The 144,179-nt window shown below is 42.6% G+C and overlaps 1 protein-coding gene across 1 annotated transcript; it reads right to left on the bottom strand.

Moving 5' to 3' along the window:
* Nucleotides 1-45,035: 45,035 nt before the first annotated feature.
* Nucleotides 45,036-125,144, bottom strand: STAC (SH3 and cysteine rich domain). Its single transcript, XM_014941498.1, has 11 exons — nucleotides 124,582-125,144; nucleotides 99,018-99,294; nucleotides 75,593-75,693; nucleotides 73,289-73,370; nucleotides 72,105-72,220; nucleotides 67,398-67,479; nucleotides 62,882-62,946; nucleotides 61,902-61,990; nucleotides 58,014-58,065; nucleotides 57,755-57,892; nucleotides 45,036-48,089 (listed from the first exon to the last, which is right to left on the bottom strand). The coding sequence occupies exons 1-11, from the start codon at nucleotides 124,696-124,698 to the stop codon at nucleotides 47,991-47,993; spliced, it is 1,218 nt and encodes a 405-aa protein (XP_014796984.1). The 5' UTR covers nucleotides 124,699-125,144; the 3' UTR covers nucleotides 45,036-47,990.
* Nucleotides 125,145-144,179: the final 19,035 nt, after the last annotated feature.

The raw sequence follows: 144,179 nt of genomic DNA, 5'->3' as shown, positions 1-144,179 counted from the left end.
CTGCAGCTATTTTTGTAACACTCCCTCGAGGTACCCAGTCGGAAGCTGCCTGTTTGCCTCGTGTTAATGGAAGTCAGGCCCAATTATATGCATGCGAGGGATAAGTTGTTTCCTCTTACTCATAATGAATCCTGACCTTTCCCAGGATCTGGCTTGTCTGTTTATTCAATAACACGCTATCCATCACGCTAAGGAGAGAAACGGGAAAAAAAATCCCCAAATCTGCCCAACGGCAGCCATCTGTCTTCTGTTTAAGCAGCTAAGGATGATGAAGCACATGTATGAAGCAGGCAGATATGACTGCCCAAGTGGGCAGGTTGGACCCTTTGGCAGAAGGAGCACTTCAGGTGCAGTTTTTGATCGGAGCGCGCCAAAGAGAGCTCCCACGCTCTGCCTGAAGAAGCAGCTCTGGGCATGGGGTGCAAGAGTGCTTTTCTTCTGGTCACACTGGTTTATCTCTCTAGGGACCAGTGTCTGAGAAGAGCTCGGACTTTTGGCGGGGCACATCTAGGTGCAGGGGCTCGTAGAGCCAGTATGGTTGTGAGCGGGGACGTGTGCTTGGCTTGGTGACCTGTGGCTGCAGTGCCAGCAGGGGAACTGGGGTTCTGTAGAGTGGGTTTGCAAGAGGAGCATCATGTAAATTCACCACTTCTGTTTTGGGGTAGGATGTGAGGGCATAAATTACACAGGGTGTTTCGAAAATTTTAGCCTCCGGCCTTTGGCTGCGTTAGCTTTAAGCCCAATTTCTTTCTCGTTGATTTAATCCCAATTTTTCTCTCGTTGCTTTAATCCCTGTGTGTGTGTGCATGGAGATGAGGCAGCTGCCAGCTGCTAAATTACTAGAACAAAGGCAAGTTTTCTAAAGCATTTTATATAACGCTTGTTCCCTTTCATTTGATGAATGATTCATTAATGTCTCTGTTTGAGATAATTATTACGAAGGCTATAACCTTTTTCATTATTTGAACAAACACAAAACATTACAAAGAAAAATGCTGGAAGGACCCAATTCAAGCCTAGCAAAAAGAGGTGCTGCTCTCAGCAAGTTGTCTACGCGTGCGTTAAACAGCAAAATCGTATTTATCTCATGGGCTGCAGAACAACAAAGTCTCCCTAAAGGTTTGTTTAAGCAGCTGATGTGTTTCTGTTGATGCTTAGAAAAAATGTCCAGTCATTGCTTCCTTCCTGGTGTTTGTCCAGCCCTACGCTTTTCTTGGCTGCTCCCAGCTCTGCTAGAGACAAATCTGGACCAACCACCACAGTTAAACCACCAGGGCAAGTCCTAGGGCTCTTCCGATGTGTGACTGTCAGAGTCTGTCTTTAGTTTCTGTAGTTTCTCCCTGCCTTGCTCTCCAGCCCTGGGTGTGAAAGTTTGCTCTGTGGAAGGCAGCGATGGTGTGCCACCCCAAAAACTCTGAGTGGGAAGGAGCTGGCATAGCCTTGCGTCTTGTGGGGGGCGGGCGTAAAGGGACTGACCGTGTACAAAAGAGGAGAGTAGGGGGAACAAATGAATCAAGCAAGAAGAGTAAAGTAGCTCTTATAACTGGATGTGCTGCAGTCCTCTTCCACCACCCTTGGTGCAGCATGACGCATCTGGAGGTCTTGAGGTACAAGATTGACCCAGTGATGCTACCCGTGGCTCCAAAGCAGCCTGACCTTCTAAAGGAGAACGGTTTGCTCTGCTGGTAATATTTGAGCTGAGCGAGAAAATCATCTCTGCTCTGTGAAATCTGAGCTCAGCCCCTTTACTTTTACTCTTTGTTTTGTCTGATGGTTACCGTGCTTTCCCAGGAGTTCCAGGGGGAGCACAGCTACTTGCTTCAAACACGATGTTCCCTCTGGTGTCCTGGATATTTCCTCACGGTTCAATTTTAATTTTACTGTATGTATTAATGGTTAGAAATGTTTTGAAACATTAGTGTCCTAGTCAGTTGGAAAAATGTGAGATGACGGCATCACTGTTCAAAACCTTAATGGAAAATAGGACTTTCTGATCTGCTGCACAATTTCATTCCTTTGAATTTTTTCTTCTTGCTTTCAAATGACTTTCTTAGACTCAGTTCTGATTCACAGATTAGATGGCCTGAAGGGCCATTAGATTGTCTAGCCTAAGCCAAATTTCAGTGAAATCTTCCTTGAAAATATTATTTTTGAGTCCTGAAGCCTCAGGATAGCAGCACCATTTTCCCCCAAACAGAGTTTTTTTTTCAGCGCTTCTAAACTTCTATTGCTCATTTTGTGCAACGGAATTTTCCAGAATTTTCCAAGATAAACCACATGTCAAGTAGTTTGTTGTCATCACTTCACAGAGTGTCGTGTTCATGAAGTGTCAGTAAGCGATAATTTAATAAGAGTTTGTCACATGGCATGGAAGTTAGAAACTTGATGTGTTGCTTGTAAACTTGCCTTACAACTGTGCAGTAAAATAGATGTGCTACTGACATAACGTCGCTTTGGGAGATCTGTAAGCAATTTTATCAAGTTATGAACAAAAAACTTAATTTTAAATGTAATCTTACTGTATTCTGTGTCATGAAAATTGTGGAAAATGGCATTGTCTCATTTTAAGGGATGTGGTCTGCACCAGGAACAAGCAGCGTTACCGCAGGTGGCTGGTAGCTGGACTCCAGGGTTTTAATGCCACCCAACCACAATGAAAAAGGACACCTTTGACAACGAACAAACTCCCTGGGTAAAACTCCACAGGAGGGATTAGTGTTCCCAGGGATTAGCTGTGGGACCTCGAGGTGTTTGCTCAGGCACGGCAATAGCTCTGAAGGGATCAGGCTCAGGTAGGTATCTTCTTTCTTTTGCTTTCTTAAGCGTGATATCTGTGTCGCTCCAACACCAATAGCAATGGTAGTTTCATGATGCAGTGGGATGCAGTAGGGAGGAGGAAGGGCATGATCTACTCTGTGAAAGGACATCTTTTTTTTTTTTTTTTTTGGTAGAACAGCAGTTGTTGAAAGTACATTATTAAAATTATTGATTTGTGCCCCTGCTGCACTGAAGTGTTCCACGTATGTCATTCAGTAGCTTCTATTTAATCAGACAACAGAGCAACTGGAAGTTAAAAATAATACTCATACTCCATTTTTTTTTTTTTTTTTTTTGGTAGAACAGCAGTTGTTGAAAGTACATTATTAAAATTATTGATTTGTGCACCTGCTGCACTGAAGTGTTCCACGTATGTCATTCAGTAGCTTCTATTTAATCAGAATTTAATCAGACTGGAAGTTAAAAATAATACTCATACTCAATGCATATACACTTTCTGTTTCCAAACTGAAATGCTTCAGCCTAAACTCAAAGTGTTTTTGGAATGCCACTCTTCTGTGACATTTGAGCCATCATCACCCCAAACTCCTCTCCAGCATGACAGGTCTCTGTCTCCCAAAGCCACTGTGTAATTACCATGATCTCAAGTCCCCCTAGACCAGCAAGAGATGTTATACTGAACCACGGGAGTGTAGCCCGATCCAGACAGCACAGGCTCTGGGGCAAAATAAGGATGCTACGCATCCAAAGTACAGCTTCTTTTTGGCATCTATTGTGGTTTAGGCCAAATTGGCCAATTACAGGTGACAGATGCTTTCCCTCAACCTCACACTCCAAGGAGAGGAGGAGAGATAAGAAGATTTATGTGTTTAGAAGGACCTAAACTACTTTAATGAAATATTAATAATGAAATAAAAATAAAATAATAAAATATATATGATATATATACAAAACCATATCAAGCTTACAGGATGATGTCACCAGCAGCCACTAGGGAAGTCCCGGACTGGACTCAGCCACAGGTGGGAACTGGATTCCAGCTCTGGAGTCAGGAACACACTGATTGGGATCAAAGGCAGATGAACAGACAGGATCCTCTTTGGACGTTTGCCATTGAAGAAGAAGGACTGACCCTTTGATCCCTCAGCTTTTATACTGAGCATTGGGCTGATGGGATGGAACACCCTGTTGGTCAGGTTTGAGTCACCTCTCCTGTCTGCTCCTCCCCATAGGTGGGACCCCTCTACGCTTTTCCATTTCTGACCCTCCAGCAGGGTAAATAATGAAGTTAGCTAAGCTTGGTTGTTACAGAAATAAATATAAGCAGGAGCCTCTCTTCACACCATTCCTTGGCATCAACTATAAACATTGGTGTTATCACCCTGAGAACAAACAATTTTGTGCACAATGTGCTGTTAATTTCAGGGAGTTAGAAGAAGGCGTAACTAAGAAGTAAAATTACTGAACAGGAAGTGGATCGTTTCACCTCAAACCAGGACAGCATTATGGGGCATTTCAGTTGGTGGTTCTAAAAAACAAAAAAAAACCCCACAAACTCTTCACCAACCTTAACACTAATACTTTTTTTAACATTTTCTTATAGCAGAAACTTGCCCCTCCCACATAACTGAACGTTTTCTAAATCTCTGGTTTGGGATTCCCTGTGTGGGAAGAAGGTAAAAGTCACAGTCATTTTGACAAGCAACACTCCCCTACGTTAGCGGCCCTCATGGAAGTTATTTATCTTCCAGCTGTATATTTGTTCAACACGTGTGCATCACCAATCAGAACAATGTACCTTGAAGGTTAAGTGTGGCTGCTCGCTTTCCTTTTTGTGGGTTTGTAAGTGGGAGGGTACCAAAGGGAGAGAGTAAGCCCTGAGATAAGGTGGTGGTGAAATGCATTCGATTAGAGGAACATTTAAAGAATTTGTCTCTGAGGACAACTCATCCATAATTTGTCTATAAAAGCAACTCTCAAGGTACTTACTGCTGTGAGGTTTTTTGAAAGGTATGTATCCTTTGAGCATTTGTCCTATTTAATTAGGTAAAGTCATACTGTCGACTATCAAGTTCAACAATAGGCAGAGGGAATGAGTAACTAGTCCCATCAGGCTGGGAAGTCAAGTCACACGTAAGAGCATAAAGGCATCTGGTTGTAAGTGGGATAACTGAATCTCTGATGGAAATTATAATTTCCTTAGTATTTTTGCAATAATGCCAGAATTGTGTGAGCTTTAAGATTGTGGAAAGCTCTAAGAAATGAGAATTTGTCAAAGAGATGAAGATAGTACAATGTATTTTCTGTTTACGTTTTTGGGGGCTTTTTTTGGTTTTGTTTTGCTTTGATTTGTTTTGTGTGTTTTGGTTTTCTTGTTTTTGTTTCAGTTTTCTTTATGTTTGTTTCATTTGTTTGTTTGTTTGTATAGTTAGTAGGTTTGTTATTTCATTGCAGAACTATGAGTGGGGTTTTACATGGAGGTACTAGTGGAGAACTACCTTGGCTGAGTCATAAAAGTATACATCTAGAACTCTGTGTTTGCCAAAGGATAATGAAGATATGAGGGGAAAATGGGCTATGAGTATCTTCCAGCCTGATTCAATATGATTTTCCTCTGGTGAAAGCTCCAGAAAGCAGAAAGGAAGAGGGTCCCCATCCACTTGCCAAAAGGGGAGATTTGGAGGCATCTTAATGTTTTTGCAGTCTATATTTTTTTGTATCTGATGGAACTGGATTTTTAATTGGAAAACTAATTATTCAATTAGTTTGGGAGCAGATAAACAGCCTAATAGATGTTTTTTATCTAATGCACCACGGATAAACATGACATGTTTACCATTGTTCAAGCATAAAATGGAAGGAGAGCACATATAAGACGTAAATTGCCAGCTGTTATTTTGATTCCTGCTTTCCACTGATGGAAAGCTGGCAGGTTCTGCCACTGCTAGTCCACAAGGCAGGATTAGAAATGGTTGAACCACGATGCCTGTACTGAGAACCAATGTAAGTTGAGGTTCATAGAATCATAGGATGGTTTGGATTGGAAGGGACCTTAAAGATCATCAAGTTCCAATCCCCTGCCATGGGCAGGGACACCTCCCACTAGACCAGGTTCCTCAAAGTCCCATCCAGTCAGTGGGAACTTCACAGGACTGCCAGGACTTTTCAAATATCATGGAAAGTGGCTTAGCAACTTCATCCACCAGCTCCCTCAGCCCCAGCAGATGCATTTTTTCAGGTCCCGTGGACTTATATACCTTCACATTCCTTAGATGGTCTTGAACCTGGTCTTCTCCTACAGTGGGCCGTTCTTCATTCCCATAGCTCCTGTTTTCGCCTGGTCTTTCAACTCAAGAGGTGTGAGGAGAGGGGTTGGCAGTGAAGACTGAGTCAAAACAGTTGTTGAGAACTTCAGCCTTCCCCTTGTCTGTTGTCACCACTTTGCCATTCTTGCTCATCATGGTGGGTATGCTTTCTTTTACCTTCCTTTTCTGCTTGACATACCTGTAGAAGTTCTTCTTGTTAGTCTTAGCATCCCTTGCCAGGTTCAGCTCCAGCTGTGCCTTGAGCTTTCTGACCTCAATTCTACATAGCCGGGCAGTGTCCCTATACTCTTCCCAGGATACTTGATGCAGTTCCTTCTTGCCTTTTAGTTTGACCAGCAGGTCCCGACTCAGCGATGATGGTGTCTTCCCTTTCTTGCTTGATTGCTTACACCTGGGGATGGAGAGATCTTGTAATCTATGGGAAGTGTCCTTAAAGATCAGACACCTCTGTTCTGCCCCCTTGTCTCTGAGGACCATTTCCCAGGGGGTCCTTTTGACTAAGCCCTTGAAGAGCTGGAGGGTCTCACAAACTGAATTCCAAATCTTTCAATTCTTTATATTAAAAGGAGGAGTTTTTAATTTTAACAGTTTTTATCCCTTTTTCCCCCTTTCTGCTTTTATATGTAATGCGCATGGATAGGGGCAAAATCAGGGAAATGCAACAAATATCTTGGACCTAGAGAGTTTCTTGTCACCACTGTTGCTGGAGTGTTGTTGGGCCTGAGGAACTGGAACTATTTTCTTGAGATTAGACAAAGCAATTTCTATCCTTCCTTCATCTCTTCTTGTGAGATTGATAGGAAGGAACAAAAGAATCTTCTACCCCACTTCTTACATGCAGGGAAGGATTAATTTTGATCTGGTGTAATATAGGGTGATTAACCCTTTATTGTTCTGTGGTTCAAAACTATTTCCATGTGGCCCAAGGATGGGATTGAGAACTGGAATAGTCCAAGTTTGTTCTTAGCTCTTTCAGAGCTGGAAATCAGGCAAACTCATTTGATGTTTCCATGCCTCTGCAAAATCAGGAAAGATACATAATTTAGGATGAATAAAGTTAATTTATTAATATCTGAAAAGCAATTTGATGTCTCTAGACACAAAGTATTGCAGGAAACGTAAGAAATGTAGAAAAGAGTATTATACAGATCTTTCTTTTCCAACATCAATCAACTTAGTTTGCTCTTACATGCTAATGAAATGTATAGTATTGTAATAGTTTTAAGCCTGAGTCAAATTTTTATCTGGGCTAAGTCACTCTTGCAACGAGCCTGTGCTCTTTGCAATAAAGAGAGGCCAGTGAGAGACAGTGATTTATGCTGGGGCGTAACAGCAGCTGGTGACCCTGGGGAAATGAAAGTTTTTTAGAATACTTTAAAAGTTTTCTGGCTCATTATTTCTTAGCCGGAAAAAAAATAGGAGTGATACATTAATGACAGAGCAGCCCTGCACACCGTCAGTCAAAAGCATTTTTGCTTCCTAGCATTGGTCCTGGTCGGTTTTCACAGAGGCTGCTGAATACTGAAATTCTGAGGAAGAGAAGGAAAGGAATAAAAGTCTCACTTTTCTCACCTGCTCACCACAAACACTGAATGTGGCTCTGTGCCTTGGGGCAGGTTCTCTATAATGGCTCTGGCGGTCCTGCAGTGTAATGTGTGTATTGATATCCTCTGCCAACAGATTTGTAAATCATCCATGGGAGCATCATTGGGGGGGTCTGCAAACTGGGTCAGTGCTGCTGAAGCAGCGTGCAGACAGTGCCCTGATTTACAAACCTTTCCTCTGTCTAGGCCAAGGACACCTCTACCTCTATGAGGGGCTGGTTTCTCTTCTATCTACCGTCTCTCACCTGCAAAAGTCCCAGTCCTTAGTTGCTCTCGTTGTTTAGCTCCTGGCATTTGTTTCTGTCCTTTTGAAGCAGCAAACACTGTGCCCTTTTTCTGTATGTTCATATCCTAAGCAGAGACAGGATGCACTGTCACCTGCAGCTCAAGCTAGGTCTACAGCTGTATGTGGTCATAGTATTTTCTGTGATTCCTCAGACAGACCCGTCCCAAAGCTAACAAGAGTCAATGTGAATTTTTCCTTCAACGAAGGGAAACATTGCCTCAGTTTTCTCAGTCCTATCTTACACAGGAATGTATGAAATAGACATTTGCCCAAAGCTGCAAAGTTATGGTTTTAAAGGCATACCCCTACTAGGAGTGGCAGGTCCAGTAAAGGCACAAGGTATACAAATGTGTCATTCCTTATGCCTCTCCCTTGTTACTTTTGGTTTCCATGATATGGGGTTATTTTCCCAGTTGGAAGCTGGGATTCACTTTGTCACATTTTTTTCATTCTCTTTAACAGGTGAGCCCATCTGAGACACTGATGCACCGTGAACTTCTACATTTCCTCCAAACCAAGGTCTGCTGCAGGATAGTTGCATTTTTTAATGCTTTCCCTCAGGACTGGTTTCCCATTTTCACACTGCTGATTATGCTGAATGTATGGGGGTCATGACACTGCCCTGTAGCCTGGTGTGTAAGTAATATTCTTGATTTCTGCTTTGTGCCAGGACGTGGAGATGAATACAATCCTGTTCCATAAGCAAGGACCTTTAGAAACACCTACATGTCATTTAAACCTACCTGAGTGTGTAACTACACCCAGGGGCTGGTGCAGGCTGCATGTATAGGCAATAAATTATATTATTGCTAAGTTAGACATACAGAAAATCTGCACACGCTTTGATTAAAACTTCACTGGTTTAATTCTGTTGATACAAAGGATATCTGGAGATGTAAGATTGTACTGAGGGTAAAATGATGCTAGATGCTGTGTAGACAAATCAGGGAAATATCAAACCATGTCCTGTTGGTCTTTTTAATATGTTTCCCTGACCATCTCCTGGGGACACTGTTAGATTCCGGATATTATGTTAGCAAGACTTTTTGCCTGACCCAGCATCTTTGTTCTTTCACTTTTAATAGCTTCAGCACAGTTGTTTGCACTTCTTGTTTGAAGAAGACTTCTAGAGTGTGAGTTGTCTCAGACAAACAAAATGTGTCTGTTGCTCAAGTGCACAGAGTCATTTTTATGTTCAGGCACCTCAGGCAGTGGGGGTGAATTTTTTTTTCCCCTTTAAAGGTAAAAGAGAAGCACCTTTGAAGAACACTCTGAGATAAATGTCTAAAAGAGGTGACATAAACAGCCATATGGAGACAACGTTCTGTCAGCTATGGAAGGTGACCAGACAACCACCTTAACATAGGTGCTTAAGTTTTAGATCATAAAAGTTAGGAGAGATGATATCTTTTTGTAGTGCCATTTATCAGCTTCTCTCTTTTAATGGCAGGGGAAGATCTAGCACTGCTCTGAGGTGTAAGCTGTATCAGTGCTATAGCTTACAATAAGTTAAGAGCATGTTCACTCAAATCCTGGTCATCCTGGGTGTATCTGGGAAGTTTTTCTGGTCAGATCTTTCACCACGTCAAGTATTGCTCTTGCCCTCCTGTTGAAATTTGCTGAACCAAAATGATATCTCATCTGTAATGCCATCCAGCAAATGTCAGTGAGAGGTCGATCTTTATTTATTACACTTTGGGAAATTGCTTGGACTAATTTATGTGGGGAGCTTTGCTGGATGGGTAAGCGTGGCGATTCCATCAGTCTCAGTGCAGAGGGGGAGGATTAACAGGCAGCTTCATCTGCCGTGGCAAAACTTCTCTCTGACATCTGAGCCATTAAAGTAAATGACAGGTTTTACTGCAGTGTCCATCTCTTGGAGGGACATCGACAATTTGCTGCTTAAAACCCGAGTCACAGCAGAGCACTTAGCTGACAACCGAGACCTTGGCATCAGGAGCCAGTATTGATAATATACAGCACAAACACCGCACGAAGGGTGGAAAACATCACTCAGACATGCCTTGTCGGAGGAGATCAACAAATAATGCTTCCTTCTCTCTTATGCCTCAGGGAGAGAACCTTTTTCCTCGGTGTTCGGTAAAGACAGAAGGTACCAACTTTGATTCTGTTTTTATTTATTCCTGACAAACATGATTTATGAATTAGAACACTTGTTTCATTACTGAAAGGATCTATCTGCTCATGCCCTGACACAATGATTTCCTTCTAAGATTTTCTATCCGTGTATTTCCTGGCCCCATTTGTACACGGGCTTGTCAGTGTCATAAATCATTACAGATAAGTAAATCCTTCTCTTAACCTTTCGGGGTGATAGCATCACTAATATTTTCTGAACACCCAGTCCTTCTAGAAGAGAAGACACATTGCTTTGTTGTGCAGCACAATAAATACAAAAGCATTCTTGTTCCCCTTTTGGGTCAAATTAGTAGAGTTTTAAACCCTTCACATTGCTTGCACTCAAAACCTTTTAAGTGCTCCGTCAAAGCTTTGAAAGTACTTTTGAAGTTGGGCATCATCATATTTGAGTATTTTAGCACTGAATACAGATATTGAACATTGCAGAAAGCTTCTTAGCAATTTCATGAATTGTAAAAAAAAAAATTAATTCGTCTGTATTTGTACAGCCTTTGAACTTCTCTCTCTGCTAGCAAAGTAATTTGGTGTACAGTAGCATGAGGTTCAAATTGCTTTGGCTTTATCGTAGTTCTTTTGCCATATTGAAGAAGAGCTACGGGTCTGCAATGTGATTCAATTAATGTGACTTAGAATAAGAAAGTAAAGCCTGGAGCTCAAAGGAGATTCTTATGGAATAAAAATGGAAGCCAAAGTGGACTGAAGAAAAATTGCAGCAGAAATGAAAAATTTCTATGTGGAAAAAATCAAGAAAGAATTGTCACATTGTCTAAATAACCTTTTTAACATTTCTCCAAGAATGAATATATTTTAGCATTTTAAAGGATTTTTTTTTCTTATGAAGTGTTTGAATGGGCAAACAGCATCACGATAGAAGAGTTCCTTAGCTCACTGAAAGGTTGGAACAGCTCTCCTCCTCTGTCCAGAAAAGAGATAACTTGTTTTAGTTTTATTCCTATGACCCTTTAGAAAGTTGCAAGAGAAATACCTCTTGCCCACCTTTCATAATGATGTCTACCTTTCCTCCCCTCTTCAAAGTTTCATGTCTCCTTTGATGTCTGTTAATAGCCAGCTAACCTAAGCCATCTGTGACATGAATTTATTCATGGAGATGAAAACAAATCAGGAATACAGACAGTTCTTTAAGTATTAGCAGAAAACCAACCATGAGTGTATCCTTGACAGTAACATGAAGACCACAGGTATGTTGATTATCTCTTTTTTTAGGGTTTGGTGGTTTTTTTCCTAACTTTCTAGGCTCAGATAGGTCACGTATAGCCGATGCAGAGATGTGCTGCTGCCATGTTTCCCATTACAACAGTAAGTCCTTTCTGGTGGAGATTTTGGGGGACACGATGGCTGCAGAGCTTACCAGGGGCCAGATTCTGCTACGCTTTGAAGGGGTGAGGACTTACGCTGAGTGATTTAATTCATTTCCCTGGTTTGCTGCAGTAATGAGGTACCACACATTGTGAGCAGAGGTCACCCTAACGAAAGCAGCTGCTATAACTAGCTGTCATCATTCTGAAATGGCAAGCACTGAAAAAAGCTCTCCAGATTGTGGTGGGTTTTTTTGCTTCCCTTTTTTTTGGCCTCACCCTTTCAGAACGAATAGGTCTTGCCTGTAATCTGTCAAAGGACTGTCAGGCTAAGTTTGGCAAGGTAATGCAGCAGGTCTCTGATTGTACTGGACTATGCCCTCTTTTATAACAGTGGATCTTTCAGCCCAGTGCATTTTTTAAGACTGTGACACATCATCTTGTCTTTTCTCTTTCAAGGTACTCCGTCCATATTTAACGTCCTCTGGAGCTTCATCTGTATCCAATTTTCTCTGCATGTCTCGGTCTAAATAGTTGTCATGTGTCTGCTGTTCACAGGAGTTTTATTCTGTTTCCTGGATTTTCTAGTGTTGGATGTGGTAATTCTTACCTCTAGGAGCAAAAGTTAGCCAGTGGTTTCCATAGAGGTTACAGGAATGATGGTTGATACTCCTGCTCTGTTAATCTAATCAGCTAGTGATGAGTGATGAAGGTAAAAGACGCAATTTCATATTTTAGAGGTAATTTGAAATGGAGGATGAACACACTTAAAAAATATAAAGTTAAAAAAAGTGGATGTCTGGTGCTCCATTGTATAGTTGTCAGCCTGTTCCAGGGCTCATTGAACTCTGGGATATGGGGACAGGTAACACGTGAAAGCTGCTAAGGCAGTGATGTTGCTGTTGCCTTGTGGTCTGTCTACGGGGAAGAAAGAAGCATTGGGTGCTCCAGGTATGTGAAAAGTGTTTGCTTCAAATCTGATGCCACAGCTCCTGATTGTCTGGTGATGACTAGCGAGAGCAAAGGAGAAGTTTGACTCTATGACCTGTGTCTTTCAGCAATGAGTATGCATTTAATTTTCTGGTGGCTGTTGAGATGAACCTCCATTGAAAACATGGGTATTCACTAATCTTAATGGAGTTGCAGTAGACAGAATTCTGAACACAGTTTAAAAAGTCCTCTTTACAAGGAATAGCAATCCATTCTAACCTTAACCATAGCATGTTGTTGCTTGTATTTTTCCCTTTGAAAAGGAAAGAATCTGATTTTGTAACCTCTACTGCATGAAGACACCTGCGCGGAGTCCTCGTGCTGTATTTTACTGAAAAAGAAACCAAAACGTGACAAGGAAGAAGTTGGTCTGGAGAATCATTAAATCAATGACATCCTATGAAGGTTATTCCCCACTACTTTCATTGCCCAAGGACAAATAAGAAATAGAGATCTGTTCTTCTGCACTGTCTAGGGAGGTCGAAGATGCACAAGTTCACGGTTGTGCCAGTCGCGGTCCTGCAGATCACTTACTGGTGATGTAGCAGAGATGTCTGGCAGACTCCAACAGAGCTGAGGAAGGGAGTAAAGCTGCTCTGTGGAGGTAGGTACGAGGAGGTTAGGCAGTGAGACTTGGATTCCCCTTCACAGCTGAAAGAAAAGAGGATGAAAGGATGAGCTGGCAAAGCAGGCATCCTGGTGTACCGTACATGGCTGACACCCATACACCTGGGAATGTGGGCTATTTAACTGGCTACTAGCTCCTGTCCATATCCTTCCTCTGGATGCAAGGAGATAAAGATCTGGTGTGCACTGAGTGAGAGAATTAGCCTCACTGGAGAATCTGATAGTGCTACCAAGAAAAAGAAAGAAAGAAAATTAAAAACAAACACCATTTAACTTACGGTTTCATTTTTAGCTGCTATATTGTTTTGATGGTGGTATCCTAAATGTCTATCAAGAGGTAGGATAAATTGCCCTCTAGACATACCAAACTCCTAACTATCACATTGTCTGAATTGCGTCATCAGTAGCACTCTGGTTAATTACTAGCATTACAATACCTGTCATATAGCAGTTCATACATGCACTGTAATAACTATTATAAAGTCTGCCACTGCAACTCTAGGCACACTATGCTTATATCGGAACTTATTAATAAGTTTAAAGAAAATTCGAGTCATTTGGAGCAGACATTTTGTACTAGCTGCAGAGGAATTTCTAATGAACTGTTTCCTGATGAGACTGGGAGGCTTCTAACAAACAGAACTCGGTGTTCACACTCGCTGACATAATTTTAAAACTCTCCACTTCCCTCGCTAAGCATCTCTTTTCTGTCACCTGGGCAATGGAGAGCACTGCTGTGGTAACATTTGTATTCGTTACTCCTCTCCTAAGTGAATCTTCTGATACTTGTCTCATCTTATTCCAGCTTTTTTTGATATGTGAATGGAGAGGTCCAGGAAAGCCCAGGACACGGATCTTCGGTCAAGCACATGCTCTGACAATTTTGGCACTGTAAGTAGTAATGTAAACCACCTATCCTTTTCCACCAGTCCATCCTAATTCACTGCTTGACTGACTTGAATTCCTATTCTCCACCCTCTGTTGAGGTTGTCAGTAGGACTCTGCTTTAACACTGGTTGATTTTATTCTCATTTTGTGGCCAAGTCTGAAGTTCAAGAAGATTCCCTTTTGCTTTGTAATGATAGCAAAAAATGCTTGAATGACTGGATTGTAGAACCAGAAGATAACATGACAATGTGCAACAACACTAGCAAGATGTTTGTTGTTGGTCTAACAACATCTGAGACTCTGTTTCACCCTTCCAATCTGTCTTTATCATAGAATCATAGAATCATATGGGGTTTGAAGGGACCTCTAGAGATCACCCAGTCCAACTCCTCCGCCAGAGCAGGTCCACCCAGAGCAGGTTGCACAGGAACCTGTCCAGGTGGGTCTGAATGTCTCCAGAGAAGGAGACTCCACCACCTCTCTGGGCAGCCTCTTCCAGGGCTCTACCACTCTCAAAGTGAAGAAGTTCTTCCTCACGTTTAGGTGGAACTTCTTATACTAAAGTTTGTGCCTGATACCTCTTGTCCTGTCCCTGGGCACCACTGAAAAAAGACCAGCCCCATCCCCCTGACATCTTCCCTTTAAGTATTTGTAAGCATTGATTAGATCCCCCCTCAGTCTTCTCTTCTCAAGACTAAAATGACCCAAGTCCCTCATCCTTTCCTTGTAACAGAGATGCTCCAGGCCCCTCATCATCTTTGTGGCCCTCTGCTGTACCCTCTCCAGCAGTTCCCTGTCCTTCTTGAGCTGGGGAGCCCAGAACTGGTCCCAGTGCTCCAGATGGGGCCTCCCCAGGGCAGAATAGAGGGGCAGGATGACCTCCCTCCACCTGCTGGCCACGCTGTTTTTGATGCCCCCCAGGGTGCCATTGGCCTTCTTGGCCACAAGGGCCCATTGCTGGCTCATGGGCATCCTGTTGTCCTGTTGACTCCCAGGTCTTTTTCCTCAGAGCTGCTCTCCAGCAGGTCACCCCCAACCTGTCCTGGTGCAGGGGGTTATTCCTCCCCAGGTGCAGTACCCGACACTTGCCCTTGTTAAATTTCATCAGGTTCCTCTCTGCCCAACTCTCCAGCCTGTCCAGGTCTCACTGGATGGCAGCACAGCCTTCTGGGGTGTCAGCCACCCCTCCTAGTTTTGTGTCATCAGCAAATTTGCTGAGTGTACATTCCATCCCTTCACCCAGGTCATTGATGAATGGTCTTACGTAGCATTTCTGTTTGTCTTATTCCTACCAGAGATGCAAAGTCAGATGCATTTTTTTCTTGCAAAGATCTGAAAACCCTTGGGAGACCAACTTGGGAGACTAATTTGGACACTGAACAAGGCACTTCTTAGAGCCATCCAGAGCAACCATTAGGCCAATGTGTCCACAGCACTCCACGGAACTCCAAATCCAGCAAAGATGGTGGAGAAGGAATCATAAAAGATTGGCAAGTCTCAATATGTCTTTTACTTGACCTAACTCAATGTCTTTCTACTTTCTGTTAACAAGTTCTGCCTTAAGACAAAAGAAGAAACAGTAATGTGGGTGCAGAGAAAACTCCAAATTTCCTTCTGTTGCAGTGATTGAGTACTCAAGCCTGTTTAAGATGAGGTTATTTCTACATAGCATTTATTATATGCTCCAATAATGGAGCAAATACAGTTGCATTATTGTGGTTATGCGTCTGGGTGAAACAGTGCTGTCACCATTAGCTCAGGAACATATAAGTTTAATTTAGAGCATGGATTTACTGAACCTGGGATGAAGCTAGGGGGTTACCTCCATACTGCTTTATCGCATCGTACGGCCATTGTGTTGGGCTCTGGCTTCAAGCTGTAGCACCTTCGGGCTATAACCTCTGTTCCTGCCCCTGCTTGAGGAAAGCTTGCCTTAAGCAAAGCAAAGCACTGTTGTTAATGTAGCTGTTTATTGATGCTGATGACGAGTAGTTTATTCAGTAGAGGGTATTCAGAGTGGCACGGAGGTTTGGTCTGCTTTCAGCATCCCATCCATCAGCTGAGCACTGAGTAAGCAATGCTCTAACACTTACTAAATTTAGAGTTGTTGGGATTTTTTTAGACAACTTCATTTCTTTTGGTGGCTCCCAGAAAACATGTGCTTTCTCTCCTGCCAAGAACACAACCACTCCGTTTTTGTTTACTTGCACCTCTTTGGGAGGGGGAAAGGGCAGGACAGGATTGCATTCTTAGGCAGAAATGTGAGAAAGATAGAAACCTGCTCAGTGGACCCGATAGATATTTGCCTCTCCTAAAGCCATAGAGTTGTGGCGTAACACCTTTAGAAGGTTTGAATACATCTGTCTCTTGCTGACTTGACTTGAAGATCATAGAATCATAGAATGGTTGGAGTTGGAAGGGACCTTAAAGAGAGTTTCCAAAAACGGCAGAATGGAAATACTTGGAACCCTGCTATAGAGCTGTACCTTGCCAAGCCAGGGTGAAGGGGATCAGAGCATGAGAGCCTTCCCTGTGACTTGGGAGGGGGCTGAGCTGGGTCCTCTTCCTTAGGATAAGGACACGCAAGTTACTCAGTGAGTGCTTTGCACTTAGGGATATTCTTCTTCCCATATCTCTCTCTTTGTGTGCTTTCTTTTTTTTTTATTTTTTTTTAAAGTCAGAGATGAACAGAAGACCAGCACAACTTCCCAGGCAAGCACCAGGACTAGTGGGAGATGTGGTGGTCGGAGGCCGTCTTGGGCTTAGCGACCATGAAATGGTCAAGTTTTCAATTACTAGAGAGGTAAGGAAGGGGACTAGCAAAACCTCAACCTTGGACTTCCGGCGGGCAGACTTCACCCTTTTCAGATCACTGGTTGGAAAAGTCCCATGGGAGGAATCCCTGAAGGGCAAAGGTGTTCAGGAAGGCTGGGTGTTTTTCAAGGAGGAAGTCTTAAAAGCCCAGGCACGGGCCATCCCTACACGCTGTAAAGCGAGCCGTGGGGGGAAAAGGCCAGTCTGGCTGAGCAAAGAGATAGCATCACAGCTTAGAGAAAAAAGGAGAATTTATGACCTTTGGAAAAAGGGGCAGGCCACGCAGGAAGATTACAAGGGTATAGCAAAGTTATGTAGGGAAAAGATTAGGAAGGCCAAAGCCCAACTAGAACTCAACCTGGCTTTGGATGTTAAAAACAATAAAAAGAATTTCTATAAATATATTAATAGCAAGAAGAGGTCTCGGGAGAACCTCCATCCTCTACTGGATAAAGGAGGTAACATAGTGACCAAAGATGAGGAGAAGGCTGAAGTCCTAAATGCCTTCTTTGCCTCAGTCTTTAGCAGTAGGATAGGGGGTTCCCTAAATATCCAGACCCCTGAACTAGCAGGCAGGGGTGGGGAGCAGAGTGAAGCCCCCATAATTCAAAGGGAGGTGGTGATGGACCTGCTCCAACACCTAGATGTAAACAAGTCTATGGGACCAGATGAGATCCACCCGAGGGTACTGAGGGAGCTGGCAGAAGTGCTTGCAGAGCCACTCTCCATCATTTACCAGCAGTCCTGGCAAACTGGGGAGGTCCCGGCCAACTGGCATCTGGCAAATGTGATGCCCATCCACAAGAAGGGTCGGAAGGATGATCCAGAGAACTACAGGCCTGTCAGTCTGACCTCGGTGCCTGGGAAGATCATGGAACAGATCATCCTGGGAGCCATCATGCAACGCATGAAGGACACCCATGCGATCTGGCCCAGCCAGCACGGGTTCACGAGGGGCAGGTCCTGCTTGACAAACCTGATCTCCTTCTATGACAAAGTGACCCGCTTGCTGGATGAAGGAAAGGCTGTGGATGTTGTTTATCTGGACTAGAGAGGTGGGGGTCGGTCTCTTTTCTCAAGTCACAGGCGACAGGACAAGAGGAAATGGCCTCAAGTTGCGCCAGGGCAACTGGCTGGATATTAGGAAAAATTTTCTCACTGAAAGGGTTATCAGGCATTGGAATGGGCTGCCCAGGGAGGTGGTTGAGGCACCATCCCTGGAGGTGTTCAAAAGACGGGTTGATGTAGTGCTGGGAGGTATGGTTTAGTGGTGATGCTCCTTGTTTGTTGTGTGGGTGTCTATTTTTGTCAGTTAGGTTGACGGTTGGACAAGATGATCTTTAAGGTCCCTTCCAACCTAGAAGATTCTGTGATTCTGTGAAAACCTTTGCACAGATCTATGTACAAGAAGGTACCTGCACATGAACCTGCTGTGCCACCCCTGGAGCCAGCGGCTGTGCCAGCTGCTTGGCCACCCTCTGATAGCCCATCTCTCTCCTCACGCCGGTCTGGACCAGCAGATGTTCCCTTCCCAGTTTCTTAGCTGGGCATGGCAAAGTGGGGAGGGAGAGAGGTGGTATCATCTCTGACAGCTCTCCACCACCGCTCTCCTGTGCGGGTTCTGGCCACTCAGGACAACAGGAGGAGCTGCACGTGTGGAATCAGGCTGTGAATCTACCTGTCCTTTTTCTGCCTTGAGATGGATGTTAGCTAGCTAAGGTCTAGGAGGCAAAGTTGCTGTTGGTGCAGACACTGGGAGTGCTATCAGCAAGGAGAATTTGTGGATTTCCTTCCATGTGCCAGAGCAAACAACCAAATCATTACTCATCCCGCCTTCTCATCATTTTTCTGCCCCTTTATTACGTGTTTTGTAGGTTCCTCAAGTGGCTCACCTTCAGTTACTTAGCTTGATGGCGTGGCATTATGGTCTGGCTGCAAGTGCTTCCCATCTCCAGGGTTTGCCCTCATCAGTTTGATTCTCAATGAGGCTGTGTGATCACACTCTCAGAGTATGAGACCCGCCCCCCACCTACAGACTCTTTGCCAACATCCGTCCTATCCGACAGAGGTGTGTCTGTCTCAAAGAACAACATTTTCTACAAGGTTTATGAAAGTAAGTGTCTGGGTGGAGGAGAGCAGCACATCCACAGAGAAGAGGCAGTAAGCTCGTGCTACACAGAGAGTCACTAAGAGACTCTGGAAACCCTGATCATGGGAATTACTTTTAGAGGGGAATCATTCCCATTTAGGCAAAGGGAGAGAATGTCCTAATGACATGCTTATTTTCTTCTGCATCTATTTATATTATAGATTATAGTAGATATTGTTTGGTTTGGTGTTGCAAAGGTAAAAGCACACATTTTTCAGTGCTGTTCAAAACCAAACACTAAAGGCAAAGCAAGTATGGGCTAAAGCAATACAGCCCTTGCACAGCTCCCTGCAAAGGCCAGTTTGGTTTAAAGGAGGATTCGGGTTGTGTTTGGTGTCTCTTATCTAAACACAGGAACACTCTCCAAAGGAGCCCATGGACTAAGACGCGTCTATCACTGGGATAAGCCTGAATTCAAAAGCTTGTTGATAGAACCTTCTTGCCTCTGTTATCTGACCATTCACCAAACAGCTGGTTTTACTTTTGCTGTAGAATATAAGGTGATTTACTGCATTGTGGGTTAGTATCTCTTTGACCTCTCAGGTCATCAAAGATCACTACCAGCATCTTTGGATTATATAGATGAACCAGGGAGCGTACGAGGCTCCTGATGGCTGGTACTGCAGAGCAGCCAAGCATTAAATAAGAGATTAATGTGGGTTCCCGTAATCTGGATCAACAGGCAAGAATGTAAAGCTGGCTTTCTCTCTGAGTGCTTTGAACATTATGAGCTGTCATTAGTTTCTCCATCTGCCTGAACTACCCCCATGGGATCTGCAGCTCCCCCATCCTCTTCCCTGCTGTTCCCCTGTCCTCTGGCCAAGCTCTGATTCTCACGCTGTGCTGTGCAGGATCATGTCTACCCCAAATTAAAAGTGCTCACGCCCAGCATCAGGATATGAAGGTGAGGAAGAGAGGAGGTGAGCAGGGCAGAGGTTGTGTTTCACTCCTGGCATCCGTGTCAGACTGTGCTGTGCCTCTGATGCCATGTTTTTTTCTCCTTGCCCCGCTGGGGAGATGTGACACAGTGGATGCTCCATCAATGGCATCTCTGAGAAGGCTGAGGTGGCCCCAGGGGTGTCTGATCCAGCTGGGGCCCAGGACCAACAGGAGAAGTGAGAGCAATAGGGAAATGAACTATGACTACAGCAGTGCTGTGTAGCAGCTCAAAAGCAGCAGATGATTTTCCTTTTCACACAGCTGCAGACACAATGTATGCCTTTCCCTTTGCTAGAATGAACAAAGAAACAAACAAACATTGGAGATTTTTTTTTCCTAGAGCAACAAAATTCCATTTTCCAGTACAAGAATATGTAATTCCTAGAATTTTCAACCAGCTGTGCTGCTGCCTGTTATTTCCAATTTCCTTCCCCTGATGTGGTGTGCACCAGTGGTGCACTCTGAAGATGTGCTTTCATCAACTCCTTAATGCAGGTGAGGATATCTCACTGTAAATTACCCAGGCTTTTTGCAATTTGTCTTTAGGAAATGATCTGTACTCTTTCTACATGTGGCCCTCAGCTGCAAAACCCTCTTAAATCTTTGTCAAATAGGTAATAATGAAGGGAATACATTTTTATGCAGTATGGATCTTCTGACTGCAGCACACAGCAATTTCTTACCCTCCAATGTTCTTGTAGTACATTGAGCTGTCAATCATTAAATGACCTGAAGAGAAAAGAGGAGACAAAAAAGCTGAAGAAAATTCTGGTGCTTGAGTGAAAATAGCTGCATTTAGCCAACAGAGCTCTAATAATGTTTCGTATCCTAATAAAGATTATTGCAAAATATGCTTAATGGCAAACTAAATCAGCAGTACACGCTTAATTTGGACCTGGTAAAACTGATGTTTATTCAGAAGACACAACCCTGCATTGAAAAATTCACATGCAACAGAATCTCCCTTCCAAGCTACATATAGAGATGCACCTATGTACCTATCCATTATACAGCCATTGTGGCTGCTGTGGTACTACCAGGATAACAGCCAGTTGTCACCAGTGCGTGTGTGATGTGCACATCTGCACAGGGGGCTGGGCATTGAACCCATGAACCAACATTGCCTTCACTTGAATATGTTCAGATTGGAAATTAGGAAAAATGTTTACACTGAAAGTGTTCTTAAGCCTTGGACTGGGCTGCCCAGGGCAGTGGTTGAGGCCCCATCCCTGGAGGTGTTTAAAAGCCGGGTTGACCTAGTGCTTAGAGACATGGTTTAGTGATGGTTTTGATCAGAGTGAGGTTGATGGTTGGACGAGATGATCTGAAAGGTCCCTTCCAACCTGGACAATTCTATTATTCTGTTATTCTTCAGGTGGGAAAGGCACCAAAGGGGGTGGGCAGGGAGGTAACAGCAATAAGAATGTTTGTTGGTGTTGATGAACTGGTGGCTAGTGAGGACTGCAGCTGCTGAAATCATGAGGGCTGCCACACGCTGGTGAATATTGGGGTTTTGGCAAAAATGTAAAGCAGCCAGAAGCTTTACAGTGAAATGATGAGAGCCAGCATGGATGTGCCTCCTTCTGAAAGAAGATAGATTGTATTAGACAGAGGTATTAGATAGATAGAGGTATTGTAACTGGGCTGCATTTCCAAGCCCCAATCTAAAGACAGTCTTCATCTCCAAGCTGTCCAAGAAGGGCTTCTGCAGCACTGATTTTGACCAGTGAGTGAGGCAAGTGTCGGGTGTTGAAACATCACTGAGCAAGTTGTTGGTCTTGGCTTGAGTAGCAGTCAAGGTGTCCTGCTATTAGGATGAAGGGTCATCCCATATCTTTCATGCCCTATTGGGAACTACACTGAAGCAGCTGCGTTTCTGTGAAGGTGAGCTGACCACAGAGCTCCAGACACTATCTTGTGATGGACACAGCATTTTCTGAGCGTCCGTAGGAGCCAAAGAACCTCTACATCCCACGCACAATCCTGTGTTGAAAGAAATTACCCTCTGTCATCTAAATCAGCCTGATGACCTCTTTTACAGACAACTTTCAAGTCATAGTGCAGATGTGGCCAGTAAAAAGGGAGATTGGTAGGTTCAGACTCCAGGTCTGTCGGTAAGGTACACCAGTGAGACTTCATTTTTCTCTTCTCAAAGTGTAATATAAAGTATTTCTTACTCACATGCAATATTTAATACATAACTCACTGCTGTTTGTACATATGTCAGTAACCCTTTCGATTCCCAATACATCTTGTTTTTTTTCTGAAAATATGTGCTGTTGACCATATTTTTATATTGCAGGATGCCTCTGAAGGCTTAGGGCTGTGGAAAATCTGATTTCTCTGTTAAAATAAGAAATCACTGAAGCAAGTGACGTGAAAGTGCACACGTTATTACCCGGGCATGGAAACATGGAAGGAAAATATTAGCTCATATTTTGACTCTTGTGGAGCAGTCTGCCTGTAGTTGCCTTCTCTTTTCTCGTGTACCTGACTCATCTGTAAGTACAAAGTTAATTGCTGTCTTTATATGGACAAGCCTCAGATCAATCTCTCTGTTCCAGACCCATCTGCTTGTGTCCAAATGAAATCTCAGCCTGTCTGTCTGGCATTTCCTCTTGATGTGTCATCCCCAGCTCGAGTTCAAGAAAGCTAAAACTCAGCTGTTCATCCTTGATCACAACTCTTAGCTGTTAATCAACAATCTCTCCCTCTTTTGGGGCAGCTCTGCTGTTTGTTAAGCTGCCCATTTCTTAGATTTTTCCAAATGCTTTGGGGCTACTGCTTCTTTACATATAGGAGATATTCTTTAAGCATCAAAAAAACCCCCCAAAACAGTCTAATCTTTTGCTGCATCCCTCAATAAACCCCTCAATTTCTGGGAAAAAAAAACCCTCCAAAAAAGTAACAAGTACCTCATGAATATCTAAAATATCAAGACTTTTGACTTGCGCTTGTTTTCCTAAGCTGAGGCTTAGATTATTCTGAAGTTTTCTGAATTTTTTTTGGTCTTGCTATTTGAGCGAGAAGCTGGCACTTGTAAAAGCAGTGCGATTGGAAATGGAGAACAGTCCCCTCCATTTTCAATGTAAATTCACCTACTATTAGAAGAACAATAGTTAAAATTCTTACCCCCCACACACACCCCGCCCCCAATTGCAACAGCGTAACGGCAACACAGGCAAAAATCAGAGTGGATGAAACACCAGCCTCCCATCTGAAACCAGTCCTTCAGATCTCCGCATACGGCTGTGATTTGGCACCCATCTCTGGCTGGGCGAAAGCGCTGCGCAGTTGTATTAGATCTGTGTCGCGTGCCTCTCAATTTGTATGGTTGTTTTTTTTTCCCCTTGTATGGGGCTTTGTGGCTGCAGCTACAATTTGCAAAGATCAGTGTTTTCTAATTCATTAATTTGCTTGTTACTGTTACCATGGCGCTTTTATTTGGCAGGCAGGGAGCACTCTTAACAAGTGCACCGAAGTCAAGCTGGAATTAATTTCTGCTTTCTCTGTCTCTTTTCCTTGCCCCTCCAGGGGGGAGCTGTGGAAGGAACCAGCCAGGGGTATTTCTTCCAGTGTGATGGGAAGTCACTGAAGCTGGACAAGGGGGGGACATGCCTGTAGACCTGCTTTTCACCGAGACATCTCCCATCCCACAGCCAGCACCTCCTGGGGCAAGGAGGAGGATGAACCTTCCTGCATTGACCCAATCCTGATGACCTGAGCTGATGGAGACGGAAGGCACAGCAGAGGTGGCAAAAAATGTGTCCATGAGGCATGGCAGAAAGGTGTGAGGCTGACCTGGAAAGCAAAGAGGTGCCCCAGTGAGTGCCAACCCAGCATGGGAGGTAGACACAAGCCCTTGCCACCAGTCTGTGTGGTTTTCGGGTCTGGGGTGGCTCCCTGTGAGCCTATGGAAAGGTAATTAGACAACCTGGCTAAGAAACCTGTTTCCTTGCTACTCCTGACGTTCGAGCATTTACCCTTTCCAAAGGTTATTTTACTAAAATGCTTTATGAATACTGATTTTTCCAATTATGGGACTAAATAAGATGTAATGTTGTCATACTAGCAGAGCTAAAATACCCGCTGGTGAGCACACAACAACAGGTCTAAATCCCGCACCAGATGTTTGTGGATGGTGTATACCGTGTCCAGGAGCTGTGACTTTCAAGGAGAGAGAGCTGCTGTTCTTTGGGTTTCAGCCTAATTAGGGCTACCACAGAGCAAATGTGGGTGGATCAGGTCCTTAGGGCTGGTCTGCTGGTACGTGTGTATGTGCAGGTTCAACCCCTGGTCAGAGTGGGCCTTGTGGTTGCCCTGACTCCCGCCAGCAGACAGGAATCCAAGTTGATTTCAAGAGGGCCACATCAGATTCAAACTGTGCTGTGGACATTGAGGCGTGGGTCCCCAAAAGCACAATGGAACTGGGAGGGCAAACCCGAGCCCTCTCTAAAGACTTAGCTCAGGCAATGGGACGGATTCAGGAGGATCAGAGAAACCTTCTCCTTGGCAGAGTTACTGCTACAGGGGCGTAGCTCCGTTTGGGCAGAGGCCAGGAGGTACCAGAGATGTTTGTCCTCCTTGGCATCCTGGAAAATGTTACCCAACCACTTCTCTACAGCCAAGGTGGATGTAGGCTGTAAACCCTCTCCTCCCTGGGAACGTGTAACAAGTGAGACCAGTCTGCCCAGAAGTGACTTGGGAGATTCATTCAGTGGGGCTGAAGGCAAGGCAAAGACCACTCTTAACATGCTTCTGTTCATAGGTGGCTGATAAAGTTTCTGTCCAGGTGACAGTGGTCACATTTAAAGCAATATGAACTAACTTTGATAGTAAGATTTTGTGACGAGGTATTAGATGTTTTGCAAAATTGTTGTATATCATAGTTGCTCTCTTGCTGTCATCCATACCATTTTTTTGTATTCCCTTATATCTACTCAGTGTCCCATTTGCCTGGTGTCCTCCTTCCTTTCCTTCCTTCCTTTTTTCTAAGACTTGCCTTGTTTTTGTAAGTGTGGGATTCTCTCCCCCTCTCTTCTGCCTCCCTCATTTTGTTGTAAGACAGTGAAAGAGTAACAATTATGATATACCTCAACATATCGACTTGATTAATAAATGTTAATAGAAATTATTAAATACGCAGAGCATGTTGCGAAGTCAGCTCCACATCTTGTAGCACAACCCTTAATTATGTAAATAATCACCCCACAAATAGTCCCATTGGGTTTGACAGCAGTACATGGATAAGGGACGATTTCTTATTAAACATTTAAAATTGGGCCCAATGCACAACATAATGAACCTAGATTATGGTAATGATGCCTACCACGATAAAAATAGGAGAGGTGGATGGCAGAGGAAAGAAAAATGCTGAATATTTGTCCCATTAACAGTCTGAACCAGTTTGACTCTTAAAATGAGGGCAAGGAGAGACAGCAGTTGTACAACCTTTTCCTTGGGGGATCAGCTTTAGGTTTTCTTGGTCATTAATTCAACTAGTAGTAGTATCTCTGCTTCTATTATGGATAATGCCAGGTGAATATTTACTGTACAGGTTCCCATTTTCAGTTTAGTTCCTATGATGAGATCTCTATTCCAATTCCACATATTTATTGTTGTTAAAAACCCCAAATGAACAGTGCAGGTAACCGAAGCCTCCCATTAAGAAGCTAGCAGCACAACTCTTTCTCTTGCAAATTTGATTTTCTTGATAACAATCTCCGCTCTGCAGCCTCTTTCTTCGGAAAAATTCTTTTGAGAGGCGGAGATGGACCAGAGAATGACAACTCTGAAAAGAGTTTTCACTTTAACATCTCATTGAAAGGGGAATTGTGAAGTTATGTGATCCTCAGTTAATTCGCAGAAGCACATAGTAAAGTAGTTGTATTAAATGCACATGATACTATAAGCTTTTGTCATGCCCAGCCTATTTGCACTCTCCTCTCCATGGTGAAATCATTTATTGACCGCACATAGATAGATTGTAAATATCAAATGCATTCTGCACTAATGTATATCTTTAGTGATCTCATTTGTTCCCAAAAGCACCTTAAGGAAAAGAAGGACACAATTTGAACTACAGTTTGATTGTGACTGAGTGATGCAAAGTGATCAAATTTTAAATTACCAAATGTTCATGCAAGGGAGGCAGCCAATCAGCCCTAAATTGGTACTTTCCTGTGATCTTGCCTGTCAAGGTTAATCTTAGAACAAATGTTTAGTTGTTGTCCCTCATCATTCAAACGACACGTGCTTTCTCTGAAGGAGAAGAGACCGATAATGTTGTGCCCCACAGCAAGTTATGAAGTTGGCTCCCTGGAAGGGTCCGGGGAACTGGCGACTTGGAAACTTCAAGGTGAGTAGCTGGTTTTGATTTTTGTCAATGTCTTGGCAATTTGAGACATCACTTTATCGCCCTTGCTTTTTTAATTTCCTCTGGTTTCCCTCTATTTCTCTTACATAAAAGTGAAAGAAAAGGGTCACAAAGGGCCATAGCTCAGGTTTTCCATGAGGCAGGTTGGATTAACAGGACAAATGAAAGAGCTCTGTGCCTTGTTCATCCTCTCCGTAAACAGCTGAAAATTAAATCACACATATTCTTGGTTTTCAACAGCCAAACCTGAAATGATAGATTCCCATTGTGCCTAGTTTGTTTACTGGTGCACAGGACACACTGTGTGGAGGTCACGTTGCAAACATTTTCCTTGAACCAGATGCATATCACATACTCACTCAGCGGAGAGATGGAAAATTAGCGTTTGAATTCAACAATGTCTTGTATTTCATGTAACCCTACCTTGCAGAGAGATTCTTCTCTGTATTTCAACAGGCTGAAGGTCTGATTATTATTACTAGAGGCTGCCGAGACAGTTAAGTGTTCATGGATGTGCACCTACTTATCAGAATGAAAGAAGGGGACCGTCTTCAGCTTCCTTTTTTTTTTTTTTAAGCCCTGTGCTATGGCTTACAGTGACAGGGATGTGACTGCAATATCTGGAAGAATAAAGTCAGATCTTGCTAGCAACAGGTCGCCGGGGATGGGAGGCTGTGTTGCTGAGAGGTTTTATGAACAAATTCAAGAAAGTTTTAAGAGTCGATGATAGGTGCAAATATTTTATAAAGATCCATGTCTGACCAACAGCATGAACTAAGCACACAGAGAAAAATCATATGTTATACTTAAGATCCTAAATGCAGTGTTTACCTACGACATGCCAGCATGCAAGATGTTTATTTGCCATTTGTATGCAAGCATATGATAGAACACACTGGTGAAAGCTCATATGGTCACGGTCTTGGGTCTCTAAATCCTGTGAATAAAACAGGCTACATATAATTTCTGCTTAAGTATTTTCGCTGTTGCCCCATGAAACAGCATCTGGGCTTATTTGGCCTACCTCCTATAATGGACAATGGACAATGAAGTATATTTATGGGTAAAAATACAATCATAGCCTGACATCGGTTCCCTGGGATCAGCACGGCTTCATGGTCTGCAATGTTCATTCTTCCTTCCTTGCAGGAGTGAAAACCAAAGTGCTGTGCAGTGGCTCCTTGCTGCTCATGTCATAGTTACCACGGTTATTTTTGCCCCATTTGCACAAATGAAGACAAATCCCAATTGCTAAGGAAAGGCAAGTTAATTCCATATTTTCTTTTTTGATATTTAGAAGCATCTTTATGAATATGGACATCAGTGTAGGGATTAGGTTAGCGTGATAAGGTAGGCAGAAGATATGATAAGCACAGTAATTCACAATCATCTTTTTTCAGTCATGTTTTCAAAGATTTCTCTCGGTGCGAACCTGAAACATCTCCCATTTCAAAGGTTTCGGATAAAGGTCTAGCCATGATGTCAGAAGTGTGTGGGTGTCCCAGGGAACCAACACAATTCCAAGGACAGACATTAAAACACGTTTTTAACTATGTGGGACCTGCTTCCCCACTCCCATATGTTTAGTAGATCAATATTAGCTCCTCTACAGTCAATAGAGCTCACTGATGTAAAACTGCTGTGTGCATGTTCTTAATGATTCATAGTCTTGAAGCCCAGCCAGTTCTATAATTCAACCCTCACAAAGGCAAACAGCCTCCTGCCAATCTGCCCTTTTTTCTCTCATCCTGTTATTTGTTAGGCGTCTGTAGTCCATTAGCTGGCTTACTATGGTATTAATAAGTGGCATAATTATTCATAGCCAGATCTGCTGATAAGAAATCAAATGCTCTGGTAAACAACTGACTGCTTTTTTTTTTTCCATGACATCAACAACAAAGTCAAACGGGGTACTGGAAAAAGGATAATTCTCGGGATCATGTTAAAAGATTACATAGTTATGTAGAGGAGGGGAAAAGCTGTTTTCAAAGCACTGATCAGGAATGTTCTGTGTCATTTCCAGCAGACACGCAGCACCATGTCTTCTGCTCACACCAGGAACATACAGACTTTTATGGCTGATCACTACATGCCATGTCTGTCCACCTTTAAGAAATGGATGGGTTTCATGGTGTAGTTCTCCAAAACTAATTTTTTCCAACCCTTCCCCCAGATGGCAAATTTATCTCTGAAAGAATTAGGGTCATGCTTCTTTGTGCCTGTCTCCTTCAGCTAAAAGATTAAGTCAGGGGTAGTTCCATTATCATAGATTACCAAGGGAACCTGTCTAAACCCACTGTCTTTTTCTTCATAAAACCAGTGCCTCAGGGTACAGGACAGTGCAAGTGTCTATTGGATTATCCTGCCCCTCTGCTCTGCCCTGGGGAGGCCCCATCTGGAGAACTGGGTCCAGTTTTGGGCTCCCCAGTTCCAGAAGGACAGGGAACTGCTGGAGAGGGTACAGCAGAGGGCTACAAAGGCGATGAGGGGGCTAGAACATCTCTCTTGTTAGGAGAGGCTGAGGGACTTGGGGCTTTTTAGTCTGGAGAAGAGAAGGCTGAGGGGGGATCTGATCAACACCTATAAATACTTAAAGGGTGGGTGTCAGGAAGATGGGGCCAGTCTTTTTTCAGTGGTGCCCAGGGACAGGACAAGAGGGAATGGGCACAAACTTTAGTATAAGAAGTTCCATCTAAACATGAGGAGGAACTTCTTCACTTTGAGGGTGGCAGAGCCCTGGAAGAGGCTGCCCAGGGAGGTGGTGAGTCTCCTTCTCTGGAGACATTCCAAACCTGCCTGGACACGTTCCTGTGGGACCTGCTCTGGATGGACCTGCTCTTGCAGGGGGTTGGACTAGATGATCTCCAGAGGTCCCTTCCAACCCCATAGCATTCTGTGATTCTATGATTGGATAGTTTCTGGTACTTTGCTTCCACTCTACTTTTGCGAGTGCTTGCTGATGTTCACCATCCAGGAGAGTGAGTTTTGTGGAAGCTCTTTGTGTATTACACACAGGGCGACTTCTCAGTGCTCTTTGCTCATGTGCCAGTCACATCAGCATGGGTGCAAGCCCAAGTCAGAGTATGTGTGTTTTACATTATATGTGTGTTTTAGATTATTGCGATTCCTCTGGCGTCATTAGTGTTGTTTTACATTGAACACCCCTGTGATACCAAAACCTTCCTCTCTTCCCCTCCCCTTCCCAGTGTCTGGCTGACTAATGACCAATTTTGAGGTTGAGATTAACTGTGATTAGACAATTGAAAACTCTGACTAGTGCTGCAGACACTTGGGCAACACTTCTTGACAAAGTAAGTACCGTTTTTAAGGCTTAAAATAATTTCCACTCCTTGTTCCTGGGTAGCAAAATTGCTGCTTTTTGTTTCTTTGAAGTACACTCAATAACTTAGTGCAAGGATGTTTGTAATGAAAGGCCTCTCAGAGACTTTCAGTCGTCCATTCCCATTTTATATTTCAGTCTAGTAACAATGATTTTCAACAATGGTTCAGAGAGGTTAAGTTCAGACATGACCCTTACACTGTCTCCCATATTTCCCAGTTCTTCCCGGTCTTGCAGGGTTGTAATCCTCCTGATGTTATTAGCTTCAGTGCTGGGTGAAGATTATTTTCTAAGTCATCTCTTTCTCAGACTGAAACTCTGCCATTCTTCTCATACCTTGTCCAAATGGTCAGTTACCCTTGCTCCTCAAGACATGGGCTTTATCTCTGGTCTGAATTTGTCTCATTCACCTTAGAATCCTTGGTGCTTTTTTATGTCTTTCTTGGACTTGACACTGAACTTGAACTTGACACTGGCCTTAGCCTTGCTCTCTGAAGGTAATAAGAACAGGTGAACGAATTACCCAGAAAACACCCTTTTATGGTGAGTTTCTGAATAGTGACCTGACTAGAAGTTGTTTTTAATGTGTCTGACATAATTTTCGATGCCCTTTCTGGCATCAGATTTTTCAGCACCTAAGTTGTAACTAGTTCTGTAGCTGGTGTTCATCTTATGTGTGTCACCTGCACAGGTAACACAATCTCCCTTACAGTGGGCCACATATTTATGTTTTTTAACATATTCTAGGATCTTTTTCTCTTTAAATCCCTACAGCATCCCGCTGAAGCTTCTTTTGTGCTGAACAGATTACGTACTCTTCAGGATGTGACTGCCCTGTTCCGAAGGTCTGTGTTGACTATTCAGAACAAAAAATGTCTCTGTTCATCTGAAGGGAGAGTTGCATCTGCAGGCACCAGAGCAGAGAGGGTTTGAATGGTTGGCTTAGGAGCAGATCACCTCCTTGTGGGTGCCATTTCCCATGACCTTCCAAAAAGATTGGAGCTGTATCTGTCTAGCTCTGAACAGGAACTTCAGCATCAATATCAGCAGTTCTTAATGCAATTTCTGCTGTACTGAACATACTCTGAAAATTCCTTTCCTCCAGTCCCAACAGTCCTAGATCTTTCCCCAATACCTTCAACATAAGCTCCAAGTTTTCATGTGTAGAAAATAAAAAAGAAAAATTAAAGACACTAAGGAAAAAGGTAGCATCTACTTTTATGCGTGGTAACTTGATCCATATAAATTTCTATTGGTTCCTATTTTTCTTTCTTGATTTTAATATCAGCAAGTACATCCGTTATCAGAGAACCAGGAAGAGCATTTAACAAAGGATTGTTTTCACATCTTTGTCGTAGGTTCTCTCCAGAGACAGAGTCAGGGATTTGATGGTGTCTCTGGGCTCGCATCCTTTTGCCCAGGACGTATCACCTCACACAGAAGTGACTTGGAAACTCATTCTCCTTTATTGACAGTCTGTACAGCATCACCTTCATCCTGGCTGTAGCATCTCCTTAGGTGGGCATATATGCACATCACAGGATCCATTACGTTTTTCTTTAAGGAATATGTATGTAGGTATTCATCTTAGAACTTCAAATTATTAATCGTTATGTTTCATTGATGTGTCTCTCATTGTCTTGAAATTTTAAGTTTTCTTCCAAATGGATCATTCTCTGCCCCTTCCTTCTCTTACTCCTCCATCACAGTTTTTTTTAAAAAAATAGTTCTTAATCCATCATGTTTAACCTGGTCCTTAATTCTTCCCAACTGTAAAACATAAGGGGGTGAGAGGTAGGATCATGTTCTCCTTGGGAGTCTTCGGTGGAACCGGGATTAAGACCTGTTTAGTCCGACCTCCATCCTGCCGTCAGCTCTTGGCAGTTAAACTCTTTTGCCCACAAAAACTTGCTCACTGGGGACGAAGGCCATCATTTAAAAATGAGGATGGAGTGTGGATATTTCATTTACTCCTCTGAGATTCCACTGCTTTCTTCAAGAAAATAGATGCCATTGCAGACGTTATTTCGCTCCCGGTTGTTCCAAGGGTGAGCAACACTGAAGTACTACAGGGACTTGCAAAAAAGACATGAGCTTTTCTGTTGGCTTTTCTGTGGTATTGATTTAACAAAAGATGCCTGTCAAGTGGGAGGGTGTGTGGGTGGGCCAACACAGGGTGACTTTCCCAGGCAGGCATATCCCAGCATTTCTGAGGCGGGTTTCAGCATGACTATGAAAAGCAAGGCAGAACAAAAGGGCAGGTGTCATGCCCCGTGCAAGGCCAGGAAGGCTGAGAGTAACAAACAATACATGAATTGCATGTATTTAGTTTGCAATGTTGTGGCAATTTGAGTGGGAAAGCTTAATGGCTCTTACCATAACATCAGATATTATTTTTTGCTGAAAGGACATCTGTGTTCAGAAAAAGCCATTATGATGTGATTGTCTGCTTTTAATTTAATTTGAAATCATCCACCCTTTTATGACATCAGCCTCTGCATTTTACTATTGAGAGATAATAATTTGGGGAAAAAAAAAAAAAAAAGGCCCAATAATTAAATTATATATTCGTGCTTATCTGCAGAGCCAGAAGAGCAGCAAGAGATTTTAGAGGACTGTTCCTTCTCTTTGCTTTCTGGTACTGCCTCATCCCTTCTTTTTTTTTTTTTTTTTTTTCTCCTTCCAGTTGCCAGACCTACCATCTCTTCTGTTCCCAAAAGGAAGCAGCAGAGATGTGTAAAAGCATGCTCGGCTCGTGCACTGTGCTCTGCACACGCATTTGTAGATATGGAGGAGTATCAAACATGGAAAGCAACGCACAGCCTTTCCCTTGAACTAAAGAAAAGTTTGCAAAGAGAGTTATTAGTTTGTAAGCAGCACTTGGAATCATCTAGCACCATAAAAGACACCACCTGACAAATAGGAAATTCATCGGAAGGACAAATTTTCAAATTCAGACTCCTAAGTAAACAAAAAAAAAAAAAAAAAAGGGAAAAAAATGGTAGAAGTGCAATACTTATGGTTGTACAACAGTGTCTCTACTGAGGGGGAAAAGCCATACTGCCCCTTTCCTCCCATGAGAAGGTACGTGGCTGTGCTTGGACACACCACACCCAGAGCAGAGCTGTGGAAACCAAGCAGGAGTTTTTCTGGGTGGGAATGGGTCTCTGTGCTGAAACCTGCGTGGCAGGGGAGCTGCTGCAAAGTGCCCGTCCTTGCAGGCTGCAGGTGGGCAGAGCTGGCTGGTGGCCCGGGGCTGAAAACATGGGGATGCTGGAAAATACACAAGTCTCTGACCCTCAGGTACCAGCAGACTTAGCCTTGGTAGCAGAAAGCCTCATGCTTCACTTTTTCTAATTATCTCACACTTCCCTTGGGATGCTAAGAAAATAAAGCATGTCTACAGCCCATCACTAGGGGCCAGGTGACAGCCCCAAACTTATTCTGAGACACCTCATTTGTATGCTCCAGCCCTATCTGTCTATTGTATTATTTATTCCTGTGGCTTTTCCCCTTTAATCTCAGTTTTCAGAAGCTCAATTTTCTCGAGCTATCACTCTGTGTTGTGATGTATCATGAGTCATGCCCCATATACTGAGCAGTAATAGTGCATGCAAAGGGAATTGTACCAGCCAGCATATCTGAAGAAAACATCATTTTTGGAAAGCTGAATCTGCCCTGATGCAGCACAGCTAGTCTCAAGTTCCCAATCTTAATGAAGTTGCTATCTGAATTTGTATTTCTTTGAGATTTATTCTCCATTTTTTTGAGATTTATTTTGAATATATGTGACTGCCACAGCCTCGGTGTCTTAAAAGACAGCAGAACAATTCTTCTCTGAAGCCAGCAGAAATGTAATTAGTATAATGTCCACTAAACGACAGCCCAGTGTGTGAACTTTAATCACAGCTGCTCTGGGTGTTATTGGTCTTTCAGGACTTAGACTGAGACAAGTCATGCAGAAATGGTGTTAATCTTGCATTGCAAATATGACTGAGAGCTTATTATGAACTTCTCCAATTTCCTCAAGATTGATGCTTCAGATTAACCTGGCTCTGTGTGCTCCAGCTAACAGCTGAACAGGGTATTTAAGCAAAAAAAAAAAAAAAGTTATTGCACCAAATATTGAACTTTGATTAGAAAGCATCAAAGATTTATTAAAATTGACCTTTTATTCAGCAGGAATCAAAAAAGCCCTAAGTGCATGCTTCACACATGTGGCACAGGGATCGGTTGTCAGCTTCTGACAAGTGTGAGATGACTGCTTTTTTATTTTGCCAGCTATCACAACTCGAATGGATCCCTTTCAAAGCATGCTGGTTTTTTGGGTTGGTTTTGTTTTGTTTTGTTTTGGTTTTGTATGAAGGTGGAACCTCCAAGAGGGCCTCAGCTTTGGTGGTTGTATGTCAGGATTCACTAGAAAATAGACATTGTGGGCACAGAGAAGCTGGAAATGTAGTCCTGGTTGCCTTTGCCCCAGTTTAAAGACTATGAGTTGTTCAGTAACAGCCAGGAGAGAAATTTTGACTTTTGAACATACAGCTGTCTCTGAAATGTGATTTCAACCCTGTTTCCTCCTTTTTTTCCTAAAGAGTAACACTTTGTAGCCAGCTAAGATCAGTGAATTCAATTTATTTTCCCTCCTGGAAACCTTTCCCTTCCTCGGGTTTCCTCTGAGATCAAAGAATTTTTTTTGACAGCTGTTCCAATGGCAAACTGGGATTTTGCCTGATCTCTGGTGTGTTTTCACCATGTCGTGCCAGACCTCAGCTGAAATTCCAAACAAAATGCTCCACAGGGAAGCATGGCAGACCCTGCCAATAGACACCACAGCACCCGATAGCCCTGCTGCATCTTTACAACATCTAAGTATATAAGCAGCAGCACCTATGGCCATGTTAAAATTTTTCTAATGCCTTTTACTTATAGAAATGGCAATATGTAGAAACTGAAGCATTTGATTTGAGATTTTACTTACCTTGATGAAATTCCAGCTCTGAATATGACATCAGGATTTTTTTTGCATGGGTATGTAGGCATGGGAGATCATTCTCCTCGTCTACTCTGCACTGGTGAGACCACAACTGGAATCCTGCCTCCAGTGCTGGGCTCCCCAGTTCCAGAGAGACAGGGAACTGCTGGAGAGAGTCCAGCGTAGGGCAACAAAGATGATGGAGGGATTGGAGCATCTCCCTGATGAGGAAAGGCTGAGAGAGCTGGGGCTCTTGAGCCTGGAGAAGAGAAGGCTGAGGGGAGACCTTATTCATGCTTCCAAGGATCTAAAGGGTGGGTGGAAGGAGGATGGAGCGGGACTCTTTTCAGGGGTTCCCAGGGACAGGACGAGGGGCAACGGGCACAAGCTGGACCATGGGAAGTTCCACTCCAATCTGAGGAAAAGCTTCTTTCCGAGTTGAGGGTGGCAGAGCCCTGGCAGAGGCTGCCCAGGGAGGGTGTGGAGTCCCCTTCTCTGGAGATCTTCAAGTTCTGCCTGATGCTCCTGAGTGATGTGCTCTGGGCAGCCCTGCTTTGGCAGGGGAGCTGGACTGGGCGGTCTCTAGAGGTCCCTTCCAACTCCAACAATTCTGTGATTCCGTGGTAGGGGACAACAAATTTCTTTAGTAGAGAACATGTTGAGCTTATTACAAAGAGGTAGAACTGACACATGTGGAAACTGATTGTCATGAAAAGATTGTATGTTGGTCAAATCATATCTCTGAGACTTTTATGAATGCAGGTCTTTTACCGCCGAACATGGTAAAACGCTTTTCATCCCCAGTTGTTCTGACCCTAAGACTTTTCAAAGGAAAGGTCTCATGAATCTCTTAGGTATTTTTAGGTTGTGTTTAGGTTTTATTGTTGGGTCTTCAAAGCAGGCTGTTTCATCAGCTTTCGGCACCTCCTTCAGAAAGGAGATAAAAGCAGGAGGGGTTTGGATGCTATTGCCTGCCCCTGTGAAACAACCCCATGAGTCTGCAGCAAACCTGGGAGAGGTTGAGCGGTCAGCAGGAGCTTCCCAGGGAGTCCCTGACACAGAAGAAAGCTTATGTGAGGAGGAGGATGGTGGAATTGGCGGCGGCTGTGCCAAAAGCACCAGAGGCATAACACAGGCAGAAGATATAATGAGAGCTTGTGCAGCTCAGCAGCTGCGGCGTTTTGTATCTGTGTGTGTGTCTGTGGAGTCTGGCTGGGAGAGAAAACTTCATCACAGAGATGCATAATGCAATCACTGTCCATAGCATTCTTCTTCTGGAGCCTCAAAAGTGGCTGATGTTTGGCTCCTGCTGCTTTATCTGTATAGTACTGACACAGCTAACACAATAAAGAGGAAAGGCAGAGTCAGAGGTTTCCAGCTGAATAATTTAAGGCAATAAATAATTTGGGATTATCACTATAAACCCTTTTCTCCATTCTTCTGCTGTTTTTCCTTTTTACCTTGTAACTCATTTTCTACTTTTCATCTTTGTCAAGTAAGATTCTTCACTCAATTTTTCTTAATACCAGTCCAAATCTGTTGCCTATCACCTGCTACTTACTTTTGGATAAAGAGTCTGTCCCCATCTTATTCATTTCAATTAATTGCCATGCTTAAATGAACTTTCCCAATCTTCTCTAACCCCAAGGCAACTCTTATCTGCCATCTTGATAGGTGATTAATGACTTTCCATTCCTGGAACCAATGTGAAAGACAAAAGAGAAATAAGACAACCCAGAAAAGACTCTCTTTTTAACATTTCTTTCACCTCAATCATTTCAGGAAGGAAGAAGAAGGGTAATAAATGTTTCACTTTTCTTCAAGGAACATCGGTTCACTGGTGCCCGGTGTTAATTACCTGAAAAATATTTAAATGAGCGAACACAACTTGAAAAGAGAAAGTCCTTTTCTCTTGTCATGTTAGGCTGGTGGCAAAAATAGATTTCTTCTGTGCCTGCTGACACTGTTAACACCCTCTGCCTTTCAGTAAGATCTTATCTTGCTCCCCCTCAATAACAATCCAGCCAGGTCTAAGGGCAAGAGCAACACATTTCGTGGGTGTGATTGCAGGCCTATCCACCTGTGGCCTCGGAGTTAATCTAATTCAGTCTGCAGTGATTTACAGAGCACCGGTGTCTGCCAGACGGCTGTGTTGTGGTAACGCTTTGGGCTCCAGTAGCACAAGAATCTCAAAGGGCTTTACAGCCTTAATTCACCTTGTCCCGTGTTTAATGGATTTTTATCACCCTTGTCCACTTGTTCTCAGGCCTCAGCAGCACGGATGAACACGGATCCAAGCATCATTTGCCATAAAGTTGTTATCATGCCATTGCACTCAGGCCACATTGATCCACCAGAACTTCCCCCTTCCCTTTATCTTCCCTGGGGCAAAACCAAGTTTCCAAACACATCCTGCCTATGAGAATGATGATCTGCCGTGTTATTGCAAGTGCTTGACTGTATTTTGAGGTGCAACCATGGTTTTTACACTCCCCCTAGTCGTCCTGTGCCATTCCCACTGTGGTGGGAGCTGCCTCCATTCCCCAGCGCTGCTTGAATCTGATCAGGTGAATGTCCACCATACCTCCTTACTACAGTAACCTCAAAGCCGTGGTTAACCAGCTTATTTCTCAGCCTGCAGGTGAGTAGAGAGTAACCATTCTTCCACAGCTCTATGCAAAGGTGATGGTCCTGTTTTGGGAAGAAGGGGCTTGTGATGTACAAGCTTGGAGACAGATTCTCATGAAGCACAAATGGCATATTTACTTTATTAAGGAGTAATTTATAGCTCTGCTTTCATTTTCTGCTGGGAGTCCCAATGTTTAAGGGCAGCCTCGAGTATGGTTTTTATATCAACTAGAGTGTTTTGGTTTTACTTAAGGGGTCTAGAGCACAAGTCTTGCGAGGAGAGGCTGAGGGAGCTGGGGATGTTGAGCCTGGAGAAAAGGAGGCTGAGGGGAGACCTTCTGGCTCTCTCCAACTCCCTGAAAGGAGGGTGTAGCCAGGGGGGGTCGGTCTCTTCTCCCAAGGAACAGGCCATGGGACAAGAAGAAATGGCCTCAAGTTGCCCCAGGGGAGGTTCAGATTGGAGATCAGGAAAAATGTTTCCATGGAAAGGGTTCTTAAGCCTTGGACTGGGCTGCCCAGGGCAGTGGTTGAGGCCCCATCCCTGGAGGGATTGAAAAGCCGGGTTGACCTAGTGCTTAGAGACATGGTTTAGTGATGGTTTTGATCAGAGTTCAGTTGATGGTTAGACTAGATGATCTTAAAGGTTCCTTCCAATATGGACAATTCTATGATTGTGCTTGAAGCAGTTCATTTTCTATTGGGCTGTATCTGGTGTGGCTAGGCAGGTATCATGTAAGCTGGTTAGCAGGTGTTGCTAATAAAGCAATGAACTCTGAAAGCAACATCTGTCTCATCCTACTCAGGCTCTCAGATGATAATTGCATCACCTGCTCTATATCTCATTAGCACTGACAGCTCTTCCTTCTCTAGCTCCCAAGACAGTGGGGGAAGGCGCTTATTCCATCTGTGTTTGGATTTCCACTAGGCAGACGCTGAATCTTCATCTTCTGTGGAGAGACTCAGGGGCTACAACATTACATCAGATGCTTGTCAAGTCTTTCCTTGACTGCTCTGAGACCAAAGCTACAGTGATGCTGCTTAAAAGGGAGGGCAACGTCTTTGAAACCTGGCTATGAAAGTTTGGACTCTGCATGTTTTAACTTAAAAACTAGGGGATACTCCTGGGACCTTCAAAGACCACTACCTGGTGATGCCTGCCTGAAAAAACCAACTATTTGGAGCAGAAGATGACCTGGATTAGTCTGGAGGTGGAACCAACCTACAGGAACAAGAGCAAAAAAGGCCATTTGTATTACCTCCACCACTCACAGTTGTGCTGATCTGGCAGGCAGAGAAGCTCACTCACAAAGAAGGCACCGCAGGCAAGAGGCTTCTTTGATGCCTCTGGCCTGCTGCAGACTGGTTCATTAATTGCTAGCATTAAATGTGATTAATGAACTAAATCTGTGAGTGGGTTAACTGGGGCACTGAAGCAGGAAGACTTCTTAAAGAGGTCTTAAAACCCAAGAAATTACAGAGCTTCCTTCCCAATTAGCAGGTTTTGTGTAACCGAAGTCTAAGTGGTAAGTACAGTGCTGTCAGATGAAGAACCATGTGTCTACTCCAGCATCTGATCTCTCAGCTGATGCATTATGTTGGTTGGGTTTGTCAAAACAAAGCAGAGTGTATTTTTCCAACCCTTACTAATATCACCAAAGACAACATAAAGACCATCGCGGGGGGGAACCAAGCTAGAGCATTGTCACCTGTGAAAACAATATGGTCGACCCTGGGCAGACACTGCCTGGACACAGACTGGGAAGTGGTGCTTTCTGCATGGCTAGCAGTCACCCTTGGCACCAGTGGTGCTGCAAAGCAGCTGAGACCTAGCCTAAGGAGCTAGGTTGTCTCTGCATGGAGCACGTTGTAGATACAGTAGTGTCCAGCAGGGTATCTTTTTATTTTTATTTTTTTTTCCACAAAACACAAAACAAGTGTGTAGGATACAAAGATTGTCCCAGTTAACATTGCTTGCAGGCTTGCATGTCCCAATGTGCTCCTGGTATTCAGATGGAAGGCCAGCACAGGTTCTTTTTTGGTGTCTCCAGGGTCTTCAAAGAGCAGTGATGTGGAGGATAGCAATGGTCTTGGTGCTGCAGTCTTCAAGAAGAAATCTGTCTCTTCCAGTCTGGGCATGTGGACCTTTTGCCCTTCTACGGAAGACTGTAAGAAATGTCTTACTGTCTAATGAAGATTTATGTATGGGAATTAAACCAATTTTCTGTTCCTTCCATAAAGCACCTGTGAGTTAGTTTCAGGATGTCAGTAAAGCAGATTTGCCTGCCATTTGTACTAGTAATTCATATTACTGTAGCCTCCAGAGGCCACAGGACTGTATGCATCTCTACAGAAAAACTACAGCAGATGGTTTAAAAGCTGCATGTATAAAATGGTGGGGAGGAGTAAGCTAATAATTTTGTCTTGGGCAATTTTTGTCTATTTACCATTTTATTTACATGGTAAGATGCTGCAAACTATATAAATACTGAAAAAAAACCATACCTACTCCAGTGTGCTTTTCTAGACTTCCCACCACAGCATTCTTTCATTTTATCTCCAGCACCATTAGATGAATCACCTTGTCCATGGTTAAGCAAGAACCCGAACACGTGGGATCTAGGTGCTATTTTTATGGGGTAACTTTCTCTTTATTCTATAACAGCCTGGGCTTAACTTCTTTCCTGCACGGCTGATACTTCATTCCTGGCAGGACTGAGCTTCAGATGGCTTAGTCAACTCAGCCAATACTTAGTAATGTGGAAAGCTGTGCTTAGGCAATACACACCACACAGAGTGGCATCTTAGTCTCCCATGTGCCCACTAATGGAGGACGATGTACTTTAGGCCAAGCATGGAAGACTGGCAAGCAAGTCTGCTGTGGGTGATGAGGAGCCTAATCACACCCAATCCCACTGACTGAAAACCTCACCTTCCCTGTACCCATCTGGGGGCTAGTGACTTCTGGTTAAGTGATTGACTATGGGTTTAAAAAAAACCCTCATATGACCATATTCTTGCAGCAAAGAATGGCTGGGCTGGCCATTTTCAGACCTGACTGCAGTACAGGTACATCAAGGGGGCTGGATGCTGCCCAGCTGGAGATTCTACACTCAAGTCACTCCAGGCCCTGCCCAAAACACAAAAAACACTAACAGAGATCATTCCCCTCCCCTCCTCCCTTCCTTCTGCTTGGCTATTGGGGTCCATGGCATGAACAAGGGTATCTGAAGGAAACTGCTATTTACCAGGGGACACTATCAATGTAGGAAAGCCTGGCCCCACGATCCTGCAGGGGGAATTTCTCACTGTAACTTGGGTAATACCCACAGGATGGTGACAGGAGAAAAAAGCCATGGCCAGGAGACCTTTGCAAGACCATGCACAAAGACACAAGGTGGCAGCTGATTAGAATGCAGAGCGAGTGAAAGAAAGAGCAGGAGAGATTTGCGCTCACTTTGCATTTCTCGAGCCAAAATGCGGAGGCCCAGAGTAATAAGTAATGTTAATAGGCTGAAAACAGAAAGTTTTCCCCATGTTTGGTAAGAGTCACATAATACTTGAGCCTTAGAGACCCAGTCTTCTTTCAAAGGGTCAAAATAAGGTATGGTGTTTTTCCCCTTCCATCCTTGATCCCATGGGAGTAGACTGTCTCCATCCCCAGCGCTGGTGGGGACGTGGCTCTCAGCAGCCCCACATCCCTTTGAATAAGGGTTTCCAATCATAGAAGATGCACGTGTGGGAAAGATGTTGAGCCAAGCCCAATGCCTATTTTGGGGCAACTTGCTTGATGTCAAATATTTAACAGAGAGGATGCACTGGTTTGAGGGTAAAACAGAACCAATTTTCTGTTCAGTAATTTTACTTTTTTTAGTTGGGCCTCTCCTAACTAACTAAACTCTGAGATTAACAGCACATTGTTCAGAAACTGTTCACTCTCACAGTGATTATACCAAGGAATGGTGAGCACAGAGACCCTTGCTTATACTTATTGCTATGACAGCCAAGGTCAGGTAAATTTGTTATTTCCCCCCATTGGACGGTCAGAAGCTAAAAAGCCTAGAGGTGTCCCACCTGTGGGGAGGAGCACTCAGGAGAGGTGACCCAAACCTGACCAACAGGGTGTTCCATCCCATCTGCCCCATGCTCAGTATAAAAGCTGAGGGATCAAAGGGTCAAGTCTCTTCCTTCAATGGCCAGTGTCCGAGGAGGACCATGTCTGTTCGTCTGCCTTTGATCTGACCTGAACATTCCTGACTCCAGATCTGGAATCCAGCTCCTGTCCATCACCAAGTCCAGCCTGGGTCTTTCCCCTGTGCCTGCAGGTTACATGGTCCTGGGAGCTTTAGAAGGTTTTATATACTCTATACTTTGTTTACCTTTTTTTTTTTTCCTTATTATTGTTTATTATTTCATTATTTATTCATCCTTTCATTAAAGTAGTTTAGTTTTTTCTAAACTCATAAATCTCTTTTATCTCTTCCTCTCTCTTCCTTAGAGTGGGGAGGGAGGGGCCATCGGTCCTTCATAACCATGATACTGCCCTTGGGGTAGGATCTGCTGCCACAGCCACCCGGACCAGCCTCACCAGGGAGAGGGGGTGTGCTCCGTGGAAGAGATGGGTCACCCTGAAGGATTTGCTTCAGTACTGCTGCTCCACTGCCTCTTTTAAAAACTGGATTTTACCCACAGCTCTCTCTCATTTTTTCCCATTTGTGATGCAAAGCTGGAACAGTTCTCACAGCCTTTCAATTTTGTCTTGTCAGCCTCTGACCCTATCAGCTGGCAAGCCGCTGGTAGCATGGTAATTACTCAGATGTTGATTTACTTCACTCTGCTGAAGGTAAATTTATGCGCCCTTCTCGTCGTGTGTTTGTGGGACTGACTAGCGCTTGTTTTAAAGTTTTATTTTAGGGCCGTAGGAATGCCTCCTGCCTTCCTCTCCTTCAGGCTTCCAAGGAGAAGTTATTCTTTATTTTCAGTGTCTCATGATTGTGAGGCAGGCAGGTCAGAGAGGTATGAGTTACGTGTTGTTCTGACAATGTTTTCAGGTGCCCAATTCATACGCGGCACGCGGTCCTAACTTTGCCCAATAAATGACATATATACATACATACATTGCAGAGCAGTGAGTGTCTTGGCTGTGCTCGATGTATTGCATATTTGCAGTTCAGCTCTCCATAACTCTGGGTTTACATGTTACACGCTTTGTCTAACGCAGATAAAACTTGTCAAGACTTCTCTACCCACACAGTCTGTTTCAGTACTTACCAGGCACCCACTACCAGCCTAACTAGATGCTGGACACGGTAAGACAAAGAAGAAATCAGTCAGAACTGTTTTTAAGGGCATCTGCTCTTGCCCTTGGGTTGATGTTAATGAATGTAAGATATATATATATATACACACACACACATATGTTTATATATTGCTTGTATGTACATGAATAAAATACTAATTTAATTTAAGTTTATTTGATTGAACAAATGATGTTAATTTCAGTAGGTGTTTTCTAGAGTTCTTTGAGCCACTCAGGAGATGGCCATACACGCTGACCTGAAAACCTACTATAGTTTTTCTGGGCCTCTTTTGTAGGGCCCCTGCCAAGTGTTCATTCCCTAGGGACATAAAAACTTTCTATATAAAGAATGGCTTTAAAAATAACTCTCATGTACCTCTTAGATTCAGATATTCTTTTTAGCCGTGGAAAACTCAACGTCGTGATGACATATATTCCCACTGGGAAAAATATTTATTCTCCTTCCTTTACAAAACGCAGTGCGCACAATCTGGATGATAATTTGGGACCACATTTTTATGAAATGTCTCAAATATGAAGTTAAACACTTGTCTGACCCTATTTGTGGTAGAGCAGAGCACAGAAGGAATATGCATGGGAATATCATTCACGTTCCTCCCTCCTTGTATTTTAAACAGAACCTGACATGCTACTTGTTCACTTTTTTTTTTTTTTGTGCTTATCTTCAGTGCTGTACGAGCTGCTTGATAAATGTATCATCACCAGTGAATGGAAAACGTGTATCTGCATTTTGCTTTTTGTTATGTGTATGAACGAGCACAGCAGCCCCCACCCTGGCCTGATTGCCCAGGCCAATGCTATTCACTCTGATGGCTTGTAGCATCTCAAGATGTTGTCCAGCAAAAAACACTTGGACACGTTAGTAGAAAATGGACTACACATAAATCTAGCTCCCTTGGCATATGGTAAGTCCATGCTCCTGTTGCTGTCGGGATTTATGGACAGTCAGTATTCTTGCAGGCATGGATAGGACCACGCTAATATTCTTCCTGCTTGGTATTTTGAATTCAAATGTCCTTAATAGGATCAGTTCTGTATGATATTAAATTTATGTTTGAAATGAAATGCAAAACGTTCTATTTAGGAAGCCACTTTTATCCACCGGCCTGTAAAGGAAATTCTATAGAAAGAAAAAATGGGAATAAAACGCACCTCTTTTCTCATTTCTAATAATAACCATAACTAGTAACTCGAGAGGCCCAGTAAAAAGTACAACCCCCATGGTAGTCAAGTGTATCTGTTACAGAGATACGTATGTTACACCTAGACATCCAGAAATTAAGGCAAAGAGCTCTTCTGCCCTGATACAGATGTTAGGTCTGCTGGGGTCTACATCTGACCCAGCTACCCAGTGCTCCCCCAATGGTTGTTGATGGGTTGAAACAGGCACTTGTGAGGCACAACCTGGGCCATGCAAAAGCAGAAGTCTCCAGTCAGTCGGATGAACCATAGTACTGCAGTGCATGTTACTTTATTTTCTGGGGAAGGAGGAAAGCAAATCGATTTATTAGCTTAGTTGTAGACATTTATGGTTAGATGAGATAAATTACATCATAGATTTTTGCAAGAAGGGTAACATCGACTAGCCTTTTCCAAGATAATAGCTGAACTCCGGTTGCTGTGGACTTCAAGGATTCTTTTTACCACGGATTTAAACAGGACAAGATTGATATGGCTTGCTGCATTTATTCAGTGTCCTTTAGGGAAAGAAAGATGTAATTTGAGGGCTCAATAAATCAGACTTGTCTTCACATATTTAAAAGAAATGAATTGGGTTCATTTTCCAAAGACATCTGTCTAGTGCCATTTCGGATAACCTACGTGGTCTCCAGCTTCTTTAGAAGGTCACAGCTCTTCCAAATCTCCAATGTCACTGCCTGCTGGCCTTGTCAGGTTCTCCTGATGGCACTGGGTGCTATATTTAGTCGATCGAATCTCAACAAATAATTATTAAAAAAGGCCTGTAAGGAATGCTAGAGATGAGATACACAATGTTTGTAGGAATAAGTGTCCTAGTTCCCCCGAGGCAATGAGTCCACAGCTGATGGTACACTGCAGCTTCTGTCTCCAAAGGAAGTCACTGAGCCAAAATGGCCAAGCATAGAGAAAGATGGTCATAAACTGAGGTACTGTGTAACTTAGGGACGGGAGGAGGTCATAATTCAGGCAGCTCATCCTCAATTCATGTTGATCAACTGTTCCTAGCACTTATGAAAATATTCTGTAGCCAGTTTTATGCTGTGATGAGATGTTGAATGGCTTAAAATACGTTTTGAGCTGCCAGAAACAAATGGTCAGGATGGTTGCACCACAAAATATCATTCCGAGCCTACACATGCCACATATGTTGCAGAAGAAGTACTTTAACTAAACTTTTGCTAAATGTGGCTAATGCAAGTGCTGTAGATTTTCAGTGGAAATGCCCGGTAACATTTGTTGCTGATGGGTTTAGTGAATGTTCTTGAAAGTGGGTAACTGAAAATAACTGAGTCTGATGCAAAGAAGCCAAGAAACATGCACTTCTGTTCTCCTTCCAGCCATCACATAGTCTTTATTAAGCAGAATATTAAATTAAATCTGAACAGCATATATCTCCTAAAATTCAATTTTTCTGAGCATATGTCAGATAAAGTCCATTCCATCTTCTGTCTGACTTTTAACTGCTTGCTAATGCAGTATATATTGCAAACAACATATAGTGGGAAAAAAATGATGGGATACTCGTCTGGATTCAGAGTAAGGCATCCAAAACGAGTTTGAGGAAAATGACCTTAATTCAGCAAAGTGCTTCAGCTTTAAGCATGCAAATAGCCAATGAGTCACATGCTTAAAGTAAGATTCATGTATGTGCTTCTTGCTAAATTAGGAATAAATTATGTCTACATATCAAACAGGAGCAAAAGCCCAGTAAAAAGACAAACCAAAAAAAAAACCCACAAAGAAAAGATAACCATGAAAGCTTTGGTTCAGAAGCAATGCTTTCTCAGATGTAATACAGTCCACGTAAGGTCTGTTTTCTTTTTACTCAGTCACTTTATTATTTATTGCTCAGTATCAAAAGGAATCAAACTGACATTGATTAAAGGCCATTGTGAGTTGTAGGTAATATTCATATAATTCTTTGAATAGTATGATGCACATTCTAGGGATAAATTGAAATCATAGAAGACTGAAATAGGAGGGAATCACAGTATGATGCAATCATGTAAACAACAGCACATATGTATAGATTAATACAGATTTCTTTTGCCCACTTGACAGGTCTGATCAAAAGTAGCAAATATTTTAATTCTAACAGAGTTTTTCCTTTGAATGGGTGAATATATATATATAAAAAAATCTTATAAAGCTGAATGGATTAATGTGACTCTACTGCTGTTCCTCTTGATCTTTAAGGCTTATCAGATTCCTCTATCCTCCCACTGAGTTTATTGTTATTTAGGAAAATGAGGTGAGCCAATGTTCATTGTTTGAACAGAAAAAAAAATATAAATAGCTGATATATCCACAGAAGATATGAAATTAGACACTTTTGATCAGCCAGGAGGACATTAATAATTGAAATGGACCACTTATGTTACGAGGACCACGTTTCAGCAGTTGACACCCCTGCAACCAAGTGATAGGTAAGAGCTGCAAAATGTGTCTCTGAGAGGCTGAAGACTGATCTGCCCTGTGAAATTCTGATCATGTGTAAAGTTGCACTGTAATTCACAAGGCTTTGAGTAAGATCAGCTATTTAAATAGTGCAACCCAACTATTGAGACCTGGGCTGCGCAACACAGAGTCAAACCGCCTCAATATATGGAAGCAGGACTGGTAGCTTGTTTTTAGAAAGAATAGTGTCAACTTTGCAAAGGCCTATACTATCTTGGCAGCATGTGAATTTCTTCTTGCAGTATCAGGATTTAGGACATCAATTTGGGGGTTAATCGCAGCAAAGACTGGCACTCAGTCTCAAGCTGGTCAGATAAGGCATGAATTCTGCAGGGAGCTTTGGGATAGGACTTAATCTCTAGGTCATAATACATGCTAAGCTATTTAAATGTACTTGGTGCAATTACATCCAATTAAATACTTGGAAATTAGGTTCCTTGTCCTTAAACATCATAAGGCCCCCGCTACAACAGGATTGGCACTGGCTGACTTGTATAATTTGGTCAAATTCCACAGGTCCCACAGACTGCTCTCTGGGTACCAAAAGGTTCACGTGCCCAAAACACGTTTGGAGATGGAGGCTTACAAGGACAAAACAGAGCTGTCTGCACAGTCTCACTGGGATGGAGAAGATGTATGGGATGCTCAAGGTGGTTTATGCCAAGGAGGAGTTCATGTCAGTGTATTTACTGCTGAATCTGCAAAACCTGTATTTAGCAAATGAGGAAAAATGCCTTTGGTGTGTGAACACAATTGCTAACTCAGTGCTTTTCTGTCTCGAGTTCTGGATTTTGATAATTACAGACGTCACTTCTACGTGCAGTCTGTCCCTTCCTAGCATTTTCAGTCTTCTGGGGGTTAGTTAACCGTTTTACTTTTTTTTTATAAATAGGATTAATATATAAAATCTTTTAAGTGCAATAAACACAGAAAAATATAAAACGTTTCAAGCCTGTGGCTCTCCCCACATTTACACCCATTTTTCTGCATCACCAGATAAAGGTGCGGAAGGATGCTTCCGAAGCAGGCTTGTGACTCGGAGGACCGGCTATTTTTGTGAGCTATGAGAGCAGCCATCACACCCAACATACGCTGAGAGCTTTTGTTTGTACACAGAGAAAACAAAGGACACACAGAGTTCGCTACTCTTTCATATGGGAAGATTGCACAGAAAGAGAAAAGCTGCCGAGTTCCAGGGCACAGTGCATTTCTCGAACTGACGTTCACGTGGTGTCTCCAAACTGCTTTTTTTTTTTTGTTTGTTTATGAGACTAAACACCAGGATTAAATGCTTAAACTGATCGGTTGATACTGGGGACAAAACCGAAGAACCACAGCCACACTTTACTACAAGCATTGGACTGTAGTATGAGGACAGTTTGAATGGTATTTTTCTCCCTCCCCCCCTGAACACACACTTCAAACAAGAAAGCAGTCCAACAGTTTTCTAAGACACAAGACCAGGACGTGAGTTTAGTCCTTCAGAACAAGCTGTCTGTCTCCATCAGGGTTGTAACAGCCACCTTGCACCAGAAATCAGCCCAGACTTCTCTTTTTTTTCCTTACCTTATTCCCGTTAGTATCCCAGGACCTCGCATTCCCCTTGAAGTTTCTGACCGTATTTTCTTTCCGATATTCCACTTTCCTTATTTCTTAGTGTTGCTGTGGCAGTCTAAATGTCATTTTCTTCTTGTAGTTGCAGTTTTCTCACTATATTTCCCTGAACATCTGCAAGACAGCCCATCTGGGTTGACACAGTGTGAGATGAGGCAGACAGGCATCGCCGACAAAGGGCTCCTACTGCAGCGAGTGGGCTGTTGAAATCAGATGTTTTCCAAGACGTCTATGGGGACAAAGCCTTTCTTCTTCCCGCTGTATACTTTGATAAAGCCGTCGTGTTCCTTTTCAGAAGTCACACAAATCTGAATGCAAAAGGGGTAGGAAAAGATTAAACTCCACCATGATCAAAGAGATAAATTATTCCAGGCTATCTACGGGTTGGTTAGCCATCCCGTTAGTTACTTCTGTAAGTAGAACAAGCCCTTTTAGACTCTCCCTGCTTTGACAAGAAACTCAAACTCATAAATTTAGAGAGTTACCTTTCCCCTGCCTCCCTGAAGTGCCACATATGCGTGAGAGACATTACAATCATTAAGAAGTTTGTGGTAGATCAAATATTTTTGAAAGCTGGATTGTGACTTCAGCTTGCTGTAGTGACTGTGATTTAGTTGTCTGTGAAGGAGAGGAATGGGTATTTCAGATCGTGAACTAGCTGGCTCCCTCAGCACCTGGTGGTGAAAAGTAATCATGATCACAGAATCACAGAATGCCATGGGGTTGGAAGGGACCTCTGGAGATCATCTAGTCCAACCTCCTGCCAGAGCAGGTCCAACAAGAGCAGGTTGCACAGGAACATGTCCAGGTGGGTTTGAATGTCTCCAGAGAAGGAGACTCCACCACGTCCCTGGGCAGCCAAGGTGGGTCACTTGCAGCAGCTGATCTGAATGCAAGCATATTCTCTTTTGCATGTTTAAGAAGCCCAGGTACTTCTCAGATGAGCAGTGTGTTGTGTTATTTACCCACCCCTTGCACCTACAGGTGTTTTGGATACCAAAGTGGGTGACCTGAATCCAGCTCTGCAATCGTGTTTGCACAAAACCTATGCCCAACGGAGGCGGGTGTGGTGGAAACATGTGGTCTTTAGAGTAGCACAAATATTACATTGCAGTAAAGGTTTGCATTTCCTGAAGACCTTTCCAACCCCAGGTGTTTCCACTTTAGGGCCCTTCCTGAGACACCTCTGTTAATGGCTGAGCCATTTGAAAGCCTGGTGGCACAGGTACTTCAGACTGGGCACTCAAGCGCAGAGCAAACACAAAATAAAGAATTGTTTTCCAACAACTGTGCCAAAAAACTATGTATTTATTTCTTACTCATTAAACAAGGTTAAAAAATAGCCAGAAAACGGATGGTCCTGTTGAGAACAACTCCCTGATTTCTCATGCTGCCAGTGCCAGATCATTAAAGCCTGGACTAACACTCACAAAGGCTCTGTCTGATAGGCATTTATAGTGTCTAATTGCAATAATTCTGAGGGTATGAAATGAACAAAAATGGCTCTAAAGTGTTCCTGGCTAAATCCATTTCAGTATGACTGTTATGGATTGTATGGTGACACCTAAATACCACGTTCTGTGCCAGCTTGTCCTCCTGTTGTTACACACCTAAAATTTACTAGCGACACTGATGCTGCCGGAGGGAAATGAAAGGTCATAAAAAAGTGAAGTTGCTTCATATTTGTATTTGGAAATAGCCAAGTGCATCTCTGTACCTGCAAACAAAGGTTTGGAAAGCAAATGAACCCATTAATTTTATTACTTACGCTACCTACTTAACACTAACTGAATTGGATCCCTGGGGCAGAATGACTGAGCACACCAACAGAACTGACATGCAATTAAAAAAAAAAATAATGTGTTGCTGTTTGGGCTAAAACACATGGAAAGCACGGGAGAGGTATGGAATTCATGCTGTTTAGCTTAGATTCTGTTGCAAAACAGCCAAGCTGTTGTATCACGAATCCCTGGCCCAGCAGCTGCTCCCTCTGCAGTCCCACCACCATTCGAAGCAGAGAGGTGCAAAGCACATGTGCACAGAAAAGTGTTTCTGACTCCTGCTACATGTTGGTTTGTGCCTCTGAGAAAGCCTACGAAACCTTCAATGATGTGAGAAGAAGCCTGCAAAGAAGCCCAAGTCCAAGGATGGCCAAGCATGGCAGGGTACCCAAGAGTGGGAGAGCGCCTTGGTTGAACGATGCTCTTTCTTGGTTGATCCCTGCTGCTGTGTGGGAAAATAAGCCTCCTAAGTAAAGATGTCTACAAGACCTCTAGATTTTTTGCATGAGCCAAAGAATCCTCCAAAATAGTCAGATCTCCAGAAGGGACTGCACCGCTCACCAGCCATGCCGCGTTTCTTGCTTAACCTCTGCTGCCGTGCAGAACACACTGCGAGAGCAGAGCGCTTCTCCCTCTTGTCTTGTACTGTCAGCAGATGAGTTGTGGACAAAAAAAGAAAAATACTGAGCTTTCTGAACACTGTTTTTCTTTTTTGCCTTTCTGCAACAACTTCTCTCACTCTACATACGAATACGTTGACCAGAATTCTCCCAAATTCCAGTTGAAATTCTCTCCCACTAATACACTGTGCCTGTTCCTGGATGGCAGAGTTTTTCCCCATAATACACTGTGCCTGTTCCTGGATGGCAGATGGATTTTCCCCCCTCCTTCCCAAGGAAGGGGATGTCTTTGGGGGCAGAGCAAGCTTGGCCACAATATGCCACACTTCCCTAATCCATTCAGGAGGTCTCCTGGGGCTGTGGCAGCTACCGGAGCTTTGCAAAGCCCTGCAGCTTCTCCAAATTCTGCAGTTTCAGACAAGAGGTAACAAAACATCATCTTTGGACCACTTTTGTCCTCATCTCCTTTTGTGAGTGCTGCCAAGGATTTCACACACACGTTGTAGCCTTGGGATTCGGCTCCTCGCTTTCTTCAGTGGGTGTACATCAGGAGTCACCCCAGATGAGCACATGGTGGTATCCAGAGTTTTGGAGTGCATCTGATGAATCAGCTGTTGCTGAGGACTAACCCTGGGGACAGATTGCAAACGTGATGGCTGTCAAGGCACAAGGTGACACAGCTACCATCAGGTGACCAAAGTTTTCTGTATCAAATTAGAAACTGCTTAAAATGGCAGCTACTCAGGCTGCTGCATTTTTGGGGGAAGACTGCTGGCCTGACGAGGTACATGAGCCACTGAACAGCCACTCGCCAGTGAATTTGGAGGCAAACAGTTGGGTTTTTTTCCCCTGTGCTCCAGCTCAAGAGGTTAGTAGTGAAGTAAGCCACAGAATAAGAAACCACACCTCAAACTATGTCTCAGTCATCAAATGATCTTCAGAAATAGCTGAAAGTGGGATCTAATATTATAAAGTCACTTCCCCATTCTTTCATCTCATTTTGTTAAGAAAAAATAAATATCCAAAATACTAAAACCAAAACAAACAACTGCTCAGATCATGACTGTTGTCTGGACTTGTCAACATCTGCCCTGAGAATTTTTCTATGTGTCAGTCAGCCCCGAGCAGACGGGGGAGATGATTAGGAAATGGTCCTTTAAGCTGCATGGTCATTAATACTCTCCTGTTCTTCTAAGTCCTATGCTTTGAATTTGGGCTCAAGTGGCAAAATTGTCTTTGTCCAGGAGTAATTTTGAACTTGCTCTAATTTTCTGCAGCTGCCTTTTACTTTTCTTCTCTCTCCCATACAGTCCATGTCTGTTAGACATGGACTGGTTCTTACGAAGAAGGAATTTGGTTGGAAACAGTACAGTTTCAAGAGCTCTCCTGGAACCTGCAGCGAGTGCCAGGGCAAGAGGTCTGAACGCTCACATCTTGTATTTGTCTGTAAGAATGACAGCGCAGGGACACTGTGAGTTTCTACAACTGCTGCTGCCTCTGCAGTGAAGTTCTTGCCTATGTGAGCTTTGTGGGTGGCAACAATAAGTGGTTCAGTTTTTATACCCATTCAGCCATAATGCAGATGATGCACCAGCTTGTTTTACCTCTGGAACTTATTTAGGATTTAAAAGATGACCTGGACTAAACTGGCCGTGTCCATGTTTTAGACTCTTGCAAAACTTGGGTGCCAATATGTCCCCATGTTGGTTTTTTTGGGGTTTTCTTGTTGTGTTTTTTTTTGTTTGTTTGTTTGTTTTAATTTATTTATTATGGTTGGACTAGATGGTCTTAAAGGTCCCTTCCAACCTAGGTGATTCTATGGTTCTGTGAATGAATGGGGACACCCATCTCTGTTCTGCAAGTCTGACGTCAATGAAAAACAGAAATAGCTGGAAAAAAGACCCTTTTCGCCTTAAGCCTAGCTGTGAAGTGCTGCAGTTATCTCTGGGGAATATATGAAGAGCTACAACATCACTTTCTGTGCTGGTGTGTATTTTAAGTGATTCAATCTGAATGCGTAAGTCGCCACGATGCAACTGATTTTCAAAGGCGGCTGAGTCATGCTCTTAGAAGTTGAGCTCCTTATAGAGGATCCCAGGATGAAAAATGTGGGGGCACAAAGTAATTGCTAGGCAGTGAAGTGAAAACCCAGGTAGCAACAAAGCATTCAGGCTAATCAGAAGGAAAACTGAGACGGGTAGATCCCCCGGGGCTGGAGACCTGGGACTGCAATCCTGCCTGGTTTAGCCTTACCTCATGGATTTAAGCCCGTTTCCTGAATTTAAATATATCCATGAGGTAAGGCTATCATCCAGAAAGCCCACTCTCCTGGAGTGGCTGGACCATATCTTCACATAGCTGCTAATGTACATGTGCCTAAAACTCACTCTTTTTGACATTCACGTGGCTTGGTGCTGGGGTAGGAGGGACGTTTGTCCCTGAGCTATGGTGGCAAGGGGATAGCAAGGCTAACAGTTCTGGCCCAGAGGTTGTGGCCATCACAACAGCAGTAGCCTACTGGTGGTCACTAGAGAAGCTGGCTGGGAGATGTTTTCAGTAAGAGGGCTAGTGTACATCAGTGACATCTACAGAACACATCCATCACGACATGGATCTGCTGCACTGACCTTCATGTAAACTCACACTCCACATCTGGATGAGGCAACGAGTTTTGGATTGCCAGCCTTGTTACAAATGTTGTGATTTGGGGTAATTCCTGTTGCACAAGATCGCTTGTGCAATTTAAAATCAATGGTGTTATTTAATCACAAAAAGCCCCGCTCTGAAACGGTCTGTATTAATGTGGCTGTAGACAACAGAGAGGCAGCCAGTGAAGGGTGTGAGTAGTTTTCTTTTTTTTAAAGAGGTTATTTCTTTTATTTAAGTAGGATGTTATAATAGGAGTAAAAACAGGCATTCAAATAGCAGATTATTACGACTTCTTTAAAAATAAGGATGACCAAAAACGTTAGAGGCATTTTAAGAGGTGCTTTTCCAAACACTGATGATATATTAGATATGGTGACTTTTTCTTTTGTGAAAAGAGGTCAATCCAGAGCCTGTAGTCATGCAAAGAAGCAATTGTATAATGTGTGATAATGAATTCGGGTAGGCTAGAGCAGAAGTTACAGTCTGGAGAAAACTTTATATATCCAAGTGATAGTACAATCAGAGACAGAAATTATGCAGACAGTACTGTGTGAGAGACAGCTTAAAAGAACAGAAAGCCACAGAAATTGGCAGGTTTTGTTTTCCCTGTTGATAATCTTGCATTATTGATGTCAGGGGTTGTGTCTGCCTCCCTCCCACAGATTCCTGATTGAGCCCTGTGGTGCCCAGTCATCTTCGAATTGGTTTCGGGACCCACCGATCTGTCACGAAACCCTGAACTCCAAGATGTTGATGCCTCTGAAGCACCACGCTTTCTCCCCCAGGCTGGTTTTCTAATTTCATAATGAAATTTTCAAGAGATCCTTTGTGAAGACTAGCTCATGCATGTTGCTCAAGACGTTGTCTTGCTTTTTCCTCAGTCCTCTCCTTGAGTATTGGTTTTGCCACAAAGGTCTGCACGAAGCTGAAGCTCAAGATGTTATTCCCAGGGGCACGAAACTGCTAAGTGATTCCAGAGAGAGCCTCACCCACTGTGCTTCAGACTTTGAAAATGTCTCTGCTTGGCTGAAATGGCTTTTCTAAAGGTAGTCGTGTAGCTTTGTTGATCTGAATATATTGCCTTTTGACTTACAAGAATAGACTCTTTACCTGGGAACATTCATACAAGGCACAAAGGGGATAGAGCCTGCAGTATAAACCATGGATGGCACCAAGCAATGTAACAAAAATTCATAGTACTGTCACTGGATAAGTTTTTCTGTTGGCATATCATCCTTGCCTTTGGTGTCTGAATGGCTCTGGACTCCTGTTAGACCCTGCAGAATTTGACCCAGTGAATTAACACTATAAAATCAAGACAATTTGCCATACTATAGTCACCAGAATTTATTACTCCAGCTAATGAGTTTTCCTAGCTAAAGTGAGACTTGACAGGAATTGGTAGCAGTGAATAATCTCCCCTTCTTGCTAATCTGGAACAAGCCAGTGCTTTGCACATGGTACAGATATTGCACTCACAGCACCCTGGACACTGTGTCCAGAGACAGCTAAAATGGCTGGTTACATCCCACAGAAATCCCCAAATAGAACAAAAAAAACAAAAAAAAAAAAAGAAAAAGAAAGAATTCTGCCAAACTTTTCCCAGAAGTCTCATTCACATGAGGTCTTTTTCTTTTTCTGTCTTCCCTATTGCACCTCTCTCTCTGCTTTGCGTGGAAAACAATAGGGAAATAAAGGACAGAAAATAAGAGAAATGGCTGAAGAAAGAAGAAAGGAAATTTGACCTCGGAAATACAAAATAAATTTTTAAAGCAAAAAAATTCCGAATAACAATTAAGATGTTTTTCACAATAAGAGTTTTTCCACAGTGAAGACAAAGGTATTCTGTTAAAAAACACAAAAGTGCCATTAAGGCAGTGATCACCATGGCAGGAACACATCCCAGGGCTAGGGCTTTGGGAGACCTTATGCTCCTGTCCCCGTGCTGCTACTACACATTAGCCCTGTACAGGCTGCCAGCTCTCACTGAGGGCTATTACAGGGGGTTCAAACCCTGGATGGAGGGACAGAGAGAAGCAGATGAGTGTCCATGCCTTTCTATCACTGTCCCACTTGGTAATTATCAAAAAAGGCCCTGAAGCAACTTGAATGTCCCCTTTTTGCATAATTTGTGCACGGGTGGAGTGGGATCTATTGGTTCCACTCCTTTTCTCCCACGTCTCTGCATTTGTATGTTTGTTCAGTCTGATCTCTGCCTTGTTTTACGCCAAATGCTATTTTTTTTTTCTTCCTCTGAAGCCTCTCCCACATGAAGTGAGAACCCACCAGCATTCACATCCAAGCATTTGCCTGGGTTTGAGCTAGAGCTGAATAAGTTGGGTAAAACACAAGAAGGAATAGACAGACAGGACAGACTCATCCATTTCTTTACCTATTGCCCCACCAGAGACAATGATGCGTCCCTGACTGCGAGCTCCCTCGTGAGCCTGTTATGATATAGGGACAACAAGAAATCCTTATGTTTAGATGAAGCTGACCTCTTGGAACCTGTGGGTTCGTGAGAAATGGGGCAAGAAACTGGGCCCTCACTGTTTTCAGCAGCAGCCACCTTGACCAGAAGGGACTCGGGCCTTGGCCATTCCCTCGTGCTGGCACACCATGTTCCCACACCATCATCTCCCCAAGCTTTACCCCTCTGTATTGCTTATTCTAGAGCACAAAGGGTGCAAAAACTCATGTTCTGCTTTGGTAATATTTTTTCCCTCTGTATGCATGTATATAAACAATCAAAAGAGGTGCTGGGTGAAAAAAAATTAAGCACTTTCTCTTTCTGGCAACTTCAGGGCTGCCCAATGTACTATGTGCACAGGGGGAATTAAAATATATTCTGCTCACTGTATTGCTCCCTGTGTATACCCAGGAACTGTTAGCCCTTGCATTCTTTGCTATGCCACAAGACAGCAGCAGCAAAGGTATAAATTAATCTTATCCAGCATGGAATGAAGTGTTACTGAAGTTCTGTGTGGAAAAATCTACGGCCCTGAAGGCCACCCTGATGCTGACTTAGGTTCTACTCTATTAAAATCCGTGGCTGTCCAGGCACTGTAAGGCAAACAATTCCTGGTGATGTGACATCAATTGCCAAAGGAAAGGAAATGCCTAATGAGGTAGAAGAACACTGGGCTTCAGAAGATGCAGTGAGAAAAATCTAGCCTTCTGTTTCATCCAGGTGTCACTCAAGCTGTGCATCACCCTTAGTCACCCATCCTCCTATTTACATGAGCTTATACCACCAACCTGACTGTCCCTTCATGCAGGTTTTGAGCCATATTTTTCTCTCACTTTACCCCAACAAGCATTTGTAGCAGCATCATGAGACTTGACACTTGGATGGATTAGACGTGTGGTAAGAATTGTGTTAAAAAAATCACATTTAAAATCAGATCAAAGACAAATTGCTTAACAGTGGCCATGGCTTTGCCACCTGAAGGACACTAAGTAGAAGGAGCTGCTGAAAGTATGCCAGGGTGGATGGACCCTGCAAGTTCTCACTTCACAGCAGCACTTCTAGTTTAGAATAAATTACAGCCTGTGGAGATGGAGTAAGTGGTGCTGGGTGAAAAAAAATTAAGCACTTTCTCTTTCTGGCAACTTCAGGGCTGCCCAATGTACTATGTGCACAGGGGGAATTAAAATATATTCTGCTCACTGTATTGCTCCCTGTGTATACCCAGGAACTGTTAGCCCTTGCATTCTTTGCTATGCCACAAGACAGCAGCAGCAAAGGTATAAATTAATCTTATCCAGCATGGAATGAAGTGTTACTGAAGTTCTGTGTGGAAAAATCTACGGCCCTGAAGGCCACCCTGATGCTGACTTAGGTTCTACTCTATTAAAATCCGTGGCTGTCCAGGCACTGTAAGGCAAACAATTCCTGGTGATGTGACATCAATTGCCAAAGGAAAGGAAATGCCTAATGAGGTAGAAGAACACTGGGCTTCAGAAGATGCAGTGAGAAAAATCTAGCCTTCTGTTTCATCCAGGTGTCACTCAAGCTGTGCATCACCCTTAGTCACCCATCCTCCTATTTACATGAGCTTATACCACCAACCTGACTGTCCCTTCATGCAGGTTTTGAGCCATATTTTTCTCTCACTTTACCCCAACAAGCATTTGTAGCAGCATCATGAGACTTGACACTTGGATGGATTAGACGTGTGGTAAGAATTGTGTTAAAAAAATCACATTTAAAATCAGATCAAAGACAAATTGCTTAACAGTGGCCATGGCTTTGCCACCTGAAGGACACTAAGTAGAAGGAGCTGCTGAAAGTATGCCAGGGTGGATGGACCCTGCAAGTTCTCACTTCACAGCAGCACTTCTAGTTTAGAATAAATTACAGCCTGTGGAGATGGAGTGACACAAGCAATTAATGATTAAAAATACTTTGCAACTCTGAACAAGAATTATATTTAAGACTTACAGGTTGGTTTGGTGCTGCCTTAACTCTGCTCCTACTGAAGCCAAAGCAATGAGCCGTGTTTAGATCTTTACATATGTTAAGATGTGAGGAGGAACACACTGTCTTTTATTAGATTAGCTCTAATAGTGAAGAGAAAACCAGATCATTTTTCAGGCACACTAGGTCTGCCTCTAAGACTATGTATTCTTCAAGCTGTCCCTCTGAAGTTAGTAGGAGAGTGCATAATATGTGAAGTACCTTTATGAATGACCGTGAGACTGAAAATTTAGGCAACATTAGGCACAGAGTATGCGTTTGCACAAGCCCAAGACTGCTCTTCACTGGATACTAGATACTATTAATGTACAAATAACAAATCTGGTAGTCAAATTGCAATGAACTGCCTCTGCCTGTGCTCCTCTTGCATGACTTTCCCTACAGTCATCGGTCAGGCTGCTGGATGCTCAAATCCAGTGGGGATCTGGCACAGGGGAACTTACCTGGTTCTCTTTCAGAGTTATCTGCCCCTGTTCCTTGCAGCCAATGAACGTCCTGATACATCTGTAAATCTTCTCATCATGTTGCACTCTTTGAACAAAGTTAGCAGGAAAAAATCCAGTTCTGTCATCAATTTTACCCTGTGGAGAAAACATTGTTAGAAGGAGATTAATTATTGTTAACTTCAATACTCATAGCTTTGAAAATAACATTTTTTGTTCCCTTTAGAAAGAAAACAGATATAAAATAATTTGCACATACCTTCCACCAGTCTTCGTTGGAGTCTTCCAGAAGAGTGATCATATCCCCTGGCCTGTAATTGGAAGAGAAATAGTAGTTAAGATGACTCTTAATTGTTATGCTGCGTCAGCTGTGACAATTACATTCTAATGGGAAGGTGGCCCTGTCTTGGTCATCTTATCTGAGCATCTCCTGCAGGTGGACTCAATGAGGCAACAAGGTTATCTTCCATCATACATGGTAATGTGGAAAGAGTCTCCATGTACTGGGGGTAGATCTTTATTTTGATACAGCATCTGCGAACCAAATTTTTGCCTTGTTTAATATGAAACTGTTTAAAACACAGTCCCTATTTGCTACAGGCATTATCTTGTTACTTCAAGACATTTCACTTTGTTGGGACACACCACTTTATCATCTGTGTTTTCAAGCTGTGATTGCAGAAGGAAGGCAGCAGGGAAAGAGTTCTATTTAACTGACAAAGGCAATTAGTCAGCAGGGATATAATTCTGCCCAGGAATATCTTTCTGATTTGAATGGGACATATTTACCTTTATAATGTGCGGTGCAGGGTTGTAATTGCTAAGTATCAGCATCCAGCTGACTAGTTCCAAAGCAGAGCTAGGAGAACAATTTGGCTGGAAATGCTAATAGGAAAATGGGCTGAGCTGATTTTGTGCAGGTTGTTGAACAGTTATTTGACCTCTTTCCCCTCATTGGTGGCAGTTCATCAACGTTATTATGTAATTATAATAGCACTGTGCTGTGGGAAGTAAGCGGCAGCCCATTTCCAGATGGATTAACCTGAAAAAGCTCCGTCTGCCTGATAACAGGCATTTCTTTGATCTTAATAAAATTAATGGTTAACCCCTAATTATTCAGCTTTCCTCACGTTCTCTCTTAGGCTCACTGTATTGTTGAGGTGTCAGCACAAGAGTTTGCAAATGTATCTGGAGCACATGACGGATAACGTGTTCCAATTTAACAGGCTTTTTGAGAGCACACATAGAAGATGTGGACCAGTCCAGGATGCAGCTGGAGATGGTGGTGGTGGGTCTCTTTGTTCCAGTTTCCAAGTGGTCATCTTTGCTGCTGACAACTGGAGAAACAGGCATTTAGCCTCCTAACACTGCGTGAGCTGAACCACTTTTCCAGCTTTCACAGAAGGCCACTATCAGTAGGGGAACAGGGTAGGATTTTCCTCGTGTCCTGCTCAGGAAGCTGTTCCAATATGTTTGGAATAATTAAATGTTGCTGAGGTGAGAAAGGAAGCTAGAGAAAAAGGACAACCCGGTACCCCAGTGGTAAAAGATTTCTTCCATGGGAATGCACAGCTGAATCCCTCATTGCAGTTAATATTTCATATAAAACACTTAAAAAGGTTTTGAGGAAGCCCATTTTGCCACTTCAAAGTGAACAGGCTGTAAAACCATTGGAGCCCTTACACTGCAAGGAAGAACGCTTTCAGCAAGTGTTGAAAGGTAAGAGAGCCCCATCCATACCCTTCAGCCTGGTTGTTAGAAAAATAACTTAGAAAATATAAATTTATTTGTCTGTCACAGAAAAATGGGGACAAAACTTAAAGTCTCTCCACGTCAGTGGTCTGAGCACTGAGATTTTTTGATGCGAGGCCTACAGATTTTGCTTTCTGATGTTTTTAGCACAAAGGTAACATAGATGTCTCCAATCTCCCAAAAGGATCCAAAGTAGAAGTCCCAGCTGGACTCTTGCTTCCTCGACAAAGGCTGCTGATCCCTGAAAGGGGGCATCCTACTACCGGTTGAAGCCACTCTCAGGGCTCATCTTTTTCTTCTGTAAATCACAACCCTGGGTAAGTTGTCTGCTCTACATCAAGCACTGTAGATTTCAGTAGCTGGCAAGATAGGTTCTCATCAGCCACCACTGATGACCACTGCAGGTCCCTTCCAACTATTCTATTCTATTCTATTTGCAGAATCTGAAACCTGAGGTTGCTTGTCCCCAGGATTCTCTACTTATTGTAAAGTAAGGCCTTCCCTTAGACTAAGCATATTACTGTAATGTCCTACTTTATTAATGCCAGAGCTTTGGAAAACCTGACTGGCTGCTCCTGCAATTGAGGAAGAAATCAAGGTTGTGGGGAGTACTAATTGCTGCTGAAATGAGGGCTGACACCTCTCCACTGCCATAACCTACCCCCCATTGCATCCCCTCGGAGGTGAGCTGAGGTCTCCAGAAATCTCCCCCAACTCTTCTTCCCAGCTAAGGGCCTTCCCCTGCTACTTGCCTTCCTTCATTATGTTGGGGCTGATCAGCATCCCACCGACACCTGACTTGGGTTCCCAGGACAGTGCTTGTTAGCCTTGACAACACTGCTACGCTGAGCTCATCTCAAGCAACTCAACGACGTTAAATGAAAATTTATGGAACTGAGCTGAACCCTGCCTGGCTCTGCAGTGACCAAACAACATTACCAGCTATTTGGCACCTTTTACAGAACAACATTAACCCATGTATTACTGAATTTCTGGCCATGGGACAGACCATGCTGCTGTAAGTGAGTAACACTGGTCTAAAGCCTGGCTGGTGTCTCTGGAAAGAGCCTGTTAGTCCTGATAGTCCAGGTTGCTTTTTTCCCCATGATTGACAGGAGAATTTTTGGAGAAGGTCATGCTTTCTGGATTGCTATGTCTTGGTGAAGACAGTAGTCCCGTGCAGGCTTGTCTGAGTGGTGTTCCTCTGCATGGAACAACCATGCAAGCTGGAGTACACCTCTAGAGGAAATGCAAAGTGGAATCCTTCAAGCAGAATAGCCGACAAGTTGCACTAAAGGTCACCACACCCTGTAGTTATTTCCTGAAGACCTGCCATTCCTAAAATAACGATCAGGAAATGCCAGGAAAGCAGAATTAGGGAAGCCTGTAATTTCTGCCTTACATCCTACCCATAAGTTCCAGAGCAATGAGAAGGTACAGCTGGGAACAGGAAAAAGACTATGCACTAAAGGTCACCACACCCTGTAGTTATTTCCTGAAGACCTGCCATTCCTAAAATAACGATCAGGAAATGCCAGGAAAGCAGAATTAGGGAAGCCTGTAATTTCTGCCTTACATCCTACCCATAAGTTCCAGGAGAATGAGAAGGTACAGCTGGGAACAGGAAAAAGACTTTCAGTGAAGGACATGCTGATGAGCGGGGCATTTCTATGGCAATTCCCTAAATTCTGTGGCATGTGCATGATTATTTTGATAAAGGGGGGTGAGTCGAAGAGAGCAGATGCATTTCAAGACAAAAGTTCCAAGACAAAAGCAAGATCATGCAAAATGTGAGGAGCATGAGTCAAACTAATTGCATTGAAAGATGTCCTTTCACTTCAGTGAGCTTCAATTAGACCTTGCAGTGCTAGCAACTGCTGCAGAATCAGGGAAGAAAGTGTAAAGTAATACATTTAACATGTTTATTTTGCAAAGTTTGGAATGCATCTTCTTATATCTCATGTGAAAACACTGTCATCCAGCTGCTGGACAACATTCTCTTTTCTCAAACATCACCTGAATGTGAGGGACAATCAAACAGGAACTGGCAGAATGCTCAGCATAAGCATGAGGGATAGTAAGGAACACCTAGTTGAAAACTTCGGGTTGAAAAAACAAAGCAACTGGAAATGGAATATTTTCTAGCTGAAAGCCTTCTTGCTCCACAAGTTACAAAAGTGTTTTTGAAACTTTTTGTCTATTGCGTCCTTGCCAAAAAAGTTGATCACCAGCTTTTTATTTAAGAGGATATCTTTGTATCTACAAGTGGATACCTCTATAAAAAATGTTTAGTACAAATGTCAGAATGAACCCTCCCTCCCCTGAAGTCATACACAGCCACATGACCCCCAGTTTGCATGGGTCAAATCAACTAACAAATATTTTGAGGTTTTACCTCATCTCCAAGTCTTCATTTTCTTGTGGTACAAATTTGTACAAGGCAACGTAGGTGTTCATTTGTAACGTGCTTTTATAAAATGGTCCCTTTAAGAAAAAAGAGAAAAAGAAAATTTAAAAATCTGTCCTGTTCAGGAATTTGGTTCACTTTATTAGAGACTGAGGAACCAGGGCCTGATCTTCCAAGGAACGAGCTGGAATCATCTCATTGTTTTCACACCTTGAAGGACAGATACATTGTGAGCCACTAAGGCAGTAACTATCTTCATTTAAAAATAAGATTCTTGGAAGCCCAAGATCAAACTCCAGGCTTCCAAAGAACACAAGCAGGATTCTGCACGAGTCTTTTGGGTGGGATCTTAAAAACGAGTCTACCTTTTGTTCTCTGTTAACAAATGACTCTTACAAGCTTACAAGTACACAGCAGTGTATTAATGGCATTATATGAAATGTCTATTATACAGTTCTCGTTATGGATGGAGTTAGAGCTGTACAGTGCACAGGTCCAAAAGTCAAGGTGGGAAAATCATGTTCTTCAACAAAAAGCTGCTTGCACTGGGCTTCCCACAGAGAAGACCAGCTACACTCTCCTCACTTTCTCCACTGGTAATCTGGAGGGAAAAAAAAGCTCCTAAACCAAAACCCAAATAATTTTCCACATCAAATCTGTGGTTTTTACATTACTACTGTTATAATGACATGGTTTCCACACTGGATCTTTTGTGTTCATGATATCAATTTGTAATAAACAGAAGAACATAAAGGGACTGTAATGGGTAAATCAAAGAGCCATCCTGCCCTGTATATTGCTTCCAACAGTGGCCAGTGGCCCAGAAATGGTATAAGAACATGACATATTGATGCTTCTCCAGAATAGTGCCCCAGCAGACCTACTCGAGGTCCTCAGCTATCCATAAAACCAAGACTTTTATATAATTTCCCATTCCCATTGCATTCTCACAAAATTCATGCCCATACCGGAGAATGTATACTTTTTGTTTCTTCTCCAAAGTGTTCTGTGCCATTCTCGGAGTATGTAAACACTGAAACAAAGCAAACACACAACATTTTAGCAGTACTTTAAGACTGTCCACCTCAACAGGATCACCTTTGTGTTGTTAATCTCTTCCCTTTCCCAGCTACTTCCTTCGATGCCTCCTGCTCTCCTCCGAACCCCTCTACACGCCCAACAATACCACGTGTGCCATATAGCACAAAACAATCCCTGTCCTAAAAAACTTACAATTGTAATAAATCAACCATTTTGATCAGATGAGTATACACAAGTACAGCACTGGGAATGGAACCTAGGTCCCCTGGTTGCATTACTATTCAAAGTCTGACAGCCTTTTCCTCACACTGAACGCTGCACCTTCATCTTTAGGAGGAGCAGTATTTCCTTTTAAAAGCGCCTGCAAAACCTGGTGAGCACATATGAGCAATATTGCAGGAGGTTTGGATGCAAAACGCCTTCTTTCCCCTCTTCAACCCTCTATCTCTAAATGTTTGATAACCACCTTTGATCTCTCTCTGCAGTAGTCCCTGCCGGGGGGGGGGCAGTGGATACACTGCCTCTCTCTATGATTTTGTAGCAGATACCTGAACACAGGCGTCACCCAAATGGGGATGGGTTACCTGAGACACAGGCCTGTATGTGTGAAAATTTTCCTCCAAGTTCCTAAGTCACAAATTCACAGAATAAGACAGCAGTCACAGCACCTAGAGTACCTGCTATCTAATCAGTTATCCTCGGTTGTAATTGCTTCATGAGCCGACTGATGCCTGTCCTCATTTATTTCCCTAGAAAAACCACAGCGACTTGATTGAATTTCCCTTTCACGGTCTAAGAATTGCCCTGTCTTTCTTGCTTCTGGATAAAGTCTGAATATGATTTTAATAGCTGGAGTCTTTGAGCAGCTGGAACCATCAGCATCTTCTCTCGCCATGTACCTCCGCAGGTGTTTTGAGCAGAAGCTGGATTTTGTAGTCTCTAACAATCTGGAGATCTCCAAAATGGTAATAAGCACCAGGCTGACTGCCTGCATTTTTCTTTTTGTTTCTCTGTAATAAGCTTGCATGTGTTCGGGGGAAAGAAGATGCCAGGGAACACAAAATTGCTGAATTTCTTTCCCTTCTGCTCTTTCACTTGCTTACCCTTCCTTCCATTAACACATATGTCTGTGGCTATTCTACACTGCAAATGACAACCAAACCAAGAGTCTCTGAAGAAGTTTTATGAGTGCAAGCAAGTATGAATGTAAATAAGGCTCCTGGATAGTAGAGAGTTGTACTTAGACGTCAAGAAAATGTGGTATTTTTGCAAAATGGCAGCCATAGCATGCATGAGAAAGATTTTGTACAGTGACACGCACCCACGTGTTCTCTGGACACACGTACATGTTCTCTGATAAAATGTAAGACAATATGGTAGCAATAAAGTCCAACGTGTGAACACGTAGACAGGGTGTGAGCTGCTACCTGCAGCCTTTCACCTGAAAAGGTCCCAAGTTGTGCCCAGGTGGTCTGACTGCAGCAGACCTGGGGCCCTCACTGTGCCCCTCACCAAGTCCTGTTGTAGAGGGACCCTGACTGCAGACTGCCATGAGTGCCAGGGGGACAACCTTCAAAATAAAATTAATTTCCTGTATCTTCTAGTATAGGGGTATATGTGTATCTGACGTCTGTATAAAGGGGTGTCAAATGCTGCCATTTCAAGCTGGCAAGTCAAATCACTCAAATTACTATGCTTTAGGTTTTGTGTCCAGGAGAAAAAGAGTTAGGGAGGCAAACAGGAAAAGTTCTGCTGAATAATCAGTCGGGTAACCAGGAATCATAGAATGGTTAGAGCTGGAAGGGACCTTAAAGATCAATGAGTTTCAACCTGAACATTTTGGACTTGCAGAAAATCAGTCACCAGACGCAGTGGAAGCATTTCAGCATCATGTTTGGAGTAATTTTTGCTTGGTGACAGAAAATAAAGCTGAGCTACAGATATAGAGTCACCTAAATATTATAGAGGTGTGGAGCTGACCCAGTAGGTGGGGAGGGAACTGGACTGTACCCTTGTGCTTGCTGAGAAGTGCTCACCAAAGCCGGGTTTGAAGGGAGGACGTCCCCAATTTGACTGGAGGGGAAAAGTGCTCAAATCCCTGTTGATAACAGGCTCCTACGTGTCACTTAAAGCCCATTTTAGCTTGCGGGACTTCTGTTACAGATGGCAATTCACAGCAGTGAAGGAGCGTAACTGGCTTAGAGGAAGGTGAAGGGCTGGAAATTAGGTATGGCCTCTTATAGCTGTAAACCTGGAAGCTCTGCTTCATAGTATTTATGCCAAGGCCTGGATGAAAGAATCTTCCCTTGAAGTCGTTGTCATAGGGGTCTATAGGAGCGATTACACGGCCACATGTGAGCTGAGTCCTTTCACTCTTCTACAGGCTGTGTCTTTTCCGCTGTTTCCCTTTAAGCAAAGACTCTAAAAATGGACATTTTCCTAAAATATTATTTGTGGAAGACATTTTTTTAAATGGGAAAAAAAAAAAATCAAACCCAAACCAGAATGGACCTGATTCATCACAGCATTAATGTGGAAACTACCTGCTAAAGAGGGAGGGGATATCTGGAGAAAAAGGAGTGGTGAATCACCCTGTAACAACATTTTGAATTTCCTTTGTTAATTTTTAATTTCTGTTTAGCTTACGGTCTCTGGGCTAAAGAGGGAGGGGATATCTGGAGAAAAAGGAGTGGTGAATCACCCTGTAACAACATTTTGAATTTCCTTTGTTAAATTTTTAATCTCTGTTTAGCTTACGGTCTCTGGATATTACCAGGAGGCACTTGAAACTGAAGGCCATAGAGGTACATAGTTCACGTCCCTACACAACGGAAATCCATCTCTTTTCCTATTTGTTTGCCCTAGCAGCAGTAGAATGAAAAAAAAAAAAAAAAGAAGCAAGCAAGGATTTTTACAGTCTGGAAAGGATTTTGCCATTTCCATAGCTTGTGCAAATAGTGCGGGCAGTTTATTAAAAATCTGCCAAGGGGAAATTTTTGGAGTGACTGATGCATAATTTATAGCCTGAGCCTCTGAAGGATGGATTGTAAAAAAGCCGGTGCTGATCAAAGGAATCGTTAATGTGCTGCGGAAGTTATTTGGAGGTTTGACACATGCTGAGTTTTTAAACTAATCTCTTTGAGTAAGTTCCTTGAATGCTTCTCGGTGCATTCAGTGAATACAGATCTCCGAGCAAAAAGTTTCTTTGGGTTTCAGAAATGAAACTACTGATCAAGAATGAAATAGAAAGTTATCCGAAAACTCAAACAGGGCCAAATTAATCTCAGGTGGGCAGGATTAAACAATGTGAAGCAGATGGAATTCTTTATCTTTAACCAGGTCAGGTAAACATGCACTTGCAAAACAGGAAACCTAAACAAATTGTCAGGAAAAAGCAGGTAACATAGATGAGATGTTCAGAAAAAGAAAGGGAGGAAATGACCGAACACAGTGAGGAGAAGTGATAGGACTGGCTATGATCCTATGATTCTACGACCAGGAGGGGAGGAGAGGAATAAGGAGGTAGCACAAAGAGGGAATGGACAGCTGAAGCTGGTACTTGGCGTACATGAATTGCTAACAGGATGTAAGGAGCACTGGGGGTGCTATGAAGAAGAAAGCTGTGCTCACTGTGAGTTGTTTCTATAGTGTACATGTCACGTGAGATTCAGCAAAGCAGCCTTCAGGTCCTGCCAGAGAAGTTGCTCTGATGGTTTGGGCCTGAAGTGTTGCTTAGAGCTCAAAACCCCTTCGTACTTATTTATTCCCTCACCATGACTGAATTCAAAAACAAGGTCAGAAACATCATCCCTCAGTGGCTGAGATTTCATTAGTAAATTCTCGATTGGTGTGATTTTCTGGAAATCCCATCATACTGAAGCTGGTACTGCAAAGCAGACAAAGAATTAGGCTACAAATATTACTGGGCACATACTCTAGTTGTACTGAGAAGCTGCAATTATAATCAGAATTCATTGTGCGGGATATTTTACAGACATATGGATATTATATGATTCCTTTCCTGTCCCAAAGACAGTGTATAGAGTCGTGTAGACAAGACAACCATGTGGAAAAGAAAATATTAGTTTTGTTCCACTTTGCCAATGTGGAACTGGAGGGTGTTAAGTGATTAGTCTACAGTCATGTTCATGAAGCACAGGGGATAGGGAATGGACCTGAACCGGTGTCCAATCTGGACACAACAAATAAAGAGAAACAGTGGCTTGGATTTCATCTGAATGGCAAAAAGCATTCCCCAAATTCTTGCACCAACTACACGCGCCCCTCACCTACCGCTTTGAAAACCAGAACACTGCTAAAACATGCCATAAAAGGTCCCTTCCAACCCAGACAATTCTATGATTCTATAAAAAAAAATTTCTGAACTAGGTTGTACATGGGCCTATACACGTGAAGATGCTCTCTTGGCCTGGCAGTACTCACCGCTGTTGCTGCGTTTCCTGCTTATGTCAAGGGTGCCTGCAGAGTTATCGCCTTCCTCAGGAACTTCTGCCAGGTCAGCTGTCTGCAGGGACACAAAGAACAAATGAGATGGAATAAGCCAGAAAAAGTGAACGATAAGGTGAAATAAGTCCATGGAAAAGCCTTTGGGGAATGTAGTACTTGGGTGCTATCAGAGCGGAGCGAGTCAGCCTGATGGGACTGCAGAAAACTGTCTATCTAACAAATATCTACTTCACAAGGAGCAGTGAAAGCCCAGAAAGAATTCCAGACCAAGTTTACAGTCTGGAGTACGAAAGATTCCCGCAGTATAAAGTGAAGTGAAAGTTAAAGAACAAAGGCTCATGTTAAACAATGTGGTACTCTGTATAAAACAGAAGGGGCTTGGGGGAATTTGTAGATCCTGCAGGTACACTAAAAAGCTATCTACCAAGGAGCCTGGACATTAATTGAATCTATTTACTATTAATTTATTAACCCTGAATACATTATTCAGTGAAATAAACTGTAACCTAAGGGTGATTTTAATTCTGTTAACATGCCGTGAAAGAAGGAGCTGGAGTGTGATGGAGTTGGTGAACTCAGTCTTAAAATATCTGCCCTCACTTTCTTTTTAAACAGTCATCCGGCTGCTATGGTTAGGGAAAAATGGAACCCAAATGTTGTTGTTAGAATTACTATGGTATCTTATTTGTACCATATTAATGTCAATCATGATTAGGGAGCCATTGTTCTAGGATGGAGGGAAAATGTGGGATGACACAATCCGAAGCCTCAGAAGCGTACTCTGGCGTAAGGCACCAGATTCCTTGGTTGGGTAGTCAGCTTCTCCATGTCCAGCACGTTAGGAGCCAGGAGCTGCTCCAAACAACTCTAGGTCTGACCTTACTGAACTTCAGTTTCTGAACTTTCAACATGTGCCTTCTTTCGGGTAAAACATAACCATAAAACCCCCAAACGTTGAGCTTGAGTCAGGTGCTCTCCCTAATCTGAAAAAACTGTAAATCCTTATATGCTCCTAAACTTTATTTATCTCCTGTTAAGGGGATTTCAAGGCACATGGCAGGATTTAACCTCATTATTCCACGGCACTTTACAATTATACCGTACACATAGCTCTGTCCATTGCTTTGCAGACCTTTGCCTGCATTAGAGGAAGAAAAGCCAAATGAGGAATATTCACCGCTTTTGTTCAGGGAGCACAAACTCTGAATCACTTCATAGATTTTTATATGTTTTTTTTTTTTCCTTTTACTAGTGTTGACAACAAAGCTTTTTTTAGAAACTACTTTGACAATTTATTTCCCCTATCTGGTACTTTCCTACCTACTTCTCCATCCAAGCATATTAAGGGACAGGAGGTTAAAAGTGGATTTATGCCACAAGTGTCTTGTGGTTATCTTGTTTCCCGTGGTATTTTAGGAGCCTTCTACTTTACTGCTCTGTTATGCCTTGTTTTTAAACTCAGCTTTTTGCAGCAGGTCATGCTTGTCTTGCATCTTGCACGAATGGGCCACCCCTGGATGAAAAAGTGCTGCAATAGCAACGCTAACAGGGAGTCAGTGTAGAACATACCTAGGGACTTCTAGCTGCTGGATGGAGAAGGGAAAGACTGGCTTTGTTGAAATGGTCAGGCATTGGAATAGGCTACCTAGGGAAGTGGTTGAGTTACCATCCCTGGCTGTGTTTAAGAGCCGTTTAGATGTGGTGTTGGGGGATATGGTGTAGGGGAGAACTTTGTAGAGTAGGGTAGATGGTTGGACTTGATGATCCCGAGGGTCTCTTCCAGCCTAGATGATTCTGTGATTCTGTGATTATGTCCCAGCTATTTTCCAGCTCATTGCTAAAGCGTGCTCCTCAGTCTTTTATAGACTAGCTTCATAATTGCTGATTAGCTTCATATTTTGTTGGGTACTACTGCATGTAGGATGTGCAGTGACTCTCTCTCCAGCGTACACCTCACTCAAACACTCCTGAAGTAACCCCAGTTACCTTCACTGATTTTTTTAGTCAAAAGCTGTATGAAAAGAGCTGCTTTTGAGAGGAGCTGATCCATGAAAAACTAACAAGAACTGGAATCACATTTATATCACCTCAAGTGACTTTCTGTATAAATGTGGGCAGCAGCAGCGCATTTTTGAAGGAAGCAGTAGGTAGTAAATCTGGAGCATATGGCCACTTTCTTTTATGGGAAACGCAGAATCCGGGCTGAAAAAATCACAGTGGATGCATCCACACTGCTCAGCCATGTTAAAAATACCTTGGGTAGTTCAGAAGAAGATAAGTTATCTCTACTCTGGGCAGAGACATGAACTGCAGCCCTGGAAGCTTGATGGCTGTAGAGGTAAGGCACGACTTGTAGGAACATCGACTTTGCTTTTAACTACCTTCAGCTCTGACCCAGAGCTAACCCTTTGACAGCCTGGACACCACCTGCCAGGTGAAGTAGGATCCCAGGTGTCACCATGTCCCTGGTGTCCCTGGTTTGGTGGCATGGCAGAACCTTGAAGCTCTCCACAGCTCCAGCCACCAAACCCATGTGCTGCTGTGAGCCTCACAGCTGCATTGCTGCTTCTGCTTGGAGAGGAGCACAGCAGCATGGAAGTGCTGCTTTCCCACTGGGGAAAGATTTTACCCCCTACACGTTATTAACTGCACCTGTGCTGCTGGCTCTTATAGATTCATAGAATTATCCAGGTTGGAAGGGACCTTTAAGACCACCTAGTCCAACCATCAACCTCATTCTGATCAAAACCATCACCAAACCATGTCTCTAAAAGATGCTCTGGTGCATTTTCACCTGGGCTGTAAGGACTCAGTGTCATGTCCCTGCTCTGGTCACTGGTCAGTGCCTGCTCTTGGCTCACACATCACAGCTGTGAAGATCCATGGCCCCATCATTTGGATCAGCGTTGCGTCTGCCGCTGGTTTCTACCCTTGTCTCACCCCAGAGGCTTGTACTGGCAGAAGTTATGGTTTCACATGCCTGTTTATTCAGCTTTCTAATGTTTTCTATTTTCTGTATGCTATATTCTTTCTCAGCCTCAATACCCTGGAGAAATTCCCATAATTAACTTGCGTTCCTCATTCTACACCCACACTCTACCTAGTTATGATCAGCTCCCTAGGGCAAGCTGACACAGCAGTCGTGATTTCTGCACTTTTGTCATTCACAGTTCAACAGAATGCTTTATTGATTTAGAAAGCAATAATTACATTTGTAGAACTTCTGTTTCAAAGTAATTTAAATAATTGAAAGAAAGAGCAGTAATCACAATGCGACAGGTGGTAGAGTCACTTTGTGTTTGAAAAAAAAAAGAATGGAAATTACGAAATTCCTTTTAAGGCACAAACAAGGGTGAATAGAAAACATGTCATTTAATAGCTCCCTTTCAGATTTCACTTAGTTGTTTAAATTTGTCTGTCTTCTTTCCCATCTGACACAAATGGACATCTTTTTAGAGGCCACGTATACCACCTGAGGTTACAGTTCAGCCATGTGAGTGAGCATGCATTTCAGTGTCAGGGAAATGTTGTACCAAACATAAACAGACATTAGCACAACTTTAAATTAAACATGTAAGTATTTGTTCTGAGGTCCGGAGATCAAGTCTCATTATGTCCCTGTCCCTGATGTTTTTTATTCTGAGGCAAGTGGAGGAGAGATTGTCAGACAATGTGGGTCTGATTTTTAGACATGACAATCAGTTTTAGCCTCCAGTGTATTCTGGTGTGATTTAGTGGGGTTTTTTGCAGGGGAGGGGGAAGAGGGGAGGACACCTTGGAAAAAAAGAGAGTTTCAAGCATAGGCTTGAGTGCCTGTTTGTGAGAGGTGAGAGGGACTGAAATGTTCTTTCAACACCATGAATGAGCTCCTGAACTAATGGGGACCCCAGTACTGTTGAAATAACAATTCCTGTAAGGAAGAAATGGACATTTTATTGTTCTATTAGGTATGGGTTTAGCAAAGGAACTACCATTTCCCTTGTCCTTCTCCAGCTCTTCTGCCACGGTCCTGAAGAGAGTGACATTTATGATCAGAGAGAGTGATGACAACGATTAACATGAAGGTGAAAATCTCCCTGTCTGGATACAAAAGCTGAGCACACCTAACTTTATTTGGGTTTTGGAGAGAGGACCCCAAATCTGCGATACCTCCCTTCTGAGCCTACACCGGGCAGGGGTGGAGGTGCCAGTCCTTTGCCTTGTTGCAGTAGCAGTGGCTTAATCTTGTACTTTTAAATCTGGGCTCTGAGGACTCCAACCTCTCATTACCACTTGTGTGAAGGGTAAATGCCCACCATCAACAACAAGGGGGATGCACCTACTCCAGCGTTACAGTTAAATATCTCTATTCCCCTTTTATGCGTATATGCAAAATCAAAAGAATATAATTTACTTTTCCAATTCAATAAAGGATTATTAATTTAATTTGAATTTTTTTCCCTTCTCTCAGATACTTAAATATCTGATCTTAAACATCTTAAATTTCTCAGATGCTAAGATACTTAAAACATGAGTTTGCAAAAATAATGTGTTTTCTGGTCTCATTTTGGAAGCTGAGAGTGAGGTTTTTGTTTTTTTTTTTCAGTTTGAAATACAAGTTTGTGAACTCTGATGCAAACTCCTGTGAATGGATATCTGTTGCCCCTCCAGAAACAAAACAGAACAAAAATGTGGCATACTTACAGAGTTTCTATTGGGAGAGTCAGACCCACTTCCAGAACTGCCCTTTTTGGTTTTCTGGGCCAAAGAAGTCCCAAAGCGGAGAGTTTCATACACAGGGTCAACCTTATTTCCACAGGCTGCAAAAGAAGGAGCAAAACCTGCATCAGTCCCTTGAAGATATTTCAGGTCACGTTCTTGCTCCATTTGGAGAAACACCTGCATCTACCCACATGTTGGGGTGTGTGGACACCCCAGACACAAGTGGAGAGACTATCCTGATAAAAAGTGTTTGAGGAACTTAGTGGGTCTGGCTTCTGCTAGCGATTTTCTGCTGCCTCTCTGCTCCCATAAAGATCATACTCCTCTCATTTTGAATTTCGATTTTGAATTTTGATGAGAGCCAAGCATACTTCATTTTTTAGCCAGAGTTTGTTCAAAATGTTTCTATTAATTCTGACAAAAAAGGCGGATGTTTTTAGAAAGAGAAACTTAGATAAAAGCCATGCAATTAATGGAGGGTTTTTTAACAGCTGAAACCAACAAAGCGAATGTCCTCAGACAAGTCATTTTAAGCTGACTGCCTAGTTTTGGCTTTCATTTTTTGTACTGCCAGGCTTGCCTTCTCGGAGTACTGGTGGGGAGAAATATCTTCCAGAATCAACTCAACTTCTCAATTTCAAAATATTTCTTTTCAGGAGAGAGCAAAATCTGCCCTCCTAAATACTCAGACAATGTGTAGACACGGTCAATAAGGAAACGTATGAGGAAAGGAAGAAGTGTGGCTGAAAAGGAAAGGAACCTAGCAACATCCCTCAAGAGCCAAACTGGTGGTTTGTAAGCCTCCTGCTGTTTTGATCTCTCTGTTTTTTATCTGGTTCTTCCCAGCTCAGACTTTCACCTCAATATTCTAGTGTTTCTTCCCTCCTAAGTTCCTGCCTGGATCTCAAGGTAGTTATTTTTAAAAACAGGGTGACTGCTAAGAGGTTATATGCACAGGGTTTTGAGTGAAAGGCACAATAAACACACCCTCTCCTCTTCCAGCTTTGTATCTTTGGAGGGATCCTTTCCTGAGGTGGTAGAAGGACATCCAGTCACCGAAAGGAGCTGGAAGGCTGCTGAGGGTAAATACCACGACTGGAAGTCTGCCGCTGCTGCCGCAGAGCACTGCCAAAGGGAGACCAAAGGGAAAAGCAATCAAAACCTACCAATAGGCATCACTTCTTTGATGCAGCCAAACTGTTCGTGAATGAGTAGCGGTGAGCTGTAGTACCGTCGAAATCCCTTTGGCTGGAGGGAGAGAAAGCAAAAAAAAAAAAAAAAAAAAAAAAAAAAGTGAAGTGCACTGCTGCCATGATTGACGTAGCAGAAATAAAGAAATAACCCCGGTTCTTTGGCTAATGGTGCAACAGCGTGACCAGGCTGGAAATTTGCCTCCTGTTATTCAGTCACGGTGGGGTTTAGAGATCAGGGAATTCTTTGATTTTTCTCTCGGGAAGAAACAATTTCCCATATTTATGTGGAAGGAAGGGCTCATTTTCAGCTCCCCTTTTTCTTTTGTCTTACAGAAAAGCAGCACTAATTAATTGCAGCAGAAGTGCTGAATCATTAGAGGTTCTGGGAAGTTTCCCTCTCCCTTTCTTCTTATGCAATGTGAATTTGCACTGGTTTGCATTTGCTAAACATGCAACTATCCTTTCCCATCCTAAGTCCCAATCCTCATGTTCCCATGTATACACTTGTGAAACCTAAAGAATTTAAAGCCTTTCTATAGGTTTTTCTAAGATTTGACTGACTGCAACTTCCACTGCTTTTTTGGTTTTAAGGTCAAAAGACTCCCCAAGTCGTGACCAGATGTCCCCTCAATGTACATCTGTAGAGAAATGCACTATAACAACTCAAACTATACCATTAAAGAATATCACAATATAGCCAATAACACTGCCCTATACCACTCTAAAAGCCATTCTTAGAAGGCTAAACATTTCCTGTTGCCTCTCTATTTACTGTCTCAGCCAGCAAATATCTCAGGCAAAGGCTGAGTACCCGAAATGAAGGTACTAAGTATTTGGAAATGCCCTTTAAGTTATCGGGGATCCACAGATGGTCTTTCAGATTTCTAATCTTTGCAGGCTGTGAGAACTTCTAGCCACAGTGAGAAGTGGAAAAGCCTCATGGAGATGTGCATATTTTCTACGTTCAGCACACAGCAAAAACCAGCGGAAAACTAGTTCTTTTGCTGCATTATAAAATGAGAAGGAATGAGGAGATGGATAAATTTGGTTTCTTAGCTTCTTACGGGAATAAATTCCTGATTCTCCAGCCTTGGTTTGCCCCCAAACTAGATTCGGACACAGCATGAGCTCATAAAACTCCCATGACTTTGCTGGACAATTTCCTGCTGTGAAGCTGGCATCTACTTTTCTGTTTTTGTAAACTAGTGACCACCACAAGAGCTGAAGCTGGAATCAAGAAATGTGTGAAACAACTCACGTGACTTAATATTTGGCTTGACCAAGGCTTGCAATGAGGCTATTCATCTCCTCACAGATCAGCTTCCTATATCAGAACGCCTCACACCAGGGCTACTTTTATGGCATGAAGATTTGCCTCAGGTGTATAAATAATAATTGCTTTCACTGAATACTCATGGAGAAAAAAGACCTTTCCAGTGAAAGGTGGGGTTTCTAGCTTGCAATGCTTGCATTTTTTCATCATTTAGCACAGGGAAACTGGTTTTAGCTCATATTTGTCCCAGGTGCCTTCAGGTTGCAACAACTCTGAGAACACCTGCATCATGATTATATGTATTCAGTTGTCATATTCCAAATGCTCATTTTTCCAAGTTCCTTTTCCAAAAGACCCATATTCCCATAGGAGTCATCAAGGTTAGAATCCTCTCAAACATGGTGTCCTGCCTTTGTCAATAATGAGAGCTTGCTGCTCAAAGGTGACCTAGGCACTACGATGCTGTGTCCATACGGGGGCAAGTCTTCTCCCAGACTCTCCTACTGAGAGATTGCTTCAAACTCTGTAGTGTCTCAATGTGAAATGTCCTTTGGTTTTTCTTTTTAAGATTAATTATGGTTTTTTCTTCAAGCCCAGAAAAAGAATAAAACGTAATTGGAAAGATTTTTCATTTCTTAAACTCTACTGATATATTTTGACTAATCTATAGCATTCCTTGGGAGATTTACACTACACAGTTTAAATCAAGGGAATTCATTTTGTCATTTAGCTAAATTGGGATTATATAACTGCATCTTCACATCCATAAACCAGACAAGATCTGCGTTTCATCTCTGTTTGGGGTTTTGAGCAGTAGCAACTGCCCGAATTAACAACAGGGCACCACCTGACTTTAGTTTTTCCTCCTCGGTAAAGTGACCCGGTGTCACTCCTGTTAATGCACCAGATAAATACCGGCTGGGGAGCCATGCACATGAAAATAAGTGGTTCCAGCACAGTCTGGTGCCTCCCACCACGCTTGCTGCCCCGAGCTGCTCACTTACCAGCTTGCCCATGCAGCGCTGCTGTCCGATGCTGTCCGCGCACTTGTGATGGATGCTCATCTTACACGCCTTGCAGCGCAGCCCGTGCTTGGCGTTCGTCCCTGGGAAACGCATGGAAATGATTTCATTAGAGAAAAATCCATAGTTTCCACACACTTAACAAATGACCTGAAAGAACTGACGGGGAGGTCAGCTGCAGCAGAGTAAATATTGACAGCGTTCTTCGCCTTGCCTACTTTTTTTTTTTAATATATATATATATACACATTTATATGTGCATTTTCTTTACAGCCTCTTCATTTTAGGCATTTTTACCCAGGCTCTTCCCTGGGCTATTACTGCCTTTAGATAAATATTGCATTATGCTTTGTTGTAGGATAGTCATCTCAGTAATGACTCTGCCTCATGAACATTTCCTATTTTGAAATGAGAGCCATGTGTGGCTGAGGGAACCACTGAAGGAGCAGCCAGGTCTGGAGCTGCTCTGGGGAGCCAAGAAATTAGTGGAGGGGCAGTGTCTGTGGGTGAGAGGGGTTTGCATCTCCAGGGGTGTGTGAGAGGGCTAAGCCAGCTCCCCTACCATTGCCCACCCAAGCACCCAGGGACTGCTGCCCTCACCTCTCTGGGTCAGTGCTCAGAGGAGCAAGAAGGGCTCCTTGAATGTCCCAGAGTGGGGCAGTGAGGATGCTATGGGTCTGACCTTGCTCCCCTTCACTGGCAGTGGAAAAGTTCAGTGCCGCAGGTAGGGGAGCTTCAGGAGAAATTCTGTCTTACAGAAGTAGACTTCTCCCACTTGGGCAACAGTAGTTCTGCATTATCTTCAACGTGGATCTACTCTTAAATGACAGAGCCACGTCTGGTTGCTTCCAGGCAGAAACAGTCACTCTTATTCATACACTCAAAAGACTTCCTAAACTATGCAGAAGCAGTTAAGCTGTAGCTTCGCTTTTATCTCTACAGGACTGTATTAAAGGAATGAGTAAACAACGTGTCAGTTCATTATCATCTACTGTGAGAGTGAGTAAGAAAAAGAGGTAGTAAAACTGGCCCCCTCCAAACTCTTGACATTTTAACCAGCCCTCATTAGTCAGACATGATAGGAATATTAGTCAGAAAGATCCTGCATCTGAAAGCACTCATGTAGCTCTTGGTTATTTGAGTAGTCAACACCACATACGTGCCGCTGACTTCCTTCAGTGAAATGCTAGGCCTGAAAGAAGCACTTCAGGGAAGGGCTCATCAGGTTGGTGGCAGATCCCGAGCCTTGACAGCACCACTTCCAGGGGAAGAGGTCCCTGAAGTGGCCACTTTCAAGCCAGACACAGGCAGGCTGATGGAGACAGGGGGCCGTTGTCTGAGCCAGGCTCAGACACTTCACTTGTGTGCTTCTTGTAGGACAGGGAGCTGACATCCTCCCACCTTCCTACTGAGACTGCTGGAGAGATGGGGAGTGAATGGGGTTGGGTATGGGGTGCACCCCAGGGACTCCCATGCCGTGGGGTCAGCGTCTGCTCCCCACTTTGCTGCCTGCCCAGCCTCTCTTGATTGAGCTGATGTACAACATCACACTTCTAGCATCATTCCTGGGGTGTTTTTTCCTCGTAAACACGTGATTTACTAGGAGAACATGTCCCTGTTTGCTTTTTTCTTTTTTTCCTGAGTGGTTGCACTTGGATTACTATGCTGTGAGGATTTTTTCAATTATAGTTTCTCTTCCACAGCACACGCTCAAACCAATATCGACTTCTGCAGCTTTGTGCTCTTATTGCTCCTGCTGAAATGCTGAATCACCCTTCCTGATGGTCAACAACCCACACAGCGAGAAAACAGGACTTCCTCCACATTTTTATATTGTGTTTATAGGGCAGAATGAAAAAGAGGGAGATGACATCGTGCTTTGCCTATACAGCATGGATTTAGTGTCAGCGCTTACCCTGGGTCTAATTCTCCTCTCGTGCTGGTCTGTACTGGCATAACTCTTGCCTCCTTTCCCAAGTTATTCCCGAGACTCAGCTGAAAAGGCAGTCAGTCTCAGAGTCCTCTCTGCTGGCTGCGTTACGCTCCTCCAGCCATTTTAGTGTTAACATCACAAGGTGGATGTTGGTCCTTACGTGTTATGGCCATGTGAGCACAGAGGACACACATTTCTCAGTAGAACTGTGCATCCAAAATGATATGCGAAAGGAACGCAAAGTATCTGTGCTACTTTCAAAAATCAAACCCCAACTTCTTCTTCAAAACTGAAACCTGTGGTCCCGTGAAAATGAGTGAGACAATAAATTACAGAAGAGCAGCACTACTGCTGAATGCCATTTGTCACCTGTGGGTAGGTAAGTAGTGGCTTCAAAAAGAGGAAAAGCATTTCCCTCACACAAGTGTGGAAGTCTACAAGAAGTCTTTGTAAGCCACAATGAAACTCCCTGTGACTACCAAGAGCATTGTCATTTCTAACGTGCTGAATGCCATTTGTCACCTGTGGGTAGGTAAGTAGTGGCTTCAAAAAGAGGAAAAGCATTTCCCTCACACAAGTGTGGAAGTCTACAAGAAGTCTTTGTAAGCCACAATGAAACTCCCTGTGACTACCAAGAGCTTCTGTCTTTAATTCATTGTCATTTCTAACTACTTGGTTTACTGTGGGACTAGGCAGTTTGGACATAAATTGCATGTATCTCCCTGCCTCCCACTGAGGAATAACTAAAGGGCTTAAAGAAGCAGCATTTATTCTGTATTTACACTTAACTACCATATCCCAAGCCCTGAAAATGGCATTTCTACAAGGCACATTTTCTTTTTTCCCCAGGATAGTTCTTTCTTCTTCAGTTTCTGATCTCCATCACACTAAATCAAACCTCCTCGGGGAATCATGGTTAAGCTATTTCAAAACTGCATGCTGGAGATTAGACAACTACTTATTGGCAATGTATCTGACCCAAAAGTTCCGGAGATTCAGAACTGAGGCACAGCCACAGGTCACGTTATGGAGAAGACCAGATTCACATTCAGTATAGGGGTAAATGAGACCAGGGTTTGACACGTTGCATCAGCTTTTGGCCTCCTGTGTAAGGAGGCCTGTTGACTTTGCAGTTGCCTTGAATGAGGATGGTTTTGGAAGGCACCTTGGGTTTGAAATGGGGAAAAAGCAGGTAGAACATGTTCTGACTGTATTCTCCTATGCCAACCTTAAAGCACAGCTGGAAGCAGGCAAATAAGTTGCATAAAGCCGAGTGAGTTCAGTGAGAGCCCTACAGCCGTGCCAGTGTGAGAGAGGTATTCCACTACACCTAAAGTAGTGGCAGAGGCCATATCAATGTGTTAAATTCCCCCCAAACACATGAGAAAGCGAGGAATTTTGTCTTAACACACATTAAATAGTAGAAAGCAAGTGGTATTAATGGCTACAAGTAAAAAATGGTAACGATGATAATCATCATCATCACAGAATGCTATGGGGTTGGAAGGGACCTCTGGAGATCATCTAGTCCAACCCCCTGCCAAAGCAGGGCCACCCAGAGCAGGTCCCACAGGAACGTGTTCAGGTGGGGTTTGAATGTCTCCAGAGAAGGAGACTCCACCACCTCTCTGGGCAGCCTACAGTACTTTACTTTATTATTACTGTAATATTATACAATACTATAATAATAGTCATAACAACAGCATCACAGCGGGGCAGACTATTTGAGGGGGATTTGTATCATATGGTTTATCTGCCATAGGGTACCAGGGCTTGTTTGAAGTCGAAATCCTCTCTGTGGTGTGCTTATTCCCACTTGGTTAGTTTCCCTGCAGGATAATGCATTGGGAAGGGGAAGAGCAAGGAGAGAGTTCATGTTTGAGATGGCCACAGCAGTGCCTGGAAGGGGCTATATTCCTGCAGAAGTAGTGAAGTCTGGGATACTAAAACATTCTCCTCAGGGACTTCTGTTAAACATACTCTGATGACCTGCAGGCCTGACCTTCACTGTTTGTTTGCTTCCTGCCTCCCTCAATAGCTTACAGCCTGGTTCTCCTACACCACCCTTAAAGCACAGCTGGAAGCTACTGGTTTAAAGTACTCACTGAAATGTCTTAGCCCACATGGAACCACTTTAATTCGTGGTGGATCAGAAATAGAACAAATAAAGGCTTGGCAATTAAGCTAAATGTGGAGTCCCCTAACTACTTTTTTTCTCTGGCTTTTAATTCAGAAGGGGAGCAAACTAACACCTTTGATAGACTTTTTGTTATTACCTTCAAAGAATAATCATCCCTCACAACCTCTTCTCCAAAAACCTTTACTAAGGTTAATTAATCAAACTGTTAAATGCTGAGCATGCTAGAATAAAGGCTCTGCTCAGTTACTTTTTGACTGCAATACAGGGATGTGTTTGTCACTGTTTTTATTCAAGACACTACTTCGTTCACTGAACAGGGTGGACAGTGCTCAGTGAATGGGCAGCTCTATTCGATACTTCTTTTTTACTTTCATCAGTTAGTGTGTGTCCTTAAGCATCACCTCTTGAGTGTCATATTAGCCTAATTCCAAATACAGGCTGATTAATAGCCTCATGGGCTTCCCTGTGGGCTCACTGCCTTTGTCTTTTTATGCCTTGCAGTATGAAGAATAAGTCTTGTGAGGAGAGGCTGAGGGAGCTGGGAGTGTTCAGCCTGGAGAAAAGGAGGCTGAGGGGAGACCTTCTGGCTCTCTCCAACTCCCTGAAAGGAGGGTGTAGCCAGGGGGGGTCGGTCTCTTCTCCCAAGGAACAGGCCATGGGACAAGAAGAAATGGCCTCAAGTTGCCCCAGGGGAGGTTCAGATTGGAGATTAGGAAAAATGTTTCCATGGAAAGGGTTATTGCACATTGGACTGGGCTGCCCAGGGCAGTGGTTGAGGCCCCATCCCTGGAGGTATTGAAAAGATGGGTTGACATGGAGCTTAGACACATGGTTTAGTGATGGTTTTGATCAGAGTGAGGTTGATGGTTGGACGAGATGATCTGAAAGGTCCCTTCCAACCTGGACAGTTCTATGAACACGTTTCCAAAAACTTACATGGGATGGCTCCCATTTGAAGGACTAATGGGCAAAACTGTCAGAGGAGTCACAAATACAGCACTATTTGGCCCAGACTTGCATTTCAGTTGTAAAAACTGCAAGCTGCTAAAACTGGGGTTTAGAAAGGAAAGTACTGGACATGTTTAGCTGGCACATGGTGCCCATAAACATAACTGTCAATGTAATGAAATTCATATAGGAAAACACACACATACATTTGCACATGTCCTCTGTATCCTATGTATCAATGTATCTATTAATTATCTCATAGTCTGTAAGGGCTGGCATTTTGCAAACCAAAAAGCCAAAAATAACAAAAGAAACAGTGTATGACTGGAAGCAAATGAGGAAATTTCATGTCAGGATACCTGAGTAGCTCTTAAATAAACTTACAAATGAGGTTCTGCCACAGTCATTTTCTTCAGATACCAGCTAATGCATCCAGACACCCGGCACTGGAAGGACACATTGTTTTGAGAAGAAGGTCATGTTTAATAACGCCTTGCTAGAAATACTCTACGACTGGGTCAGCTCCCATTTGAATATCTAAACCAGTGGCTAGGTTTTCCAGAACAGCCACAGAAAATTGAATCTTAAACTGTTCTGAGAATCTGACCCGAAATACTACCAAAAGGACACTCTGCATCACTTTTTCTAAATCTAAGCCTTTTTTTGGAGGAAGCCTAAATGGAAACAGAACACCTCAGCATAGGTGAATGGAAAAGATTTGGAGGCAGAGAGAGACAGAAGAGACAGGGCAGAATTTGATTCCAAGTCTTTCCTATAAAAGTAATTCAGTAACCACTCTGCATTTCAGGAAAGTGACATTTATCCTAAGGAATGCAAATGAGAATTATGTTTGTCACACACGCAAAGGGAACCTTTATCATCCTCTTGGCCAGCACAGCTAAGGCTGCACCACTGCTGGCTGGTGGTTTTTTGCCTGTTGTTTCAAGACTCAACGCAAGATTAATAGCTGGAGAGGGAGAACAAACCCTACAGCTTGGAGAAATTTGAAAGAAAAACTGCAAATGTTGGTAACGACATGACGTTTTACTGACTGTATATAGATAACTATATTAAGCATTTATACTAAAGTGAAAAAAAAAAAAAAGAAAAAGAGAGGATAAAAAGATTCAGGTCTATAAAAGAGAGAAAGAAGGGAAAGAGACATACAGAGACATATAGATACAGCTAAGCCAGCTATGACTTAACCACTATTTTTTATCGTTCCAGCTGAAAGGAACGTGCCAGTAAGAAATTGTTTTGATAAAAAACTTTCATAAATAAATACATTTAAAATTACATATTTTCCATAGAAGTTCAACCTCTGCTGTAGGAGGCTGATAAAAATAAAGAGTCTCTTGCCCCTTTCTGCCCAAGCGCATTTGCAATTGTCACTAGAAAGCTGTCTCCATGCCAGAATTTATGGGAAATGGAGAATTTTAAGCGAGCTGGGCCAGTACCGTAGCAGTGAAGGGTTTCGGATGTCACCTTAGAAGGAGAAAGAAAAGCTCCTGAAATGCCACTGGTGGCCCTGCAGTCATCTCTAAGCCTTTGCACAACCTCCTCTCTCATGCCCATCTTCAACAATTAATTGTTTTTACGTAAAAGCTCTGACACTGAAAGGGAGACTATTTTTTAAAATTTCTCTGAGGCTGCTTCCTGCCAAGCACTCACCCTCCTCTTCCCCTGCTCTGCTTCAGTCAAGAGATGCGGGTAGATCAGAGAATGGCTTTTTTTACGCAGGACATCCACACCTTTACAGTTAAAAATCTTGGGCTTAATTCCTCCAAATCCTTATGTTTTGAAGGATGAGCTGGGCATCCCTTTGCTTTCCCTTCCTTGGCCTTCAGCTTCCCCAGGTGCTACCCACCACCTCAGGAATTGCCCCCCTTATCTGCCCTGATACCCTCCTGCTTCTTTTTCTTAACTGATGCTGGGACCTCTTTGTCTGCCCAGCTGCCATCGTGGAGAGGACGGAGGTGCAGATCTTCAGCTGCTCATCAGGTGAGCTATACATCAAAGCCTGAACCCAGACTTCCTCAGCCACCCTAGATGGCCAGCTGCTGGAAGTCATTGCCATCTGATGCTTGGCTGATAATTCAAGCTTATGGATGCACAGTGGCCAGGTGTGTTGACTGATACACAAATATTCTCCTCACATAATAAAATCACCAGTACTATGAGCATTCCTCACTTTGCATTTTCCACTGCTAAATACAGGATTGAATGGACTGTTCAAAAAAGTAATTAAAAGAGGACATAATCATTTTGTGGTCTGCTGTGTATCGTTCCTAACTGGCCCACAGATAAATGTATTACGGCAGCTCTTGGCATTGTCATTTTGATGATTCAAAAGGATCGATTTTCCTTTTTTAAAAGAGATGTAATTGCACTTCACAAATACTCTTTTTTGACCAGACTAGATACTCTACACTCATTTGAACACTCTATGCATGAATAGCAGATGTGTAGGATGAAAAGGTTCAAAACACAGAGAAAACTAGGCAAAAATCTTATTTAGGAAATTTTTCATTAATAACAGCAGCATGGGATTGACTTCAAAGATTTTACTCTTTAGTAAGGTTTTGTTGTTGTTGTTGTTTCTTGTTTTACAGTTAAATCTGACAGTTCAAAATGTGCAGAGTTGTGGGTAGGTTAAATCTGTAGCTCCTTGGGATAGGGGTACACTGTACAGGGACATCCAACAAATGTGTGAGGTAGAGGAGGAACTCCTTCCTCTGAGACAAAGCTGACGGGCCTGGACCTGACACCTTGATTGGTTGGAGTGTCCCGTTCCCTTGAGTCCACCTTGTGTCAGTCAAAACCAAATGGGGTATGGGGAGAAGGTGGGACTTATATCTGTGTTCTGTAGAATAGGGCTTGATATTCAACCATGGTACCTGTCCTGCCAAATTGAGAAATTTTAGATTATATATATATATATCACTGGGAGGTGTGGGTCTGTTTCAGTGCCTACCCCACCCAACTTCCCCATAACAATATCCAATGTTTAAATAGCAAGAAAAGTTGGCTTGCATGTAGGCAGGCTACAAAACAGTGCATAAAATTAGAACTGACTTCCTAGTGACATAGTTTTCTTTAGAAACAACATGCTGAGAAAAAAACTGAGGCTGTTTTTCGCCAAGGCTGTTACAGAGAAGAAAAATATCCCTGCTAAGATAAAGTCCTTTCTAACTTCATGGTTTTAAATCATACATATCAGCAAGAGGAAAAGCCTTTATTCCTCTTGCAAATCAACTCTGTAACTCCTTGACAAAGAACTTCCAATGCTGCCAGACCTTTTATTCTGTGGTTCAGGAACAATGAGACTTACTTAAAATGCAAATAGACCTTCCCTGTCTTTTGGTGCAAAAGTGATTCTCATTCTTGATGTCTGGTGATCTGAAGCGGATGAAACTCATTGCCCCGTGCCGAAAAATTTGGCCACAAGATTTTTTTGCAATGTACTTTTCACATACTCAGTAGCTTCACTATAAATGTCTGTCCCTGAAAGGAAATATCCACCTCCATACTTCTTAAAATACCATCTTAGGTTTTTGATCATCTAAATGTTAATTAAGATGCTGGAACGCCATGATAAATAAACTAACGGCTAACTATTATTGAAAGAAAAAGTCCCAGTCCTTTAAAAACCAAACACAATAAATCATATCTAACCTTCTTTGCTGTAATCAAACTGACATTGACATCTCAATACCTACTTTTCTAGACAATTTTCTAGACTGCTTAGCCTGCGCCTGTAGATCTTTGCATCAGATTACTTTGCTGAGAAGGAAAATAGCTCAAAGAAGATAGGCATAGACTTGCCTCTGTGAGGTTATGCTGAACTGCTCCAGAGATGATGATGGTACCAGAGCTGAATGGGACAGGGGAATATGAAGAAATTAAACCTGGTGTGGCATCCCAAAGGAGAACGAGCAGAGATCTATGGCTCATCTTGGTCTCAATAATATTAACAAATATAGTGTGTTCAGTAACTCTTCTTGAGATGAAGATGATGAAAGTCAGATTTCAAACAAGATCTCCATGTTGGCAGGCTCAGGTTATTTGTACTTGTGTTCTTAAATGTGTTGAAATGAAAAACCATCCAGTGACAGCCTTTTTGGTGTGTTTTGAGACACTTTGAAAAAGCAGCTGAATTTTGTAGGGCCACTTATATGTGCTGAAACCCTGATCTTTCAAGGGCCTTGTACCATTGTGATAGAAGAGCTGAAAAACAGAAAGCAAATAGCTGAACAGAAACTATGCTGTGAAATGAAGAGTGGGATTCTGGGCTGGCTGAAAATGTGGGAAAAGAGCTACAGAACAAAAGACCAATCTGCCCTCAGTGAAGGGATTTAATATCCTCTCTGGTCTGCTAATGAATTTTTAACATTGCCTGTTGCACGATGCATCAATAGGCTTGAAGTGAGAGGCTGCTATGTGCCAGAATATTAGGCCAATCAATTAGGATTATAAAAGGTTTCATTTGAAAAAAAAAAACAACACACACTGATATGTAAATAGCCAGTTGCTCTCTGACCTTCTGCTGGTTCAAACTTACTGAGATTTTTGGCTTTCCTCCCCTAGCAATAACGTCCCCACATCAGCGCATCCTCTTGGTCTTTGTTAGCAGGGACTGAAGTGATGGGACTCACACGTGACTTACCATGGCCAGGAATCCTCTCCCTCCCTCTTTTGCCCGTTTCACTGTAAAGTGGAGCAATGGAAAATATCTACATGTGCCTCCACCTAAAATCTAGTGCATGGTCAGGATCTGGCCACACACAGGCTTCTGCTCCGAAGACATTTTTTTATCCTTGGATCACACATAGCTGAGGAGGACTTCATTAGAAGCTACAGGTATAAGTGACAGAATGATTTGCTCAGACTTGAAATTATTCCGAGCACTAGCATAAATAATTGTGCAATTATACCAGATTGTTGGGATCAGTTTTCAGGGAAGTAATTTTTACAGTCAGTCACAATTTGTTGCTTCTTTACAGAAATTTACGATCACATTGTATAACAAAGACTTTCAGTTTCTTTTCCATAGCAGTTTTGAAAACAAAAAGCCGAAATGCTAAATGTAGAAAAACATTCAAATGAAACCTTTCAACCCAAGTGCAAGTTTAGTTTTTTTTAAATGAAACCTTTCAACCCAAGTGCAAGTTTTTTTTTAATTTTATTTCTTTTTTTCCAGTAATAGTTACTGATTTCAGTGAAATCATGCAAGTTGGGCAGGAAACCAATTTCATTTACTACTGTCATCTGCTCAAAGAGGCAATCTCAGCCTTCACTGTTACAACTTGAGACAGAATTTAGTACTTGACACACAGCAGTGCTGGTCTAAAGCACACCTACAAGTTCACTTCCATGTGACATCAATTATTGTTTAAATGAATAAGAAAAACTTCAGTCAAATGATTTTACAGAACTTTCTGCAGCTCAGCAATGCAAAAAGAGTACTACTTGCCTGGGGGGGGACAATCTGGGGAGTGAAAAAATGGACATTAAGCCGAAATTCTACCGTATTTCTAAATATTTAAATCATTAAATGAAAAATACAAAAAACCTGCTTTCTAAGATTTTGTCTATCAACAGGAAAAATTCAATGCACTACTTATAAACTGCCCATGGTTAGAAAGTAGTTGCATTATCTGAATTTAGCCTGGATTCAAGCAGGAGCAAGCCAAGCCAACTCAAGCCATAGCTTTTCTCATAACCATATTGGTTTGCACCAGCATGACTTTGCGGTTTGTCCAAAAGCCTTAATTAACATTGACTATAACTACGTTACCACTATTAGAGGTAAGGAAACCCACAAGAGTAGCAATAAGTTTGGTAGCTACCACTGTCTGGCCTGTACAATGATACAACCTACACCAAAAGTCTAGCAAAGTCCATCAGATAGCCCTGCTTTTAGCAAAATGACTTCCAGTGGAACAGGAGCTGTTGGTGGGAAGTCACTGAAGGCACGATTTGGAGGGGATGGGAGAAAAAACCAGCAGATTGGTGTGTCAGAGGGCATGGGCACATCGCTGGATCTCACTAACAGAGAGCTGGGAGAGTACACATATTTAGATTTAGGAGCTGTCAAGGGCAAAAAATAGCTGACATTGTGACATAGGCAGGAGATAACTGTGTGTATGTGCATGGGTGAATGTCTGAAATTGAACTCTTGACTCTCAGACAGGAGCCTGCTACTTGCTAGCAGCAACCAGTATGGGCTGCTTGGAAATGTTGACAAAACTTTGCCTAAACAATAGTGATGCGTTCCAAATCCTCCAGTTAATGAAGAGACAGGAGACCAACCGACCAACCCACTAGTTAAGAGCCTGATGATAGAATCACAGAATTATCTAGGTTGCAAGTGCTGTTCCTATGCACATACGCAATTTAGACTGGAGGAACTCAGAACTTGGTAGCCAGAATGAAGATCTGGTGCCAAGAGATGGGTTCCTGAAAGGAAGAATTGGTCTCAGAAAGAAGAAGGGAGTCCAGAAAGAAAAAGGTGAAGATCCTGGCCTGGGAAGAGGTCTGAGAAAGGGGGGAAGATCCTGGAGATGAGGAAGCCACGGAGATCAATGTCAGGAGATGCCCAGGGACCTTGGGTAGTGGCACCCAAGACAAGTAACTGCAAGCAGCCACACAGAAGGAACCAACATGACTTTCTGCTCAACCTTCCCAGGTCAGCAGGGACCTCCCTGCAGGGAAGACCTAGGGAATGAACTCTGGCAGGGAGGGAGGGAGTGAGCTGGTATGTGTGAGAGAGAATAAGTAACGTCACTGATTCTTTAATAAAACCTAGTACATTCTTTAGTAAAACCTCTCTACATTGGCATTTGTGCTGTCTCACCCTTGACAAGAACTCAGCCTCATTTTTGATTCTTTAGTTAATAAACAACATAAATTTCCAGATGGGACATTTTGAAAGAGTATCTCACCATCACTGGGTGAAAGATGCACCCAAAGCCCATCAGTGTCTTACGTGTTCAATTTTCTGTTGCTCTTCTAAAAAAAATCTCTGTTTCAGCTAACAAAGGGTTTGTTGCCCTTGGAGAGCACCACTAAGCAGTTTGATCTGCCAGAACGTGTCATCAGCTTGTTACAGAAAACAACTGCTCCTAAGAGATTATTGCTCATCTGCTGCTCTCCAAGAGAAGCCCTTCCCGTGTCTTCCCTTCTAGTGACATTTGAGACCCGTCATTCTCAGTGGCTGTTTATCCCATTGTGCTGTTTTTTTTTTTTCTGGGATAGAGTTAATTTTCTGCATAGTATCTGGTAAGGGGCTATAGTTCTGATTTGTGCCGAAAACTGTGTTGATAATACAGGGATGTTTTTGTTATTGCTGAGCAGTGCTTACACAGAGTGAAGGCTTTCTCTGCTCCTCATGCCACCCTGCCAGCAATTTGTGCCGAAAACTGTGTTGATAATACAGGGATGTTTTCGTTATTGCTGAGCAGTGCTTACACAGAGTGAAGGCTTTCTCTGCTCCTCAGGCCACCCTGCCAGCAGGTAGGCTGGGGGTGCACAAAAAGTTGGGAGGGGACAGAGCTGGGACAGTGACCCCAGCTGCCCAAAGGGATGTTCCTTACCATATGGCATCGTGCTCAGCAATAAATCTAGGGGGAAGGTGGGTGGGGGTGCCACTGGGAACTGGTTGGGCATTGGTCAGTTGGTGGTGAGAAATCGTTTTTATTTGCATCATTTTTCTTTCTTGGGTTTTATTTCTCTCTCTTTGTTCTTTTCCTTTTCACTTTTTCTTTCTTGGGTTTTATTTCCCTCTCTTTGTTCTTTTCCTTTTCATTACAATTATTTATTGATATTGCTATTATATTTTATTCTAATTATTAAGCTGTTTTTATCTCAACCCATGAGTTTTCTCACTTTTACCCTTCCAATTCTCTCCCCCATCTCGCTGTTGGGGGAGTGAGCGAGTGCCTTTGCGGCTGGGGTTAAAGTACGACACCTTCCACAGAGGTTATTAGTGGAAAATTTCACTGAATTTCACTGAATTTCTAGAGTTGGAAGGGACCATAGAGATCATCTAGTCCAACTCCCCTGCTGAAGCAGGATTGCCTAGAGCTTGTCAGAACATGTTACTCAGGAGCATCCAGGCGGGTCTTGAAAATCTCCAGAGAAGGGGACTCCACACCCTCCCTGGGCAGCCTGTTCCAGGGCTCTGTCACCCTCACCGTGAAGAAGTTTCTCCTCATATTTGAGTGGAACCTCTTCTGTTCCAACTTGTGCCCGTTGCCCCTCGTCCTCTCACTGGGAACCACTGGAAAGAGTCTGGCTCCCTCCTCCTTCAACCCTCCCTTGAGATACTTGTAGGCGTTGATAAGGTCTCCCCTCAGCCTTCTCTTCTCCAGACTAAAGAGTCCCAGCTCTCTCAGTCTCTCCTCATAAGGGAGATGCTCCAATCCTTGAATCATCTTTGTTGCCCTTCGCTGGACTCCATGTCCAAAGTCCAAATGGACTTCCATGCTCAGCTGAGTTGAGGGACTAGATTGAGTAAACAAGACCGAACACCTCGGTGCAACCTCCCCACAGTTGCTAGCTGGAGCAAACTGCAAGACAGACAACATCTCACCTCCCAGTGTAATGGATGTGCAGATGAACCCACCACCATGACACCCATATGCTGTGCCTGGGCTTACGGAGGAAGGCAAGGTGGCACAACAAGATGAGGCTGCACGTAGCAGCCTCTCATTTCAAGCCTATTGACGATGGAGCTCTGCAAGCAACCAGAAGCATTAAAAATTCATGCCTGTGTTTCACAAAATACCAAAAAAGACCTAGGGCGGCATGAATTCTGTCGGGAGAGATTCATGTGCTACAGATCTTGGGATAGGAAAGACTGGTACGCTTCTGAGAGGTGCAGCTAGAAAAAGAGGCAATATTAGCACTGCAAATACAAGTTCCCTCATCAGTACATCCCCATCCTGGCTTGGAGGGACCTTCCTGTGTGTTAAATCTATAGCCTTCCTTTAGCGATTGCTGAGGAAGGCAATCAGTATCATACTGACCATGACCTTGTAGCTCACACTGGCTCAGGGTTTATACCAGCTGTGTGCCATTTCCTCTCATAGAATCATAGAATTGGAAGGGACCTTAAAGATCATCAAGTTCCAACCCCCCTGTCATGGGCAGGGACACCTCCAACTAGAGCAGGTTGCTCAAAGCCCCATCCAGCCTGGCCTTGAACCCCTCCAGGGATGGGGCAGCCACAACTTCCCTGGGCAACCTGTTCCAGTGTCTCACCACCCTCATAGTAAAAAATTTCTTCCTGATATCTAATCTAAATCTCTTCTCTTCCAATTTAAAACCGTTGCCCCTTGTCCTGTCACTGCACTTCCTGACAAAGAGTCCCTCTCCAGCTCTTCTGTAGGCTCCCTTCAGGTATTGATAGGCTGTGAAAATGGAATTGTTTCAGGGTATGGTGGGAAGACATAGCCACTTTATTTTTTTTTTTTCCCCCTTGTTTGCCAACCCTTCTATTAAGCACAACAGAATCTAGAGGTCAAAACAAAATATTTCAAGGTTTTCAAGGTCACTGCCTGCATGCTATAGAGGGAACTACAATGTAATCACAATTTTCAACTGCAGAGCGTGTCTTCAGAATCAGAAGTCAGAGTGAGGATCCATGGGTATGCAGCATCCTTCAGCATGAAAGACAAACTTATGTCAAAGTGGAAAAAAGTTATAGATTGTGTGCTCCTACAAAACTAAAATTAGCAGTTTAGAGAAGATAATTGCTGAAGTTGCATTTACTTGCGTTCATATTACCAAAGCAGAAAAAGCATGCACTGTTCCATGTAAGCCACAAAAATCATTGCTCTCTGATACATCCTTCTATATTAAGGACAGCAACAAGCAACTGTGAGGAGGCATTTTAGTCTACACGATGGCAATGCTCTGTTCCTGCAAGAGCATTTCTGCCAATTGCCTCATTTTATGGCTTCTGCAACTCACAGCAAGGTGAAGCTCCGAATAATTTCCTTTCTAGATGATGCTTTTGTCCGCTATGTGGTAATGTAATTATCCACATAACAGCCATACTCTGGTAGACAAAGACACTAAGTAGAAAAATAATGTTTTCAGTAGAAGGTTAGCTTCAAAGAAGATGCATTTAAATTGCTTATCTGAAAACACCCGATGTCCCATAAGAGCTTACGAAAAGTACATAGCAGGATATAAAAAAAAAAAGAAATCTTTTATTCTGCTTCATCCCTTGGTCTTTCAAAATCTTAAGCTTACCATTACGTTCTTCACTAGGGCTGATCTCAGGAGCAATGGCCACTACTGAGTAGCGTGTTTGGTGTTTTTCAATGTAGTTTTTGGACAAAAATCGTCCTGGCTAACATCGTGCTAAAATACTGATTGTAGATGTGCTGGAAATTTTTGTTGTTTTCCATCTAATTAGGCAGCAAATGTTGGTCAACATCTTTAAAGTCTCTTTTCACTGAGGATTAACTGCAATTTCATATTAATAGCAATTTCCCCCAAATTACAGTGAGCTTGAAAGTTATCTAGTAACAAATGTGAAACACGCTTGATGCTGTTCAAGGACAAATTAGAATTTAAAATATATTTCCACCCTCTTTTCTCAGCTAAGCAGTTCATGATTATCCAATTTACTGATAACATTCTTGCCTCATCTCAGAGGAGGAAGCCCTCCCAGAGGATAAACAGACTAAATATTTGCTTTCAAGTATGTTTAACTCTTTATTACCAAAGAAAAATATTAATTTAATGGAGCGCTAATGTGTAGCCCTCTGTAGCTACTTTACAAATGTAGGGTTGTATGAATTGGATACTTTTTGTCATGATTATTAAGAATAATGTTTATTGATTATAATAATGATTATTAAGAAGAATAGGAGATGTACTTATGGAGCACACTTATACTGTGTATACCGTATGTGTTTCTACCTCTTTCCATCTGTCCATCCCCACTTTATGTATTTTAATAGAACACACTATCCACTTTATAGAAATTTTGCAGAGTCCAGATGATATTATCTATACCTGGCTAGTCTATAACTAGAAGTTAACTGCATACTGTACAGTTTGATTAATGCAGTACTTAACTTCATATTTGCAGAAGGTTTTGGTTTAGCTCTTCCTAGAGGGCTCCTCTCAAAAATGGGAAGATCTACACTTATGGAGAGTTATTAACTCAAGAAATAAATCAGAGGAGAAGCCAGGTTCAATTTCAAGCTGATAGATATGATAAAATTAATATTTTGCATCTTTTTTTTGCAGATGCCTGCCAAAAAAATACCATGTTTTTGTTTGCCCTGAGCCCCAGCGTAGCAGGTCAGAGAGGACTAAAGTAATTTGCACTCACACCGGTTCCCAAAAGCGCTAGAAGATTTAGGTGCCCAGAATGATTCAGCATCAATTGGACCGAGAACCTAAGTTTCCTAAATCCAGAAGTGGATTTACTGGAGGGGAAGAGAAGGGAGACACAAGGACTTCAGGCCATTTAATAACATATGGGATGGCACCTGGTACCAGTCACTGACATAGTTACACAACTGCCCCTTTTCCTCACAATCAAAACGAAAGGAGGTGGGATTCAGCTGTTTTGGAAAACCTCTTTCTATAGGGAAACTCTTTGTCCTCTTGCATTAATAATAAACAACATTCACACATACATAGTATTTATACTGTAACAGTCTGTCATCTAGAAAATAGATCTGGGAAGGCTCAGTCATGACTGTACAAGCTCATTGGATAGGTGGACATGAAACCACCTCCAAAAGCTGCTCCAGGGGCATCTCCTCCTCACTGGCAGCTCTTTACCCTTCTTTACAGGGGACAACTCCTGTGCTGATGCAATGGCAACAAGAACCTCTGCCCTCAAGGTCATCTGGGCCAAGGCCAAATGCCCACCCTCCTCCCCCCTCTTTATTTTTTTTTTTTAAGAGCTCTGGAGGAGTCCTCCAAAATACCATAGCCTTGGAAACACCGCTTCAGTTGCAGTCATGCTTCCCAGGAGTACTTTTACTTTGTCTAGCTGCCAAGCAGCAGTGAGCAACCTGTGACCATTTATCACATCCTTGTCTACCTGGAGAATACTGAATAAAGGCAGGCTTGGCTCAAACCAGAATGCCTACTTAGTGGAGTAAGGCAGCAAGCTTAAAAAAAGTCAAGAACATTCTTTATGAGGGAGCTGATAAGACTGGAGGCAGAAAGCACTGTGTCATAGTTCCTGTGAAATTTTGCTATATTTAATAAACATACACATAAATTACAGTTATATAAACACTTCCTCAAACTACGGAGTTTTTCCATTACTTATTAATCACAGTTACTGATAGTCTAAGAGAAGAGCTTCAGATGCAGCAAGTTTTAAAAATGGGGGACCATGGAGCAGATCCAGGTCTCTTCTGTTCCTTCATTCCTGCATTTGAAAAGCTGGGCTAATTGATCAACTTTGAGCCCAGCTTTGTGGAGGATGTTGAGTTGCAGCTCTGGGGATAAAAGGGGTTGAAAGTTCTAGTAGCCGCAGCAGCACAGTGAAACGAAATACAGGCTGCATTATTCATGGCACTTTGCTGGTTGTTTAAAACTCCAGAATCATAGAATCTTCTAGGTTGGAAGGGACCTTAAAAATCATCTTGTCCAACCGTCAATGTAATTTTGACAAAAATAAACACCCACACAACAAACAAAAAGCAACACCATCACTAAACCATATCTCCCAGCACTACATCAACCCGTCTTTTGAACACCTCCAGGGATGGGGCCTCAACCACCTCCCTGGGCAGCCCAGTCCAATGTCTGATAACCCTTTTGGTGAAAAAATTTTTCCTAATCTCCAGCCTGAACCTCCCCTGGGGCAACTTGAGGCCATTTCCCCTAGTCCTGTCGCCTGTGACTTGGGAGAAGAGACCAACTAAACCAGAACAGACAGTGGTGGGGGTGAGTCAATGCAGAAGGGATAGGACAATTTCACTGTGGATTAGTAGACTGGAACTAAACTGTGCTAGGAGTTTACTATTGGTTTTATCTTTCTGCTCGCTTGTTTCTACAAGTTTTTCTGACTGGAACCTAGCTAGTCCCCTAGAAGGCAGGGAGTGAGTTATCAACCTCTAGAGCTGCAAAGGTCTGGACAACCCAGACCCGAAGCAGAAACTCATTTGCCCTGGGACCAATCCTAAATGCATATATCTCGGGTACCTAAGCCAGCGATGGCATGATTCAGAAGGACCTGGTTTTGACTATTACAGGACATTGCAGAGCACAAAGGTTTTTTGTTATACCAGAAAGAAATTCTTTCCTGTGAGGGTGGTGAGACACCGGAACACGTTACCCAAAGAAGTTGTGGTTGCTCCATCCCTGGAGGGGTTCAAGGCCAGGCTGGATGGGGCTTTGATCAACCTGCTCTAGTAGGAGGGGTCCCTGCAGGGGGGTTGGAACTTGATGATCTTTAAGGTCCCTTCCAACTTTAACCATTCTATGATTCTATGACTGATCTTTCAGAAAGTTTGTGGCCTTCTTGCATGTCTTTCCAGGCAAAGATACCCCAACAGGTACATCAATAAAACAGGCAGTTGGTCAACTCTGTGTCAGAGTTAAGGTTAAGCATAAAATGAAACCTCTAAGTACACTTTTGAAACACAAAGAAACACACAATGATGTTATAAATGAGCAGTTATTTCTTTAAAAACATAGCTTTAAAGGATTGACTTTAAAGTCAGCTTTTTTTAAAAGCAAAGTGGCTTATTTTTTGTCTACACTACTTATATTTGACTTAGATGGGAATACATTAATTGCATGTGATATGCTTGGAATGTGTGGAAAATAACATTTTTTCCATGTGAGTCAGCACAGGAAATGAACTGCAAATGAGTAAAATGTTGAGAAGTCTACAGATGGAGGTTTTTTTAAGTACATAATGCTTTTCAAGAGTAGAGTACTGACATCATGTTTTCTTCAGAGTAAAGTATCACAGAGATGATTGATGACACACCAGAGACTGAAGAAGAGCAAGAACTTGCTTCTGATCGGCATAGTTTAAGACTCTAATCTGATGCAACATTAATTTAATAATTTCTTTGCTGGTGCCAGGCAGTTTTGCCACCCCTTGTCGGACATTACCAAAGCTTCCCATGTTCTTGCTAAACACAGAAAATGGTAGATAACACAAAAAAAAGGTGTTCTGACTTCATTTTCTTTTCATAGTGATGTAAAATAAAAAAACCAGTGTCTTCTAAATAATGATCTAGTGATTCCACAAGGTACTTTGATTGTAAAAATTTTCCCATGATGGGGTTATATATTAAAACTGTAATAAATACTACTAGTAAGAACAGCAAATGCAGCAGTTTCTAGTTTCTAAGATTCATACTGTGAGATGATGGTTCATATTTAGGAAAGTATGTAACCCACCATGGAGCTGAATCTTCACTCCTAAACTAACTGACACTTGGAGCTCACAGCAGCAGAAAGGAGTTGAGTCTGCTCCAATGTACTATTGATTTGCTCTGAAATTATGTGAATTATTACTGTTGATTTCAGAATTAGAACTGACGACTGTATAGGAGTATTTGCTGCTGCAAGAAGGCACGATTAATATAAAGTGGATCGTCCACACACTCTTCAGAGCTTCCTTGAATTTGAAATTTTCTCCCTTCTTTCATTTGACAGAAAACTACTGCTTCTATATCAACATTTTCCTTTGTTTACCAAGGTGAAACTATAGCCCCTGCCCAGTCCAGTTAACAGGAACACTTTAACTCCTGCCTTTAATATGAGGTATGAAGTGCACTATTAATACTGTTTCTTCTTTTTTGAAATCAAACCAATAAACAGAGTTTCTTTGGAAGACATTGCATTGCGCTCTGGGATGGATGAAAAGGATTTCAATGAGCAAGTCTGCATTATACTGATCCTAGTAAACATCCTCCTCTGAATGCTGAAACCAATTACACGTATTTGGCCTTTATCTCATGACTGTACTTCTGTCAAATGAACAAAAAGGCGCACGTGCTGCATCCCAAAGGCAACATTTGGCTCAGGGTGCCTCGCAATCAAAGAGAGAGGATGCACATATTTTTTGTAGGAAGATAACGTTTCGTTTTCCTGTGCTTTAATTCTGCAGTGAAAAGAGCAGCCCGGGGAGCCTGCTGCCTCTGCTTTGGGTGTCCTGTTCGCTCTGAATCTGCCACGCTGGTGAGACTGAAGCGCGAACTGCGCGTTCACAGCTCATCACGCTGCCCTGTACCAAACAGAGCTGCTTAGTTCATGGATCAGAGAGCCATTTAAGGTGAACCTGGAACCGGTCTTGGTGGCAAAATTGAAACCATCTAAAGTCAAGCACTGATTTTTTTCCTGGACTCTTTCCCCCCCGTCTTCAAAACACGTATCTGTCTTTGCCTTTACTCTCATCAATAAGGAATTTAAAGCCATAAGACTCATTGCTCTCAAATGTCACTACCCATGAAAAATGCAAATAGAGAGAACAAATAGGCTCCATGTTGCAAGTGTAAATTTAGAGTCCCTGTGCAGAAGTGATTTTTTTTCAGTCTGCCTTTGGGAGCAGGCTTGACACGATTTCCTGAAAAGCTGCCTGTTTTGCTTCACCATCCCCATGACCAACAGTTACACAACTTATAGGGATTAATTGAGCTGCAAACACTAACATCCAGATCTCCTATGCTGCTTAAAATACAATACAGCAAAACCAGGCATGACTGCAGTAAGGATCAAAGAGAGAGGATTACAGGAATAGAGTAGATGTCTGTCTATGAGAATCAAGGCATCCAGACTCTAAGGCATTTATAAGGTAAAACTCTTAACATCTTTTCTGCCATACCTCCAAGCAAAGATGAGCTGGAGGAGCTCAGAACAATTTACCTAACTCAGCCTGCTGCCACACAAAATAGGTTGCATTAGCTTCTTCAGCAATTAGGAAAGGTTTCTTTCTCTAATGAAGTGGCTAAGGTACAGAAGAGAAAAGAGAAGCCCTCAGAGGAAAGAAAAAAAACAGAAAAAGTTCAGAAGGCAGATGGGTTAAAGCTGATGTTTTGAAGTCTATAGCCATGCTTCGGGACTTTCATATCCAAAGCGGGACACAAATTTCCCAGCAAAGGAGAAGGGCACGGGTGTTTATGAACTAGAGTTACTCCCTGCAAAGTTTGCTGCCAATGATAATCCATCTTGTGCAGCAGTGTTTTGAAACAGTATTGCTGAGTCGTGCAGATTTGTGATGATGCTAATCTCCATACAACTTCGTGAGAAGCTGCCAGAAATGTGAAGGACTTACATTTGCAGTATGTATTTGTGAAACTAAGCTTTGATAGAACGTCCATCCACGTAACAGGAGGAGACAAGTTCTGGACCTGCTTCCATACATACAGTTGTTTCAACTGACTGTCTGTCTTCCAGACTTTCTTTCAGTCTCTGGACTTTGAATTTCCCTGATGCTGATGCTTTACTCCTTCTTGTTTTGACTTGTCCTACCACTTAAAGTGAAAAAAAAACCTTAGCAGACTGGAAATCAACACCAAAATCTGGGATCACAACTCCTTTGTTTTCCTGGATTCAGTAGAGCTGTGGCGCAGAGAGGATGAAATCAGGCCTCGTGTTTAATTCTTTGATTTATGGAAGCAGTATTGTCTTGCATCAGCTTTAATGTTCTGCAGACAGCCACCTTTTCCAAAGACCACGAGTTCCTCACTTAAGTGGGGGGACACTGAGCACTCCCATGAGGAAAACGAGGTACCATTCTCTGAAAAACCTTGAGCAATCCTATCAGTGTCTTTTGAGAACTTACCATAATGTTGTCTGAAAGGCACTGACTTCTATGCCAAGGGACAGGAGTTTCTTACAGTAACCTAGACAAATCACAGACAATAGGCTGCACCCAAAGACCTGCACTACTTCTACACAAAGCTAACCCAGTGTTTGACTCCTTGTCCTGCTTAAAAACCTGGAAATTACACCACTCACTTTCATACTGGTTACTGGTGCGCTGCCACTGAATTTATTCCTGTGCTGGGACAACTAGATGATAAGCAGCAAGAAATTCAAATCATGTGCATAACAACAACATTGATTTCTAGGACCAGACTTCTGAATAGGATCTCCTGCACCTTCCCACAGTGGTGACCATGCATATTCTACACCTCCAGCCACCTGCCACCACTTCTTCCCTGACCTCTCATTGCACAGCCCCACGGATAATCTGCAGCACGAAGGCTGGCTTTTTAGACCTTCCACAATGCACTGAAAATTACCTGACAAGCAGAGCTCAGTATGGAGTTGCTCTCTGCACAGAATCACAGAATGCTATGGGGTTGGAAGGGACCTTCAGAGATCATCTAGTCCAACCCTCCTGCCAAAGCAGGTCCACCTAGAGCAGGTTGCACAGGAACATGTCCAGGTGGGTTTGGAATGTCTCCAGAGAAGGAGGCTCTACCACCTCCCTGGGCAGCCTCTGCCAGGGCTCTGCCACCCTGACAGTGAAGAAGTTCCTCCTCATGTTTAGATGGAACTTCTTGCTCAAGTTTGTGCCCATTTCCTCTTGTCCTGTCCCTGGGCACCACTGAAAAAAGACTGGCCCCATCCTCCTGACACCCACCCTTGAAGTATTTATAGGTGTTGATCAGAAACACACTGAAGAGAATAATAAATGATTAGGTCTGTCCTCTATGACTGTCTGTCAGTCAGTCCTTGGCAGTAACTTATATGCTCATGGACCATTTGAGGGAGAAGACAGGGTGATCTTGCAAAGGTATAAAGTTTGTGTCAGGTTTTGTGAGTAACAGATATCAAGTAGAAGAATCTCAAGAAAGCCTGCAGTGAATTCAGCTGTTATTTGTTCTGCTGACCTGGTCTCCCAAAACACATGTCCTAGACAGCCAACATGCACACACAATTAGCCTGGAGCCTACCACCCAGCAGATGCTACTTCTTCCCAAGTTGTCACTTCAGAGAGATGTAAGGCAGCTGGAGAATGGGAACTGGGGGGCATTGGAGGGTGTGGGGGCAGGCACAAGGAAGTTAGAACCACTGCTATGGAAGATTAAGGAGAGTGGACACAAATTTACAAGACAGATTTCTGCTGTTTCTAGTATAACATTCAACCGAGTTTGTGCTTGGTGCTCAGTGTAACCTGAACAAGAGAGGAATCTGACGCTAGCTGAACCCCTCACCTATGATTTCTGATAACAGTATGTGTCTACAAGGCAAGAAATCTTTCAACAAATACAGAACACGTATTAGCCTGTGGCAGATGTTACACAAGCCCAGATCCTTTCGGCATGAATATTCTCAAGAATATTCTGGGCTCACAGAGGTTACAGAAAGGTCATCCTGCACATTCTAGCGTGGGACGCTCACACAGATTTAAAAAAAAAATAATTTCTTACCAACAATCATGTGGTTGCAGACATCGCAGAAGGTGGGCTTTTTGAAGATGTGCTCCTGGAAGATGTGAGCCTTGTTGTTTTCTGGCAGCTGCTGGGCTCTGGTGGGGGAGGACGCCTGGCTCTCTGAGCTGGGGAGCTGCCCAGTGCTCGTGCTCACCTCGGGCATCAAGTCTACTTGCAGTTTCACATCGCTATTAGTCCTCTGGAAGAAATTGTCTGCACTTTTACTCCGCAAGCTTTTGGTCTTGAAGGAGAGTGATCGTTTCAGTTTCTGTAGCTGCAATAAACAAGCCAGTTACAATTACTGCCTTTTTCCTCTTCAACAGCATGGCAAGGCTCCTGCTTTTGGGGTGTGCTGTTGACAAGTGAACCTCGGAGCCACTGGCAGACCTTGAACCACCTGAACAATAAAACTCACTTCAGAATTTAAACCAGCAATTTCAGAGCAAAGAAAACAGATCCCAATCAGAAAGTAAACTACTCTACGTACGCTTTCTGACAGACAATAAACTTGATAGCCCTAATGAATGCTTCCATTGGGTTTTTCTTTCAGGTATGACAGCAAAGATAGTTTTACGAATTGGATAATATATCCTTTGTATTCAAGCATGACAAAACCTGTAAAGCAAGAATTATTCATCCTCGCGTGGTCCTTAAGCAGCCTGTAAAGCCGTTTCAGGAACAGCTGTTAAATAGCAGTACTAGAAGAGTGAATTCAGTAAATAGCTTTAATACATTTAAATTTCTTGAGTTTGGCAGAAACAGAAGATTATATGCAGTTTTGACTGAGAAATTCTTGTTTTCTTTTCTTTTTTTTTTTAAAGGAAAGAAGTCTAAGGAGCAATAACAGCATAATTAATAGCTAATTGATAGTGAATGCATTAATTAATACTAGTTAACACACATTCCCATACGTTCTTGCATATTGTGCTGTGTACTGATTGTCGGGCAATTAAGCACCACATTAAGGCATTATTAACTTAAACTTGCTTTACCTGTAAACTGTCTTGCACCTTATCAGAGCTCCTCTCATCCTTCCCCGCCAAATTTTATGTAAGGCTGAGAAGGGCATTGGGTGAGGCTCAAAAGCTATCAGCTACACAAATTTGCAGGTTTGTCAGTTCCAAGGGCCCCCAAGTAGGGTTTGGGTAAAAGGAAAGCCAGGTCTGTGCCCACTTCATATTCGCTGCCTCTGAAGTGTTAACACCTCACCTTTCACTCAGCATTATTCCAACCTCTGCAAAATCATTCCAATCACTGCTGCGATTCTCTGGACAAATGGGATGTAACAACTGAAATTTTCCATGCTGCTCAGGCTGCCTGGGGCAACCAGCAGGAACACTTTATATTAGAAACTGTTTATGTTAGAAGTAATGATGATCAGGAATCATAATTCACACTAATCTAAAGGGAAGGAGCTCACATATTTTCCCAAAAAAGCCTGGCACCGGTCTGTCATACTGACTTAGTGGCCTCAGAGCACTCGCTCTCCCCGGCTTGTGTTTTGGATCCATCAGGATGCAGCTGAAAGCAAGCTGTTGGAGAGGAGCCTCAAGGCATCCCAGGGGGAAGCCTCTCTTCTACCTTCAGAGACAGGCAGCTTGTTCTTGGAGAAGGGAGACACTCCAGCTCTCTCTTCCCCACGTTTCATAACAAACAAGTAAAGAGCTGCCATTGCCTCCAGTTAGCAGGGTTTGGGGTTGCTGCAGGGGAGCAAACTGCATTCTGCTCCCTGAGCTGCTGCTTCTCAGAGGCTTTGGGAGCAGGGAGGGATCAGAGCCAGGGACCCATCCCACATGCACCACTCTCACCCAGGACTCTCTCTGGATTTCAGAGAGAAGCCCTGTATCCAAAGCGAGGAAATACCTGTTTGCAAGGAACTCTCAGTCTCTGAGGGAATGTGTAAATAAGAGCAATTAAACGTCAAATACGAGGTAAGAGCAGTTTCTGGTTTCTGAAGCTTAAGTCATGGACTAGCTGAGCCCCAAACTCACTGTACAACAAACAGCACCCACAAAATGTGAGATCTTCCCTCTTCTGCTTGGATGTTAAGTCACCGGCTCCTGAAATCACTGAGGTTACCAAATGCTGAGATTACTTCATCTGCCCAGCAACAGGCAGGGGAACTCAGCAATAATTCACGCCCCCCCCCGCTCCTGAAATACTTCTCACTGAAGTCAGACCTAATTAGTGTAGCAAAACACAGAGAATTACAACACCACAAGGTGACTGAAATGGCGTTCATTATTGATTTGCCATCCATTTCTGCGGTGCCACATGAAGTTAATTAAATTTCAAAACACTGTTTCTGCCACAGAAGGGAGACTAAGCTGAGCGATAACACTATTTGTTTTATCATGAAATAACTGTCCTGCTAGTTCGGACAATACATGCAGCATATTTTAAGGAGCTCTGCATTGACTATCCTTGTCCTGTTCTCCTATGGACAGTCATTTGCAGGTCGAGAGATGTACCAGCAGCCCTTCCTCCCTTAGGTGGAAAAGTCTACAGGCTTCCAAAGAGGGGGAAACTATGGCTACTCATGTCCAAACAAACCTATGCATATGCACTAAGGTGAGCACGCAGCCCTGCAGACTCCTTGCACCTCCAGCCACTTGTTCAGAGGAGGCCACACACTCAAGAATGAGTTGACCAAGTTTGGTAGGCGCCTCTGTACAAGCTAATAGTCCTCTCTGAGATTCCTTGAGAATGTGTTAATGTGGTTAAATGATTTCCAGACAAGGTGGGTATCCTTGTTCTTACTCAAATGCGGATTTCATACTCATTTGGATTCAGGCTGGAAGACACCTACATTTTTGGCTTGCATTGTGTACCCTAAAACATCAATCAGAATCACAGAATGCTATGGGGTTGGAAGGGACCCCTGGAGATCATCTAGTCCAACCCCTCTGCCAAAACAGGTCCACCCAGAGCAGGTTGCACAGGAAGGTGTCCAGGTGGGGTTTGAATGTCTCCAGAGAAGGAGACTCCACCACCTCCCTGGGCAGCCTCTTCCAGGGCTCTGCCACCCTCACAGGAGGGAAGTTCCTCCTCATGTTTAGGTGGAACTTCTTTCTTAATGAAAGTCTGCAGCTATTATGTCCCAAATAGGCTGTATATGTACAGAAACAACTAAGCAAAATTGCAGAACGCAGCCAATGTTTAGCATCTTGCACAGCTCATTACACACGTTGCTCAGCACTTTTCAAAAGTACTTCTCAGATCAGAGTGTTTTACTCCCATCTTCTGTAAGCGAGAGTACCTAGGGCAAGAGAAGATTGGCATCAGGTTTTAAAATTTGATCTGAATTTCCTTTCTCATACTAGGCCCATGAGAGAATTTGAAATAGGGTGCTGTCATTGTTTACTCGGGAAAAGCTGGCCCAAGGGCCCATGAGAGAATTTGAAATAGGGTGCTGGTATGTCATTGTTTACTCAGGAAAAGCTGGCCCAAAAGAGGACAAGGGTAGGTTGCTACACAAATGGTATACGTTATAAACCCATAAAAGCCTAAGTGATTATTTTGCTGCAGTGAGCATCACCTTCCTTACCTCAAATAACAGCGTCTCCTCATTTTGAAGTTTGCTCTGGCTCAGCCCCAGTTCTTTTATTGGAGGATTTCAAATATAATTACATACAGGCATGTAATATATGCCTGATTTCGATCTGCCATAAACTGATTTAATGCAGTTGTGATGCCATAGGCTTCTGATAGAGCTACTATAGCATTCACCTGAAGCGGGAATCAGCTCTATCAATAGAGAGGAAAGTATGCAAATTTTATTATTCATAATTTATTTCTGCAGAATTAATGAGTCTAAAGTTAAATCTTAGGAATAAACACTACCAAACTTCGGAAGAACCTGCAACTAGGGTTGTTCTGCACTTGATACTTCAACGCTTCAGTGAAAAATCATGTATTGGGATGAAGAAAAACCCCTACACCAAGCACAAAAAGGCTTTAATAAACATGTTGGAGATAAATTTCCTAAGCCTTTCACATTGTTTCCTCTGCAAGGGAGATTACAAATTAGCTTTCATTTAAATAAAAACAAATATTAAATTCCCACAAGCACAAGAGCTCTTCCAGACTCATGATAGCATCATGATAATTCGCAACATTGACACTTCAGAAACATGAACCCTTGATATCAAATCCAGGATGTGCCTGTGGCCTGAAATTAGAGTCAGGGAGAAAAGTTTGTCTCTCGTTAAAAGCATTTTATCGGTCGCACAGACTTTCAGTGACTGCACATACTACCCCGCAGGCAAGGTACAGATAAGTGCAATAGCTAAACCTTAGAGCATGATTAACGGGGTTTTTTTTTCAGTATCATCCAGCGCAATCTCCATCTTTTTCAGAGTTACTGGATGTTCAAGCTTCAAGGGATCAGAAAGCTCTGACAAACTGCAGCTTATCAGCACCTCCTCTGTTCCTAATTCCCCTATACCACGCCACTTTTGCTGCTGTAACCAGAAAAGAGGAGGCAGCAGGACAGCTATTGAAATTCACTCCTGGTGTTAACAAGGGGCCACTGCTTTTGATGTGAATGGGAATTGCACCTGCCCTCACTAAGGCTTTATTTGACTTAAGCACTGAAATCACACAACTTCTTTCTACAATTTCGGTTTAAGAGCTTCCCGTGGAAGTTGGGAAGATGTCAGTGATTTGAACTGTTTTATAATCCCTAGCTTTGCAACTACAAAAGACAACCGTCCACCCTGCAAAGAATATTTTATTCAGGCTCGTAACTGCTCCTTGATATCTAGAAGCTCTTTTTCCCTTGCCTCTGCAGCTTGTCTACATTAGCAGTCACCGTGGCTTAGCAGGAGCGAGGGTAAAGGATGAAACAGGGGTTGTGGAGGACCCAGTGTACACGTCGTATCCATTAGGTGCACACCTGAAGGAGAAGCAAACTCCCAAGTGATGCAGTCTGTGCTCCCTGCACCACAACAGGATCCAAAGTGGGGTGAGCAGCAATGACTGGAGATTTGCTTTGAAACCACACGCCTAAGTCAAACTAAACCACTAAGATAGGCGTCCCCTATGACATCACCATTTCTAGAGCATAACTTCTTCATCACACCTTCTCACCATTCAAAACTCAGGGAAAGCCTCACTCCCTCCACACCCTGCACACAAATGCTTCATTCCCCTTCCTGAAGCTCCCTGCTTAGCGATCTCGGTGTGAATGGTGGCTACTAGAAGGATAAAACTGCTTATTATATTACATTACATCGTATTAGTTTGCTTGGGCCATCACCTTTGGCTTTCAGAGCAACCCTCATGGAGCCTGCCCACATCAGCTTATTTTCCAACGTGCTTGGTCCTGTCCCCTTCTCAACCACCCTTGCCAGCGGCAGGGGCTCCTGTGCAGTGTGGGGCCAAAGGAAGATGGTTTGGATGGTTCCACTCCTAACTATCTTACAGGAGAAATGAACAAATGAACTGGGCTTATCAACTGTATCACAGAATCACGTGGGGTTGGAAGGGACCCCTGGAGATCATCTAGTCCAACCCCCTGCCAAAGCAGATCCACCCAGAGCAGGTCCCACAGGAACGGATCCAGGTGGGGTTTCAATGTCTCCAGAGAAGGAGACTCCACCACCTCTCTGGGCAGCCTCTTCCAGGGCTCTGCCACCCTCACAGGAAAGAAGTTCCTCCTCATGTTTAGGCGGAACTTCTTACGTTCCAGTTTGTGCCCATTTCCTCTTGTCCTGTCCCTGGGCACCACTGAAAAAAGACTGGCCCCATCCTCCTGACACCCACCCTTTAAGTATGTATGGGTTTTGATCAGATCCCTCCTCAGCCTTCTCTTCTCCAGACTAAAAAGACCAAAGTCCCTCAGCCTTTCCTATGAGGATGCTCCAGGCCCCTCATCATCTTTGCAGCCCTCTGCTGTACCCTCTCCAGCAGTTCCCTGTCCTTCTGGAACTGGGGAGCCCAGAACTGGTCCCAGTGCTCCAGATGGGGCCTCCCCAGGGCAGAGCAGAGGGGGAAGATGACCTCCCTCCACCTGCTGCTCACACTCTTCCTGATGCTGTACTTTACTGACAGACCATATAGCCAAGTCCTCATTTCCAGATATCATCTATCTGCTGCTGTGCTACTGTGCTAGCAGTAAAAATTGGAAAAAAAAAAAAAAAGAAAAAAGATATTGCTTGCTCTTCTCTATTCCTTTCTTTACACTAGTATTAACAATATCATTAGATGGATTACCAGTAATACAGGGTATTAACAGTGTTGAAACGAACCACCAAGCCAGTTTGGTTCCTGCAATTCTTATAAAACATACTGATTTTGTTTAGCTATGCAGACTAAAAATGCTCTGTCAGCAGATTTCACTCTGCTGTGAGATAAACATCCACCTTCTGTAAGGAATCATTTCTTATTCCTCTCAGCTTCTGAGGGGAAGTTTCCAAATTATTTAATTCTCCCATCACTATAAAAGAAGGACTTAAACATATAGTGCCCAGATGATGTTGTGCCCATTCACTAGAGAGCATGTCAGGTACGTGGGATATTACCAAAAGGGACTCAGACCAAGAGCCTTTCAGTAAGGAGAAAATAAAAAAAAAAAAAATCTTGATGAATGGCACCTATTCTACTGAGTATGATCCGTTTTCTGGGTCAAGGAGCATTCAATTTGTATTAGCAACCCTCCGAATGTACTTCAGATGTTAACTAGATTTGCTGAAGGACGGGACGTTACCGGAGTGTAATCCAGCCTGGCGGCGGTGCTGGGCTTCAGCTGCTTGTGCTGATTAAAAGCAAACAAGGAACCAGCTCAAACAGAAGTGCTTACTTTTTGTGAACACGAAGGCTAATGATTTTCTTTGTAAAATGGAGGGATACAAAAGTAAGTGATTTTTGAGCACAGACAAGGGTTTTGTTTTGTTTTGGTTTTTTTCTGGATTTAATTTGAAAATGCACTGCCTTGGCATTTTAATGAGCAAAAATAAGATTATGACATGCCCAAAGCCAGTAAGCAACTTCATGAATAATATGTGTGTTTGCCTGCTGATGAGAGAAGTACCATGTCTTATAGAATTAACAAGATAAAAGGATATTTCAAACACTTAAGGGGTTGGTGCTGTTTATTGGCAAAGCATCTGTGATAAAATTTGTGAGCAAAGCTGATTCCTTTTCTACCTTCCTCTTCCTAAATAATAAATAGTACAAATACTCCACTAGTACAAATTGAATTAGCTAAACTGACTTCAATTGTAGCTGATTTATACAGTCTGAGAATCTGGCCCTATCATGTATTTGTGTCTGCCCTAGCCAGCTTTCTCAGAAGCTGTTTCCTTTTAGTCTGCTACAAAGAGGGGGTGCTCATTATTGCAGAACCTGCTACGTATTATATTTGTGTATTTTCCCAAACAGATTGCGTAGCTGGCATCAGAACAAATATGTTTGTTATTGTTGTAAAAATAAATAAATCAAACTGTCTGCTTGAATACTGTATTGGACTAGTCAAAGAGGAGACATTTGCTGTAATACCTAACAATAATATTGTCGGTGATTTATTTGGTACCTCCAACTACTCTGGTTGGCTCTTGCTGCTCTGATCATCACCCTCAGATTCTCCTCCCTGCCCTACACTTGTTTTTGAAACCCACTCGCTGATCCTCAAGCCTATTCAGGATATAAACCTTTTCAGGCAGGGCTCTTTCTGTGATTTTGTTTCACAGGCAAGAGTCCTAACTACACCAAAATGCTCCGATTGGCGCGTCAGATCCTAACAGCAAAAATCCCTGAGAGAGCCTCAGGGTTTGAAAGCATAAAGTCTGAAGGGATGCTCAGTTGTCACTGCTCCCACAAATGTCACCCTGAGTCACATATTCTCGGCCCTCTCCTAATGTACAACATCCTTGGCAGCTGTGCGTTCGCCTCTCTAATTGGCAAGACCTCTAAATTAGCAAGAGGCACAGTCTGCATGTGCAGCCAAACGGTGAGTTTGCTTAGCAGATCTGTTCGTTCCCTACGACTCTTTGGCTTGGTTTAAACCAAGTTGAAAAACTCATCTAGTTCCCAACAATTCCTCCCGCAGCTGTTTTCAAATTATCCTATAGTTCTGGGTACATCTTCTTCTAATATTGCAAGGAACCAAGAATAGCAAATAGGTGAGACAAACGGGAAATAAAGTGCTGAAAGTTTCAAGGCCTGAAAACAAGAAAAAGTCTCCTTTTTGCTCCAAATACCTTTACATATCTTCAAAACTGAGCATAAGATGACACAGAATAAATAAGGCAGCCCAGGGAGCGACCAATTTAAGGGAAAACAAACAAATTAGTAACTATAACAACTGCCATCAAATCTCAGGGAAACCCTTTTTTTGTCTTCATTATGTTCAGAACTGTCTACTTAGTCTTAAGGCATAACAAGGAATAGATATTCTGCAATTGTGACTTACCCTGAGCTTGTATTGCCTTCCCTACCAAATCTATTTTCATATTAACTTTAAAAGACTCACTGTCATTTAAATAGTTCAAAACAGTTTGTAAAAAGGAGGAAACGTATGCAAAATAAATATGATACTTGCACGCATGTCAAATCCAGACAATTTTAAGGCTTTTTAGTCAAAAAGTAAGTAGAATCCCCCCCTTAATAAATTTATTTATTTAGCCAAAACTTTCAAATTTTGTATCTGGGAATTTTTGCTGTTGTGTTTTTGAACAGCCCTATTTTGGTGTATTCCTCTCTTTTCATTTAATCAAGCTGTATTAGAAAGAGTAATCTAGAAAGAAAAGAATGCATGTTACATTTCCCTCCCTGACAGATCTAGTCTCTATTAGTATTTCTTCCAACTTCTTAACAGGTTTGATTCAAGTTTAGTTTAGGGAAAATGCTTGCAATATCACTCAGCCACGGTTTGTGCTCAGCCTGCTTCTAACAGAGGAAAACCAGCCAATCTTCCTCAAATTAGCAGCATTTCAAGCTAACAGCTCACAAGATCTTTCACAGAAGCTTTACTATAGGTTTGCGAAGTTTATAATCTGATTCATGAAAATCAGTTTGAGGATCCCAAGGCAAAATCTGCTGGGTTCATTGGGTTGAGCTTAATGATGGTCAATTCTTCCTCCTTTGTGAACATGTGCATAAATCAAAACACCTCACAAATCTAACTAAGCAACACTTCAGCCAAAGCCTGTTGCTTGTTTTATATCGGGGTTGGAAAATGTTTTGTCCCTCTGAACCTGCCTCATCTAACAAAAGAAGAACTGTTCCTCTCGGGAGCAGAGGGAAAGACTACAAATCCCGGATTTATATCCAGGATTATATTCTCCCTGCTGCTAAACAGCCGTTCCAACATGGGTGGCACCAGCTGTGGGAGAGCTTTTATAATTGAGGCTATGAAAGGTGGCTGGTGGAATAACCAGCTACAAACCTCTGTGTCGCTCCTGTCTCTCCTTCATGGTCTGGCAATTGAATTGTCCCCAGTCTTTCCTCCAGAAACCAACCAGAAAGCTCACGAAGAGAGCAAGAGGCGGTTAGGAACAGTCCTTCCATTTTCTTTACATCTCCCTGCACTTTTAGTTTTAAGACAGGTATGTGTTTACAACATCTTGTTTTGTACTTTGGGTTTCACCTCAGGCATCTGGTTGCTAAGCAGCAGGTCATCTCCATACTTCATCCTCATTAGGATGAGGCACACATGGTTATCTCTTGCCTCTTGACATAGAAAGAATTTGGACTGTTATCTCTGAGGTCCCTTCTGGGAATCCCCCATTTTGCTGTCCTGTTTGGATATCTCTTTTCCATTTCAGCTTCTAAATGGAACAGTGATTTCTCTTTGGTACCTCCCGATTTAGTCATTTACTAATCTTTGCTGCGGTGGAAGAGGCACAACAAAATTTAGAGATTAAAAGGCTGGATTTCAGAGTAATGTAAATCCAGGCAGCCCTGCTGAGGTGAAGGAAGATACACTGGTATCTACCTGCTGAGAGTCTTCAAGAATAATAATAACAGGGCCTGAGTTTTGCTCCTTTTCCTTCTCATGAATAATCTGCAGTGAATGTGATTGCAAATGTAAGATTAATCATCCTTGATTGTATCTCGTGTCTGTCCATCTATGAAGCGTGCATCATTATGCTCTGCTATTGATCTTGTGAGAAATTAAAGCTCAACACAACTCCCTTGGACCTTTAAAAAGAACCCCAGTCCTCTGCTAAGAAGTGCTGGTCTGCCTACAGCAAAAATTTCCACTAATTTATTTTACCCATTTGCTTTTCCTTTTTTTTTTTTTTTTTTTTTTTTAAGCAGAGCGGATGTTTAAAAACTGCATCAATAGGCCTCTTAGGAGTTTTTTTTTTTTTTTTTTTTTTTTAAGCAGAGCTGTTTTATAATACTTTAAATGGTAGTATGTGTCTTGAAGCAAATATGGAAATACATCTGGCAGGGAGGTTGATACTAACTGAGGGCAAATTAACATCAGCCCCGGATCCCACATACTGTATAATCGCATTTGTACTGTCTTAAAGCAAAAAGGAAGAATGAGATCTACTGGGAGTTGTTACAGTTAATATTCTGCCAGTGTTTCCACTTGTACTTCTGGGGTTCCAAACTTATGCCGTTAAAATTGCTTTGCAATGAAAACATGTAAGTGCTCAGCTCTACAACAAAGTTATTGTCACTGGGCCAAATCCTAAGGTCTTTGCTTACTGCGAACTCCCGCTGACTTCAGCGAGCGTGTTTCCCGAGGAAAGGCTTGGGGTTGGGCTGGCTTGGGGGGTTTTTTTTTTTTTTTTTTTTTTTACTCTTTTACACCACGCATTAAAACCAAAGGCTTCCTGCACGCAGCATGGAGAAACACCCAGCCGCATTTGGCATCCTGTTATCTGGCTGACTTTATTCAACCCTTCTCCTCTTGTTTTTTAAACCATCTCTGTCAATCCCCTCCTCCACAACCAAATATAGATGGATACAGGGGGACACCTATGCTTCTCTCTTCTTTTGTCTTCCCTAGGCACTTGTTTCAAATTCATACTTTGTGTGAATTAAGGATGCCCAAACGTCTTCCTTAGCTACTCTGAGATGATGCTACCTCATTTTCTGGGCAAAGAAAGAACTAGAACAGCAATGCCAAAATTTGGGTACTACTTTTTAAGCCTATTGGCTTCAAAAAAAATCCCCCAAACATTGATATTTTGGCTTATTTGATCCTACAGGTTTCTGCCTCCCTTTTTAGCTGCCTGTTCACAATCAGAGATTCAGATATGAATTTTACAACTTGTTTCCACCTTTCCATTCCTTCTCATTGGGAAGATGGGGTTAGGAACTTGTGCCTCACACAATATTAGTGGTGTTTATTGGTTGACCTGCAATTCCTCTTTTCCACACTTCACCCTATTTTTGCAACCTGGTAGCTAATTTGCTGCCTTCCACCTTCTTTTTATCCCTCCCTAAGACTGATGCTGTCCCATCCTGTGAAATCTGTTTCTTGTCAGCCACTCTGGAGGCCAACAAATCCAACAGCACCCATATGGCTCTGGGGCAGATCCTCCATGTTGCTGCCCTGGCACCACTCTGGCCTGAAGCCCTGGATCTGGGGGGAAAGCAGACAGCACAGGTCAGACAAAGGTACTTAATTCCTCTGGGCTTCTCCACGCTTCACCTGAGCACCCACTGTGTTTCCTTCGTATTGTATCTCCAGTTATAAAGTCTTACAGCAGCTACCAGATATGTGATATGCCAATTAAAATTTTTTCCTACCTCAATAACATCTTCCCTGTTGTTTGTTCTGCATCCAGTTATCTTACTGTCCACCATGGCAGAGATCTGTTTATTTGCAGATCCAGTCCAGATACGGCACATTTTTCATTAAAGCTCTTCTCAAAGTGCAACTTAGGGCATGCATTTTTCCCTTTCAACACATCTACTCTAGTTGTATTCTAATTTTCAAAAAGTACGTCCAAACCATTTGGGGGAAAATTACGCCTGTAGTACCAGTTTCCAAGGAACCTGTTACTAGTACAGAAAGTTTCCATCTCAATCTGTCTTTTGTCTTCTTGTTGTTACATGTTAGTCATGCCCAGAAAGAAACGCATTCAGTGTCCTACGTAAAGAATAGGCCAACTCTCCACAGGAAAAATCTGTTTAACTTAATGATGATATTGTCATATATGAGACATGCAGTTATTTGGCAGCTTACGGAGACGTCTGAAGGCCTAAACACTGCTTCAAGAAGTCGGCAATGTAAATACATATATCTGGAGATGTTAATTAGCAAGAGTTGTTATGGATGAGATTTATCATACATCTTTGACTCCTTTCGCCTCGGGCTAATCCATTTCTTTTGTATTTTTCCTAAACCTCCAAGCTGCTGAACATCTTTAGCCAGCTATTGTTTCAAGATCAGCCCTGCAAAACAAAACCATTTTATTTTCATTCTCACCAGCTGCACAACTTTCCTCCTCAAATTACCTCTATCAAAGTTTCAAGATGAAAATGACTGTCTGAATTGCAAAAATGTGTTTTTATACTGAGATCGCTAGCTTCGTGTAAAAAGATAGTTACATACAGAATACTGCAACTGGAAAGGCAGAGAATTTAGGACTATAACTATTTCTGAATGTTAAAATAGAAAATTTTACAATCCTTCAGACTCTTCTAAGAAAAGTTAAGCCATTGCTAATGAAAACCTGCACACAAACATCAAAAGGGAAAGGGAAAGGGAAAAGGAAAGGGGAAGGAGAAGGAGAAGGAGAAGGAAAAAGCTTGCAACACTGTCATAAGGTTGTGCTCACCTAATAAATGAAGCATATCCAAATTTCATATTTTTGGTGTAGAGACAGAAAAGAGCAGTTGGTACTGACATAAGATACCAACAGCTTTAACAGGAGCTACTTATTAGATAGGAAAGTGAAGGATCTTAAACCAGTAAAGCGCTGTGATGCCTTATCTGACAAGAATTATAGCAGTGACTTCAGCAGGAGCAACGTATTGCACAGGGCTACACATGGGATTTGGGGAGGCAGGAGAGCAGGGGAATACAAGAAGGAAGAGGGAAGGAAAGTTAAGTTAGGACAGTGGCAATTTTAAAGAATGTGCATATTAATGCTGTGCAAGAGGGGGAATTTCCATGAAGTGCTTCACTTTATTCTACTGCCAGAATAGGTACAATCTTGGTATCAGCAGACTAGTACTGATTTAAGAGTGTGACATATTACAGCAGAAATCAGAGCTACTGACCACTGCTGAAGAGCAAATGGAGTGGTAACTTCTGAGATTTATATCCATTTTCCCCTTGTCAGCTGGTATGGGTTTTTTTTAATACGCAGTTGTGGCTATGAGTACGACTGTGCTGGAAGGATGATAACTCATGGAAAGGAGATTTTTTTTTCTGGAACTCAGCAGCTGGTAGTAAAAACCGAATGATGTTACCTCTATTGCTACTTGTATTTATTGCAGTGTGTCCCCTACAGTGCCAAAAAAAATAGATTCGTTTTCTCATCTTGTTTAAAAAAGGTCTGACCTTTTCTTTACCAGACTGAGTGGCTGCTTCTTATGGCCAGCATCTAGTCGTAGCTGAGCTCTCCTTAGAGGCAGATCATGCTGTTAGGATTTTTGTTTTAAAGCCTGGCTGTCATTTTTTGAACCTTTGTGAAATGCTTTTAATTTATCTACAATCTAGCAGGATTCAAGTAGGTCTGTTACAGCTATTGACATTCATTTTAGCTTTGGTAATCTCTAAGGAATCTTTTTTCCAGAGCGTTTTTCTTGGATACTCCTAAAAAAGCCAGTGCCATCAAAGCACAGAATTGCAGTCCAGGGAAGTCTGTGGGAGCCCAAGCTTCTGGGGAGGCAGGAGCTCAAAAGCCCCCCACTGGCAGTGCAGTTGAAGAGGGATCTCCTGAATCACAGAATTGTCCAGGCTGGAAGGGACCTCCAAAGGTCATCCACTCCGACCTCCCCGCAGTCAGCAGGGACACCCCCAACTAGACCAGGTTGCCCAGGGCCTCGTCGAGCCTCTCCTTGAATATCTCCAGGGAAGGGGCCTCAACCACCTCCCTGGGCAACCTGTTCCAGTGCTCCACCACCCTCACAGTAAAGAACTTTCTCCTAATCTCCAATCTAAATCTGCTCCCCTCCAGTTTAAAGCCATTTCCCCTCGTCCTGTCACTGCAGGCCTTTGTAAACAGGCTCTCTCCGGCCTTCCTGTAGGCCCCCCTCAGGTACTGGAAGGCAGCTATTAGGTCTCCCCGGAGCCTCCTCCTCTCCAGCCTGAGTTGCATTGGTCTTCAACTACCTACTCAGAAAGGAGGACACTAAGGTGACAGGGGACGCTAAGAAGAGGGCTTCATTTCTTCTGCATAAGGAACATAATTTCTATTACCTAGGTTTTAAGTTTATGTATAGTTCCCTACATAAACATATAATGAAAACATGAGGCTACACCAAGAGATAAATAGGCATTTAGGAGCAAGGAACAGACCACGTAACACCAGACAATTCAAGGAAACTAAGATGCAACTTAAGGCATTTCTTTTTGAATTAAGTAAGCGCAGCTTGGGTACAGGTGAAAGTGCAAACTATAGTGTTTGGTTTTTTTCCCTAGAATACTTAGGGCAGGAGTGCCAGCACCCACACAGTGTTTATAAAAGGTCCCTCCCCCTAACAGAAGAACCACCATCCATTTTCTTAGCAGGAATCTTTAAACTTGGCTAAGCTTGGAAACCTGTAAGTTTTCCCTGTAAAGACAGAGCTTGCATTGGCTCGTTGTATCAGAGAGCCTGGTCCTGGATTAAAGCATTTGAGTGAGAGCAGGAACAGAGAGGAAAGAGGAAAGAAAGAGAGAAACACCGAAAGGCAGAGAGCGAGTGGGTGAGCTAGCAAAAAAGTTTAACTGTTAGTCTGGATCTTTAACAGCCAGCAGGATGAAGTCCATTTGTCATTACGACTAACTACAGGAGATAGATCTAACTGCTGTGAACCTGCCAAAGACTCCTGTGTGCCCATAGTTCATGAAACTGGTACATGATTCATCTTGTAGCTACAGTTTAATAGCAGCACTTCACATTTTGAAGTCTGGATAGGCTCACATTTTTCTCTCTTTTTGTCATAGGTGCATAACTTTCCATTATAGGGCTGGCTGGAAAACAGCGGTTCCACTTAGCAAAAATTGTCAAAGTTTGAAGGATTTTGTTCGACGTTGACATTAAAAAAAAAAAAAAAAAAAAGGCAATTGCAGCTTTTCAAAATGGCTTTGAGAGAGCTGTGGACAGAATAGGGGAAAGTCTGACAGACTAACTTGCCAGGGGAACAGACAACTGACCGGTTTTTGTAGGCAAGGTTCGAGACCTCGCTCTGACAGACTCACACTGGTGTTCACCCTACTTAAACTCAAGCTTTTAACTCAGCTGTGGCTGCCTACTATGGTCAATGAAAAAAGGATTTCCCCTCAGAGAGGCTAATTCTGAGCACATAAGGCAAGCTTTCCCTCTAAATCACCTTTGATAAAACAATGTCAGTCTCTGTTCCATTTATAACAATAGGGAGACTGAACTACTAACTTAACTGCCTGAAGTCGGTCTCTAATTACAGGTAGGGCCATATGATTTACCCTAGGATACATTTTTCTGCTCTTTTGACTTGAAATTTCACCTGTGACCAGGGAAAGCTTCCCAAAAAAACTTTACACAGTCAGGAGAACTGAACACTTTCTCAAAACCAGAGGTTTTGACTGAAAAAACCCCAACAAAACCACACTTGAGAAGCACGCATTTCACTGGAATTTTCATTAACAGAAACGATTGGCAAATCATTACAAGTCACTTTATGTTTACTTGTAAATAATTCCTTAGATAATTTGAGTTGAAAGAGAATGTGTGAACATAAGGGAGAAAGGAGCTGGACACATTTATAAATGGTATAAATAAGTACACTAAGAGGTACAACAAAAATTGTATATACTGAGTCTTTGAGTTGATTGATCTGGTTGACAACGTAACAGTAGGAGCAGCTTAAAAACACATATGAACCTAAACATCTTAACAACTGGATCCTCAATTTAACTGTACAAAAGCCAGTGGCACTCTGCCATGTTGAAGTTTTTAACTGTACAAAAGCCAGTGGCACTCTGCCAGGTTTACCATGTTGAAGTTTGCCTGGTGTTTACTTGTGAGGAGAGAGACAGCCCGTCCAAAGCCATTTCTCAGCTGCATATGCACAATGGCAAGTCAGGCTGGTGTAAGGTTTTCAGCCTCTCAGTTCAGCCCCAAGACATTTTGGTTTTGAGAACCACTACCACAGCATTTAAATTGGCAGGGACCATGCTGGCAAATCAATAATGAATAGTACACTCACATATGTGACGTCCGAGGAGGTGACTTGTATGTGTCATGCCAGAAATCTGACTCTCGGCCAACAAGCTGATGCCTCCCTTTGCTATGCATGAGTAGTTTTTGTAAATACCAAGTGAAGTTAAATATTGGGGTAATGAAGATGCAAGTCTGTCTCTAAGTTCATATTCAACAGCATTTGCTGCAACAACCTGTCAGGTTGACTTTGCTCTCTCACCTGAGCTGTGTCTCCGTATCCTACATTTCTCTGTCTTACTTCGATGAATAAGCTAAGAAAAAAAAATATTCTAAATGTTGATTTTAATAGCTTTGTGAATACCAGTTTATAGTATTTTGCTCCTGTCTGAATTAAACCTAATCATCAGTTACTATAGGCCAGCTGCATTTTGCTTTTCTATTCAGAAGACTAGACTGCTAAAATGATCTTTATTAATAAAGCAGTGCATGTGCGGCATTTTAATAAAGCTTTTAAATGGCACTCAGAAACGGAGCATATTAAGTCTACAGAAAAGAAAAGCATTCAAGTTCTTACTGTTACTCACCTAAAGGACCCTGCCTGCAATTCCGTATTGAACTTGCAGCCTCCCGTGGCTGGGAAACACCTCTCTCTTACAATTATTAATGCTATGGCATTTTTTAAGTTTCAAGTTTCACCACTGCAGCCCCTAAACTATAATGCTTTCATTTGACAGTGCTTCCCAAACTACTCTTAGCAGCTAAAAACAGGTCAGGTGAGAAATGCCGACCTGTCAATGGGAAAACTTCTATGAGTGCCTAGCACGTTTATGCAAAAGTACAAACATAAGGCTCATTTTTAAATAAGTAAGAAGATATGCAAGCCATTTGTCCCATTTGTCATATTTAACTGCTGATGTCAAAGACACAAGAAGTCTGCTTTTCAGACATCCATTGCAAATAAGTTTTGCAGAGTTCCCAAGTTGTATTCCCTGACTAGGAGCACATACTTTATCAGTTGGTCTACTGAACCAAGGGAGTTTCCTCTAGCAGAGGCATATGTCAAAGGGAAGCAAGGTCAACTTATTTCAGCCATTCACACGTAGATTTCCTCATTTTCACAGCTGGTCCTCTTTGCTAATGAACATGCAAAGTTTGCTTGTGGTTCGGCTAGAATCTAGATGTTGACTTGCCTGGAAAAGGCCTATTAACTTTGATTGCTCTTTTAACATTAAATAACCATTTGTCTATGCAACTGGACATTGTGTAGGACTAAATACTGTAGTAAGAATATTCAATTCATGCTCACATTTGAAAGATCAGTCCTCTGCCTGACACACACGAGCACAAATGTACAAATATCTTCTACCTATCAAGAGCATACAGCAATGGCTCAGGTAGGCAACGGGAGAAATCCTCATCACACGAGGAATTATCTTTTTCTATTAGGTGATGATGACTTGCTTTCATTTAAATTAAATAAAGCGTAAGGGAAAAACAAACCTCTAAGCCAAGTTTTGGATTTCAAGAGGATAGCCTTTGATCGCTCTGTTCCCTTGAAGGAATTCCAAGCCTTCAGCACTCTCAGTTCCCTAGGGATATGCTTTAAACCACATCGTACTTCGGAGTGTGAGAGAGAAGGAGTCAAGCTAGTGTGTCTGTCCGAAGGTATGAAGGTCTTAGTAGTGGTCTCTAAAGCAGCACAGCTGTGTAAGCAGATCATTGCATCTGCTAACGAGTGCTGTGTCTCGGAAAGTACCGATTGCTGAGGGACTCACACGATCTCAGGTTGTGGAACAACCTTGACCTTTGCTAGCCTGGAGGTATCGGGTTAGAGACATGATTCATTGATAAAGATGACTGATCAGAAAGGGTCAAGTGAATGAGTGAAAAAGCATAGAATTTCTTCGGAGCAAATCTGTTAATAATACCTGAAAAAGGAAAAAAAAAAACAACCCAAAGCAAACAAAAAAACTACCCTGTGGATGTGTGCTCCTGGCAAACTGCATGAAAACAGTTACCTCAAAAAGGAAATTTGGAATAAGCAAAGCGTCCACAAAGAATGGTGGGTAAGAGAACAAGAGTGAAAAAAAAGAGAGAAAAAAAATGGTATGCAAATAAAACTGGAGCCTTGAAGCAGAGTTCCTCAGGCCTAAGCATGTTGTCAAGAAAAGCTGAGGGAGTGCTTGCAAAAGGTACTTAAGGAAATGTCAATGGATTGATTCAGGCTAGGAGAAGCTAAAGAAGCAGGAGGCTGTGCTACAGTAAGGATGAGATAAAAGACTGGCTCAGAATTTAACAGACGCTTCTTCTTACTTTCTTCCCATAACAATGATCCTGCGGCAAAATAATAGGAATAATAGGAGAGAGGCTGCAGAAATGGATGGCATGATATTAAAAAAGCAGTTCAATGTGCCTGCTGAGGTGAAAGGGAGAAAAGAAACCATTTAATCTCCAGTACAAAATTTACTTTGGAAGTCAGGGAACAAGTTTTCTTAACAAGCTTTGTCAAGCCAGAAATGATACAAAGTAAAATAGAAGTCTTTTTCAAGAGGTGGGAAAAGCGATCCCAGCAAATACAGATTTGTAGATCTGACTATGCAACCAAAAGGGAATTTATTAGACTGAAAAGGAGGGAAGTGGTGAAGAAATTTTAAGTAAAGTTCAATGGAAGATGGCTACTGTTGAAAGGAGAAGTACTAGGTTGAAGGAAGGTTGTTGGTAGAGTTCTTCAAAGAACAGCACCTAATTTAAGGGTCAGTCTTGCTCTCTGTATTTTTATTATTGAATTTGATGCAAAGATTAGGCCCATCATAAGGTCATTTCCCTCTGACATGAAGTTGGAGGCATTGTCAAAACTGAGGAGGCCTGGGGCTTGAGGAATGAAGTCAAGGAAACATGATGAAGTTCAACCATGGTAATGCAAGCTTGTGCACCTGATCCAAACCACTTTAGATGAGGACAGACAAATCTATCCCAGATCCACTGGAAATTCCAGAGAAATAGAGTGGCAATCTCTGGTTGACCAAAGGGTGAGTAGGAGACAGAAACAGTAATGACCTTAACTGACATCAGAAACATGGTTTCTAGGAGGGTTAGTGAAGCGTTCATGATACTGTACAAGATCTCGTGTAGAATACCATGCACAAATTCAGTCTCCCTTTTTCAAGAAAGATTATTCAAAACTGAAACAGGTGCACAAATTTGCTACTAGAATGAGATGAAGAGTGGAGAGCTTATCTTATGTCAGCCTAACTTGTTTATTCTGGAAAATAAAAGGTTGGGAAGAGATAAAAAAGTCTATTCTTACATGATGGAAACCTGCACCAAGAATGAAAACGATGTTTAAGCTAAAGCAAGATTATCAAAATTACAATGCCACACAAGCTGGCCAGAAATAAACTTAGATTGGAATTAGATGGGAGGGAGGGACAGAGGGCATCCCTTAGCCATTACACCATCCAGGTGTTGGGCGAGCCTTTTAAAAGCAGTGGTAAAACCTGAATTCAACAGAATTACTTTATGAAAAAGAATATGGAATCAGAGACGGAGGTGGAATTCGGACTGTCTTCCAGCTTTGAAAGCAACTACTTTTGTTTCAGTGAAAATTTACACTTTTTAGTAAATCCTTTTTTTTACCACACCAGATTCCAGTCAAGTCATCTTCAGTTGTTGAAAGGTATTAGACATTTTCTTCATTTTGGCAAGGTAGAAGGTGTGGATAGAAGAGAATGAATTGATCATGTTTCTATTTTGGCTTAGATATTTTAATGTGCCTAGGAACTGCTCTGACATATATATCAAAGTGAAAGCAATACCAGAGTGTTTTGATCAGAAAAAGAGTAAGAAAGAGACAAAAATCAAAATAAATGTAAATACAAGAACAAGACTGCTCAAGGAATTATTGATAGGATAGACTATTACTTAATGAAATCCTCTGGTACATAATTTGTTCTAACGCTTCATCAAAATACATAAAAATACTTAAGCTTATTTCCATCCCTTAGTCCTACCTGCAGAGTATGTACTCACCATTTTATGCAGAGGCATGGAGGTAAGATTAAGAAGGAGAACCTTTTTTTATTCCCCTTTTACAGGATGTTTTTAAGCTGCTTGGTATTCCCTTGAAGACTACAGCAGTAGTTTACATACTGGATATTTATCACTGGTGTGGAGGGTGAAACACTAACTGTACACCACAGTCCCTGCCCTTTTAAAATATTAATTGATGAGTAACCATTTATGGAGCCTCATAAAGTATTAACTCTTTAAGTGGGGAAGATCTCTGATTAACAGCATAGCACAAATCCTAGATGATTTAAATCCCATGGAAACCTATTAAAATCCAAAGAGTTTCAAGCTGTTTACATTAATCTAATATTAACACCTGGTTTTGAAACCTCACGTATGCATTAGTGGTCTGTTGGACCAGCAGGACAGGGGAAAGTACATTCAATCTTCTTGACTGTTGTGGGAATACACATTAATGAAGTCTACATCTTGAACTTCATTGCATAATCCATTTTTTGGCTTGCTACTTTTCAGCAACCTCCATTTTATGTACTACATACGAGGCTAAGCCAACGCTTGAAGAATTGTGCTGAATCTCCTGAATTGCCATCCTTGAATTTGAAGATAATGGTCTGTGTTTCCCTGAATGCTGGCCGCTGGATAGTCAGTGTATGGAAGTGTCAGACTAAGACAGACTCATTTATTTTGTGAAATACCTAGTCCAGATGCTATATTTATTTGGAGGTCTAGTTTCTTTCTTTTTTTTTTTTTTTTTTTCATTTTTCTGCTATTCATCTTACCTAACTGACCTGAGTGTAAGCAATTTGTTAGGCCTGTGATTTTGTGCTTCAGCGGAAAATTTTGAAGCTATCACACCAAAGACGCATGACTGCAGTACATAACAATTACAGCTGGACTTTAAAAAGAAAGTAGATGGAAATGGGCAAAGCTGTGAAAAAAATGGCCTTCACAGCTATCCACTGATATCTACAAATATGTAACTTTTACAAAACAGGCTGCCTGCAATGGCAGGGACACAGGGATTGATACCCCTTCTGGGGGTGTATGAAAGAGCCTGATAGATGTTTAACATACTTGAACACTAATAGTTTGAAGATCAGCAGTGCTGAGCAACCCTGCTGATAGTAGCTCAAACATTATAGATGCTAAACATTCTCCCCAAACCTAAGAATAGTAAGGGAATTTCCTAAGATGTACTCTATTAGTTATGAATACCTCCAGCCTATATTGACAATCCAGCGATGGCTTGACTCACACCTGAAGAAATTAGCAGATGGGCTCTTTCCTCTTCCTATAGAAATGCAACTTAAATATAAGAAGGATAAAACAAACAGAGTGATGTGCCAACGATGCCAAAACATAAAGAAATACTGCCAGGTGTAGGACTTTTTTTCTTTAGACACATATTCCTTCAAATTTTACTAAATTCCAAGGTACCTTTAAATATGAGTCATCAGAAATATGATCTCTAATTGCTGCTACTAGATTTCTGCTTATATTGCTAAGTTAGTGATTGTACAAGTGTGCAGCGTGTCTTTGACTGCTACCACAAGGAAGAAATTTTCCCTTAGGATTCATTAGCTAATGACTTCCTCCCTCTCTGAGTTGTTAATCTACAAAAGTCTTTGGCAAACTGGTCAGTTGCCTTCTTGGAAGCCAGATATGAAGGACCCAAACAGGTGGGAGCCATAACTATACACAAATGAAGGTAATTGAATTGTCAGCTGCGTGTATTTGTATGGTATCTTCCTGAAGTCATTCTCCAAGCAAACTTCAAGTACCCACTCAAGTCATACTTAGGTGTGAAGTAAATGTCTTCAAGAGCCCATAAATTAATTTAATAAATTAATTATTACTTTTGCGACATTCCTAGCTGTTCAAGCTCTAGGGTTTTTAGCAAAATAGTGGTATATACAGTGCTACAGGACAGCCCATCTACAACGTGTTTGCTACACTTTGAACACCTACTTGAAGTTATATTAATGAGACAGTACATTGAAGGTGCTGCGTTTAAAGTACATGAGGACAGACAACCCAAAAGACACAGTTGCTACATATAGAGCAATATATAACTATGCTATAGGGCAAACACGTGCTTGTAATGAACATGTAAATGGATTTGGATTTGCTCTTAGGGCCCGGGAAATGTGGTGTATTCAAAGTGTACGTGAATTTCCTCATTCTGACCAGTTGTGCTAAAGTCCAGGTGTTAAGGTGTTCATGATGAGGAGGACATGCATGACAGTCTAGTCTTTAAGCTTCAGCATCCGGGTGTGCTCACCTTGAAATATGCTCCTAATCTGCAGGAAAAGTGGTGGGAGGCTCTAGGATTTATTAAAGAGTGAGCTGCTTTCCTGTGACAGGGGCGTGTGACTAACACATGAGAGTCATTCTTCCAAATTTCAGCTATTTGGTAGCAGCCTGAAGTTCTGTCCCTCAAGCTCAGGCTAGTAAGGGATTGCAATGTGTCCTCCGTGTCATCTTCTGAGTACACATCTTCTGGAGTGTGCTAGATAAATCTCTTTTCTGGACTTTCCTATTGCAAGGGACTATATGCCACAGTTGTCTACGATTACACCAGACTGGAAACAAGCTTGCCACGTTAGTTCTACATTAGTTTCTCAAAATTGTTTTTCTGCTGAAATGTTTTCAAATGCACTTTGAAGGTTGCTATTATCGATGTTGTTTCTGTTCCTATATTTGGAGTCATAATAGTGTTTTGCCACAGAAACAAGTAATTGTGGGGTAATCAGATATTGTACAAGCTGTTCTGCAGTAACTGCAGCAGACATGAACTTGTTAACCTATGCAAGAGAGAGTCCCTGATGAAAGCTTAGCCCTCTGTGAATGACAGGACAGGTCCCTCAGCAAGGGACACAGATGGAAAAAAGCTTGGACACACACCTTTGGCACATACTGCCATGCCTTTGTTGCAGTCTTTAGCTTTTGAAGCACACCAGTTCTCTTAGGAAAAAAACCAATCAGCACAAACCACATTTTCATGAAATCATTGAGAATTTTTCCATCCTGCTATTTACTAGGACCAAAAAAAAATAATAATCTTATCTCATTACCCCAGCGATCACAAGGTTCTTTTGATTCCATCTACTGAAATGACAATACATCACGCTTTCTGATCATATTTCCAGTTCTAAAATGTAAATACGCAGAATATATGTTTACTAAAAATATCTGTTTGCAAGTAATGGCATTAACTGCACAGTCATAGCTTTTGCCTGTTCCAGTGTTATCACTTCAAATGCTCACAAGACTGGAAAAATTGGTGATGATAACACTGGATTATAAACCAGTTTGTAGTCTACTTGTTCTCTGGGCACACGTGCCTAATTCCTGTTGCCTTCCTTGCAAGTGCATAGATACACTAGCAGCAAGAAGGAACCCCCACATGCAGCACTTCACTTTCTCTCAGTTCAGCACTCACACTGGTCAGGTTCTCTTGGGCACGGGGCTCCGTGACCGAGCGGGGAAGTCCCTCGAGCACCACTGTAATGAAGTGCACCCTGAGCTCCATAACCACGTGCCCAGGACTAAGCGAGGACCACAGCTGGGAGCACAGGGGGTGCACAGCCCGCCAGGCCCTGTGCACAGCACAGCATCCATGAGGAGTTATATTAATGAGACAGTGCTGGCAGTGTGGCCAAGGATCCAGTTCCTTCTGGGACCTCACTTGGGGGCTGAGTTTCCCAGTGGCCAAATAACAATTTAGCAATTCCAGAAGAAGTGGTACCAACCAACCAAATCCTTTTAGAGCCTGCGATTAAACCAATAACCCATTTACTTTTCATTTTCCATTAGCCAGGAAAACTGTAGCAGTGTCCCAGTGGTGCTGAATGTGTAGAGTGAACAGTGTGTGCTATTGCTGCTGGGAGAGCTCTTTTCTTTTAAAGAGGCTGTTTTACATAGGGAATACCTTAGCTTTCCTCCTTGGAGTATAGCACCTAACAAAAAAAAATTAAAATAATCCCAAAGCCTGTGTCAGAATTCTACCCACACAGACAGATAATTTCAACTCACTCTCCAGAAACTGAGCTGTAACTGTGGAATAAGGTAGCAGTCTTCCTACGTTAGACCCAGGCAGCTGCTGCCTTTAGACTGGGGCCAGCACAAACCTTCCCTGTCAAGCAGCTGTTCTGCTCATATGGTATCTCCTAAGGCTTGACCAACCTCTAACCTCCCAGGGACAAGGACCTCCTATTTTTACATGTTTACACAGCACATAGCATCCCTATGAAGTTCACAGGAAGATCTGTCAGGCACTATCACAATATCAATCATAAGTTAGTAATAGTTAGAGAATCACAGAATGCTATGGGGTTGGAAGGGACCTCTGGAGATCATCTAGTCCAACCCCCCTGCCAAAGCAGGTCCACCCAGAGCAGGTTGCACAGGAACGTGTCCAGGAGGGTTTTGAATGTCTCCAGAGACGATCAGTAAAAGCACATTATCCAGGTAAACTCCAAAGAACATTCATTACATAAGGTTACTACTTTTCTCCCTTTACCTCTCTATCTTCAAAGTAACATACTGCCAGGCAGTAAAACTTTTCATACTCAAGCTAATTAAAAATTCATGCCATTTGAGCTGGAAGTTGGTTTTCAGTAACGTAAATTGAACCACATTTAAACATTAATAAATAAATAAAAGGCTGTGAGAAAAAATCCTATTCTGGGGGGTGTACATAAACATTATTGTGCCTAAACTGTCACTGTCATCCTTTTTCAACTGTTGGCTTGTTAAACAGGGAAAGTTCACTGCTGGGTCTGCCAAAGAAGGTGAGGCAGGTGAAACATCCCAAGCCCCCAGGGTAAATTCTCTTCTCTGAACCTCTGAGAAAAATCAATCTTTCCAACCATGAACAAAATCCTTTAAATGATCTGATGCTTGGTGTGAAAATGGCTAACAACATCTACCGGCACCAGTCCCCTTCCCTGAGCCCCACCACTCCCCCAGGTCCTTACTGGAATAAGGAGGAGAAAACACAAGCAAAAATCCCCAAACCCAACCATCTCAAAAGGCAGGTATTTTCCCAGCTCAGGCTCCTGAGCTCCCCAGGTGACAGGGAGAATTCAGAAGTAGGAGTGTCAGAGCAGGCACCGCAATCAGAGGTGGCTCATAGCACTCTACCTCTGATCCTGGCACAGGGCTCCAAATGAAAATCAAAGCAACACATCTCTTTTCAACACAAGGACAGAGGAAAACAAGAGTGAGAAAAAAAAATATATATATATAGAAAAATCTCATTCTCTGAGTACCTTTGATTCCTGGCTGGTAGTTGATGCTGGAGAGGGGGGTTGCTCTGTGCTCTCCACTTCATTCTCTTTCTCCACACTATCCACGCTGACTTCAGTCGTGCTGCTTGGAGGAATCATTTTGCCTCTAAACCACTGCTACTATCAGGAAAAAAGCTACAGACCTTTCTCCCTTTTTTTTCATTTAACGTCCTCTTTCTTCTCCGCTCTTCTGGAGCAAATGAACTCAGACCACTCGGTTTCACTACATTTGCAAGGCTAGAATTCTCTGGATTTTCTTTTTTTTTTTTTTTCTTCTTCTCTTCTCCTCCTCCTCCCCCTCTTCCTCCTCTCTCTCCCTCCCTCCCTCCCTCCCCGAGGCGATTCTGCTGCGAGGGCAGTTAAGTTATCGATGGCTCTGTAGGTCAGTTGTGTGCCTGCTCCTGTGTTTTTCCCCAATCCTCCTCCTCCTCCTCCTCGGAGCAGAGTCGTGACCGTCAGCCCCGCGATCAGAGGGGAGTGAGCCGAAGCAGAAAGCTCCAGCCACGCACACACACGCGGGGCACTGGAGGGAGGAGTTGTATTTCTAATGCCGTGAATAGCTTTGGAGGAGCATGTGCTGTCATAGTAGTGAAAGAAAGTAACGCGCGCATGCACACAGACACACACACACACACACACAGAGGCAAGGCAGCGAGTGTGAGGTTCGGAAGCATTTTACCTTTCAACAGGCTGGAGAAGGCAGAGTTTGAAGGGCAGCTTTATATTCTTACAAGTCTTATCCTGAAGAAGGACTCTAGAAACAGAAGAGAAAAAAAAATAAGCCTTCTCTTATCTTGTCCCAGAGATGATTATTTAAAATCCTAGCTACCCAGTGTCTCTAAAGCTCCCACCTTGCCTTCCATTCCAAACTTGCTAGGAGGTGACAGGACAGAGTCAGGGGAGAATCACCTGTGGACCCACACGTTCCTTGCTCCCCTCCTGTGCAGGGAAGCCCAGCTCTGAGCCATGCAGACGCAAGCAGGGTCAGCCGGAGCTCCCGCTACTGCACGCATCCTATACCTACCTGTAGGTTGTCATAGTGATAACACTCCATCAGGCAGTGACAGAGCAGATGCAGCCATCCAAAAGGGCCTGCTGGCTTCCCCCCGTGCTGTCATTCCTGAGGATACAGCACCCGAAGTCAGGCTTGGGGCTGCAGTAGTACTGGTAGAAGGTCAGCATGACTTTGCCGGCTGGCTCAGATTGCTTTATATTGCTCGAGTCTCTGCCTCTGATTTAAATCTGCTGCAAAGGTGCCTGTCGGCTCTCTTCCCTGCTCGATTTAAGGTCTGTGTTGCGAAAGGTTGAATGGAAGCGCTCCCCACCAGATATACGCTTTGCAGAGCAGAAGCCACTCCATATGGCTGGTGGAGATGCCTCTTTCATTTAAAGAAAACAGGAAAAAAATGCAACACAAGCGTGTTTCCAACAAGCAATACTTACATCCTGGAAAGTGAGAAGAAAAAAAAATAAATTGTCGCTTAGTTGATCTGTACTGGAGGTACAGGTGTTCGGAGGTGATTTGCTGAGGTCTGAGTCAGAGAGGAGCTTCAGTATCTTGGAGCTCTGGGAGGGGGGACCAGATTCCATTCCAGCACCATCCCTTAGAAACACAGCTGCTACCTGGGGATGCCTTGCAGGTCCCCTCCACCTCAAAAAATCCATGCTTGAAAGTGAAGACAAGTCTTCAAGACAGTAGGGGTTATATGGATGAAAGCCAGAGCAGAAATTGCCCTGCAGCCTCTGTATTCTCAATAACTATGCAGAAGCTAGGAAAAAAACCTAGCTTTTCTTTGAATCTCCAGTGAATTTTAAGGACTGGTAGTTAGATGGGGGAAAAAAAAGCTGTATTTCTTTGAAACGGAGCATATAAGATACTGAAATCTTTAGCAGACGATAAACATGAAATGCTGCAATGCTATCTGTACAGCTACGTCAGAAAAAAAAAAAGAGCCTTAGGAGTCTGCCAGTAGGACCTATTATTTGGCCTGCAGTCACTAACACCATTACAGAGATCAAAAAGAGAACACTGGTTGCTGTTTTGGTAGTGTCAGTGACAACTGAGACTGAAGCAAGGAAATACAGAGCTCAGAGGGGCAGATTTGGCAGGTAAGTAAAAGACTTTATTTCCAAGGGTTTGGTTTCTAAAATACAGGAGTGTCTTAGATGGTACTCTTCAGAGCTGAAGGAATTCTCCAAGTGCAAAGTTCATGTCTTCCACTCAGCAAGTGAGATTTGGGCTTGGCTGTAAAATCAGCCTCCTAGAATCATAGAATTGTCCAGGTTGGAAGAGACCTTTCAGATCATCTAGTCCAACCATCAACCTAACTCTGACAAAAAAACCACATCACTAAATCATGTCACTAAGCACCATGTCAACCCATCTTTTCAATACCTCCAGGGATAGGGCCTCAACCACTGCCCTGGGCAGCCCAGGCCAATGTGCAATAACCCTTTCCATGGAAACATTTTTCCTAATCTCCAATCTGAACCTCCCCTGAGGCAACTTGAGGCCATTTCCTCTTGTCCCATCACCTGGGACTTGGGAGAAGAGACTGACCCCCCCTGGCTACAGCCTCCTTTCAGGGAGTTGGAGAGAGCCAGAAGGTCTCCCCTCAGCCTCCTTTTCTCCAGGCTCAACACCCCCAGCTCCCTCAGCCTCTCCTCACAAGACTTCTCCAGACCCCTCACCAACTTCTTTACCTTTCTAGAATGAGCAATGAGGGGGAATGGGTGGAAGCCACAGTTTGGGAGAATTAGGGCAGCTGTGGGCAATGGAGATATTGGTAGGGAGACAGTGACTGAATGCTCCAGCTCTGGCAGCATTATCCTTCCCTGACGATCACAGCCAAGTCGGGGCCAAGGTATGGGGCTGTTCTGTGTGCCCAGCAATGTGACAGGTGAGAATCATGAAAACTAGCTTTTGTCCTGTTCCCCAGCAGTGCTGTAAACCAGCCTTTCATGTTAAGAGGCTCAAAACCATCTTCTTGTTAACTGGTAGGTCACCTTTGAAATGAACTTGGAGTGGCTGCTCAATAGTTAAAGCTCTAAGTGTTGTAAAATCCTGCACACATTTTGTATGAAAAGCTTGTAACGTCATGACTGTGTAAGTGACTATCATACCACTCTCTACTCTGGTTTTTTTTTGTTGTTGTTGTTTTACCAAATTAGTACTGACACCTGCTGCACTCCCTCTCTTCTCCCAATTACTCACTTGTCAACCACGACTGATTTGTCAGTTTTTTGACAATTAGCCTGGGAAAGATGAGTCAAACCCAAAAATCTTACCAAAAAAGCAAGAAGGAAAAGAAGCTGGATCTCTTATAATTTTATTTCCTTCCACGGGAGCTGGCTATTGAAAATCAAATATTCGGTATAACAAAACAGACTGATCAAATTAGATGAACCTACATCTTCCTCTCTCTCCCACGCTTCACTCCCTGAGAAGTTAGACTTGTGATTACTGCTGATCAGCCTCTAAGTGAAGGTACTCGGCGGAAATATGAGCACTGCAGCACATTGCTAAACAAGAGGAAATTGAACAGATTCTCTAGTGAAGAGATGAGTGTAGACTTCTGGAGTGGGGAAAGGCAATTTTGGATGAATAATACATGAGAGCTGATTCCCAGCCCCCAGCTGAAGTTGTTGCACCATGTAAAGGGACTTGAATCTTGCCCGGAGTCACCACCAAGCCTTCCCCTGCTGAGTGGTGCGAGGCTGCTTGCATGGGTGCTACACCTTGTCTGTCTTCCCTTCCTCCCTCCCGCTCTCTGGCCACACACACCAAGGTGTTGGGGTGTGATGCAGAGCATTTCTCTGCGCTGAGTTCTGCAGTTCTTCCTAAGCTCTAGCTGCAGCCAGCACGATTCGAGCATCCCAGAGGCTCCTGACACCAGGAATATATACATAGGATAGAATCATAGAATCATCTAGGTTGGAAGGGACCTTCAAGATTATCTAGTCCAACCATCAACCTAACTCTGACAAAAAAAAACCAAACCAAACAAAAAAAACCACCCATCACTAAACCATGTCCCCCAGCACCATGTCAACCCATCTTTTAAATCCCTCCAGGGATGGGGCCTCAACCACTGCCCTGGGCAGCCCAGGCCAATGTGCAAGAACCCTTTCCGTGGAAACATTTCTCCTAATCTCCAATCTGAACCTCCCCTGGCACAACTTGAGGCCATTTCCTCTTGTCCCATCACCTGGGACTGGGGAGAAGAGACCGACTACCCCCGGCTACACCCTCCTTTCAGGGAGTTGGAGAGAGCCAGAAGGTCTCCCCTCAGCCTCCTTTTCTCCAGGCTCAACACCCCCAGCTCCCTCAGACTCTCCTCACAAGACTTGTGCTCCAGACCCCTCACCAGCTCCCTTGCCCTTCTCTGGACCCACTCCAGCTCCTCAATATCTTTTTTGTGGTGAGGGGCTCAAAACTGGACATAGCCCTCGAGGTGGGGCCTCACCAGTGCCCAGTCCAGGGGGACCATCACCTCCCGATCACCTCCCCTTGCCGTACTGCCAAGTCCTACCTGCTGTCTAGCTCCACGGTGGCAAGATTAAGCTGATGTAGGGGTTTTGGTCCATTCCATGTTCTTTGGCCTTCTTTTTCTACTACAGACATTCTCCTGAAGTATTTGAGGGCCTTTCTGCAAAAGAGGTACGTGAGCAGAGCAGGATTTCATTAAAGACATGAAATTGGTACTTATCAAAAGATGCTATTCCTGTTTAAAGCCCTATGTGTTTCCTAGAGAAAAATAAGGAGTAAAAAAGGAGAGAGGGAGCTATAGGTGTCATTATTTACTGCCTGGCACATAAACCATTGCATATTCCTGAGGGAGGATGGTATAAGGGAGCATACAGAGATGATACTACTAATAAATGGCACTGGTTTCTACCTCTCTCTAGAAATGTACAAAGCAGGGAGGAATCGGGCTGATTGCCACCAATGCAGAGCCCTCGAAGGAGAGAGAAATTAAGTCTGCTGAGAGTCCAGCTTCCAAGAGGATACAGACTGAGCGCCACAGAAAATCATTAGACACAGGAAAAAAAGGTTGCAGTTCTGGCACTTGCAGTGAAACTTGATCAGCCTCTCCCAAAGTCCCTCAGCCCGATTTGTGAGTCTTCCAGGTGAGAAATAGCAGCTTAATTTCTTAGTCAATTCAATTTTGTCTTTGTGGAAACTGGTAACAGGATACCCCTCCAGTGCCATTTGTGATGGGAATTTTACTTTTGGCATGGTGTATTTGGCCAGACGTACCGGCGGGTGCCTTCACTAGGCTCTCCTCTCAGCCCATAGCTGGCTACTGGGCTCCAAAGAACAGACCATTGCTCTACTGGAGTCTCTGCCTGTGTTTCCAAGTAACAGGCTTGTGGGCACTTCTCGCCAGCAAACGTTGTACCCACAGAGAAAACAATATTAAAATACTCTCAGGTGGCCAGGTTTTTGCTGTTTGTAGTCACACACCCCTTGTCTGCTTTCAGCACAATCTTGGCAGCTCACTGAGCAGCTAATACAGTAGCAGCCTCTCCTGGATTCTACTTATCAAGGGCTACAATCAGGATGGAAGCACAAGCTGGTCAATGCTCTGAAAGCATTCCCAGTGCTAAAGGGATACTGGTGGTTTGCGTTTTGACTAGATGATCTCAAAGTACTTTTTAGAATTAAAGCATTAAGCCTCCCACTGCTCCAGGGGGTGATTATACTGTAGCAAACGAGTAAGGGTGGAGGAAGCCAAACCAACAGATTTGTGCTTGTACTTAAGCAAGGAGAAAAATGGAACCTCTGCCTGAGTATTAATTTCAAAACCCTCTTTCTCTCCATCCACAGCAATGCCACAGGGAGTGATGCAGAGATCACACTGCAACTTGGGCAATCTGAATCTGTCTTTCAGAGAGATCATGATGAGATTGAAACGCTGCTACCCAGACATCCAGACCAGGAGAAAGAAGAATACTGCATCCTCTTGTGACAGCAAGAAATGTTTGAGAAGGGGAGAAGAGGATGTAATTATAAAAGCTGGAATTTAGCCAAGACACAGCATGTAATATGTTCAGTCTTACAAAATGCATTGCAATACCTTTAAATAACCAGCGACAGTCCCGACCTGATTTTACATCTCTGCTGGCAATATGATTCCTTCTCACTTTTTATAGGAATGTGATATAAAAAGAAGAGGCCGGTGGAATCAGCAGCACCGTTTCCTGCAACTCACAGATGCTCCTAGAAATTCCTGCCATTTAGTAACCATTTACTGACTCACTCCAATAGGACTGTAGCAGGAATGCCCTGAACCAATTTGATGGGTTGCTGCAGTGGTGATTTAGCCATGTACTAGAGTCTTTCAGGGTATTCATGCTCCAAATACTTAAAGAGGTAAAAAGATATGATAATTTACATCATCTCCTCCACTCTTTCTGGACTCTGCTTTAACCTCACTTTTGTTTCATTCAATAGTCATTAAGACTCTTCCTGATGGCTCTCAGCACCACTCGGAAGGGTCTCATATAACCACACTGTCTCAGCCAGCTCTGTCTACCTCTTTTCCTCAGCCTTTTCCAAAGTGGGGTGGAAGGAATCCCCAACAGGGTCACCACCCCGGGTCTTGGGCATATTTTTTTTTTTCTGAAAGGCTTTTGAGAGGAGGGAGCTTTCAATCACCTCTTTCTTTCCTAGACCTTCCTTGACCTGAATTGTTCCTTGAATTCCTTTGTCCGGTTGTGAGCCTTTCCAGACGTGAGCCAGGTATTACAGCTTGCAGGGCTTTGGTGGATTTATCTCAGGTTCCTGTTTTGTCCATTCACTCTGGTACTGAATACCATCATCATGACCTATTTCTTAACTAATGTCAGTGAAAATGCATTGAGGGCAACGTTTTGCTTAGACTGTAAATAGAATCCAAAATAAGATCTGGCAAACATTCCCAGCATAGCTGGTGGTGAACATAAGGAGATGTATATGCATTTTTTTTTTTTTCCATATAGATATCTTATGGCTCTGCACCAAATTCTAAAAGGCTGTGCATGCACAGTATTTCCTGTCTTAGGTAGTTACAACATGCCTATCGCTGTAATATTTAGGTACAAACATGCATGCTGAATGCAAAATGAACCTTGCTGGCAACTGCAAATCTGCAACAGTTGTGCTATCATCTTTTGCTTTGGAAGAAAAAAAGGATTTCTCCGTGTGCCAATGACCTTTGTCAGGAAAGCGGAGCTTTTCTACAGGGCGTGGAAGAACTCCCTTACGCACAGCAAATCTTTTAAATGCCTTCAGACCCTATAGCATGAAAAGCTTTGTAGAAATATCAGAAATTGTCATTATCAAGATTAACATTCCACTCTATCAGATTAGTGTACGTGTCAGCTGGAAGTGTGTATGAGGAGGGTTGCCCACAATTACGTAACTTATTATAATGATCTATTACAGCTCTCGAATGAGAATAAAGAAAATAAATGCTCAGCCTGTTATAAATGTGATGTGAAAGTGAACATCTTACAGCCCAAATTACAGCCTGGTTTTATTCCTTGAATCTTGATAAGAATCAAAATTTGGAAGTTACTGATAGTAGCTGGGTTGTTATCTCTCTACACAGTTACCAGTTCAAAATAGAACTGGAAAGTAAAATTTGAATTAAGCAGAAAATAAAGGTACACCTTTAAAACGCTGCAAGAGGTTCTTTCTAATGATTTGTATTATTTTATTTAAAGCAATAAAAAAATCTTACAGTCCAGTGCAAAATGATAATAGGAAGATAAGTTTGTCTTCTTGGTAAAGACAGGTCTATCACTATCCTATGACCCTATCAAATATAATCAATACCTTTTTAAAGGAATTCGGGTCAATTTACATAGAAAAAAATCAGATCTCAATATTAAGTCTGCAAGCAGCGATAAACCTTTTAGCATTGTAGTTCAGAACCTTTCTACCCAGATTTCTTCATAGAAATAGCATCCAGTTTTTAAAGTGCTCCAGTGCATACAATTGTTATATTTTGTTGCCTAAAGCAATAGCAGAGAATACAATCACTTACTTCCATTTGAAATCTCAACAAAGAACATTCTGGAGTCACTGCTTCTTTTGAAAGGTTCATATCCCTGCCTCTTACTATTCAAAGGGGTCAAGCTCAGCTGCAAAAGCAAACGATTTCACTAGCAAACATAGCCAAGATTTTTTACAAGTAGAAACATCGCAAAAGAAGAGAAATAAAAATGAGGGGAAAATAGTCCAAAGTATACGTGCCTTTACCTTCCACATTCATAACTATTTCTATTCTTCACTGGATTTAAAAAAAAAAAAAAACCACTTAAGGTTTCCTTATGTTTGATAGTCATATCACCCCGTAATTGTCATTCTGATGGCTCAGAGTGTTCAGGCGGAAAGGGATTGCACACAGGACCCAGTAAGAGCTGGACCTCTCCTTCTGTTTCCAGGGAATGGGCTATCTCCAATTCAAATGCCTAAAAACCAAGCTCTACAGTTTCAGACTTTGAGTAAACAGGGTACTGGAGTGTGTTGTAGATTTATCCATATAATTGGTCAAATTGATTTTGATAACTCAGACATTTCAAGTTACATGAACGATGATTTAGCTAATATAGCTCTGTATGATTTCAAAATTCTATTTTCATTTTGTAGTCCATAATACTTCTGTGTCTTATTAGTCTGTTGTACTGGACCAGGAGGAAAGAAAAGACAACTGAGCAATGAGCATTGGAGCAATGAGGAAAAGCAAGTTAGAACAAATTTCTAGCAAGAGTTAATATTTGGATGCTTTAATTTAGCTACAAGCAGAAGTAAAAGAACTGAGCACAAGTAGCTGGACATGCATAAATTCAGGGGAGAAACAACTAAAAAAAGCAGCAGCTTTTGGCAGAAGGGAAAGCCATCATCTCATAATATCAGGAATTATTTCAAACTGGGGGATTCTTCTGGGATCCTCGATACAAGGAAGTTCAGCAGACTTGGTAGTACACATGACTAGAACACTCAAGAGATGCAGACTTTAGAAGATATAACTTCAGTCAGAAAAAAAAACTTGATTCATGAGAAAATATGAAAAGGAAAGAACCAGTAATCAAGCTGGAATGCAACAGATGAGATTCTATTTCCAAGGGGATGTGACCAGCTCTCATATGTGAACTCCTGCAAATGCAGAAAGTTTATATCTAAATTATGAGCTCTTCAAGCTAGGTATTGTCCTTCTATTTTGAGTTTGTACGTACAGCACCTAGCATCTAGTTTTGCTTTCTGTCTGGTCTTAGGTATTAGAGTAAAATAAAAAAATAATAATTTTTAAAAAGTGGATATGTGTGTACTCAATCCCAGTGGCACTGTAGATCTCACTTCTGCAATATTTGGCAATGTTCAAAGATTTTATCACCAAATTTTTCCATTTCCTTTCCCCTCTGCTTTCCCCTCTATTCCGCCCCCCTCCAGTTCTGTTACAATAAACAAAGTTCTGCTTTTCTGCACTGATTATTAGAAACTGGAGGAAGAAATATGAAAACATTTTTAAAATATTTTTTTTTTTAAAAAACCCATTTTCAAGACTGAAAGCTTAAACAAAGACATTGAAACAAAAACCAGTAGTTTTATATATATAAACACATATATGTTCATATGCTACATACTTAGCCTAGTAATGGCTTCACATATTGTAGATGTGTTGAATGATATAGAGTAATAGGCAGTAATGCTCAGGAAAGATAAAGATCACTGCAGTACGGACTCCATACATCAAAAGAAGTAGAAGAGAGAATGATCTGATTTAGAAAAAAAATGTCTGCTGTGTATTTGTGTGACCCCCAAATGAGAGCTTTGTGTAGGAAATCTATTTTTATCTTCCACGTAGAAAAGCAGAGAATGGGCAAAGCTGTGAATGACATGCTTTAGCTGCAGATAGTTGGTAAAGGTTTTGACTTCTTCAGGATATTTTTTTTAATCCCATTGCACCCAGTGGAGTTATAAGGATGCTTGTGATATGTCTTAAAAGCCATTTCTCCATGAACTGAAATACACTGTGCTTAAATCATCATGGGATTTTTCAAAAATGCTTCATGGACCTTTCCCTTCTTCCACAAATGTGAAAGCTGCCTTCCATTGACCTGGGCATAAATCTAGACCATAATCAAGCACTTCACTGAAAATCCTAACTCCACTTTGGCCCAAAACAGTTTAGGTCTATTTTCCTCGTTATTATTTTTTAAAAATTATTATTAGGCACCAAAAAATTATTCCTGGACCCCATTCTCAAAAACAAAAGTAATCTGGTGCTGGCTTCACTCGCCTCATGCCCATATTTTTATTCCTTAAAAAGTCAGGACTGAAACCTTTATTCTGCTGAACGAAAACTTTATATGATCTAAATATAAAAAAAGTAAGTAGCATAAAATACATGATAGCAAGCAGCTGCAACCAGTTTTTTTTCCAGTCCTTTATCGCTAGGTGTTGTTTGCTTAACAGCTGGTAAATAGGCTATTAAAAAAGACTTGGGGACAATTTTCCAAGAGACATGAATGACACCAGAGTCCTGAACTGTGGTTAACAAAGGACACAGAAAGCTAATTTTTAGTTTAAAGAGAACACATCTCCCTCCCACCCAGAGAGGCACATTTTGAAAATTACAGTAAAAGCTTCTGTGCCAATTCTAAAAATCATCTTCCCTGAGCAACAGAGCTTTGCACATGAAGTTTCAGTCCTATTATTCTATTGACAAGGGGGAGTCATTCATATTCAATATTATAAGAATAAATATTTTGAAAGAGGATTATCTTAAAGGAGAATGTTAAGGATGGATACAAAATCGTGCAACCACTGAAATCAGTAAAAAGTCCCATGATTTCATCCCTGCAAACAAATCCAGGTGGTTCCAGTTAGGCATGTTTGCTGCTGTCTGTGGGAATCCAACGATTCTGCAAAAACAGGCCATAACAGCTATCATGCAAACAGATCAGACAGTGCTATTATAGTCAGCACGCAAACCATTTTCCCTGTTAATTATATGCATCTAATGTCAGAGACCTAATTATCCAAGACAAAATTAAAATTTCTAAAAGAGAACAGAAAAAATGGAATACAGCCAAACTCCCCTGAACTCATGACAATGTTAGCCTGAGAGATCAGCATCAGTTTTGACCATGTGGGGTTTTTTTTTCCAGTGGCGCAAAAACATGAAAAAAAAAATAATAAAATCCTGGGGTATATTAGTTTCAAACACTTACCTCTTTCCAACACTTCTTGTACCACCTGACTGTATCTAATTACCCTGGTTATTTTTCTCTTTCAGGCACTGTGAGAGAGACATCCCTGGAATCGTACAAAACTACCTGGTGAAATACATTTTTACACATGTATTCATTTCACACCTGAGATGACCACTCACAAATTACTAGAGCCATGAAAAATGCCAATAACTGCTCTGTTAAATATTTAAGCTAATCAATTGTGATTGATACCAAAACCAGAAATTAGAGTTTAGGCAAAATGCCTACCTGAAAACCCAATTTTTCTCTGCATGGGTGTTTGGCTTGTTTCAATTAAGAAATGAAATGGCTGAGTTAGGAGATCTTCTGATGAACAGTTTTACTAGGCTTCTTTCCATCCTCTTCATAGGGGTTCCCTGGACCGAGGACTCTCTATTCCTCCAGGCTTCTTGGGAAGCATTAAACAAGTCAAGAGAAGGTTCGCGTTTGGCAGCTTTGTCCCAAGGTTTCCTGCTGAAATACCTTGTCATTATCACAAGTCAAGGTGCTGTGGGACCGTGCTTTTCACACTTTTTTTCCTTTAAAAATTTAGGACTCAAAAAGATAGAAAAAAAGGAAAAAGTGAAAGTGAAGATCAAGGTGCATATAAGATAAGGGAAAACTCTGTAAAATGTGTCCAGGTGTTGGGTTGGTAGTCAGCTGGACTAAACAGCCATAGTGCAACTGAATTTAGGGACCTGTGCTAATTTTCACAAGTGGATTTAGAAGCATGAAGTAGCATTGGAAAGCAGGTGAGCCAGAACCTAACTAGCATCTGAAGACAAACGTGCAAGTTTCATTTTGATGGCTCTTATAATTTATTATTTTTAGATCAAGCCTAAAGTCCCCATTCTCAACTTTCAACTTCTCTACTATCAGAGGGCATAACATGAGCCGAGGGTGAATTTGTAGAAGAATGCACCAAAAGGAGGAATAAGTATTAACTTGACATTAGAGAAAGTATATTAACTATATCACCTGGGACCACAGAAGAGACACAAATTAATGGAATCATTGCTCTCATTTTGCAGGAGTCTACCCATGGGGGAGCAACTTGACAAAATATCAGCTACTATTTTAAACGACAGAGCCAAAACAATTCATTTGAGCTGTCAGACATTACTACTCAAGAAGGACAGCCCCTGTTTTTAGCACACACATTCCTATTTTCTGTATTTTTCTGTATATTCTGTCTCACAAAGAACTGTAACTATTCCAATGCATTTCAGCACAGTTTAAAAGCCATGTCCCTATTTCATCCTCAGGGATTCCTATTAATTCCGTTCAAATATTACATGTTAGTTCAGGAAACAAGGATTTTCTGCTTTAATTAGTCACCTTAGCTATCAGCTCATATTCCACTATCGGTCCTGGACATGCAAATGAATTTATGTATTCCCCATATTGGGGACCTTATCTAACAGTTTGTCAGGGCTCTCCAATAAATTTAACCTACTGTTTTTTTACTCAGAGAAGACCACTACACTATAATCTCTACAGGGATTTATTGGCAGATGCAGAGAAGCACAACTGTCAGCTCAGGCAGTACTGTAACCAGCTGGGTAGGTTTTCCCAATGTGGAGGATGCGAATTGCTGCTCAGTGAGAGCACTGCTGGTGTCTTGGCCTTTACTAAAGAGTCATCGTAGGTCTGGTAGAGAGACATTAACAGCTTCTTGGAGGACAGATTCCGGATGTTTGTGAGCATGTCCCTTCGAGCTGTGGCCAGAGGATCTTCCCTTCTTCCCCAGGTGGGGAAGAAAAGAGCATGGAGTTATAGCCATTTGTCTACACGAAACCTGTATGCCACCCCTTGTGGACTCAGGAATGGACTGTGGGCAGGTTTAGAAACGTGTTTAGAAGAAAGCTAGGAAGCTAGGGCTTGGTCACTGATTTCCTGCCTCCTTAGATGGAGGTGAGAGGAAAAGCTATACGCCATAGACTCGTCGGCCATTTGGGCTTGATGCTTGCATGAAGGTCTGTCATTCAAACTGAAGAGGTGGTTTTTTACTCCTTGAAGTTCTAAATGAACAAAGTATCCTATCAATGACTGCTGAAAAGCCCAGCCTTTCAGTTCTAATACCTTCATCATGTTGGCATGAAGACATTGGGTACTACGCTCTGAAGGCTAATACCTCTATCTACTTATTGAACCACCAGGCCTAACCCCCAATTCCGTCATGCTTAGACCAAACTATTCCCTGCCTTGGTCTTTAATTAGAATAGTTGTGCATAATTTATCTCATAGCTTCGGACAAATCTCTCCAGTGTTTATTATTTATGACGTTGACAAAGCCCTTCAAACCAGTGAGTTATTAGGGGTTGATCAAGCCACGCGAGCTCACGAAAGAAGAAAGGAGTGGGCCTGTGGAAATGCTTTGCTTTCTTATCTTCTGTGTGTCTGAAGTAAGCCTTTTTCTAGGCAACTGCTCATAAGCAGTGGTCTTTCTATAAAAGGAGGGAATGCACTGGCTATACTGCGTTCAAATGAGCTTTTAATTCTGAATGTAAAATTCTTCTTGGATGTCAGCTGTACATACCAATGCATATTTGAAATGGAAAATGGATCAAATGTTGCACAGTGCTGCAGCCGTATCAGCTTCCTCGCCTTCCAAAATGAAACAATTTGCTTATTTATTTATTTTTTTTTTTAATCCATTAAGAATAAATAAAGGTAAACCAGCAGAATATTAAAAAACTCGGATCTTGACAAGGAATGGGGGGGGAGGGGGGTTGGGTTTAGTTTTGCTGGGTGGTATCCACGAATGGTGGAGCTCACTGCAGTGCTTTCAAAGCTAATGGCAGCACTCTAAAAATTTGCACAGCAGAATATTGGATTATGAAACACTCTTGCATGCAATCATATGAAACTGCAGAATGTGTCTGTGATTTTGATGTAAATCTGTCAGGTGGTTCATCTGCTTTAGAAGAACGTAATTTCTGCATATTTTGATGCACTTGACTTTAACTACTACTTAACCGCAACAGAACTTGAGCCTGGCAGAGCACCTGGTAGGTTTAGGTTTCCAGACAATTCCAGCCATTTTCCTTACAGGGGTCAACAAAAAAGAACATTTGCCCATAGCAAATTCAACATCATCACAGCATTCCTGTGATTTCTTTTCAAAGCCAGTCGATAACGTATAGGTGTAATGTAAGAGCTGCATTTTCTTTGCCAGTAGGGCACTCCTACATTTAGGAAAGAGTTCAAAATCCAGGTTTTTTTATATATCTATATGAATGCTACAAAAGCTTTTCTGGGCCTGGTGTGCTGTACTAGTTGTTTTGATTACAAGAGTTACAGCCAGCAGAGAATTAGCTTCTACGGCCACCACTATGGAGGGAATAAATCTCACTAATCTAAACATCTCAAAGTTTGGGATCTAAAAGACAAACCAACATCTGAATTCTGCATCACACCGTACACCCTCCTCCTCTCCCCCACTTCTCTCCTGATTTTGCAGCCCAGAAGTCAGATAGGTGATTCCAGGCACAACCCTACCCCATCCAGGGTAACTTATTAAGCATGCCCTCCTCTTGTGTTTTCATGCTGCCACTACTTCAAGAATCTATTTCTTATGCAACAATGGGAACACTGAATTAGGAAAGAATGACAAGAACTGGGTCCCAAACCTACCTCTGCTGTAGCCTCACAGCCTCTCACAAGCAGTCCTCTCAAGTCTTCTGTTTATACCTTCTAAGATTTAAAGCAATCTGGGATGGCCAAACTATCTTTAAATGGAAAATGAGATTAATCAGCCTGCGTTAATCTCCATGTACAGATAACTGTTACGTGAAGGTCCTTCCAAGTCCTTGATCTGCAAACCCCACCAGCCGTTTTTTTCTCTCGACACAGCCACAACTTAAAACTAAGACCTCAGTGTATTTGTGGCATAGCTTACCCACAACGTGACAGGTTTCACTTCTTCAGCATTACAGCGGTCATGCTTCTTTGCTTCTAGCTGGAAGAGTGGCTCAGAGAGAGCCTCAGCAAAGGGCCCTTTAACACCAGGTGAATGCAGTTAAGAAATACAGACACTGAGCCAAGCACACCTCTCAATCAGGTTGGCTCGGTGCTGCGAACCAATCAGCCTAATTAGACAGATGTGATGAGGAGCTACTGTCCTCTCTAGAAACACCCAGCTGTGCATAGAGCTGGCAACAGCAGTCAGCCTTTTATCAGAGAAAAGAAGCAAAACGTTAGCACCGCAATTACCTCCGAAGGATGCTCAGGTGCTGAGCCCTGTGTACCCGTGTGTCTGGCACTGGGAAACGTTTAGATTGTCATGAAACTCTGCTCCAGTAGCTAAACTTACTGAGAAAGGAGAAAAAGAAGAATGAAAGGTGGATGTAAGCCCCGGCGGAATTAATTGAAAACTGTCCAAACTCTGACGTGTTGAAAAATAAAAAGCTCTAAAAAAGTCAATTATAATCCTGAAGTTTTATGAAGTTATTTCTGCTTTTATACAAAAAGAATTGAACTGAACTTCTTATTTTGAGATGTTGAAATAAGAGACAGAATTTCTTTTCATGATGCCTTATCTGCACATTATCTTTGAATAATTGTAGTTTCTAGTCCTTATGATTACAACTATAATTTAGAAAACATTAATTGGAACATTACACAGAATAGAGGTGTCTGCAGTCACTGTCTGAAACAATAGCTTAGATAGATATGAATTGCTTCATCCACTTTAACGTATCTTAACTCTCAAGACAGATGATAACAATACCATTATAATTTCACTCACATATTAATTTCATTTGAAACATCTAGCTAAAGCACATATCTCAAAAACTTATATTCTCTCTAAGCATAAAAAAACCCCCAACTATATTTTGTGTAATCAGGTATGAACAGATATTCTCCTTCCAACCTGCTGGTTTATTGGAGTTTCCTTAGCAGAAATGTTGTCTTCTGGCAAATGGTTTCTTTCTGCTCCTCAAAAAAGAATCCATTTCCAATTAAATAAGAATGTTCAATAAAAGAAAAAGAATTTTTCTGAAGCTAAAGTTGACAAAATCTGAATTGGGAGAAGTAGTTCCTTTCATATCTGGCTTTGTAACACTGTGTATCGCATTTTCCTTGTGCCATGATGTTATCTCTCCCTATATACTTTGTTTGAAAATCCTAGGACCAAGAAAATGGGAGGGTCATTTCTGCAAAACAGGTGTAACCTTAACTAACATTCAAGCTTAGCCTTAAATGGTCTTTAAGGTCCTTCAGGATCTGGTTAACCTAGTTACAAGCTGCACCACATTAGACAGAAGCCAGAAAACAGAAAAGCTGGAAAGCTTTTTCTCCAATTTGTTCCTTTTTTTTTTTTTTCCTTTTTTTCCCCCCCTCTAAGTGAAATAAAGAACCAAAATGAAAGACTTTGTTTTCTCCCAGTATAATTCCTCTTACAGCTCAGTGATAATGCTGGCTTTTTTCCCCCCGTACTTACGCATTTTTTCAGATGTGGATCTGGAAAGTAGTTCCCTGTTTCTAAATTTGTGTCACAGAACAATGAGCCGGTGGGAGATGAAGGCAGTGGAATTCCACAGGCCCCCCACTGACTCCAATTAAAATCAGGGCCAGAAAGCAATTACTCTGTGAAAGTATATATATCTGCAACCACCTGGGAGAGGTGGCATTAATAAAGAGTTTTAATGCTGTTGCCTAATTAGGAGGAGGAGAGCTAAGGTTAGCAGTTTCGCTTGTCACAGTGATTCAAAACATGACAAAGGAGAGTGAGAAATAGTACTTTTAAGGTAAGGGAAGCTTCACTTTCAAGCTCATGGCAACTACGCTTTCATCTGATGACTGCATGACAGATGGAAGGAAAAAGAAACAGCCCTAAGAAGCCACGGTGTAAAACAGTGTCACAGATTTCGGCAAGCTGCATCTTCAAGAAAAATTAAACTCATGCCCATTGGTCCTGTTAGGAAAAGAACCATCTCAATTTACCTATTCCTTTTAAACCTCACTGCCATCCCATTACACCCTGCCTCCCTCCCTCCCTCCTCATGTTTCACATTTGGGCAAAAGCCAGCTCAAGCCCTGTGTCTCTTTACGCCCTGGATGCTCTCCAAATTTGCTGGTGTTTTTGTTCCTTTCATCTTTAAGTAGCAAGAAGTTCAGGGGCTGAAAACATCTCTGTTAATGTTGTCTGGGTCGGTGTGAATTGATTTCAAACAGCTCATTACCCTACTCTTGATAATCAGGTCTCCCTCCTTGCACTCACAGAGTGAAGTCTCCTGGTGACCTGCCAGGCAGGTGGGCTCCAGTCTCTTGCTCCTCCTCTCAATGACACCTGTATGAAAATCCAGACCCTTATCTCTTCTCAAGGGGGTTGGAGGAGGGTTAGAGACCAACTAAATTCAGCTAAATCCAGCTGTACTACAGGAGTTGCTGGGAAACTTTTTCAAAGGGTGCTGCACCGCATCTTCTGCCCTTTCCTGCAGGACCCCAGCAGATCTGCTCCAGTTTATTCAGGCAGCTGTGCTGCATCGTGTTTAGCCTGACTGGAAGGACAACTTGAGATGGGAATTAACGTAATTATCCTCACTAGGGTGGATAGGAAACTCCACTCTAATGGCAAGGCACATGTGACTACGTTATGCCTGTTGCTCATCAGGGCCTTTGTTTTAAATGTTATTACTCCGGCAGCACGCCCGGAGCCAGAGTATTCCCTACAGCTACTTGGATCATTGGTGAATTTGAGGAAGAAGCACAACTATTGAATCATCTCTGCCTGCATCGTTCCAGGTTTCCAGCCACTTAGCAATCACCCTTACCCAGATGATTAGAATTTGTGAGGCCGTGGTCCTATGGAGTGTGTGCGCTTTCTAGACAGACAGATGCAATAGGTTTACATTGGATTGAACTGGCACCGTGTGCTGTTTATTAACAAAATAACCTCTTCCCATGTGCTAATTATTTACTTTTCTACTGGAAAATATGCCATGATAATATCAACATTGAGCAGTCAGCACGTAACGATTACACCGAACTTTGAGTCATCTCAAGTACTGTTGTAACATTTAAGAATGGGAATCTTAGAAATGACTACTACTCTTACTTATTTAGAGTCTGACCAGAAAAAGCTCAATTGCTCTCAAATGCTAGCATCTCCTTATATATGGTCAGGGGGCTAAAGGTGGTAAAAGTAAGTATTTATACATACTTCTTCCTCCTTCACCACATAATTAAAACAAACAATTGCTTTCATATGCCAAGCAGAAAGAATGTATGTATACGTTACAGAAAAACAGCACAAGTCTTTCTTGCCAGGGATAACTGGTGATGATGTTTCTAAAGATCATCCAGAAAGACACATGCTCAAGTTCTATTCTGCCTCTGTACTGCCAGCTAAAAAGAGAAAAACAACCTCAGCTACCCTTCTGACATCTCTCAGTTGCAGACTTTTCCTCTCTGCAAGCAGTCAGTTGAGGGGGTCAGCCAAGAAGAGCAATCACTGTATTTTAGGTCACCCAGAAGTCATTCCTTCACTCTTACTCCCTCGAAGGGGAAGCAGTATGCTTAAGGGAGTCTGGAGAAGCATCAGGGCTTTCTTTCCTCTCCACCACCCACACAACAGGTCAACGTGCATGACGAGGAAAGCACTTCTAATGGAGAGAAACTGGTGGTGCTCCCACAGCCAGACAACAGGGTTCTGCCTTCACAGCCCCCATCCAGCTCGCAGGCTCCGAAGTGGAGCCACGCAAGCATGCCAGGATCTCTGCTGCTATGGAAAGTCCTCTTATTAATTTCAGCCGAAAGCTCAGCACGTTTCACTCTTGCTGCCCCGCTGGGTGCTTTGGCCAAAATTCCTAGAGCAATAGTTTTGGTTAAAAACAAATAGGGGAGAGGAAGAAGGCAGCAGAACCTAAAAATTTTAAAAAACCAAAAAACCCACAACAAAACAAAACATTGAAACTCCTGACATCAGAAAGATAGTGAATATACAGAACGTGGGTATATTAAATGATTAAACTGTTTCTCCCAGGATAAAGTTACCATGAGCCTGAATTTTCCCAGCATGACCTCTTACCCCCTATACATTATGTTCAAGAAGAGACAAGGCATTTAGCCACTCCCCTGGGATTTCTACATACACAGAATTCCCCTTGGAGCACTAAGTCTGAGTGGACTGCACAAAATCCTGAGGTCTGGACAGCCCTTCTACAGGCATCAGCCCATGTGTACATCACACCAGTACAGAGCCTGGACTCTCTGGGTGGGGGGCAAACTCGCCCTGAGAACAACTGTATATAAACTAAGTGTCCATCTGAAAGACTAAATTATGGTCCCAGATGGAAACACAGATGCATTCAGTGTAGAATCAACTGCCA

The sequence above is a fragment of the Calidris pugnax genome, unplaced genomic scaffold (genome assembly GCF_001431845.1).
Source record: "Calidris pugnax isolate Ruff unplaced genomic scaffold, ASM143184v1 scaffold23, whole genome shotgun sequence".
Taxonomy (NCBI): Eukaryota; Metazoa; Chordata; class Aves; order Charadriiformes; family Scolopacidae; genus Calidris; species Calidris pugnax.
The sequence above is the reverse complement of the archived record's forward strand: the minus strand, read 5'-3'. Positions and strand labels throughout refer to the sequence as shown.

Bases quoted from the DNA above. Each gene is read 5' to 3' on its own strand.
- STAC (XM_014941498.1), bottom strand. From the start codon at position 124,698: ATGATTCCTCCAAGCAGCACGACTGAAGTCAGCGTGGATAGTGTGGAG. The intron at 67,480-72,104 runs GTAAGTATGCCA...GTGTCCCTGCAG, and splicing joins ACTCTCCCAATAGAAACTCT to ACAGCTGACCTGGCAGAAGT. The intron at 62,947-67,397 runs GTGAGTACTGCC...GCTTTGTTTCAG, and splicing joins CAGGAAACGCAGCAACAGCG to TGTTTACATACTCCGAGAAT.